At 49.6% G+C, this 133794-nt stretch overlaps 2 protein-coding genes across 5 annotated transcripts; one reads left to right on the top strand and one right to left on the bottom strand.

Annotated features, from left to right (window-relative positions):
• The first annotated feature begins 14980 nt into the window (after nt 1-14980).
• On the top strand, nt 14981-73969 carry SGPL1 (sphingosine-1-phosphate lyase 1). 4 transcript variants are annotated; one of them, XM_030335586.1, is made up of 15 exons: nt 14981-15055; nt 15839-15900; nt 40297-40462; nt 46736-46803; nt 50333-50480; nt 53482-53558; nt 55665-55793; nt 62666-62754; nt 64172-64277; nt 65643-65741; nt 66368-66517; nt 68069-68307; nt 69620-69766; nt 70735-70855; nt 71356-73969. In XM_030335586.1, exons 2-15 carry the CDS (start codon nt 15874-15876, stop codon nt 71494-71496), a joined length of 1707 nt encoding a protein of 568 aa, XP_030191446.1. In that variant the 5' UTR covers nt 14981-15055; nt 15839-15873; the 3' UTR covers nt 71497-73969. The 4 variants fall into 4 exon arrangements, with proteins under 4 accessions (XP_030191446.1, XP_030191447.1, XP_032451172.1 ...); XM_030335587.1 differs by lacking the exon at nt 14981-15055 and adding an exon at nt 15084-15159; XM_032595281.1 differs by lacking the exon at nt 14981-15055 and adding an exon at nt 15094-15190.
• Nucleotides 73970-76624: 2655 nt separating this feature from the next.
• PCBD1 (pterin-4 alpha-carbinolamine dehydratase 1) lies at nt 76625-81307 on the bottom strand. The gene is made up of 4 exons (XM_030334957.1): nt 81253-81307; nt 78372-78503; nt 77770-77850; nt 76625-77156 (listed from the first exon to the last, which is right to left on the bottom strand). Exons 1-4 carry the CDS (start codon nt 81253-81255, stop codon nt 77058-77060), a joined length of 315 nt encoding a protein of 104 aa, XP_030190817.1. The 5' UTR covers nt 81256-81307; the 3' UTR covers nt 76625-77057.
• Between the last annotated feature and the right edge of the window lie 52487 nt (nt 81308-133794).

Here is a 133794-nt window from a genome sequence, read left to right as displayed (position 1 = left end):
AATGCATCGAGGCTTATGCCTGGCACACAAGAGGTGCTCTAAAATGGTAGAAATGATACTCATTATGTCTTGATGGAGATAGGAATTTTTTTTTGAGGGAGACAAAAAAACACACGTGTGTGAGTGGGGCAGGGGCAGAGAGAGGGGGTCAGAGGATCTGAAGCGGGCTCCGCACAGACAGCAGAGAGCCCGATGTGGGGCCCGAACTCACGAACTGTGAGATCGTGACCTGAGCCAGAGGCAGATGCTTAACTGACTGAGCCACCTGGGCGCCCCTAGGGATAGTATATAGGTGGGATGGGCCCTTAGTCTGAGGACTACCTTGGGTAATTCACTTGATTGCTCTGAGGCTCAACTTGGGCGTCCGTAAAATGAGACGAGGCTATCCCTCAGTCCCTACGGGCGTGAGGAGATCAGACACTGTGGCAGGGGCAAACAGGTAAACTAAGGGAAAGTACTTGATGCTGTGTCTTCTTCTTCCAAGGGAAAAAAGAAGGAGGAAAGCTAGAGACAGACCCGACTCTTTCAAAAGTTCTGCCCCTCCCAGCTGAGGGTGCTGACCACTGGTGGGGTAGTCCCTGATCTGTTCCTTGCCCCCAGTGCTTCTCCATCCATACAGGTCACGATGGTCTCCTTATAAGTATGGCTTTTCCGGGGCCTGTCTCTGCAGGAATGAGGGGACCCCTTTGAAACCATTCTGCAAGCCCCCTCTTCCACCGTCCTGGGAATCCTGGCTACTATTGCGATAAACAATACTGTGTTTGAAAAAAAGACAAAGCTTTCTTCCCTCCAGCCCAGCCCCTCCCTGCTGCTTCCAGCTCACTTGGGGGATCTAAAGCCCCCCTTCCCCTTCCACTCCTTCCATTGTATTCTTCAGGACCAAACACCAGGCCTGCAGGCAGATTGCAGCTGCCTGCTGTGGAGGGAATACCTCAGGGAATACACTGTTGGGTAAGGTTGTTACCAAACTTGCTTCTAGTCGCTAGAGCATCCAACACAGGAAGGTCTGTCTGCCTGGAAATGCTTTGAAGTTTAGCCCTCCTGCCTGGATGCCTCAGTTATAAGAGGAGCAATATAAACTTTTATAGAGCACTTGCTCTGTGCCAGGCCCTGTGCTCATCCTTTCAGATGGGTTATCTCAGTTAGCCCCGTAGATGAGGACATTAATGATCAGAGAAGTCCTTAGTGACAGGTGCTACAAATGTTTATACGATTTCTGAAATTGCCACTTTGTTCTTTATAGCTTCTATTTCTTTGCTACAGCTTTCTATCCCCACCCGCCTTTATTGCAAATGTGTTTCTAAGTGCTCACTGAAACAATATTTTTTATCATGGCTGCTATAAAATCTTCATCAGATCATTCTAACATCTCTGTCATTTTGGTGTTGGCTTCCATTGTGTTTTGTGAGGAATTTCTCCAGAAATTTTCAAGTTTGGAGCATAGGCCGTACCTTTGCATTGTCTCCAGGAGGTATGGTGAGGCCTGCTTTTTCATTCCTGATATTGGACCGGATTTGTTCATTCTCTCTTTCTTTCTCTTTTGTTTTTCCTTGATTCATCCGGCCAAGGGTTATTATTTTTGTGAGTTTTTTTTTCCTTAAAAAACTCCATTTTTTAGGGAGTTTCTTTGGGCCTTGTGTTCCTTTCTTTGGGCCTTGTGTTCCTTTTATAATTTCTTGATAGGGATACTTACGTCATTGACCTTCGGTTTCCTTCTTTTCAAATCCATGCTACACTTAAGGCCACAATAGCTGCATCCCACACATTTTTCAAGTTTGCAGGAGATGAATGCTGCCTTAGTTCGGCTTTAATTTGCATTTTCTCTAGTCAGATTGAGCATCTTTTCCTATGCCTAAATGCTATTTGGATACTTCTTTTGTGTGATTTCTGTTCATACCTTTTATCCACTTCTTCTCTTTGTTAGTCCTTGTATGAATATATGCATTTATATATTAGAAGCTATCCCTTTGTAACATAAGTAAGAAAACATTTTTTTTCTGGTTCATTATTTTTCTTTTGACGTTGCCCAGGCCTTGAACTCAGTTTTGGATCCCCGTCCTGCTGAGGGCTTACTCACTGACTTCTGGAGTTCAAACAGGAGAGCTCATTTTGACCCTTTCTGCCTTGTTGGGCTTTCATTTATCGCCACGTAAGGTCCACAGAACAGAGGCCACAAACACAGGCTCCAGAGACCCTTGGGCCTGCCATCTCCTGGCTATGTGATCTCAGATAAGTTTTGACAACCTCTAGACCTCAGGTTCCTCTTCTGTAATGTAAACATAATAATTCTGCCCCTTATGGGGCCGTTCAGTCCCTAAATAAGATAACGCACCTATAATCACTCAGCACAGCGCCTGGCCCATAGTGAAGACTTGGGGCATGGTATTTTTTTTTAGATTATTGTTTACCCAAATCATGTGAACATTTCATGAATAGCTGCTGTGTTACCCTAGTGCTGTCCCCCATCAGTGCGGGAGAAAGTCCCGGGGTCACATGCCTCTTGGCTCACCTGCTGTGTCTTTTCTGTTTTGTATGTGGAGCTCTGGATTGTGGCCAGTCCCACTGGGTGCTTTGATGGCTGCCCTGAAAACGGAGAGTCGGCCAGGCTCTTGGGGTACACCTGCCATGGCATTGCCTGTGCCTCTGTTGTCTCCGAGTCTGTGTGACTAGCCTTCTGGTGGTCTTTTAGAGAAGAGGGGAGGAGAGAAGGGGTGTAACTAAAGACCACACATGGTTCCCCTGGGATGATCAAAGTTACCTGGTTACCTGTCAGCTGAGCAGGACTCACAGCTCCGGAGCTGACAGGTATAGACTGGCCTAAGCCAGCGCTCAGGAAGGTCACCCAACTGGAAGAGCAGGCATCACAGAAGAGAAAAGAAGCCTGAGCCCTCTAGAGACATCTAAGGTCATGGGACCACACAAGCTTCCTATATTCATCCTTTTGCAAGCTAAGTGTCTCTCTGACTCCCACCCCAAGTTGTCCCCTCACACCCCCTTTTGACACCCAATAGTTCATTCAATTACGTCTATTTCTTCGCCGCCGGGTCGGAGGCCAAATCTGCCTTGTTCATCGGCTCGCATAGGCCGCCACTCTGCACGGTGGTTACATGGGTGTGTTTGTTCTGTGTGGATTCATTGGGTTCCTGGTGCAATCCCTGGTCAGTAAATACTAGTTGAATACATGAATGGATGAATCATGGAGCATAACGTAGTTATTTAGGCCATTCACCCACTACATGCCCGAATCCTTGCCTCAAGATTCCTACCAAGCGTGTGCCAGAATTTGTCAATAAAACAGCTCTGGTGACAGAAAGCTCTCTACTGCTCGAGGCTCCCTGTTTATTTTGTGTAGTCCTGTTGGGTGGCAAAGCTCTTCTTTTTTTTTTTTTTTTTAACGTTTATTTATTTTTGAGACAGAGAGAGACAGAGCATGAACGGGGGAGGGGCAGAGAGAGACGGAGACACAGAATCGGAAGTGTGCTCCAGGCTCTGAGCCATCAGCCCAGAGCCCGATGCGGGGCTCGAACCCACGGACTGTGAGATCGTGACCTGAGCTGAAGTCGGACGCTCAACCGACTGAGCCACCCAGGCTCCCCAGCAAAGCTCTTCTTAACACTGAGCTGAAATATATTTCCATGAGGCTTCCAGTTGGTATTCTTGTTCTTCCCTTAGGGTCTCATAAAGCAAACATAGGTCTTCCTTGTGATCACAACCCTCCAGACAAATGAAGCTAGTGGACACATCTACCTCTTGTCCAGGCTAATTATAAAATCATTGACTAGATACCTATTGAGTACCTACAGCATGGAATGGACTAGAGCGTACAAAGATGTCTTCAAGAGGTGTCTTGGGGGCACCTGGGTGGCTCAGTCGATTAAGCGTCCGTCTCTCGATTTCAGCTCAGGTCATGATCTCACGGTTCATGAGTTCGAGCCCCGCATCTGGCCCCACACTGACAGCACAGAGCCTGCTTGAGATTCTCTCTCACCCCCTCTCTCTGCCCTCTCCCTGCTCATGCTCATGCATGTGCCACTTGCACACGCTCTCTGTCTCTCTCTCAAAATAAATAAACTTTAAAAAAAATGGAGGCTACAGGTCTTGTGGGGAGTCAGGGAAGTGGAGATAGAATGTGGTAAGTGCTGGGGACAGTGGAGACACAGGGAAGGAGAGCCCAAGCCCACCTAGGGGTCTTGGGGAAGGCTCCACGGAGGGATGGGTTATAGACAGTAGAGCAGGGAGGAGAGATGTTCCGAGAAGAGGAGAGCGTGTGCAAAAGTCTGGGGATACGAGAGCCGGAGGCATGTCGCAGGAACTCTAAGTAGTTCCACACAGCTGATGAGACCAGAAGGCCCAGATTGGGCCAAACAGTTCAGTTTCCACCTGTTGTCCCAGAAAACTTCATGTGTCCTCGGCCTTGAAAGTGTCCCGGGTTGGATGATAAGCTATGTGGGCACTCGATGTCTGGGAAATAAAGTCTCAGTGTGGGGTAGAAGTGAGGGAGATGACGGTGAAGAAAGGCAGAGACTGATCATAAGGGGCCTTGTGGGCCAAGTTCAAGAAAAGCATTCCGTCGACTGAACTTTGTATGGTGTCTTCCCTTTGAAGTCATCTTCTCCAGAGGTAAGCTAACGCGCAGATCAGTGCATCTATTGACAGATGATTATTGCGATGGGCTGCCCTTTACGGAAGACTTACCGGGCAGGTGCTTTCCACGCAGCCTGGGCTATGGCCCCGGCAGCCTTCGCGGACCCTTGTTGGCGCCTATACTGTAACTGATTCTCTGCCAGGAGACCTTGGTTTGGACTTGTTTTTTATGGTTGTAAGGTTGTGTCCTGAGACAACACTGGGAAATCCCCTCAGGGCTTTCTGTTCCCAGCTAGAAACTTTGTAAGGCTTCCCTGGAGGGGGCGAACTCCGGTGGAGGGTAGGCTTATTAGTGATAAACAACTCGCTTCAAAGGACTGGAATGATTTGTGTATTGGAGACACTTGTAAGAATATTCGAATGAAATGAGCTTAATTGGGTCTACCATGATGCAATACCCAGGGAGCCTTGACTTAGATGTTTGAAGGGCAGCCAATGGACAAAGTTTAAATTTTTGCAATTCTTGAGATACACGAGGAGTGGACAGTCAGAGTGGGCATCTGAACTACGTCTGAGCGAGCGGTTTCCTTTGCAGCACCTCCTGGAACATTCGGAAGTGGCAGGTGTTGGTGTATGCCCCCAAGGCTAAATGTAGCAGTCGCCTCAAGGATTAGCTTCAGGCTGCTTTTGCCCACCAGCCAGCAGTGGACCCGAGGGCTAATGGGGGCTCCCCGTCTCCGACCATTGTTCTGACACTTGGCTCAGAGGGGACATGAGGTTACTAGGAATGGATAGGTCACCCTGCCCTTCCCATGCTGCTTGTGTCAACCCACCGAAGTTTGAGTTGAGTTTGGGAATCTCAGTGTATTAATTTGCTAGGGCTGCTGCACCACGGGACCAGAAACAGGGTGGCTTGAATGACAGACCCTGTCTCGTAGTTCTGGAGACTTAGAAATCTGAGATCAAGCTGTCAGCAGCACTGGTGCCTTCTGAGTGCTGGGAGGAAGAATCTGGCCCATGCCTCTCCCCTCGGCTAGTGGTTTGCTGGCAATCTTTGCTGTTCTTTGGGTTGGAAAAGCATCATCTCGACCTCTGTCTCCATCTTCTTCGTGGCATTCTCCCTATGTGCGTGTCTGTGTCCAAATCTCCCCCTTTCGAAAGACCTCTGTCACACTGGCTTAGGGGCCCACCCTACTCCAGTACGATCTCATCAGTCCAAGCACCCATCTTCTCTAGAAGAGAAGGTCATCTTCTCCAGGTACAATCTAACCTCACAGATAGATCAGTACATCTACTGATAGATGATTATTGCGATGGGCTGCTATTATGGAAGACTTACCAGGTAAGTGCTTTCCACATAGCCTGGGCTATGGCCCCAGCAACCCTTGTCCTCCCCTGGAACCGACCACCTCTACTCCTTGCCTAGATGAACGCAGAAGCCTTGGAACTAGTCTGTCTGTTTGTACCTGCAGCTAGCCATTCTCCACAGAGTGCAGAGGGACTGATTTAAGACCCAAATGTGATACAACCAGCCCCCTGATTAAAATGACTTCAATGTCTGCTTGCTGATATTTGGATAAAGATAAAAATGCTTCATCCTATGGGGCCCTGTGGCCTCAGACAGGAAGCTGAACATTCACCCCCAGCCTCAGTTGCTTTCATTTAAAAAACAATTGAGGGGCGCCTGGGTGGCTCAGTCGGTTGAGCGGCTGACTTCGGCTCAGGTCGTGGACTCGCGGTCTGTGGGTTCAAGCCCCACGTCGGGCTCTGTGCTGACAGCTCAGAGCCTGGAGCCTGCTTCGGATTCTGTGTCTCCCTCTGTCTCTGCCTCTCCTCTGCTCATGCTCTGTCTCTCTCTGTCTCAGAAATAAATCAACATTACATGCTGGAATTTTTTTTAGAATTGCATTAAATTTGTAGGTTAATATGGATATAATTACCATATTTTGAACTTGGAATATTACCACCAATAAATATTGTATATCTGCCCATAAAAAAAAAGAAAGAAAGAAACATTAAATAAATAATTAATTAATTAAATAAAAATAAAAAACAATCGAATTGGCAACGCCCTTTTCCTTAGTAGAGGTGCTGAATACGGCTGTTGACTCCCTGAAGATTCATGAAGCTTGACTTTGATTTGTGGACTTGTGTGTCCATGGGGTATATTTCAATTAAAAGACAAAACTTCAAGACGTTTGGATAAGTTGCCCAGTGTTCTGGGAGTTCCTCGGTCACATTCCCCTTTATAAAGGCCTTTTAGATCTCTTGACAACCACCATACAACTACAGATTCTGTCTCTCTCTCTCTCTCTCTCTCTCTCTCTCTCTCTCTCAGGGGGAGGAAAGCGGGAATTAACAAACCGGGGTGATTCAGCAAGTTACATCATGGTCACAAGATGAATTATGGAAATTGCAACAAGAAAAAACGACATGGTCCCTCAGCGTTTTTGAGCCCCTTTTGTCCGGAATTCATGCTGTTTCCTGTTGCTAACGGAGAATAAAGAGTGATCTGTATGTTGCGTCTGTCTCCCCAGTGCCCAGAGGGGTCAGGAGTGTGCTTGGGTGTCAGCACCGCGCGTCCTTTCTGCTCTAGGGAGGGCGGCTTCTCCGGAGCAACAGTCTTCCCGGCAGAACTTGGGCGAGCAGCGGGTTGTGGCCAGCTCCTCCGTGTCTGCCCCAAGGGACAGGGACTTCGAAATCGCTTGGGCACCTGAGAAAACAGGAAGAGCTCTCCACACAAGGCTGAAGGCGTCACTGGTAGTCTCTGAATGTGGCTTCTTTGGGGCAGTGACCGGCCCTGTAACTGGGCTCTGTCTCTCCGGGTGCTAAAGGCACTACAGGAGTCCTAGTAAAGAGAAGAAAGTAACTGCTGACTCTAGCAGGCTCCCAGGACATCACGATTTTAACATTGAGAGATTTTACCAAAAAAGTCTGGATTTATAACTTACCTTGAAAAATGGAAACGTTGGGCCTATTCTCCCATTCTGCTTACAACTGCGGTGACCCTGCCTCATGCCCCACAGTTTCGGTTTCCCACACTCAGCTTTTATTTTATTTATTTATTTTCTTTGCTCCGTCCTGGGCACTTTCTACCGAACTGTTGTAGTTTACTTATTGCATTTATTTGTCTGACTCCTTCCACTAGACTCTGAGTCATGCTAGGAAAGAGATCTTTGTTCCATTCAGTGAAACATCCCCTGCCCAGGATACTGTCACCTAGCATTTGAGTGAATGAATGAGTGAATGAATGAGCCAGAGGCAGTCACTTCACCTGCTTGGGTCCCTGAAGGTGCGGCTGTGCACTTGCCCTACACAACTGTCCCTACTGACCTGCACCCCGGCCTCTCCCTCTCCTCCCTCTTTCTCTTGTCTCTCTGGCCACACCGGCCTTTTTGTCCCTGCCACTGGGCCTTGGCACATACAGTGTCCTCGGCCAGAACACACTGTCTCTTCCTCTCTGTCTGGTTAACTCCCGTTCATCCTGTGCCCTCAGCTCAAGCTCTCCTTGATCCCTCAGCCGGGTCAACCCCCCTGGGCATGGAGAATGACTGCCCTTAGTTTTTTAAAAGCCTGCTAGAGAGGGGCGCTCGGGTGGCTCAGTCGGTAAGCATCCGACTTCGGCTCAGGTCAGGATTTCTTGGTTTGTGAGTTTGAGCCCCATGTAGGACTTTGTGCCGACAGCTTGGAACCTGGAGCCTGCTTTGGATTCTCTGTCTCCCTCCCTCTCTGCTCTGTCCCTGCTTGTGCTCTCTCTCTCTCTCTCTCAAATATAAATATAAAGTTTTTTTTTTTAAACCTACTAGAGAAAATTACTTTAACTCTGTTTCTAACCCCCAAGGTTTTTATTTGCTGGTGGGGATGGACGTTCTCCCCTCCTCCGCTGACCCTGAGCTCAGTGTAAATCCAGAGCTCCTCTGAGTGAGTCAGCCTGGGAGCTGGTTCTGCGGGGCCAGGAAAGGAGTAACCACGGGCCAACGCTCATAATTACCCCCTTAGTCCTCTGTTTACACCGGACTTGTATTACCTGGACCTCTTCGTTGCACCCTATCTGTGTCAACACTGCTGGGAGAGGGGGAGGGGGCCTGGCCTCCTTGGGCATTCTGGCCACACTGCTCACCCTGAGCTCAGGACTGGGACAGACATCCACCCTAACCAAGTAACTGCATGATGGAGGGCCCTTGCCGGGAACCTGGGGACAGAGAGGTGGAGTTTCCACGCAGAGGCTTCTGGGAAGTAGAACCAAAGTGAGGCGTAGAGAATTCTAGACTGCCAGAGTTGGACTGTAGCTTCCCCTCTGTACCCAATTTTGAGGTGAGAACATTGAGACCCAGAGAGGGTAAACGGTTCATCCAAGGCCACACAGCGCCCGAGTCCCAAAGCTGGCACAAGAACCCATACATTTCATTACATTTCCAGAGCCTGGGCTCCTGGAGCTGAAATGCCAGGGATTCTAGGTTCAGTCTCCACTAGCTGTGGGACCAAGGCATAGAAGCTGATGAGAATGGGTAGAACGTGGCACCTCTCACCTGGGAGTGTTCAAAATACAGATGTCTGGGCCCCACTACCCATTCACTGGGTCTGCAGGAAAGCCCTGACATGTGGATTTCAAAAAGGTTCTTGGAGATTCTGACATGCAATGCTACCTGGGGAGGCTGGGCCTGGTCGGTGCTCAAGTCCCTTTCAGCTTGACAGATACTCAGCCGCAGATAATAAAATGAGGCTTGTGCTCAAGTGCATTCCTGGCCTCAGTCCACGGTAGCAGGTCTCAGTGGGTCGGCTCAGCTTCCAAGGGGGCATCCTGCAAATTTAAAAATTTTGCTTGTCACATGATAAGGATAGCGATCTTGCCATACAGACATTGCAAGGGCAGCCCCTCACAGTGAAGAATTGCCCCTGGGTCCTGCACATCGTTTTGACATTTTGCCAGAATGTTCATGTAGGTAAAAAATCAGGTCATGGTCACATGAGCCAAAAACCCAATGTCACTTTCATGCGAGGAGTAGATTTCTTTGAAAACATGGTTTTATTAGGGGCACCTGGGTGGCTCATTCAGTTGAGTGTCCGACTCTTGATTTCGCCTCAGGTCATGATTTCAAGGTTTGTGAGATCGAGCCCCATGTTGGGTTCTACTCTGACAGCATGGAGCCTGCTTGGGATTCTCTCTCTTCCTCTTTCTCTGCCCCTCCCTTGCTCATGCATGCTCTCTCTCTCTCTCTCTCTCTCTCTCTCACATGCTCTCTCTCCCTCCCCCCCCCAAAAAACCCCATGATTTTATTATACATGCTTTATTATACAAGCATTATACATGCTTCCTGAAGTGCAGCCACCATGTGGAAAGTTGCATGTGAGTTGTCCTACCTTGCCTGAAACTTTACAACTCCTAATCCACCATTTTGGAAAATCACATCACCCATGGCAGGGCTACTAACATAGTGTTTGAGTCCCTGAGACAACACCTCCATACCGGTGTGCATTTGTAGCTTTCCAGGTCACAATGATTGTAGGTAGTTCTACAAAGATCCTGATTTAGCCCTTTTTTTTTTTCCCAATGTCAACAAAGGAAACGCGGCAATATTCAAACAATTACTCTTTTCTCTTAAAAACCTGCTTATCCATTGTAAGTCCACATATCTGCCAACTTCATGTATGATTTCATGATCCTGGCTTTCACTTTTTAAAAAAAAAAAATTTTTTTTTTTTAACATTTATTTATTTTTGAGACAGAGAGAGACAGAGCATGAACGGGGGAGGGTCAGAGAGAGGGAGACACAGAATCTGAAACAGGCTCCAGGCTCCGAGCTTTCAGCACAGAGCCCGACGCGGGGCTCGAACCCACGGACCATGAGATCATGACCTGAGCCGAAGTCGGCCGCTCAACCGACTGAGCCACCCAGGCGCCCCTGGCTTTCACTTTTTTTTTTTTTTTTTAATTTTTTTTTTCAACATTTATTTATTTTTGGGACAGAGAGAGACAGAGCATGAATGGGGGAGAGGCAGAGAGAGAGGGAGACACAGAATCGGAAACAGGCTCCAGGCTCTGAGCCATCAGCCCAGAGCCCGACGTGGGGCTCGAACTCACAGACCGCGAGATCGTGACCTGAGCTGAAGTCGGACGCTTAACCGACTGCGCCACCCAGGCGCCCCTGGCTTTCACTTTTAAAATTAGGTCACTGTACTGCTTTGCGAGAGAATTATATGCGTAGGTCGGTACACCCCCTGATTGTAACAAATGTATTTTGTAACCCCCATAACCAGAGAGTGTGAGGTCTGGTTGATTTGAGACGTACTGGTCTACCAAGAACAAAACCTGTAGCAACAAATAGATCTGAGGCTCTTGGACAAGACTTGATAAGGCCTAGGGTGCCCATATGGGGCAAGGGGAACTTTAGAAAGACTGACCAACCATGAGGATGGGGTCCCGGTGGGGAAGGAAGCGAGGCCAAGAGCAACGCGGTGAGGGGGCTGGGCTTGGCTTAGCCAGTCACAGAGCCCAGATTTGGATCTCAACTGAGCTCACCCTAGACATGCGTGGTTCAGATTAAACTGATGTTCTTGGGTCCCTCTTGTGGGTCTGGGCCTGTGTTGGGTACACATGTTCCCCTCCCGAAGTACCACCACAGCCCTGGGGTAGAAGCTATTAACCCTTGTTTGACAGCCGAGGAAGCCCAGGCTCAGCCCAGCAGACTGAGTTGTCTGAGGCCAAGCAGTAATCTCTGGGTGGAAGCCGCTCTGCCTGCCTTCAAAGCCATTTTGTCAGCACAGCCCCAGCTGGTTTCCTTCTGCCCCAGGAAGTTCGTATTTGTTTGCTTTCTGATAAGCAGCCACTCTGGTTTTGATGCTTTGCTAGGAGTGATCACGCAGCCTAGACAGCAATGGGTGGCTTCCTCAGGAAAAGCGGGCTTCCTTGGGAAATGACTCTTGTTTCTCAGGGCTCGGCCGCTCCGACTTTTGGCACCTGGGACATGTACCTCAGTGGCCCACTGCACCTTGCAGTCTGTCCCAGAGTGGCAACCTCTGGGCACAGAGTGCTCCCGGCCTCAGGTGCTCCCATGTCTGGCTGGTCCTTAGCTCTCCCTTCTTCTCAAGGCCACTTCTGTTTGTGTTGGCTGGTTCCGTTGTGTCACCCCAATCTGCTGCTGTTGCCTAGTTTCCCACCTCTCCTTGGGGAGGGCATTTTAGACTCCATGAACAGAGGTCCTGCGGGGGGCTTTCCCGTGGGCCCTTCCTTTCCAGGAGGGGCTCAGAAGCTACGAGGACATCTGCCCACAGCCCTGTCTTGAGGTGAGCTTCCACAGAAGGTCCCCAGTTGGGAGGGGAGGTGTCAGGGACAGGAATGGAGTCATGGGTAGCATGTTCCTGCGTTTTAGAGTGGGGCATGTGTCCTCATGGATGGGGGGAAGGCTGTCACTAACTTGGCCATGGATAGCTGTCATTTTAAGAGAACCAGATTTGCTGGCAAGAATTGTTTTGAAAGAAGCCGTGTAGGGAAAAAAAAAATCCCAGACCATATTCCTTCTCACTCTGCCCCCTGGCACCCCAAGCCCTCTGTCATCAGCATGAATTTCAGTCCCTCACCTGGTTCCCCCTAGGTATTCCCAGTCCCTCCCAAGTGTTTGTTATCCTGGAAGGCACCATGACGCCACCAAAGGCCAACGTGGGGAGCATTAGTTCTCCTCCTCACCCCTCTAAATATTCACCACCCCCCTTAAAGCGTCCCAAACATACGGTCTTAATAAAAACACCATGCTTCCTCTGCAAGCAGGGCATCCTGGGAAGTACTTCTCAAACTTTATGGTGTATGTCGATCACCAGGGGGTCTTGTTTAAATGTACCCTTGGATTCAGTCTTCTGGAGTGGGGTTCCAAGATCCAGCATTTCTAGCAAGCTTCCAGGTGATGCCAGTGGTGCTCCTTGGGAAACCACACTCTGGGTGTGGAAGTCACCCCACCTCTGTCTCCCACCAGCCAGCGAAGCCTCTCCTAGTGAAGCCCCTACTGTGGGAGTGTCTGATGGGGGCAGAGGGGAAGCAAAACTGCCCGTGTCCCTTCTTGAGCCCCCTCTTCTTTTTTCACATCCCTCTTCCCTCGGCACTGTAATTCCCTCTTTTATTTATATCTTCTTTGTTCTCGTTCCTCTTGCTTTCTCCCAAGGGCCCATCAGTATAGCTAGGACATGTGAGGTCGATAGGCAGTGGGGATTTTGTTCCATTTTGGTATAATGTGATTCCCCTGTGAAAGTTGAAATTATCTCCCTTAATCCCCATGCATCTTTTATCTTTAGCAGCTTTCTACTTGATGTTTCTCTTGTAATCCCTGATGTTATTGTATAGTTAAGGGGAGTGTGGGGTAGAGGAGCAGGGGGCCTGAAGTCTCTCTCTCTCTGTCTCTCTCTCTGTCACACACACACACACACACACACACACACACACACACACAGATACAACCTCTGTGCTCTGCAAGGAACTTCCAAGAGTCAAGTTCCTTTCTGGTCCTTGGTTTCTTCATACATATACTATGGGGTTGTGCTGGCAAATAGGGGAAGGGTCCTCTCCCTCTAACATTCTTTGAGCTTAATAAATCAACCAGCATATTTTAGTTTCTCCCTACAAAATCTGGGGCTTTAACTTGCCATCCAACTCTACCCCATGCTTCTGTGTGTCTTCTGAGTGATCACTTATCTTCTCTGAGCCTTGGCACCCTTGTTTACAAGTTGGGAGATGATGAGAGTCGCCTGATCTGGGCAAGTTAGGACACAAACAGGGCCCCGGATGTGAAGGTGCCTATCATAGTTCTTGGCAAAATAAGTTTCTTACTCAGCTCGGGCTGTTATAACACAATGCAAGATAAAGGTGCTGGCAGGTTCAGTTTTGGGTGAGGAGCCTCTTTCTGGCTTGCAAACTGCTGCCATGGCATCATGTGCTCAAGTGACCTCTTTGTATGTGATTGGAGAGCGAGAGAGCTCTGGTGTCTCTTCCTTTTCTTGGAAGGACACTAATCCCCTTGCCGGGGCTCTGCCCTCATGATCTCATCTAAACCCAATGACTTCCCAGAAGCCTCACCACATTGGGGGTTAGGGCTTCAACATACGAATTTTTTGGGGGGGGGGAACAAACATTTAGTCCACAACAATAAGGATTAGTCAATGAGGCCGAATTGGTTGGTTCATCTGGGAAGAATGAACAGACCGTTCACGATGCGTGAGGAGCAGTGAAGTCGCACCACAGAGGTGTGGGGAGGAACCAGAGATGGACCCTGTCCTCCAGTCAGCTGGCACAGAGATTTTAGAGTAAAGGATGAGAGGTGGCAGTTAAGAAAGAGACCAGGGAGAGCAGATCCTGGGATGTGAAGAAGAAATAAAACACAGGGGTGGAAGTGGGGGGTGTGGGGAGAACGTGCCTGGAATCCCAAAGTAACTCTTGATGGGTAGGCATCGGCTGGAGGTCCCAGGACATTTTTCTGACCCTCCGACGCTGAGAATGCGAGTCTGCTGGGAGACAGCAGCAAGAGCGGTAAGGGTCTGGGGGTGTCAGTGCCTGATGCAGGAGCTCTGAAAGGCAGACGTACCTCGGACTTCTGATGGGGTGGGGCTGAGGGCAAGGAAGCCCAGGGATAACTTGCTTGACTCTTTCAGAGGCTTCACCATTCTGGCTGGGAGTTTGGGAAATGCTGAGGGGGTGTGCAGAGAAGGGCCGGGCGATAAGGGATTTCATCCTTGAGAGAACTGGAGGAGTAACGATGGCGGTGATGCCACCCTAAGTTAGCGTCAGGAAGACATTTGCAAGGGGATGGAATTGGGTACCCTCGATTGGTGTCATCTTTGTTAAAATTTCAAGATTCCGCCTAGGGGTCATTCTAAAAATCGGTTGCAGAAAAATACCATATGCTGATTGCTGTCAGTTACATGTAACTGTGGTGCCTTTGATTCTGCTGTATTAGTGTCGTGGGTAAGTCATGCAAAATGTATTTGAGACTTAGCTATTTCACCTGGAAATGAAGGGAGAAGGGGCAAATCTCTGAGTCACCTATTAAAATCCCAAAGGTCTCTCTAGAGACCCATCTTGGGTGGTTGCCTTGGATCAACCTGTACAGTGCTCGGCAGGCTGACTCTCCAGGGCCTCCAAATGACCAAATGTGACCAGGAAGTTCGTTTTTATAACCAACCGTCTAGCCTTAAGGCGAAGTTGCGGACCCTCTGCCTCCAGCGGGTCGCACCTCCCCCGCCCAGGGCCCTGGTGCTGGCCTCTGTCTGGCCAGCAGGCGGCGCGCGGGGCAGGGGGGCCCGGAGGGGAGGCGGGTCTCTGGCCCGGGCCGGGACGTGCGCGCGCCCGACGCCGGCGCCGCGCACGCCGGGGCTGGGGAGCCATTTCCGGGCGGGGAGGGGCGGGGCCGCCGGCGGTGGGACCTCCAATCTCGGCGGCAGCGGCTGCAGGGGGAGCCCGCGCTCCGCCGCCCCGCGAGTCTGTCGCGTGGTGAGGAGGAGCCGGGCCGGCGAGAAGGGAGAGGCTGAGGGGAGGAGCGGGGAGGCGGACTCGGGGCAAAGGAGTGCAGGGGGGCCGTTGCGGCTCCGGAAAAGGGACGGTCGAGCTGGGGCCGAGGGCTCTCGGGTGGGCTGGGCAGGGCAGGGCAGGGCAGGGCCGGGCAGCGCGGGGGAGGAGGGAGGGTCGGGCAGAGCGAGGGGCTGGCGGATGCCCGCGGGCGCGCGCTGAGCCTGGGCGCGGGGGGCCCGTGAGTGGGTGCGGGAGAGCGCCGGGGCCGATAGGGAGCGGGCTCCGAAACCCCAGTCCCGCGGAGGTAGGAGCGGACGTCGGGCAGCCCGGATACGCGGCTCCTTGCGAAGAGAGGAAGGGCTCCGGGGTGGGAGGGATGGGGTCGCGGACGAGGCCAGGAGGCTGGACGCTGGGACGGGCTGCCCCCGGCGCCCGTCCTACTCTTCGCCCCGCTGCGTTTGTGGGCTGGGCCCCGGGCTCCGGTTGGCGGCGGGCTGGGCGTTTCCCCCGGGTGTCTACCTGGGGGGCTTGCTTCGTGGGAGGCTGGGCCTGGATTCGTTTGCTCAGCTGTGGGAGGGAAGGCCGGTGCCAGCAGGGTTCTCATTCGCTGGCCCGGGTGCTGGGGGTGGAGTGTCCTATCTGGGAGTGAAATCTGAGCTCTCAAAGGAGGGAGAGAACCATTTCTTGACTGCTCTAGCGACTCTGGGCGGGCAGACGCGACAGTTTAAAGCTTTGGAAGTAAACAAACCTGGTTCCCTTTTGCAGAGGGGAGGCTCCGTAAGGACAGCTGGAAGAGTAAGATGCCGAGTACGGACCTTCTGATGTTGGTGAGCTTTCCCAAACATCCCCTTTGTCATAAGGCGCTTGTCCCTTAAGTTTTATTTTTAGTCCAAAGGATCTGTGTAACTCTCACTTCTGATGCTTGCTTTTCGTAGCTGAGCCTTCCTGCTACCTTTATTTTGGGTTTAATGTTTGAGATGGGTAAGTGACTGAATTAAACATATGAATATATTTGTATTTAATGAATGTGAAGAATCTTTTACAGAATTCTTGCAACTTATTTTAATCTCTCCCTTCCCGTACTACCGGAGCAGTATTAAAACTTGTATTTAATTTTGTTTGGGTCTGCCGTATATTCGTTTAAAAGCGTGGGTCTCCCAGACTAGAGTTATGATTCCTCAGAAAGCAGATATCCTGTCTTACTTGTTTAAAGAGGAATAAACAGGGGCGCCTGGGTGGCTCAGTCGGTTAAGCGGCCGACTTCGGCTCAGGTCATGATCTCACTCACGGTCCGTGAGTTGGAGCCCCGCGTCGGGCTCTGTGCTGACAGCTCAGAGCCTGGAGCCTGTTTCAGATTCTGTGTCTCACTCTCTCTGACCCTCCCCTGTTCATGCTCTGTCTCTCCCTGTCTCAAAAATAAATAAAAACGTTAAAAAAAATTAAAAAAAAATAAAGAGGAATAAACAGCTGTCATGGTGCCCTGTGTATAGTAAGTGCTTAACAAATGCTTGGTGAGTTAAACTGGTTTGAATTTGAGTTATTTTGTTGGACTGAGGAATATGCCTGCTTTGGTAGAAGCTGTTTTTCCCTCTTGAGGTTTTCTGTGCCTTTTTTTTGTTTTGTTTTGTTTTGTTTTGTTTTTTGTTTTTAAATAACTGAGCAGGGAGAATAGCATTGCCAAATGCATGTTTACCAAAATGAAGTTTTATTCTTGGGACCTTTATGATTCCATAGAGGCTCTTTATTGTGAGAATTGCAGGGAGCCTATGGTTTTTCAGTAGCTATATAGAAAAAGAGCGTTTCATTTTTTTTTAAAGTTTTTTTTTTTATTTGTTTTACATTTATTCATTTTTGGGAGAGAGAGAGAGAGAGAATGTGAGTGGGGAAGGGGCAGAGAGAGAGGGAGACACAAAATCTGAAGCAGGCTCCAGGCTCCAGGCTCCAAGCTGTCAGCACAGAGCCCACGCGGAGCTCAAACCCACAGACCATGAGATCATGACCTGAGCTGAAGTCGGTCGGCCAACCGCCTGAGCCACCCATGCGCCCCAAGCATTTTATTTTTAATAAGCTATTTCTCTGAGTCTGAGGTCTCTTTGTGCAAAAGCATTGATTTAAAAACCATTCCTTTCCCCCCCCTTTTTTTTTTTTTAATCTCACTATCGCAGAGAATTGGTAGCCATCACTGGGAATTTGGCAAAAGTGAGTAGTGAGGGTGTTTTTTGTACCCGGTGCTGACTTTCTGTAGTGGCAAAACCTATAAAGTCTGTGGGAAGGGTAAAGAGGGAAACTAAGTTGTGATTAGTTCAGGTGTGAGGCAGAGAGCAAGGATGATTTTAAAGACAGGTAAATACTTGGTTTATCCACAGATCCTGGTGAAGAGTTCCCCTATAATAGTTTCTTGCCTCAAATGTCATAGATTGTCAGTGGATAATAAATAGCCTTATGTGATTTTAAATTCTTACTGCAAGAGCCACATGTTAGGAAAATTGGGAGCTGTAAATAAGTAAAAGGAAGCAACCCCCAATAATTCCACTAGTCGGAAATAACTACCGTTAGTACCTTACAGGGTTAATGCAGAATGATTTGTAACTATTGACAATTTGCTTACAGATCAGTATCTTTATGTAAATTAGGATTTCTGTGTGTGAGTAGGATATACCCTCGTGCCCAGAGATGTGCTTATTACTTCTAGGGCCCGTGGGCTCTCTGTAGCAGTGCTTTTATTTAGAATGTTAACTTTGGAATCAGTTTTGTTTTGAAACATTTCTGTAGCAATCACCACTACTTTTCATTTTCTCATTTGATGATCTATAATATTTAGGGTGTTGATTTGCTTGTTGGTGTAGAGAATTAATTCACACGGATAATGACTGGCCCTCAAGAATCCTCATGCTCTAAAGATAGGGCACTTGTTCCTTGAGGTGCTTTCTCTGAAAAAGTTGTTATTCCTACTTTTCTTTTTTTTTTAAATTTTTTATTTAAAAAAAAAATTTTTTTTTTAACGTTTATTTATTTTTGAGACAGAGAGAGACAGAGCATGAACAGGGGAGGGGCAGAGAGAGAGGGAGACACAGAATCTGAAACAGGCTCCAGGCTCTGAGCCATCAGCCCAGAGCCTGACGCGGGGCCCGAACTCACGGACCGCGAGATCATGACCTGAGCCAAAGTCAGACGCTTAACCAACCGAGCCACCCAGGCGCCCCTTCCTACTTTCTTTCTGTCTCTTTACGTAATGTCCTTCTTCATTCATGTACTTACTGACGCTCTACATCCCTACAACTACAATACCTCCAGCCATACCCTCCCTCCCTGTCTTTCGTTCTGTAGTTATTTCTTTCTGTCTTGTTCTCTCTCCTCTCTCTCTCTCTCTCTCCTTCTCTTTCTTTCTTTCTTTCTTTCTTTCTTTCTTTCTTTCTTTCTTTTGTTATTCATTCTTTGCCTGTGCTGTGCTAAAGAATCAATGGCCAGGGCCCGGTGTTCAATGGGGGCATTAAACCATCATTATCTCTGTTCTTTAGTTACTTTGTATGAAGCAGGAGACTTGTTCTGGGCCCTTTAACTGGGAAGAAAGGACCTTAGTTAATAAAAAATAGCCTGCATGCAGGGCAGTGTATTGTAGAACCTTAGAACCTCAGAATTAGAAGTAATCTCGGAGGCCGTATGATGCAACTTCTTACTTACGTTCTATAGGAGTCCTTTTTTGAGCATCTCTGATAAATGATGTCTAGTCATCCCTCCTTTCTGCCGGGGGGAATAAGATAGACATAAGCTAGGAGATGGTACACGGTGGATCCAGGAATAATAGAAGTCTGATAGTTAATATTTATTGAACAGGTATTACATGTTAGGTGCAGAAATAGATACTCTACATATTTATTTAATTTTCACAATGACCCGTGGAAAAATATGCTGGCATCCTCCTTTTATAGATGGAAAACTAGGCTTAGAGAGGGCACCACAGTGATGAAGTTTTAACCACACTTAAGTCTTACTTCGAATCCCTCCTTTTCTGCTTTGCAGTGCTGTCTCTGGGCCACATTCCCCATAAGGGACAGAAGAGGTTGGTGAGCTTTGTGACTGATGCGAGGGGGTTTGTGTGGACCGGGACTGGGGCAGGCTGAGTAGGATAGCTGTGCCCTCTAAGGGAGCACTTTGGAAGCGAGTGTGTGGGGTGCTTTTGTTTTCTAGTACGATCTTGTCTGAAAATCCGTATTTTTAAAAAAATGTTTTTAAATGTTTATTTTTGAGAGAGATAGAGACAGAGTGCGAGCGAGGGAGGGTCAGAGAGAGAGGGAGATACAGAATCTGAAGCAGGCTCCAGGTTCCGAGCTGTCAGCACAGAGCCTGACACAGGGCTCGAACTCATGAACCGTGCGATCATGACCTGAGCCGAAGTCAGATGCTCAATCAGCTGAACCACCCAGGCACCCCTACATATTTTTTTATACAGGTCTTGTGTATTTTCTCTCACCTTGCAGTTAGGGCACTATATTGCAAACTTAAGAGTTATATTCATGTAAGTGTAATGCTGCAGTCTTTGAATTTCGTTTCAGAATAATAAAGGGGCATACCACATATTTGTTATAAAGAGAGGGCGTTGGGTTTGATAGGGTTGGAAACTATTGTGTGGACAGGATACTGTGAACCCAAAGCATGAAGATGAACTGGGGTCTGTCCATGACAGACCTTGTATTCCAGACTACAGAGCTTGGGCTAACAGCCCTCAGCGCTTTCTTGCCCTTAATTTTGTCCTCTTTTGATAAGGTGGTTTGCCTGCCTTCTTCCACTTGCTTACTTACGGCATGTCACGGCCTGTAATACTTTCCACCTGTGTCTCACAGAGAGTAAGAGGGGTGAGAGTATCCATCGGACACTTGCGATGCTTTCAGAAGAATGTCAAGTCCAGAAATTTTTTTAGGAGTTTTTCTCCACGTTGGCAACCATTCTTTTCATCCAAGTTCTCCTCCTTCCTAGTGCTAGGGAATGGTATCGCTTCGCAAGTTGTCAGATACTTCTGGTTTTTAAGAAAAGAATACTTTATGAAGCCAAGTCTTCTCCTTAGGTGGCTTTTCTCTTGTGAATGGTGCGGTGAATCGTATGCACCATGACAGTGCTGGGTAGAGTTTGAGATAGTTTATCTAGGGCCAAGGTTCTCAGATAAGTGTGATTTTGCCCCTCCCCCCCCCCCCCAACCTCGGAACATTTGGCAATGTCTGGAGACATTCTTGGTTGTCAAACTTGGGTGCTAGTGGTCAGGGATGCAACTAAAGGCCCTACTATGCACACAGTCGTCCACTCTCAAGAATTATCTGGCCTAAAATGTCCGTAGTGCTTGGGTTGAGAAACCCTGGTCTAGGGTTCCTTACCATAGGTAATGGCATCTGGGTAGCCCTTGCATTCATACAGGTAGGGGACTGAGTCTTGTCTTAGAGTTTAATGGGCCCGTTACAGTGTTACTTAGGGTTGTTTTGCCCATGGATGAAGTTCTGCTTTGGGATGTATATATTGGACAATATACAGCATAATCTTCCGTAACACAGTAAAATTGTAAGAAATGTTTTCCTTTGCAACATTTCTGCAGCACTCTCTTGATTTGGAAACAGTAAGCCTGTCTCCGTTTTGTGTTTTGGGTTCAGATGGAATGTTTCTAGACCTTAGAGCTTTATCTTTGAGCCTTGAACCTTTTTCAGGCATGCTTTCTTTCTGAATGTCTGATAGGATTTGAGCAATAAACCAAAAAATCGACACTAAAAGCTCATTTGTAGTATTTGAATCTGGTGTCTTATTTGTAGGATTGTCTAGAAGAAAGGGAAAATTCATTGGGACTGGTAGGACCTTTAAAATTTTGTTGACAATTTGAATGGCCCTCATAAGATAAGTACTGTATTTGGCATTGTTCCAGCCTTATTAGTAAAGTAAAACTTTAACGGCAAGTTTGATAATTTTTCCAGCTGTTGGTCTAAAGGAAGGAGGGGTTATAAATAGAAAAACCTCAGATCCCAGTTTTTGGCTTGGCTTTGCTGTCTGGGTGTCAGGAACTTTTAGTAACGTTTGCCTTCTTAACTAGGCTTTGCCCAATGTCCTGTTGCATAGTTTGTATACATTGGTGGCACAATTGGCCGTCATCGTGGGATTAAGAATTTTCTATGGGAATTGATTTATAGTGAATCAGGAAACATGCAGAACAGAATTACTGGGAGAAAAACCATGCTGTGGGGTAAGAGGAAATACGAGGCATCTGGGAAGATAGAGTAGTACAGGCTGAGTCATCGGTTGGATATATCGATTATCTCCTGGGAGCCTCCAGTAGTGGGACTGAGGAGATGAGAGGACTATTTACAAACTGGGCAGAGTCGAGGAAGACCAGTAGGGGTTGGCGAAACATCTCGAGGCCAAGAGCCATTAGCATTGTTAGGCTTGAAGGGGCAAAGGTGCAGTAGTTTCTGGAACCTTGAGAGGTTAGCTGTAGGTGAGAGTGACCCATAGGATTTCTGCCACTGCCAGCCGGTAGCCCTGCAGGAAGGGAATCCAGGGGCATAAATACCTCAGACTCTGTCAAAATTTTCCCACCCTCTGATCTCATGCTGGAGCCTTTCGCTGGCCAAACCCAACCGGAAAGGGAGCCTGGGTGATTTACTTCATGGAGGGCAGCCCGTTGAGGCACATAGAGGTGGAAGGTTGGGCTGAGGGCGTGGAGGAACCAAGGGAGGATAGCCAGTGTGCTAAAGTTGAGGTCAAGTTAGTTTTGAAAGGCACAAGCGAGAAGACAGCTTGTTAGCAGACTCTGGTAAAATGGATAGGAGATGGAATGTTCTAGAGAAGGAATGTTCTCGCCTATAACAGAAGGATAGATTCAGAGGCAAAGTGTCGCCACGGCTTTGGCAAGGCCAGAGCTGCTTTTTTCCAGACGTAGCCTCAGAATCTTAATTGCCTCAAGGGCCTTTAGAAATCCTGCAGTCCAGCTTCCCTTTGCTCTGTGGAAATCCTTCCCCCAGTGCCCTGCCAGGGGTGGGTGTGGGATGCTTTCTCAGGGAGCTCTTGCCATTGTTGGACAGCTTGAATTGTCAGAAAGGTTTTCATTTGTCCAGATCACTGAACACATCCATTCGGGTTAGGTTTGGCTGCTTATGAGAGAAAAACTAAAGTCATGGCGATTTTTAAAAGGTAGAAAAAGACTTCTCTAAAGTAAGAGGAACCCAGAGTAGACAATTCGTGGCTGATGTGGCCATTCCTGGGTCTTTGAAGAGGTTCCCCCGCACACGGTGTGTCCCCTCCTGGTCCGGGATAGCCGTGCTGAGCTTGAGCTGTCAGGTTCATGTTTTCTCAGGTAGGAAGAGGAAGGGCAGGAAGAAGGGCTTGCCCTGCTTTTGGGTTGAAGGTGTTTTCACGTGGAACTTAGCATACATGCACAAGACTGTATAAAGCACATCGCTGTGTTTTAATAAAACAGTCATAACATCTATCCCCCAGGCTAAAAAATAGAACATTTGGGGCGCCTGGGTGGCTCAGTCGGTTAAGCGTCCGACTTCAGCCCAGGTCATGATCTCACGGTTAGTGAGTTTGAGCCCTTCACCGGGCTCTGTGCTGTCGGTGCATAGCCCGCTTCCGATCCTCTGTCTCCCTCTCTCTCTGACCCTCCCCCACTCACGCTCACTCTCTTTGTCCCTCAAAAAAAAATAAACATTCACAAAACCCTTTAGAATATTTACCTCCAATCCCTGATGACATCTCCTTTCCTTCCCTCTGGGGAGAACTATCCTGATTTTGGGAATAATTATTCTCTTGCTGTGTTAAAGGAAAAAAAGAAAAAAAGTGTTACCCCCCATGTACACTTTCCCTAAGTTCAGTTTTGTTTGCTTTTTCACTTGCTGTAAATTGATTTATATGTATTTTTTGTGGTTTTCCCATGTTGCTCGGTGTTTGTGAGACTCATCCATGTTGGTCTGTGCAGTTTATTGGTTTTAGGTCCTTGATTTTCACTGTTGCATAATATTTCATTGTATGACTGTCACAGATTATCCGTTCCATGATGGGCACTTGGGTGGCTTCCAGTTGGAGGCTTTTTTGAACATTACTGTTAGGAACTTTCTTGTATGTGACAGGGGGTCAGAATTGCAAGTTTTTCTGGGATTTAGTCCTCCTGGTGGAACTGTTGCATTATGACTTCGCTAGATAATGGCAGACTTTTCAGAAGAAGCTGCAACAGTTTATACTTCTAGCAACAGTATATGAGAGTTCTTGTTCCTACACAGCTTGGCAAACCTGGTATTTACAAGGCTTTTTTACTTTTTGCCAGTCCAGTAGGGGTGAAGTCTAATTGATTTCCAGGTGAATTCCCCTAATTACTAGTGAGGGTGAGTGTCCTTTTCAAGGTCTGTTGACTCTTTGGAGCTCCTGTTTTGTGCGGGCCTCTTCCAGCCTTATGCTTTATCAATTATTTGTTTCTCCTTGTAGTTCTATTAGATTTTGCTGTATGTGTTTTGAGATTTTGTTACCAGGTGCATACAGATTTAAAATTGTTATATCTTACCCAGGAGGTTGTGCTTTTTATTTGACAGTGCTTTTTTGAGTTCATATAATACAGCTGTGTGAGCTTTTTGTCATGAAATGGGCAGATTGTAAATGTTTGAAGGAATGGCTTGCCTGTTGTATAGGCAGAAACTGTGGAACAGTCTTCCTCCTAGTCCATTCTTCTGGCACATTGTTATTTATGTGTCCTATTATCCCATGAAGTGGATAAATCACCTTTATTTTATTTTATTTTATTTTATTTTATTTTATTTTATTTTATTTTTTTTAATTTACATCCAAATAGTTAGCATATGGTGCAACGATGATTTCAGGAGTAGATTCCTTAATGCCCCTTACCCATTTAGCCCATCCCCCCCATACCCCCTCCAGTAACCCTCAGTTCTCCATATTTAAGAGTCTCTTCTGTTTTGTCCCCCTCCCTCTTTTTATATTATTTTTGCTTTCCTTCCCTTATGTTCATCTGTTGTATCTCGTAAAGTCCTCCTATGAGTGAAGTCATATGATACTTGTCTTTCTCTGACTAATTTCACTTAGCATAATACCCTCCAGTTCCATCCACATAGTTGCAGATGACAAGATTTCATTCTTTTTGATTGCCGAGTAATACTCCATTGTATATATATATACACACCATATCTTCTTTATCCATTCATCCATCGATGGACATTTGGGCTCTTTCCATACTTTGGCTATTGTTGATAGTGCTGCTATAAACATGGGGATGCATGTGTCCCTTCGAAACAGCACACCTGTGTCCCTTGGATAAATGCCTAGTAGTGCAATTGCTGGGTCATAGGGTAGTTCTATTTTTAGTTTTTTGAGGAACCTCCATACTGTTTTCCAGAGTGCACCAGCTTGCTTTCCCATAAATCACTTTTGAATTTAAAAATGAAGTAGAGGGGTGCCTGAGTGGCTCAGTCAGTTAAGCGTCCAACTTTGGCTCAGGTCATGATCTCACGGTTCGTGGGTTCAAGTCCCCCATCAGGCTCTGTGCTGACAGCTCAGAGCCTGGAGCCTGCTTCAGATTCTGTGTCTCCTGTCTCTGCCCCTCCTCGGCTCATGCGATGTCTCTCTCTCTCAAAAATAAAGAAACATTAAAAAAAATAATTACAAAAGAAGTAGAGTTCTCGGGTGCCTGGGTGGCTCAGTTGGTTAAGCGCCCGACTCTTGATCTCGCCTCAGGTCGTGATCTCTCGGTTCTTGAGTTCAAGCTCCGTGTTGGGCTATGCACTGACAGCACGGAGCCTGCTTAGAATTTTCTTTTTCCCTCTGTCTCTGCTCCTCCCCCATTCGTGCACTCTCTCTTTCCCTCTCTGTCTCAAAATAAGTCAACTTAAAAAAAACATAAAAAAAAGTGGTTCTTTTTTTTGAGGTATATCTTACAGTAAAGGGCACAAATCTTAATGGTACAGGTCAGTTATATTTGCATATGAGTATGCTGTACTCGCTGCCCAGGTACAAAGAATGGCCAGCATCCCAACAAGTTCCCTCGCATTTGGTACGCACCAAAGGTTATCTTTCTTCTCACTGTAGGTTAGTTTTGCTGATTTTTGAACTTTGCATAAATGGAAACATACAGTTCACGTTATTTTCTGAGTATCCTTTTTGCTGAATCTGTGAGATTCAGCCATGCCCTTATATAGCAGTATTTTTTTTTTTTTAATTTTTTAACGTTTATTTTTTGAGATGCCAAGACAGAGCATGAGCAGGGGAGGGGCAGAGAGAGAGAGGGAGTCACAGAATCCGAAGCAGATTCCAGGCTCTGAGCTGTCAGCAGAGTCTGACGCGGGGCTTGAACTCACGAGCCACGAGATCATGATCTGAGCTGAAGTTGGACGCTTAACCGACTGAGCCACCCAGGCGCCCCCGGGTAGCAGTAGTTTTAAAACTCATGGCTGTGTAGTTGCACAATGTATAAAATCCCACCATTTATTCATTCTATAGTTGACGAACATTTCTGTTTCTGGTGTTGGCTGTTTTGAATGACACTTCTACATTCTTGATTGAACATGTCTTTTGGTAAGCACAGAATTGCCAGGTCATGAGGCGTACTGCCAGACAGGTTTCCCGAGTGGTTGTCTGATTTACACTCCCACAAGGTTTTCTTAATATGTAACTTTTGCATTTTGCTTTCCAGCAACAAATCTTAAATTTCTGTTACCTGCACACTACATGTGGGAGACAGCATGGAAAACTCTTTCCTGAAGCAGGTTAGGCACTTCTAAAGTGTGAACCACCCTTCCGTTTCTGTCATTTCCCCGGAAAGTAAAAGCCTACTGCATTCTTATTTACCTCGTCCATCACTATTAATAAACATTTGACGTAAAGAGAGCAGAGTTTTCTGTTAAGGGCAGACGTTTAGATTTGCAAAACCCCATTTGTAGCAGATAATTTGAAGGTAAAATCATAGTGCTCCGGAACTCTTTGGAGTCTAAGTAGCTGTTATAGTAGGTTTATACTTTGTGCTCCATATTGGGGAGACCTTTTTTTCTGGAGGCTTTTTCTGAAGGCATTTAAATGCACTCCTTTGAAATGCATTTTGGCTGATGCATCTAAAAAGGGATACATCAGTTCTGTCTTGAGTTCCAGTCTTACTGGTGCTGGGACAGGTGAGGCAAATAGAAGATTCTGTTTGCAAACTCTAACAGGAAGGACCAGAGGACAAAAACAAGAATGCCATGGGAGACCTGCTCCTTGGCTAGCTGCATTGCAGCCAGGGCAGACGAAGGCCTAGGGTTATATTGCCCAGCCCTTTTTGATAAGCTTGTGATTTCAGATGCTTTCCCAAGACTCGTAACTATAGCAGTCAACAGCAATCTGTCCAGATGCCTGAAATCAGCCTTATGATCTGTAAACATAAGTGGGTAACCAGTTTAGTCTTGTTTTGTAAGTAAGAGGACACTTGTAATCTTCTGATCGAATTAAATAGTGGAAGGCCGAGAGTTGATGTAACATCTGTCTTATTAAATTGAGGAGCAGCTCACTAGTCGCTGGCGTCTTACTACCATCCTCTGTAAGAAAACACAGTGTAGGGGTGCCTGGGTGGCTCAATCGGTTAAGCGTCCTACTTCCGCTTGGGTCATGGTCTCACCGTCCGTGAGTTCGGGGCCCTGCATCCGGCTCTGTGCTGACAGCTCAGAGCCTGGAGCCTGTTTCAGATTCTGTGTCTCCCTCTGTCTCTGCCCCTTCCCCACTCACACTCTGTCTCTGAAAAATGAATAAACCTTAAAAAAATTAAAAAGAAAAAAAGAAAACACGATGTAGGCATGGGAATCAAACCACTTACAGCCTCTCCCAGCTCTATCTGTGGGACTTTGCTTGAGACCTTGCAAAGGTTACTTGTCCTTGTTGCTTACTGAAAAGGAAAGGGGAATGTTTCCTCACAGAGATTCCGATTCTTCAAATACTTAGCGTTTATTATCTGCGGTTGCTTTCTTATTACCTTACTGCACTGAATACTCACAGCAGCCCTGAGAGTAGATAGATGGGGGTATCTTTTTGTCCGGTGAACTTTTTGTTGAATTATAGCAATGGCATCTGTTTTTGCAGATGAGCAAAATCCTGCTGCATCGAGACTTAGTAATGTGCCAGAGGCCACACAGAGCTAAAATTAGAGTAGAAGCTTTTGATTACCATTCCAGACTTTCCAGGGCACCACGGCTGCCTATAGAACACTAGTAACAGGCCACTCGGCGATCCCACAGAAGTCGTGACGAGTGTCAGTTCAGCACGGCACTCAGAGGTGGCTGTCCCTTTCACATACCCCGGGTAGTGGCTGGAGTGTGTGTTTATGAGCTGCCAAAGGAGAAAGTGTTTTTTAAAAACCTCATCTAAAAATGTAGCAGTTAATAATTCTGTTTATAAACTCTTAAAAATACATACCGTAAAACAATAGTGATCCACTTTGTCTAGTTTGTATATAATTTCTAAGTTAGTTTTAGATACCTAGGGTTGATTTCATTTGGAGTCCAAAGCTTTATTCTGTGTTTCTGGAATTGCAGAGTTTCTGCTGGTTTTTTGGCCCATATGGCAACTTGTTTTCAGAAAGGCTTTTGGGTTTTTGGGGGGTTTTTTGTGGTTCTTTTTTTGTTTTTGTTTTTAAAGAAAGCCTGTGAATCTTAGGTGGTTGGTCTTAGCTACGTTTGGTAGACAGAGATGAAATTGCTGGGTCATAATGCCCCCCCCCCCTTTTTTTAAAGTGTACAGTTCATCAATTTTTTATCGTGTTCTCATAGTTGTGCAGCCATCCCCACAATCTCAGAACATTTTCAGAAGAAACCCCCCAGTTGTAGCACTTACTCCCTTATGTGGCTGCAGTGCCCGGGCCTGGAAGCCGCCACCCTGCTTGTTGTCTGCACATATCCTTATTCCGAGTGCTGCATACACACAGAATTCTACAATGTCTGGTCTTTCGTGATCAGCTGTTTTCCTTAGCATGGTGTTTTGAGGGGTCATCCTGCTGTAACATGGATCAGAATGTCGTTCCTTTTTGTTCTAGTGCTGAGGCTTTTCCTGGAGAATTTGAAGTAATGGATGCTAGTTCTCCCACAGGGAACACGGGAGTCTTGGGTTTACTTTACATATAATAGAATACTTCTAAGATTCGTTTTAGAGAGGGGGTCATTAACCTGGGGAAGATGGACCCCAGTGATGGCTTTTAGGATGTCCTGAGCCCTTTGTAATTATCTTCAAGTTTCGTGTTCCCAAGCATTTTTTTTTTTGTGGGGAAGTTTGGGGACTGAGAGTTTTTAGCTTTTGTTAAAAGATAATTTTCAAAGGGTGCCTGGGTGATTCAGTTGGCTAAGCCTTTGACTCTTGATCTCAGCCTAGGTCCTTTTTTTGTTGTTGTTAAAATTTTTTTTTAATGTTTTATTTAATTTTGAGAGAGAGAGAAAGTGTGTGTGAGCTGGGGAGGGGCAGACAGCGAGGGAGACTCAGAATGTGAAGCAGGCTCCAGGCTCCGAGCTGTCAGCACAGTGCCCGATGCAGGGCTCGAACTCACGAGTTGTGAGATCATGACCTGACCTGAAGTCAAGTGCTTAACCGACTGAGCCACCCAGGCGCCCCTCAGCTCAGGTCTTGATCTCAGGATCATGAGTTCAAGCCCCACGTTGGGCCCTATGCTAAGCAGGGAGCCTACTTAAAAAAAAAAAAAAAAAATCACAAGAGGTAAAATCATGACACTGAAACAAATATAAAATGAACACACATTAAAATTTTACTTTGCTTATAAAGAGGAAACCAGGCAGATGTTCTAACCGGTTTGAAAGAAAGGTCTGAAGAACAGACACATTTTTATTTATTTATTTATTTTTTATTTTTTTCAATATATGAAGTTTATTGTCAAATTGGTTTCCATACAACACCCAGTGCTCATCCCAAAAGGTGCCCTCCTCAATACCCATCACCCACCCTCCCCTCCCTCCCACCCCCCATCAACCCTCAGTTTGTTCTCAGTTTTTAAGAGTCTCTTATGCTTTGGCTCTCTTCCACTCTAACCTCTTTTTTTTTTTTCCTTCCCCTCTCCCATGGGTTTCTGTTAAGTTTCTCAGGATCCACATAAGAGTGAAACCATATGATATCTGTCTTTCTCTGTATGGCTTATTTCACTTAGCATCACACTCTCCAGTTCCATCCATGTTGCTACAAAGGGCCATATTTCGTTCTTTCTCATTGCCACATAGTACTCCATTGTGTATATAAACCACAGTTTTTTTATCCATTCATCAGTTGATGGACATACAGGCTGTTTCCATAATTTGGCTATTGTTGAGAGTGCTGCTATAAACGTTGGGGTACAAGTGCCCCTATGCATCAGTACTCCTCTATCCCTTGGGTAAATTCCTAGCAGTGCTATTGCTGGGTCATAGGGTAGATCTATTTTTAATTTTTTGAGGAACCTCCACGCTGTTTTCCAGAGTGGCTGTACCAGTTTGCATTCCCACCAACAGTGCAAGAGGGTTCCCGTGTCTCCACATCCTCTCCAGCATCTATAGTCTCCTGATTTGTTCATTTTGGCCACTCTGACTGGTGTGAGGTGATATCTGAGTGTGGTTTTGATTTGTATTTCCCTGATGAGGAGTGACGTTGAGCATCTTTTCATGTGCCTGAAGAACAGACACATTTATAGATTAAGAACATTAAAATGAGTACACAAATGCCACCCAAACTATTTTCTTCCATAGTGGAGAGGGAAGTCACTTGAACCTTTACCATGTGGCAGGTTTTACGTGTTTATAGATGAAGAGTGGTTTGCATTGCTGTAATCATTTCCAACTTCCAGAGCTGTAAAATAGCTTCCTTAGAATCAGACTCTGGTAGCGTATAATCATTTCCAACTTCCAGAGCTGTAAAATAGCTTCCTTAGAATCAGACTCTGGTAGCGTAGAGGGATGTCCTAGACAATGTATAATTTTCCATCGAAATCACACATTGTCTTCTGCACTTTTGATGATCACAAAAGTTTAAAACTCTTTCATATGTTAATTTTAAATTGAGTGTCTTACCTCAGTTTAAAAAAATAGCTCCTTTGTGACTGGATTTTAAAGGCCGACTTGCCAAAGGGTGTTTTACATCAATTGAGGGCCAGTCAGAGACCCAGGGATTGGTCTCTGGTTTGTGCTTTTGAATAAGATTACATGTTCGAAATCTCCAGAGAGGTAGACTTTGCAACTGACTTAGGTTCCACTTCTGGGCATACACTCAGTGTTTCTTATCTCTGACAGCAGCAGGACTATTGACAATGGAGATTTCTATAAATATAATCTGGAGAGTCTAGGTATCTTCACTCAGGGACAAAGGTAGATAATCCTTTTAGTAAACTAAGTCTGGGAAGGGAGAAGCCCTCTGACTTCTTCCCCAACTGTGGTATACTCAGGGAAGTCAAGACTTCCCCTTTATGTGTGTAGAATACGGGATTATTTCTGCTGGTCCTTGCTTGCAATCTAAGGAGTTACCATTTGTAGTGCTCAGAGGATAGTGAACTTTCGTAATTCGAAGATGACTTCTGTGTATGTGCACACTGGGCTACTTACCATGAGAGACTGGGAGTTAAGTTTGAGTAGTACCTTCTGCCCACATCTTACCGCCTTGCCTTTGGGTGACCATCTATTTAGCAAGGAAACCCGTAATTGCTCTTACCTCAACATCCCTCAGCCTGTTCCTCTGCTTACTGAACTTGGTTTTCTGCATTTAGCATTCGCTCCTAGTTTAAGCTCCCCATGGTGCCTTTCTTGATGCATTACAGAAGACAGGGGCTCAGAATCCTTAGTTGACAGAAACCACACCAGTCTTCACTTGATGCCTTGTCCTGACCATGAGTAGATAAATCAAAAACTGATCCACCCGTTTGGCAGGTTTAGGGCTGTCAGCTTTTACGAGCTCAGAAGCTTTGATTTTCCATGAGTACGCTTTAAAAAAAAATTTTTTTTAAATGTTTTTATTTATTTTTGAGACAGAGAGAGACAGAGCATGAGCAGGGGAGGGGCAGAGAGAGAGAGGGAGACACAGAGCCTGAAGCAGGCTCCAGACTCTGAGCTGTCAGCACAGAGCCCGATGCGGGGCTTGAATTCACAGACTGTGAGATCATGACCTGAGGCTGAAGTCGGACGCTCAACCGACTGAGCCACCCAGGCGCCCCATCCATGAGTACGCTTCTAATGACTTGAGAACATGGCATGTCAGTCTCCTTTCTGAGGCCAAGATTGTGTCTCCGTGATGGTAAGGTGCTTTGCCTGAATAATCTAGGGCTAAGTGTAGGGCAGTTAGACTTGGTAAATGTTTGTGGAATAGTACCAAGCGTGTACCTCTGACTCTTGAGGCATGGCTGGAAGGGAAAACGTGGACTGTTAAGCTTGTTGGGTGAACTTCTCAGATACCGGATCTCTTGTTTCACATAGTGGAGTTTTGGAGGAAGTATATGGTTTGCTCTTTACCTCCTAAGAAATGATGATTCAGTCCCTTCAAACATTTCTGTATTTGGTTTCATTGCTCAGTTCTTACTTCTTTAATGACCCAAGGGAGTTTTTCCTTCGGGCTTGTGATCTGGTTTTGCTGATAAACATTAATGCCTTTGAAGGCTTTAAAAACAATAGTGTTTTCTTACCTGTTTGCGCTTTGAAATTCTGCAGAATGTGATATGAAAGAGAACCATTTAATTAGCTTTGTTTTCTGTGTTTTTAGGGCAGAAGTGAAGTAGGAACGACTACACTAACTCTTCAGGGTCTCCTGTCCTTGAACTTTACTCCTTAACCTTAGTCCCGGGCTTTAGAGTACCATCTGATCGCAAAACATTAAGACAGTGGGTTAACTGGGTAAAACAGGTTTTTCTTTTCCTTAGCAGCCCATCTGCTGTCAAGCTTGGATTTCTGGCTCTTCTGGAAGAACTGTTGAATGGTGAAGTGTGTAGTTGTACTAGACGTAAAGAAAGTGGACGGAAGAGGAAAAACAAGTCCCTTTTTCTCTGCAGCATTGCAGGGTGGCAAGTTTTGATTTTCATTAGTGTTTGGCTTAAGAATAGTTATTAGCCAGGAGCAGTGAAGCGATCTTATGGATTGACGTGGCTGGGCCCTCACACTTCCAGGGATGCTTGGGGACTTCTTTTTACCCTCATCTAAAAGATGGATAGCCGCCGAGTTTGGTGACTGAGTCTTCGTAATATGTTAAGTCAATTATTGAGCGAGTCTTCTACAAAAGAAGGGGTGGGGAGGCTGTGTGACCTTTGGGTTTCAGCGTCTTCCTCTGTGAGGGATGGAGAGTGGTCATGTACTGGTCTTTAACCTGTCGGCCCTGGTGGCTGTGAGATGATGTATCCTGTGAGCTCATCAGAACGGTGCTGGTGTGTGCAGTCTGGTTACAAACACCAGCGATTCTGCTCCGCAGGTTCAAGTCAGTGGGAGAGATGCGGGAGAGGGGAGGCCGAATCCTCCCTGGGGTCTTACAGAGCAGTGCTGAGTAGATGCGGTACTGTAATTACTTCATTTCAGTTGAGTAATTGTTGGGTTCTTACCACATTAAAAGTAGTGTAGGACATACAAAAATTGTGTTGTTTGTATTCTAATCCGCACTTGGTACCATAAGAGAGGTCACGTGTGAAAACAGTTACTTGGCTATTCTCCCCCACCAGGGTTGAATGCTTTGCTGCTGGGACAGATGAACTCACAGTGCAGTTGGCCAGTGCAGTTTGGCCCTGACTGACTCTTGAGAAATAGCCCAAATGGAGGCATACTGGATATCTGGCATAGTAGAAATGCAAAGAAGTCATTGTGCTGTGATAGGAAGGTGAACCTTTAGCAGAAAAGTGGCTTTCCCAGAATCCCTATTTCACAGTGACTCCACGGTGATACCGTGAGGCGTCACTGTTGTGAGTTTCTCCTTTCTCCTCCCATGAGAGATGGACTCACGCTTGGACTCAGGTCTGCGTGTGGCCAGCAGCCCTCATTTGCACAAGCGAGCATTTCGAGTGGCGCAGGGTGTTACTGGAGCCAAAGGAAGCTGGGGAAACTAGCTCCCGGGCGCTTTGATTTTGACCAGAAAACCTTAGCCGACTCTGTGCTGGGTAATAATCAACTGAACACGGTTGCCACATTTTCTTTGGCAAGGAATCTGTGTCGCTGTGGCAGTTCGGAAATTATTAGTAGAGTCCGTCAGCCTGACAGTGGGAATGTTTTTCTTTGATCTTTAACCTGCTTTTCTTTGAGGTGGGAGGGGCAGGAAGGGGAACCTATGTTGGAATAACTTGTTGCTTCCTCTGCTGGGCCTCACAGCATTTGGTTTTCTTGAGTTCTCTTCTTTTAGGTCCGACTCCTCCAGTAAACGTTTAGATGTGTGTAATATTGTGGAGCCCTGAGAGATGGTTCCAGACATCTTGGAATTCAACTCTGCTCGTGAAGTCCTGTGTTTTAGTTCTGACTCTGCTACTGAATACTTTGCTGTAGAGCAAACTTAACCTTTCTGATTTCACTTTGCACCACCTAGGAAGTGAAACTGTTTATTCTATTGTTTTTAAAGTTTTTATTGCTATTTTATTTACTTTACATTTATTATTTTTTTGAATGTTTATTTTTGAGAGAGTGAGAAAGCATGCACTCACACACACACACACACACACACACACACACACACACGTGTGAGTTGGGGAGGGGCAGGGAGAGAGAGAATCCCAAGCAGGCTACACGCTGTCAGCGCAGAGCCCTGTGCGGGGTTTGGTCTCATGGACCCGTGAGATCGTGACCTGGGCCGAAATCAAGAGTCGGGCATTTCACGGACTGAGCCGCCCAGGAGCCCCGAAACTGTTCATTCTTAACCTGAGGACCATGTGAGATTATAAAGTATGAATAAAATAATATGAAAGCCATTGAAAACTTTAAGTTACATAAATATTACTAAGTATTCTCTACAAGTAAATTAATGCTCCTGAGTGCTTCGCTCTTTCTTCTGCATGTTTGTCATGGCCCCTCTAGCCTTCTCTCAATTTTAGTCCCTCTGTGATCAGGTGGTCACGTAATCTTTGAGTTTGGCAGGGGAGAGAAAGTTCTAAGTGAAGCAAACAAGTGATCTCTGATCCTTATAAAATAGCACCACGTGTACAGTAGGTGCTCGGAAAATCATTGTCGAGTGGCGGGGAGCTTCAGTAGCTGGGCATGTGCTGCCGAGAGACCTCCTCTTACGGGTGGGGGTGTGGGAGGCAGCCCTGGGGCCGCCGAGATGCCATCGCTCGTGAATAAAACGAGTACAGACAGTCCGCCCTGGGAGGTGCTGGAGAGAGGATTGTTGTTATTTGTGTTAGCTCCGAGGAGGGAAGCACCGTCCGCTGTGGGCCTGGAAACGTCTGTCAGATGGTTTTTCTCTCTTGGTCCTATTCAGTGTTTCTTCTGGTATAAATTTGCAATGAAGAAATTCGACGTGGAAAAAATACCCCTGCCTCATTGGCAGTTGATCAAGTTCGGTGCTAGTTCTCGAAGGAGTTTTTTGGGGGAAGAGGTGTGGGTAGTGCCACGGTGGGAACTTGCTTGTGGAATCTTGTGCTCTTGAAGTCATTTAGGGACGGAAAGAGTTAGCAGTTGTTGGGAATCGCCTTGGGCTGGTACCAGTAAGGAAGAAACTTCTGCATCTCTTTGACTGACTTGTTTCATCACATTATAATCCTGGCCTCACAGAAATGTGAAGAGAATAAATCATAAGTGTAAAAAGTGCTGAGACCTTGTACGTGCACAATACCTCTGTGTTAACAGCCTTCACTGCATTACACAACCGCCTTCTCTAATTAAAGAAGCCGGGAATACCATCGCTGAGGCACTGCTTTTAAACCTGAATGTCAGGATCCATTTAGAGGGATCAATTCAATGGGTCAAACATCTAAAAAAAAGAAAGTAGACATAGGAAAAAAAAGTGCATCACAAGTAATAAGGTGTTAGGTACAGTATTCTGGAAACTTTAGTTTTGGTTCCGTATCTTTCTGTTGCTATGTGTGTAGATGGTTGTAAAATGGTTTCTGTGTGTCTGTATTGGAAAAGTTTGAAATCCCATGGTCTAACAAATAACATGTCTCAGATTTTCAGAATTTGTAGACTTCCATTGCTGTGTTACTTTTAGGAAAGTGTCTTGCTCCCTTGACGTGATTTGGGGGTTGAAAGAGTTCACACATGATTGGGAATAGCACGCCACCAAGCTCCCATGAATTCTTGCAGCTGCCTTTTGTCTAACAATGATTAGGATGATTGAGTACTATTTCGATGTCTTCCAGGCATCAGCTAAAACCTAAACCATTTGATTAGAGATGGAATGAGTAAGAAGAGAAAGGCTGTGTAGTTTACTCGTCCTTATTTGACAGTAGCTTCTTAAAAGAGTTAATATTTTGAATCCTCCTACCACGAAGGTTTGTCTTTTCTTCTGTAATATTATGCTTTACAAAAATTTACGGTATTCTTTGTCACCATTTACATATATTCGGTGGGCAAAGTGTTCTGCTTGTTTTTATCCTCTAGAGGAATACATTCCCAATTTGATGACAGACTGGAAAGGAAGGAGTACCGTACTTGGGGAGTTTTTACCAAAACCACCATTCTCTTAGGGGTTGGAGATAAATGCCCACACCCCCCCACATGCCCCCACAGATACGCATAGACACAAACACAATTTATTTATTCTGTGACTGTTACTCTGTGTCCCTTTTTCTAGATAAAGAGTAGAGGCACAGCTTGGTGAAATAATTTGCCTGGCGTTGCACAGCAAGCTAGTGGCCTTCGTGGATGACCATTCAGAGTTCTTGTGTTTCCAGAGACAGTATGTAGGTTAAGTTGACATAAACAAAAGCTTGAGTATTGTAATCATTAATATATATGCAGGTGTATATAGACAAAAAATGTACTTCTGTAAGCAAAAAGACACGGTGGGAAATAGTAATTATAACTGTATTAAGTTTCTGTGCTGTTTCTATGTAGACCTGTTTACCTGTAGTCATGACCCATGCATACAATTTTAGTTTGTTATGATCTGTGCAGTACATCCAAGGTAGATTCTGCCAAGAACATAAATTAGGAGAAGGAAACCCTAGGGATAGCACTGGAGGGTCATGTGTTAAGAGATCCTCTGTCCATGAACACTTAGAATGAGGAATTGAAGGAATACTGAACACTGAGTCAGGAGGCTTGGGTTCTGACAAGCCTGTCTGGATGGGCCTGGGCATGCTGTTTCACTTGGGGGCTTCTGTTTTATAAAGTGCAATTGTAGGCTTTATCTCTAAAGTTCCCTTCAGCATTTAGATTGTATTCTTCCCTAGGGCTGGAGTATTGCATCAGGATCCAGCCTGGGGTTTGTGCTGTTTGCAAGGCCCCAAGGGACTGCCTCATCCTTTTTTCCAAGGAGTTAGCACACCTTAGCCCAAAGAGCCCTATAGAGCAGTGAGCCATTAGTGCTGTGAGGTGCTTATTCGTTGGGGACTGAGCCTAGGTTGTTTGTAGTAACCTAGAAGGATCTGGGACCGAGACGAGGAGATGTAATTTCCGCGACCAACTAGTTGCCTACTCAAAAAGCTCACTAGGACCTATCCAAATACAGTATCATTCTGTCTTTGGAGTAGGAGAATATAGAAATATATCTCTCCTTAAGGAGATGTGTTTAAGGACTTGGAATCTAAGGACTCCCATTATCTTCTTATAGCAGTTGGCAAGAACATATATTCTTGCTGAAAGTAATTTTATAAATATTAGCGAGGAATGCCTTCATATCTTAATAGGCTTTTTAAAAATTGACATAGTTTGCATTTGCTGATTCTTTGCTCTCTCCCTAATGCTAATTATATTACTCTTTGTTCAGTGCCAAGAAAAGTTGAGAATATCTACGGGCATCTTTTGACATGGGTAACCTCTATTTTCTGGGTTAATTAGGAACTAGTATCACCAGAGGAAAAGCTGATCTGCATGATTGTTTCTTCCATCATCCCATTCATACACACTATCTATCACTCTATTTATTTATTATTTTTTGAGTAGGACCCATGCCCAATGTGGGGCTTGAACTCCTGACCCTAAAACAGTTGCAGGCACTTCCGCATAAGCCAGCCAGGTGTCCCATATAACTATTTAGCCATCTGGTTAGATCATAGCCTTAACACCAGAAGATTCTTTATGATGATGGAAATCACGATACATCTTTGATGATGGTAGAGTCCTCTGGTCCTCCTCAGGTCCTGACCAGCACGGTCACTGCTGTGCAGGATTGAGGTTGTTGATAGCAACAGTGGGCTCTGGGGAATGGCCAGGAGCTATGAAGGAGTTGCAGATAAGCTGTGTTTCCATGGATAGCCCTCTAGGGAAGCCAGCACTTGCCTGATGTTAATGACCTTATACCGAAATCTAATTGCCAAGGATAGAAGTGTTTTCAGTAAACATTTGTCGAGCACTTGTCCTCCTCCTAAGCTTTCACACTCCTACTAGAACATTGCATGTAGATCTCTAACAGGCGCATAACTCAAACTAGTATCATTATCTTTATCTCAAAATCTCCTTTACCTTCTTCAGCTTCCCTTTCTCTTCTAGTCTACCATGGTTTAATGGTGACACCACTTACCCAGTCTCTCAAACATGAACTTGAAAAATTGGAATTACCTATATTCTTCCCACTCCTTCTATATGCCCTACTTCCTGTATCTGTGAAATTAGAAAACCCTGTTTGTACTACCTCCAAAAAGCATTTTTAAATCTGTGCTGCTTTTTAGCCCCAATGTCATGACTGCAAACCCAGTTTATTTCTCCCCTAGACTGCTTCAGCTCCTCTTAACGAAAATTTGTGTCTCTGACCTCTGGCTTCCTTCTCCTCTTCTCCCATCAGGTTGTTTAAAAAAAAAAAAAAATTGCTCTCCTGATTAACAACCCATGCCTTTTGTTTGCTGCTGTTCTACAATTTGCCTTTTTTTTTACACTCAACATTATGTTCTGGAAAATTTTTAATGTGGTTTATTCAGATCTTTTTTTAAATACTGCATAGTATGAATACATAAAGTGTGTGTATTATAGATTATTTAAACATTCCTCCATGAATGGACATTTGGGATATTAAATTACATTGTTATAAAGAATACTGAAGTGAATGTCCTTGAACCTGTCTCTTTGATATGTAGATATCAAAAAGGGGAGTATCTGGGTCAAAGTAAGTATGTTTAAAACGTTAATAGGCAGTGACAAATCACTTTACAAAAATTGCCTGTCAATTTATATTCCCACTGTACATGGTTTTTTTTGTTTGTTTGTCTTTTGTTTTTAAGACCATTTCTAATCTTTCTAATCTGGACCTAGTGTACTTCTCCCAGTCTCCATTCTCCAACTGACATGTTCACTCATGCACTTGGTCCCGGTCAGCCACTATCCAAGTGCTGTGTGGTGTGGCCTGTGTGCTGGGCACTCTGCTCTGTATTGCGGACCTAGACATGCTGAGACAGATGGGTCCCTGTCCTCATCTCTGCTCTTAGACCATGCTGAATGTTTTTTGCCATCCCTAGACTTTTTTTTAATGCTTTTGCAGCTGTCGCTCTCTCTTCCTGGTATGACTTCTTTTTTTTTTTTTTTTCCTTTTAACTTTTTTGCCAAGAGAATTTTCTTTGATAGATCTTTTAAACTCTTTGAACCACATTTTCCCCACCTCCTCTTAGGTGAGTTCGATAGGCCTTCCTTAGTGGTCTTTCTTAGCACTTTACTTACATCCTTTCTGTAGTATTGATCCTAATGAATTTGAATGATTTGTTCATGTATGCATCAGCCTGTGTATGTTTGCGTGTGTGTACATATATATGCACACACACACGCACACACACACACACACACACACACACACCCCTCTTTCCCATTAGATTGTAAGCTTAGTGAGGGCAAGACCTTGTGGTGGTTACCATAATGCTTCCTCAGCTTAATGCCTTAAATACTGATGATCCTTTGCAAATGTTGAATAAGTGAATGAATAACAAACTATCAGATGAACTTGTTTTGTACAGGGCACTGTGGGGGCTTATAAATATGATTAAGATCTGATCAGCCTTCAAGGACCCAACCACATAGTCAGGGAGATAAAAAACAGATGAGTAGACTGACTGCAGGGCACATTGTGATAAGCGAGCCGCAAGTGACTACCTGATGAGAATTTAATGGGAGAGATGAATTTTCATGAGTGGGTCATGAAATTTTCAGGAGTCCAGATGAGAGGACTTTATTCTTGCTTGTGCCAGATATTGTGAGGGATACACATAATGATAAGAATTTAAGAGTTTCGTAGTCAAGGGGCACCTGGGTGGCTCTGTCAGTTAAATGTCTGACTCTTGATTTCAGCTCAGGTCATGATCTCATGGTTTGTCGGATCGAGTCCCACGTTGGGCTCCATGCTGATAGCACAGAGACTGCTTGAGATTCTCCCTCCCCACCCTCCCCTTCTCTATCTCTTTCTCGAAGTAACTAAACCTTTCAAAAATTTTTTTAAAAAGTAATGAAAAGAGACTTTTGCAGTCAAGTTGGGCTTGAGAGCAGAGATTGGCAGACTGTGGCCTGTGGGCCAAATCAGGCCTGCCACCTGTTTTGGTACAGTCCGTGAGCTAAGAATGACATCTTACATTTTTAGAATTGTTTTTACAAAAAGAATATTTTGTGATCTGTGAAAGGATATGCAATTCCAGTTTTAGCATCTGTAACGAACTCTTGCCGGAACAGCCGTGGTCACTCATTTCCCGCCCTCCGTGGTGGTGTCTGTGCTACCAACGGCAGAATGGAGTAGTTGTAACAGAGGACTGGCTGACCTGTGACGCCCGAACTGTTTCCTCTCTGGCCTTTTACAGAACGGTCTGCCCACCCCCTGCGTTAGCAGGTGGGAGAGATTCCAATAAAGTAGAGAGGAAGAGAGAGCCCTTCGTATCCAGCGGATTTGTTTGAGTCAAGAGAGTGGGGCAATGAGCACTGCAGTCGTAGTGAAGCTTTAGAGCTGAAATGATGCAGCTGAACCATTTATTTTATAGACAAGGCAGAAGATCAAAACCCTTGTCAAAGTCCACCTGACTCGGAAGCAGAGCTTTGAGGACTGTAGAGCATGATAAGAGTATTGCCGGGGTGGGGCCAGGTCACGAATGGCTTTGCCCTTGAAAAAGGAGGGCCGCAGAACAGAAGTCCCTTCTCTCTCTGAATGTAATGTTCCTTTTTTTTCCCTTGTATTTCTAGAAGGCTTTTGAGCCCTACCTTGAGATCTTGGAAGTATATTCCACAAAGGCCAAGAATTATGTAAATGGACATTGTACTAAGTATGAGCCCTGGCAGCTGATTGCCTGCAGTGTCGTGAGCACCCTGCTGATAGTCTGGGTATATGGCTTCGTCTTCCAGCCAGAGAGTAAGTATACCGCCCCCTCCCGTCTGGAAAGGTAGCGTGGAGTTTCACCAGCTTTAGAACTCATGGCTGATGGATTGGACTAATTTCTTGCCTTTGGTTTGGTTCTGATTTTTAAAATCTGTTTAGATAGGAAGTGGGGCATTGTCTTCTGACTGTAAAATTATAATAAGGTTGTCTACATAAAGTTATACTAGCTACTCGAATGTATCTGTTACTACTTTTGTTGATTTTTCTGGATCTGCAGCTTACATAAAAAGTCCTGAGAAATTAGTTGTTGTAAGGATCCACAGGTATCTCAAAGTATGGCTTAAGCCTTTCTCATGTTTAGTTTCTTGCCTGGAACATAATTGTATTGCCCAGAGTTCCCCAAGCAGGAATTTATTACTTTCATTTTAGGCCATCCTTTCACTACAGATTGTGTGAAATTGGGACAGCACTGTTGCAGTGACCATTTGAATGTCTGCTGTGTGCCAGGCACCGTGCTTGAGTCCGGGGATAGCGACGCAGGTTATACAGGGTCCCTGTGCTCTTGGAGTTGAACTTCTGATGTCAGGGGACAGACAGCACACTTTGAGCTTCCTGGGTAGTGACTCAGGGAGCCTAAGGGACATAGTGAAGAGGAGGTCCCTTCTCCGGGAGTGCAGGAAAGGTGAGAAGTGATGTGTTTGCAGATCCGCCATCCTTCCTAGGGTCGCACCCACCCTTCCTCCCCTGCCAAACCTGGTTGTGCGTTCCCTCCTTGTGGATTGTTTCCTCCTGCAGGTTGTGCTTGGTGAGTGAAGTAGGAGTGGTGGGTGTTTCTGTAACACTCCTCTGCACCCCGTCCCCACCCGTAGCAGCGGGTGCCTGAATTAATGGGATTAAAAAACCCAGTAACATTGAAGAGGACTGCTTGTCATTTCTCACTTGTTTAAAATTTCCAGGACCCTTTGCTTCCCTGATAACATCTGTTTCAAGGGGCTCTTTCACTGTACTTTTTCTGCTTTCCTCTTCTTTCCCCAGGAGAGTTAATGTAGAAGCCACATTCTGTTTTACCCGCTTACCCTGCAGAGAGCCACTGAGCTGTTCTAGTAACAGTGAAGGGTTATGGCGTAGTAAACATTGCGCTTAAAGTGGAAACGAGAGTTGATGCCCTGTCTCAAATGTAGTTCACTCCAGCTTTAAAAACCCTGCCCTCAGTTTCGGCTCCTGGTCCTTGTAAGATTTTCCCTTAAACTCTGCTGTATGGGACTGGCTAACCCTTCTGCCACATCTGCTCCATGGTTTGGAAGGGGACACACAGAGACACAAGGCCCTGTGTCTTTCTGCTCAGGCTTAGCCTGTCCAGGGAAGCATTCTGTTCAGTGGTGCCCACCATCTTGTCCTTCCAGGTGAAGCAGTCTGTTGCAGAGGACTCTAAGGAGTAGCAATAAATATACTTCCCCTTCTTTCTTTTTTATTGTGATTAAAATGTATGTAACATAAAATTTACTATTCTGTGCATTTTCAAGTACATTCAGTTTGTGGCGCAACCGCTCCTACCATCCATCTCCAAAACTTTCTCAGTACCCTGAACTGAAACCCTGGCCCCATTAAATGATAAGCCCCCATTAGCATATTTCCCCCCCAGCTCGTACCAGCCGCCACTCTAAGTACTTCTCCTTTTAAGGTGGTGCATTTGTATAAAGCAACATAAGGTTAGAAGTCTTGAGATTTATATTTCTTTGAGATTTATATTTCTTTGCTCTGATGAGTATGAGCTTCAGGCATTGACTTCCGGCTTTACTTCTGCTGGCCACGGTGCCTGCTTGCATTTTGCTTACCTGGTGGTAGAAGCATGGCCGTCTTAGGTCCTGGTACTTACCTGCCTTTAATGTCGCAAACAGAATATGCTGGCTTCTGTGCACTCTGTGAGAAAATTACTAGTAGCGGCGTGTTTGTGGTATGTGCCATGTAAATCTTTGTAAGCCCAACTCCACATTATTTATTTTTAAAAAAATTTAAGTAGGCTCCATGCCCAATGTGGGGCTTGAACTCACGACCCTGAGATCAAGAGTCACATGCTCCACTGACCAAGATACCCAGGTACCCCTTAAGTCATTTTTTAACTTTATTTATATATTTTTTAATGTTTATTTATTTATTTGAATTTTTTTTAATGTTTATTTTTGACAGAGAGAGAGAGAGAGTGAGGGAGCAAGCGTGAGTGGGGGAGGGGCAGAGAGAGAGAGGGAGACACAATGGAAGCAGGCTCCAGGCTCTGAGCTGTCAGCACAGAGCCCGACGTGGGGCTCGAACTCACAGACCATGAGATCGTGACCTGAGCTGAAGTCAGACACTTACCCGACTGAGCCACTCAGGCACCCCATAAGTCGTTTTTAATAACATGTTTTTCTTATTACGAAAGTAGTACATGTCCACTGCAGAAAAGTAGGCAATACCGATAAGCCATAAGAACAAAATGAAAATCTTACTACCTAGAGCTAACCACTATTTACATATGTCTTTTTCTACATTTAAATCCAGTTGAACCATACAAAATATCTTTTGTAGGTCAAAAGTTTTGAGTGTCAACAATTTCATATAGTTTCACACACAACACTTTTTATTTTGTAACTTCTAACTTGAATTTTAGACACAGATCAAAATGTCTTCTCTCTAGAGGTTGGAGATAGTCTTGATAAAATTGCCGTTTTTTTCAGTACCTTGCTCACGTAGGAGAATTGTGCTTACCACTGAACAGTCGAGTTATTTTTAGCATATTGCCCCAGAGGAGTCTAAAGTCTGGACTAGTGATAAATTCTGCTGATCTTCAAACTCTGAATACACTTCTGAGAGGAGAGGATAATTCTGCAACACAGGATGGACGCTGCTACAGATAAGAACAGGAGGCTGTAGGAAGATGGGGGTAGGAGTGTGGGCAGGGGTCAGCAGCCCTCTACGGTGTTATCTCTTCCCTAATTCTGCTCTGTGATTATCAGCTCATATCGCTATAACTTGATGTTGATTTAACTGTGGGGTTGTCCATAGTTCACGAATAGGAATCAGAGTTATGTGGTGGGAGGAGGTCATAACACTCCCAGTTTCTAGCCTTGGCACCTTAACTAACACCCATAAGCTCTCTCAGGCTGTTTCCTCACAGTAAAATGGGCAGAAGTACTACCCGCCTTACTTAGTCATAGGGTAATATGAGTATCGAGAGGCATAATTTGAAAGGAATCTGTAAGCTGCAAGGAGCTATACGTTGTTGTCCTTGCGTTGGCACTTACTATTTTATTACCTTAAAACACTATAATTACTTTTCTTTATGTACCTCTGGGGACTTTTACTTTTGAGATTATCTTTTCGGGTCATGACCACATGATCTTTTCATTTCTAATTTCTCCATCTCCGATCTTACATTTCTGTTCTTCCTACCTGTACTGTTAAATCGCACGCAGAGTTGACTCTGTCCTCCCCAACCCAGCCACATTACTGTACTTCTCAAGGGACTCCTTTTTGCTGAGTTTTAGACCTCTTTCTGCCCCATTAGTTATTTATTTCATCTGTTAAATAAGGGAATTGTTCTGAATTTTTACAGCTTTAATACAGTTAGAAATATCAAATAACAAGCAGCTTAAACGTCCAACGCTAAATTACATGCATTTGATGGGCTGTTATGGTAGTATTTAAAACTATGTTTAGGAAGCGTTCTTCACGTAGAAAATTCTGTAATCGAAAAGAAGGCACGGCATTGTACATGCTCTAGGATCACAGCTGTGTACTTCAGTGTGTAGAACTTAAGAGTGGAAGGAAGTACAGTAAAACCTTGGTGTGCGAGCATAATTTGTTCCAGAAGCATGCTTGTAATCCAAAGCACTTGTATATCAAAGTGAATTTCCCCATAAGAAATAATGGAAGCTCAGATGATTTGTTCCACAATCCAAAAATATTCATATAAAAATGAGTATAGTACTGTAATATAATACAAAATAGAAAAATAAGCAGCCTGCACGTTAGAAAACCTTCGTGACTGGTGTGCGGGAGACAAGAGAGAGGAGGGTTATTGTGTAGGACAGCTTTCACTATCACTAACAGAATCACTGCTATCTGTTGACTCAATGGAATCTTTCTTTTTGTGCAATTTTAACAAGGAACCTATCCAATGACCTAGAATAAAGCAGAGCATTCCTAAGCTCACTCTTGGAGGGAAAAGCAAAGGGCCGTCCATAGATGCTTTGAAGTGACAAAAAATACACTAGTGCCAGTTGTGGGCACCTTTGAATGGTCTGAAAAATCACCGATTTCTGCCAAACACTGCGGCCTGAGACCGTGCATCCGAGCATGGGAGATGATTACCCACAATCCTGCAGAGAGAGAAAGAGAGAGGAAAGAACCATTGGTTCAGTTGCGATCATGTGACATTGGGCGTCATGTACTGCTCGTATTGCAAGACATCGCTTGTTTATCAAGTTAAAATTGATTAGAAATGTTTGCTCGTCTTGTGGAACGTCTTGCTCGCAGAACAAGTTACTTGGAATCCAAGGTTTTACTGTCTTCCAAAGTGTAAACAAAATAGCAACTACAAACAAGTGATTTCAATCCCTTTGTCTTCTTATTCAGTCTCAGACTCAGTTACCTGCTTTGCTCCAGGCATTGACAGAGTATTGGCTCCAGTGCTGGGCCACAGAGGGCAAGGTGGAAAGACAGGCCTGCAACCCAAGCAAAACAACTAGTAAAGATGCAAGGTGTCCTGTCATCAGTGCTAACAGAAGGCACAGATGTAGTCTATGCTTGTCAGAGAGAGTTCCACTGGCCGGGGAAGTTGGAATGCCCACATCTAGAAATGTAGCAGTTCATATTCATTTCCTGCCTGCACAGAAGCTAGGTCTAGGTTCCTTATAGACTCATTTGGGATAACTGAGAATTCCTGCTGTGCATAGAGTCCTGGGTGTCTAGGGCTAAGAAAATTGAGGCTTCAGTGTATTTATTTATTTTTTAATGTTTATTTTTGAGAGAGAGAGAGAGAGAGAGACAGAGGCAGAGTGTGAGCAGGGGAGGGGCAGAGAGAGAGGGAGACCCAGAATCTGAAGCAGGCTCCAGGCTCTGAGCTGTCAGCACAGAGCCCGATGTGGGGCTCGAACTCATGAAACGTGAGATCATGCCCTGAGCCAAAGTTGGACACTTAATCGACTAAGCCACCCACGTGCCCCTTGCTTCAGTTGAAGTCCGTGCTCCATCACTGATGTGATCTGTGGCCTTGAGCAAGTTATTAATGCTTGATCCTTAGTTGCCTTTGGATGGTAGGTAATGCTTTCTGTATTGAATCTGAATTCATTAAAAGTTATGATAGTCTGTTTAGATGCCATGCACTTACAATTATTATAATGGACAGGATCAGAATTCCCTATTTGTCCTGTACTCTGCCTGACAGGGAGTCCGATTGGTGTCCGTGATACTGAAGCCCTTTTTAGGTCCAAAAAATGTTGAAATGCTGTCAGGGTGTATGTTGAATGAGAGACTGGAGCATAGATCCTGAAGAAAAAGCATGGCTTGGTCATTTGTTTTGGGGAAGGGAAGAGAGCTTTTGGGCATCTGAAACCTCAGGAAGGTCACCAGCTCTGAAATGATGTTATTCGACCCAGCATTCTGCTTCTGGGAATATATGCTCTAGGCACGTGCTGACGTGTGCAGTACCTGTTGCAAAGTTCTTGTTTCACTGTTGTTGGTAATAGGAAACACCAGAAATAACCTAACTGTCCACCATGAAGGAGCAGGTTGAATCAGTTATGATGCATCCATATGGTGGAATATTTTAGAGCTACAAAAATGAGTGAGGAAGTTCTGAGCTTTAAGAGAATATTCCTAAGTAGAAAAACAAGGTCTAATACAGTTACTAGAGTGTGCTACCTTCTGTTTAAAAGGTGAGACAAATAAGATTTTATTTTTATTATTGCTTGTAGAAGCATAAAGAAAGAAAAAAAAGAAAAAAACTCTAGGTAGGTATTGTAGAAATGAATAGTAATAGTGTTTCCCTGAGGGTAGGATGAAAGTCTAGGGAACCGATAAGAGGGAAACTTTTAACTCTGTGTGTGTTTGTTAATTTAAATAACTTTTTGAACCATGTAAATACATTACTTATTTGAAAATTTAAATGTCAGAGCTTTTTTTTTTTTTTACAAAGGAAAGAAACTACGTTTACAATCGGAAGGCAGGTGAGATCGCAGAAGGCACGCGGAACAGTTCATATATTATGGCTAGCGGGTCGTATCCATGCAAACTTAGGTGGGTAACGGAGCCAATTGTATCTTTTAGGTTTATGGTCAAGGTTTAAAAAGAGATGTTTTAAGCTCATCAGGAAGATGCCTATTATTGGTCGCAAGGTAAGTGGAATCTGTACAGATCTTCTCCCCTACCGCCATCCCCATAATCATTTCCTCTTTCTTCTATTTACCGAACCTAGTGCGAATTCCCAAGGGTGATTTCGTTCCCCACCTCCAAGGAACATCTGACAATGTTTGAAGACCTTTCTGGTTATCACAGCTGGAGGGGAGTGCTATTGGCATTTAGTGGATAGTGGCCGGGGGTGCTGCTAAATATCCTACAGTCCCCCACAGAAAATTATCTGCTCCAAATGTCAGAAGTGCCAAGGTTCAGAAATCCGACTTAACCCTTTCTCGAGCATATTTGACCAAAGGAGAAAGGCCATGTCTGTTAAGGAAGAACTTGAAATTAGAAAACCTGACAGAAGTGGCTTTAGAGCAATATCTGGCCGTGCTGACTTTAGGTATATATCTGGGGTTGGGTGCTTACTTGGTTTAGACCAGGGTTGGCAGACTTTCTCCGTAAAGGACTAGATAGATAGGAGAGGTCTAGACTTCGCAGGCCATCCCGTGTTTTTCCGAACTCTTCAAGTCCGCCCCTGCAGCGGGAAAGCAGCACAGGGTGATGGGTAAAGGGATGAGCTTGGCTGTGTTCCAGTGAAACTATCTTGATGAAACAGGCCGGGGTCAGATTTGGGCTGTAATTTGCTGACAGGGTTAGAAACTTAGCACTGTTCTCTTGCTCTTTGTACCTGTCTGCGATATAGTATGTTCCCTTCACTGTGTCCTCTCTCCCCTCACCCACGCTGAGGATAAAGACTGTCACCTCTGTACCCTTCCCTCAGGCTCCTTATCACAGAAGAAGATAACAGTGCAGGCCCTGGGCATGCTCGGAAGAAGGCACATGAGTCCCTAATGTCGTCATCTCTCCCAGGGTCCTGCCTGCCCCTCAGCTTTCCTTCAAGCTTCCTTTCACTTTTGGCTCTCAATTCCCTTTCCCTTTTCCCCTCTCCTGACCAAACCAGAAAAGATGTCAGTCATCTTTAACGTTTGACCAAAATTCATTCAGACCCCTGTGCTAACTCTCCTATAACTGTGTATTTATTTTCAGGTGCATTTCCTATAGGGGAAGTAGAAGCAGTTATTGGAGGTAGAAAAGGGGAATGGGAGTGGATAGGCTTTTATTTGACTCCAAATCACCGTAAGCCCTAAAAGGAAATCTCCTTGAGTCCTGCTAGAGTTAAGGGATAGGGGGAGGGTGGACTGGATCTCGAAGGATACTAGCATTTTCCCTTCTCACTCCCTGGATTTTTCTGCTCTTTTTCTTCACACATTTCTCCTTCAGTTTCAGATTTTGAGACAAATAAATTCCAGACACTATTATTAAATTCATAAAATAACAATTGGAAGGCACTTAAAACCCATATAATCACCTTCCGTTTTTTAGAACCAGATTTTGAGGCTCAGAGGCAAAAGTTCTTTGTTTCGAGTGACGTGTGTATCCTTGTGTCATTCATTCCCGTAAATTCACTTACTCAACATACAATTAGTGAGCACATGCTCTGTCAGATACTACTCTGGATGCTGGGGATATAGAGGGGAGCACGACCAAGTCCTTGCTCTGTGGAGCTTATATTTTTGTAGGAAAATCAGAAAATAGGTAAACACATAAGAATTTCATTTTTTTTTAAAAGTTTATTTATTTTGAAAGAGACAGTGCACGTGGGGGAGGCGCAGAGAGAGAGAGAGACAGACAGACAGAGGATCCCAGGCAGGCTCGATGCTGTCAGCACAGAGCCCAACACAGGACTCGAGCTCACGAAACCTCGACATTACGACCTGAGCCGAAACCAAGAGTCAGATGCTTAACCAACTGAGCCAGCTAGGCACCCCAAGAATTTCATTTTGAAATAAATGTTGTGAAGAAATTAAAATGTAATAGAGGTTCTGAGGCAGGAATTGGGGGGGGGGGTGCTTTCTAATATAACTCATTATCATTTTTTTGTCTCTCTTATTACAACAGCATAGTCTGTGCGTGGAAACTCAGCTTTTTTTTTAATGTTTATTTATTTATTTAGAGAGAGAAAACACAAGTGGGGGAGGGGCAGAGAGAGAGGGAGACAGAATCTCAGGCAGGCTCCACGCTGTCAGCACAAGAGCCCGACTCAGGGCTCGAACTCACGAGCTGTGAGATCATGACCTGAGCTGAAATCAAGAGTCAGACATGGAACCGACTGAGCCGCCCAAGCGCCCCCAAGGCCCAGCTTTCATAGTTTGCTCCTGTTGCACGCGCTCCATTTATGCGGCATAATTCTTCGCGTACATCTTTAAAAATATTTTCGCTTCCGTCACACGCCTTGTGTCCATCACGTGCCTGAGAGCGTGGCCTCTGCTGTCTGCCAGCGCTCGCTCGCGAGGCTGTCGCAGGCGTGTTTCAAAGGTGCGGCTTTCCCTGTGGTTTCACTGGGGGCCACGTCTAAGGAGGTGCTCTTGTGTTGGAATCATCCGAGGCTACAGATGGGAAAATCTAAATGTTTGCAGTCAGATCGTGGGCCTGACACTTTCACCAGTGTGTTGCTGAAACCTTCTCGCTGTCACAGACACAAATTGTGACTTGTAGCCCTTTTTCCAGATCTAGCGCCTGACAGTCTCTTAGCACAGATAGCAGCCCCTGCTCTGTTTTGTTTTGTTTTTTCAAACCCTGTTTCTCCTCCCCACCCCTCAGCACTCCCCCAGCACTTTTCACTACCTGACCTTCATTTTCGGTCTCTGCTGCTAAAGATAAGCCTCATGAGAACAGGGGTTATTTTCACTTGTACTGCCTCCCTTATTTTGTCCACTGCGTATCCCTGGCCCATAGTAGTAGTTCAACAAAGTAGTTCACAGGCTGTTGCGGTGAGGATGAAGAGAAAATAGCCATAGTTGATGAACTGTAGCAGAAAGGACCCCAGCCCCTCCTAGCACTTGAGGGCCAAACAGGACAGGCAGTGGACAACCTGAGGAGGTAGAGTGCAGTCCCCCTGGCATTCTACCAGGGATGTCTTGTGCACGCACGTGAGAAGTTGTGGAGGGCCCCCGGGTTCTGGGTGTGCCCCACGTGTGTCTGTCTGTTCAAGGAGCTCATCACCCCCTTGAATACTAGGATCCCTCTTACTGCTTGGCTTATTTTCTGGTGGCTGTTTGTGACTCTACCTCTGTTTCTTTAGCACACACATTGTAGCTGTTGCCAGGACAGGAATAAGGTCCAAGTACTGCTCTCAGAGAGGTGCCGACCCTGGCAAACGCGAAGCGTTCACGTTTACGCGCTCACCACATAAAGCAGTGGTGAGGTGAGCACGGCAGAGGAAAGGTGTGGGGAATTGGATGCATCTTTGACTTTCAGAGAGAAAGATGACGTTTAGTCTTCTAAGAGACATTCCAGAAAACAGCAGGTAGTCAGAGTGGCACCACATCTTGTTAAGAACAAGATGCCATCGTCTCCGTTTTGTACGCTCGTGTCATGCCCGGCCTTGAGCGGCTGACTTGGTCTCTGCTCACCACACTGTATGCTTCCATCTCCGTGTTAACTTTCTCTCTCTTACCTTTGGAGATCCAAGATAACTTGAACAAGACCAAGGATGATATTAGCAAGAATATGTCGTTCCTGAAAGTGGACAAAGAATACGTGAAAGCCCTGCCCGTTCAAGGTCTGAGCTCGTCGGCGGTTCTGGAGAAACTCAAGGAATACAGCTCTATGGGTATGATTCTCGGCAAATGCGAGCTGTTGACTTCCTTAACGTGGCTGGTCTGGTCATCGTTTCATGATTGTACAGGTTAAGAACAGTTCACCCTTGGAACTTAGATGCTCGTGAGAGCCCATCCCGTTTCAGAGGCTGAATTTCTTTCTTTCTTTTTTTTTTTTTAAAGTTTAGTATTTTTTTTTGACGGAGAGAGAGTGAGAGACAGAGCATGAGTGGGGGAGGGGCAGAGAGAGAGGGAGACACAGAATCCAAAGCAGGCTCCAGGCTCTGAGCTGTCAGCGCAGAGCCCGATGCGGGGCTCGAACTCACGGACCGCGAGATCATGACCTGAGCCGGAGTCAGAGACTCAACTGACTAAGCCACCCAAGTGCCCCTGAATTTCTTCTTTTAAAAAATTATATGTAAATTCATCCTTCATCCATAAAGCAAAACAGTCTCCTGAGACAGTGGAACTTGGTCCCATTTCCTTTGGTAAGCCTGAATAAAATAGGTACATTTGTCTTTTAAAAAAACAATGAAAATGAAATACGGATTCATTATAGAAATTGTGAAATCTGCACAAAGGCACAAAAGAAAATAAAAAGTGACTCTAATTCTATCATCCAAGATAAACACAGATGAGATCCACATATAAGTCAGAGGTGTCAGTGTTTTTGTGTAACACAAACACACGTACACATACATGTACATGCATGAGTGTATAAGGGAAGGATGAATATACCGAGTAGCTCAATGTTTAAGAGTGTAGCCCACGGAGTCAGCCTGGATTCCCACTCTGGTTAGGCCACTTAAATATGATCTTGGGTGAGTTACTTGACCTGTGTCTCAGTCTCTGTCTTTCTACAGTAAGGATCATGATAATAGAACTTACTTGAATAATCATAGAGATCAAACAGGATGATACAGGTAAATGTATAATAACTGGCATATTGTAAGTACTCAATAAATGTTAACTTATGAATACAAATACATGTTTGTTGCAGATTAAGATCATATTACAAATATTTTAAAAAATAAGCTTTCTGGTTTGTCATCGTTTTAGATTAGAAGAGAACTTGCAAATGTCATACATAGAGAGATTTCCCATACGCCCCTCACCCTGCTTCTCCTGATGTTAACACCTAAACTAACCACGTTAACACTGGTTAAAACAGTAGTTAACTAAACTGCAAATTCTGTTCCTGTTTCACCAGCTTTTCCTCTAGTGTCCAGGATACCACATTGCATTTCAACAAACACACTTAAAATTTTCTACTTGACGTGTTGAGTTTTTGACATCAGATTGTATAAAATTAGATGCAGTCCAGGATTTATAGGTGATGGAAAGCAGGGATCGGCACTCTGAGACCTTTGTATTAAAAGTTTCCATGATTATGAGGGCAGGTTGCTGCCACTATATTTCCTTCCTTTCCATTTTTAACTCATTGTCCATTGCCATATTCTGTAGCACAGGTAAAATGACAGGAAATGAAACCATGTATCCTATTTTCGGAAGGCTGGTGGCCTCTAATCTGAAGACATGCATGATACAGTCAGTCCAGTGTCCTTTAAGGAAGAGGGAAAGTCACACTGGCAGCAAGCCAGAGTTTGGCAGATGAGCTGAGAGTGAGGACGTTCACTGCTCAGTCTTCTCTCTTGTTGGAGCTGAAGATCTTGGCTTGATAGAGCCCATGGCTACAGTTTTCAGTCCGTGCGTCTCTGTAATTGCCTTCTCACTGTGCACTTTCAGTAGGGCACAGCTGTCCTGTAGCGAAAGGACCTGGGATAGCCACGCCGGCAGATTTGTTGATAACAATGTAGACTGCCTTTGGAGAAGCACGTCAGACAGGAAGTGGAAAGTTAGACCTCACGTTCTGGTCAGGAACCTTTCTTCTGAGCTTGATCCCAGTGTTGACCGCGTTCCTGATGCTGAGTGCTACTACATGTGTTGCTAGCAGGATGTGGCTAATTGTCGGGGGAGTGGGTTCCAGGCTCGTGCGAAGGAGGGGACACTGAGACCAGGGGCCGATGGTACGTGCATCATCATGGTTTGTCTGGTCAGGGATTCAGTTCCCGGACTCCAACTCTGATGAGAGTGTACTGCCAGTTCATACTTTCTGCCAACTCTGCTCGTAACGCTCCTCACACTTCTTTGGGTAGGAAGGGAGAGAAGAAGGAACCTCTTGCAGAAAAAAGTCAAGTTAGTCATACAGAGACCAGAAAATGAGTAGAAGTAAAGGAAAATTTTTCTCCTTAGAAGATAGTTGGGGATGATGACAGCGTCTTCGTTGCACTATATATTTTTTTAATGTTTGTTTATTTTTGAGAAAGAGCATGCACAAGGGGAGGGGCAAAGAGAAGGGAGACACAGAACTCGAAGCAGGTTCCACACTCTGAGCTGTCAGCACAGAGCTGGATGCAGGACTCGAACCCACAAACTGATATCATGACCTGGGCCATAGTCAGATGCTCAACCGACCGAGCCACCCAGGCGCCCCTGGACTATCTGTATTATACCTGGGTGCTGTGAATATCTTTGCACACCGTTGTTGATAGTAACGGAAGATGTTTCATCTTTATTTTGCTGCGATAGCTCTTTATTGGAATGCTTTTTCTTGATTTATTATAAGAACACCTTTGAGTTTCCACTCAGACTTTGGGGTTTCTTTTGTACCAGTGGGGTTAACTTCTTATTTCTTCCTTATTAGAACCTGAGTGTAGGGGCGCCTGGGTGGCTCAGTCGGTTGAGCATCGGACTTCGGCTCAGGTCATGATCTCGCGGTCTGTGAGTTCAAGCCCCACGTTGGGCTCTGTGCTGACCTCTTGTTCAGAGCCTGGAGCCTGCTTCAGATTCTGTGTCTCCCTCTCTCTCTGCCCCTACCCCGCTTGTGCTCTGTCTCTCTCTGTCAAAAATAAATAAATATTAAAAAAAATTTTTTTTTTAATAAAAAAAAAAGAACCTAAGTGTCTTCCCAAAAGTTCCTGTTTACTGACTCACTGGTCTTAACTTTCTCTACAGATGTCTTCTGGCAAGAAGGGAAGGCGTCCGGAGCTGTGTACAGTGGGGAGGAAGAGCTCACCGAACTCCTCGTGAAGGTGAGTGCCAGTCAGTTTTTCTCCTTAGGTGGGTAATTAAAATAAAATATTACGTAGGGGCACCTGGGTGGCTCAGTTGGCTATGCATCCGACTTCCGCTCGGGTTATGATCTCATGGTTCGTGGGTTTGAGCCTTGCGTTGGGGCTCTGTGCTGACAGCTCGGAGCCTGGAGCCTGCTTCGGATTCTGGGTCTGCCTCTCTCTCTGCCCCTCCCCTGCTCATGCGCGTGCGCTCTCTCTCTCTCTCTCTCTCTCTCTCTCTCTGAAAAATAAATAAACATTAAAAAAATTACTTAAGGAAAGCGTATTGTTGAAAATAACTTCAGAGAGTCTCTCTTTACCCACACATAGGTGAATATGAATCGTACTGTTAGAGATCTCTTCAGTCTGTAAAAAAGTACAATATGACCTATGTTTTTAGGCTTTATACATGCCCTGTGTAGAAGGCAGATTGCTAGGGAAGGTAGTCCCCCATCATTTGAGGTTATTAATGACCAGACATATTTTGTTTGCTAAGAAGGGATGAGGAACAGAAATTTGGTCATCATTTCCTATACTTCCCACATCTCAAATCAGATGATCTGAGAATGAGCAGTAGGCTCACTCATAATTCAGATAATTCTTGTTTTCTGTTGACTTTAGAGTTGCCTATAGCTTCTTCCTTTTCTAATCAAATTTATTTCTTAAACCCTACTTTGTCATGTAAAATTGGCATGGGCCTTACGGTCTCTAAGGTCTTTGTGTTTGATTATAATAACTATGAAACTGCTCATACCTTACTAAATATTACAGGTTTTGCTCTGCTATGTCTTGACATAGTGCTCTGATCTTATTCTCTGCTTAAAAATCTTTCAGTGGCGAGGTGCCTGCGTGGCTCAGTCAATTAAGTGTCTGACTCTTGGTTTTGGCTCAGGTCATGATCTCACCACCATGAGACCAAGCCCTACTTTGGGCTCCACGCTGAGTGTGGAGCCTACTCGGGATTTTCTCTCTCTCTCTCTCTCTCTCTCTCCCTCCCTCTCCCCAAAACAAACAAACAAAACAAAAACAAAACCACAAAAAAACAAAAAACTTTCAGTGGCTTCCCACTACCTACAGGATAAAACCCAAGCTGCTTTTGTAGCAGAAGATGTAAACCCCGTCAGGAGCCAGCTTCCTACCTGTATTTTTAACCACTTTGTTACTTTCCCACGTAAACTTAAACTTTCACCTTTTCTCTTCGCGGCACATAGCTCACTCATACCATGTTTTCCTCCCCTTCACTCCGCCTGTTCTAAATGATGAATTCCTATTGATCTGTCACATTCCTAGTGATTCCACTCTACAGACACCTCAGACCCCTGGGGATGTTTGTTATTCCCTCCTTAGGGCCCCTTTCATCGCTTGCATGCTTCTGGTACTGCAGTGACCACAATAGCTGGTTTGTGCTGGATGCCCTACTAAGTGCTTTGCATGCGTGTTATGTTATTTACTCATCGCTAGAACCCTAGCAGGTAGGGACCATAATTATCCCCTTGAGCATATGAGGAAACAGCCTCAGAGAGGTTATTTGACCTAAGATTACACAACTAGAGGTAACAGGCAAAGCTAAGATTGCAAAACGGGTCTGTTTGGTGTTTTATTTTATTTTTTATTTATTTTTTTTAATTAATTTTTTTTTTAACGTTTATTTTTGAGACAGAGAGAGACAGAGCGTGAATAGGGGAGGGGCAGAGAGAGAGAGACACAGAATCTGAAACAGGCTCCAGGCTCTGAGCTGTCAGCACAGAGCCCGACGTGGGGCTCGAACTCACGGACCGCGAGATCATGACCTGAGCCGAAGTCGGACGCTTAACCGACTGAGCCACCCTGGCGCCCCTGTTTGGTGTTTTAGTATGTGCTTTTAACCACATCTACGCTTCCTTTCTCACCATGCTGTAAAATAATTTATTTGCATGTCTGTTTCCTCCACTATATGTTGATCTTCTTTATGTTGGAGAACACATCTTACCGTTTTTCCGGTTTCTAGTGTTGTGCCTGATACTTAGAAACTTTTGTGTAGTGCATGGTTCTTTGTACCATGCGGTGTATTTATCATACTTCATATCTGCTTGCATTTCTTTGCAGGCTTACGGAAATTTTGCGTGGAGTAATCCATTGCATCCAGATATCTTCCCAGGACTGCGAAAGATCGAGGCAGAGATTGTAAGAATAGCTTGTTCCCTGTTCAATGGGGGACCGGATTCCTGTGGATGTGTAAGTATATGCAGAGGCCTCCAACTATCTTATTTTGTTAGCTTAAAATAGAAGTTTGTTGAAAACATTTTATTATACAGATAATATGTGATTATTGTAGGAAGATCCAGATTAACAGCAATGTAAAAATGTTAACTTTTGCAATTAAAAAAAACTTTGTTTTTAAGTTTATTTATTTTGAGAAAGAGAGCAGGAGCAGGGGAGGGGCAGAGAGAGAGAGGGAGGGAGAGAATTCCCAAGCTGGCTTCACACTGTCAGCACAGAGCCCCACATGGGGCTCGATCTCACAATCTGTGAGATCGTGACCTGAGCCGAAACCAAGAGTCAGGAGCTTAACTCACCGAGACACCCAGGTGCCCCAACTTTTACAGTTTTTAGAGCATCGACATTTTATTGTACATTTTTAAAAAAATTTTTTTCATGTTTATTTTTGAGAGAGAGAGAGAGAGAGAGAGAGAGACAGAGTGCGAGCAGGGAAGGGGCAGAGAGAGAGGGAGACACAGAATCCAAAGCAGGCTCCAGGCTCCGAGCTGGCAACAGAGAGCCGATGTGGGGATTGAACTCACAAACTGTGAGATCATGACCTGAGCCAAAGTCAGACAGTTAACCGACTGAGCCACCCAGGCACCCCTTATTGTACATTTTTAAAGTTTTTTTTTTCTTTTCAGGTTTTTATTTTGAAAAATTTTAAACTTTATATGAGTTCCTATAACAGTTTAGAGAACACCGTAGATTCACTAAATGTAAATGTTTTGCACATCTGCTCTGTCTATTCTTTTCTTTCTCTCCCTCCCTCTTTCCTCCATCCACTGACACAGCCACTGCCTACCCATTGGTCTATATAATTTTGTCAAGCCATCATAGTGTTTTTGATATACTTCTCATTTTACTCGAGCTGGAAGTTTATTATTTTGCTATAAATCAAATCTCTTTTAGTTGGTTTAGGAATAAAGGAAGGGGAAGTTATCATTATATTTAAAGACACATGTAAGGATTTTTTTGTTTCAGCTGTTCTTTCTAGTAGATGTTTGTTAATTTTCCTACACTGTGATTCATAAACTTCTGTTTAGATTTGTTACTACAGACTGATACTTGCTTTCTCTAGAAGAAACTCAGGTCTCTCAATCTCTGCTTATGCAGGGTAGTTAGATTTAACTCAGCATGCTGTAGTGGTAACCTAGAGGCACTAAGCCTATCAGATAGTTTAATAATCATTATAATATCTGCAAATTTAACTATTTTTTTTTATTAAAAAAAATTTTTTTTTTAACATTTATTTATTTTTGAGACGGAGACAGAGCATGAACAGGGGAGGGGCAGAGAGAGAGGGAGACACAGAATCCAAAACGGGCTCCAGGCTCTGAGCTGTCAGCATAGAGCCCGACACGGGGCTCGAACTCACGGATCGTGAGATCGTGACCTGAGCCGAAGTCGGTCGCTTAACCGACTGAGCCACCCAGGCGCCCCTCTGCAAATTTAACTATTGAAGGGCCTGTCCAAAGGCAAGAACATTTTATAGTTTTTTGTTTTTTCCAATAAGCAGTAGTTGTTTTACTTTATGTTGGCACCATGAAAAATCAACACATTCGTATATTCTGTATCTAACAGAATGGTATTCCTGGCATTCATTCCCCCCCAGAATTCCAAAGCTGTTAAAAACTGAGCCAACCATAATCCAGCAATGGGTTCCTTTATGGCATTTATATGAACAGGTGGCATGGTGGGAGAGGCCAGTATACTCAGAGTATGTGGGTATTTTCCTGTGCCACAGACTCTGTGGACTTCTAAGAGGCCATCAGTGAAGCAACCAGAACATGTTTGGCCTTGTCTGGTCAAGTCAAGGGTACACGTATCTCATGACCCTGAAATGTCACTACTCAGGGCGTACCCTAGGAAAACTGGTACATGTGTGTGTCGGGATGGATGTATACTCATAGCAGCACTGTCCATGGTAGCTGCAAACTGGCAGTAACCAGTGGCTGTCAATAGTGCGGTGGAACATTGTAGAGTAATTTGCTTCAGTCCATTGGAGCTGCTGCTCCGATTAATGCTCAAATTGACCCATTTTGACCAGTGGGAGCCTCTTAGTTTTGGCTCTTGGGTCCTTTTGTGTGACTCATGTAGTCTTTGAAAGCTTCCTTTCTTTTTCCCTTTTTTTGAGAAAATACTTTTATTTGATGAAATATTCCAGGTTGACCTTGCATGCTTCCAGACCCTGATTCAGCCACTTGTCCAAAGAGCCCGGTCTCATTTAGAATTCTGTAAAATACTCACGTGGTTCGTGAGTCAAACTTACGGAACAAGACAGATAAAAACTCAGCCAGAATAAAATCCAGAGAGACAAATAGAAGGCACAGAAGAGGTTGAGAGCCATGAGGCTAGAGTGAGAAGGGCTGACACACATCCGACAGGTGGTTAATTAGCCAGGAGACATGGGGAACTTGGACAGGCGTAGCCGTTAGAGCAGCGATGTTCTCCGTAGCAGCAGTGGCTGGGGTGGCTGTGGGTAGAGGGAAGATGGGCTGTGAGGTGATAATCGTTGGAGCCAGGAGATAATTACAGAGCTTCCATTGATTCAAGTAATTGATCAATGAATTAATTTTTAAAGTAAGCTCTGTGCCCAGTGTGGGTCTTAAACTCCCAACCCTGAGGTCAAGCGTCACATGCTCTATGCACTGAGCCAGCTAGGCACCCCTGCGTGGCAGTTCTTTGTCGTTCCTTTGCTTGGCGTATATTTTGTTTCTTTAAATATATTGCACGTGATTATTTTCTATTCTGTGTCTAATTCCACCACTTCTGAGCCTCAACCTGTCTCTGCCGGTTTCACTCATGTTGTCTTGTGTTGTCTTATTTGTGACTTTGTTGTTGTTTCAACTGTGAGCCACTCATCTTCCCGGGAACCTATCTTTGAGGCCTAGATGGAAATGAAGGTCTGGCAGAGAAGATGTGCAGCAGCTCCTGCCAGATGCCGGGGAGTCGCTGGGAAGCGATCTGCGTCCGATGCTCAGCTTGCAGTTTCGTGCTACGGCGGTGGCGTGAGTTCACAGCACAGACTCATGTGAAAGCGGTCTTGATATCCGTTCCTGAGAGTTCTTTGTTTTTCTTCACCTGCCCGTCAGAGCAGAGAAAGCAGTTTTCTTGCTGCCCTCTTCTGCACCACTGGGGTATTTCTTGTTCCCCTGAGAATGTGGGTGCGGGTCCCAGGTCTTCAGCCGTGTGCTGTCAGAGTCCTTACCGGGGGCAGGCCCTGAGTTGATCTCCTGTCAGTTGTCACAACGGGAGTTTGGTGTCCGGGGGTGGCAGCAGCCCTCATGGCCGAGGCGGGCTCTGGCCCTCCCGTATCTGTAGGATTCTCGATGTCGCTTTGTCCGGGTTCAGCTTACTCCTTCGTGTTAGCTCAGTGGCGGGTGTAAAAAACTCTTACTGTTTCCTCAGGCTTTTGGTCGTCTCTCGCGGGAGGCTCAGCTATACGGTCAGTGTTGCCGGAGATGGGGTTCCGGGGTGGTTGTTTTCCCACGTGACCATGCGCACTTCGCAGCCTCTTTCCCTCTGGATTTTCTCTTCCCCGCTTTGCCCTAGGCTGCTCAGCTCTTCCTTGGAGAATAGGATTTCCCAGATTTGCGACCGTCCCTGTGTTTCTTGTTGGAACCCCGTTTGGTTCCCCGTGTCTAGCCAGGAGGACGCAGCTCTCCATGTGCGGAGCGGCGTCCGTCTTTCAGTCTGTCTTTTGCTAATCTGGTTCGCTACACTTGCCTCAACCTTTCCTCCAAGTCATTGTTTTTGTTCTCGGCAGGGCTTATTCTGTTTCCTATGCCTTAATTCTGTGTTGGGATCGTTTGGTACTCTGTGCTTTGGGGTCTGTGGTCTCATGATCTTGTTTTTGGTGTCCAGTCATTCAGTGCTTGTTCTCTTGAATCCACGTTCTTTTTTTTTTTTTTTTTTTGAATCCACGTTCTTATCGTATTGTCCTATAGCGACCAACAGGTGTGTGGATTTCCCCTCTCTTTAGGCTGTTACCATTTTTTGAGTTTGGCTTTTGTTTTGCGTGCTGCTTTTTTTTTTTTTCTTTTTGAATATTTGCATGGTTACCGTGCCATTTTCTTTCATCATGGCTCATGCTCCTCAGAACATTCGAGTTTGTTCTGCTGCATGGTGGCCGATCTCTCATGTGAGAGCATTTGGTTAAGAGCCGCTTTGTTGCACCTGTGTTGGGTTCGGTGGGTCTCTTCTGAGATTTTGTTAAGAGTTATCTCTTAGAGTTCACTCTGCCTAGTTGGAAGAGAGTAACACCCTTGGGCTTTGATTGTTTCTTTAACCTGTTCTATATCCCTGAAGCCCTGACTTCAGGGGTCAGTCCCCACATTCTCTTCTCATTTTGCTGGTTTCTCCTTAGCCGCCAGGGCTACCACTCACTGATCTGAAGATAAGGACACCCCCTCCATTGTTTCTCTGAAGATTTGGGGGCTTTAATGAGAATTCTCAGGATTTTGCTGGCCCACAGGACAATTTTCAGGGCCTGGAGGGGGGATTAGGAACTGTATTCTGCTGTCTGCTCTACTTTAGAAACTTCTCCTTTTTCCTTGCCACTATTTGAAGTATATTGCTTCCGAGTATCTGTTTCTTTGTTTGGTGATTGTTACTGCAGGTTTCTGCTGCTTCTTTTCTTCCTTCTTCTAGGTCCTGGGGGAGAGAAGGTAGTTGTGGAGCGGTTTCAGCCTTCCATTTTAATCCAGAAGTCCAGCCCTGGTTTTTGTTTTTGTTTTGTGTTTTGTTTTTGCATTGCTACAGTTAAACCATGCCTCTTCCATTTTGATCTTTTTTAGTGGCTGTGTCAGGGATCAGGAGAAGAATGGAGTCTGAGATCTCCAGTCTTTTCTATTACATAAAATTTTATAAGAGAACTAATTACCTCTGGGATTATTTCAGTTTCTCTGTCTCTCACCCTTCTCTATTTCTGTCTCTCTCTTATATCTCTCTGTCTCTCTCTCACATCTCTCTGTCTCTCTCTCTCTCACATGTCTCTGTCTCTGCTGCTTTTGCTGAAAACAGTTCGGGGTTCAGAGATGGGAAAGAAGACGACAGAGCCTCATGGCTGGGCTGTCTGTAGCATGCTCCCAACTAAGATCTTAGCTCTTTTTGTTCTTTGTTCTTCAACTTAAGCTGTTTTTCCTTTTATTAACTTCATTTGCCTCAGAACGGATGAGAGGTTATCTCGTATACTAAAAGAAATTCTGTTGCCACGGAGAACAGTCTTGGCTTGTGCAAATGCCTTTGGCTACAAACAGCATCTGAAAGAAAATTCTCCAAGTAGGCCATGTTCTACTCTTGTTCTCTGACGTACTTACATGTTAACAGCGAGAGTTTTTATAATGTTGGAAGAAGTTGACTAACATTACAAGTAGTTATTGAGGCTTTTCTCACTTCACGATTAAATTTCCATTTTTTTCTTTGGGCACACAGAGCAGTGGGAGATTAGCAGCATAGTTAAACGCAGAATTGGAGTGCCTGACTGGCTCAGTTGGAAAGGCATGCTACTCTTGATCTCAGGGTTGTGAGTTCAAGCCCCATGTTGGGCATGGAGCCTACCGAATAAAAATTAAACAAAAATAAATAAACATAGAAATTGGGGGATCAGCAATAAAAATCAGAAGTAGAATGTAGATATTCCTGCCTTTACAGTCAAAGTGCACTGTTGTTTGCCCAACAAATAATGATGTTGATTTGATTCGTTATTGGACTAAAAATAGGGTGTGTGCGCTGGGTGACTAGGGGTTTGGAAATACTTTTGCTTAGGTCATCACGGGACCTTAGTAAGAGACTGACGCACTGGAGACTTGGACGTTGCTGGTCCTTTCCTGACTTTCTTCACAGCTGGTTTGGCTCCTCATGTGACATTCTGAGGTCTTATGCTAGACCACAGGACGTGCTGCTGGTTTGCAGAGCTGACCTCCTCTGTAAGCATTTTCATTGTCTCCAGCACAGAAGTGCCGGGATTTGTAAACCGGTCTCCCTTGCCCAAGTTCAGTGCATTACCTTGTGGGTGATGGTCACATGTTTCACGAAGACTTCCTGAATCAAAATGTGACTGACTTCTCTCAGCTAATCTTCCACGTAACTGCTGACCACTGGGATTTTGTAGCCAATGGTATTTTTGTCCTATATGTGGTTACTTTAGGAAATTTCAGAAATCGCCGTCTCTTATTCCATCTCCTGTTAAGCTGTACTAAATGAACAAATGTAGAAAGTTTTACTTCTCAGCAGCAGATGCTAATGGATGGCATTGGGTGAATTATTTTAGTCTTCGGGGCTTCTCAGCTGTACAATGAGGAAGTTATCTAAGCTTGTATGAATCTTCGGAGATGAGAAGTCTAAGAAAATAACCACCTAGCTCAGTGCTGTGGCTTTTTGTTGGATTGTTTATTTGTTTGTTTGTTTGTTTTGAAATGATTCATTCTTAGATGCTATCTAAGAAGATAGCCTGATGGGTATGACATGCCTGTGTTGGTCATGGTTTATGAGAGTCACATCAGGCTTTGAAAAGTGTTAGTTGAGGTTGTATTAGGTGTCAGCTGTTAGGCTAAGTGCTCAGAATATTGTCATGAGCAGATCGGTCCCCACCTTCATGAGTTTGTAGTCCAGTGAGGGAGATCGGGCTCATGACAGGCCCTCTGAGTGTTGGGAACCAAGATTGGGCTTAGCTGATAAAGCCAGATTTCCTTCTGGAAGACATAGCAGTGTCTGCTCTGCAGAATGCGTTCGAGACCTTATCTGCTTCTGCATCAGACCACCATCAAGATCAAGGTGGCATCGATGTGCTTGCTGATCGTTGTTCCTCACTCCACTCCATGGATGTCGTCTCTTCTTTATTACAGGTGACCTCTGGGGGGACAGAAAGCATACTGATGGCCTGCAAAGCTTATCGGGACCTGGCCTTTGCGAATGGCATCAGAACTCCAGAAATGTATGTATGTGTGGCCTTTAGATTATCTGTTTGGAGTACCGCTGTTGCAAACAGCCTGACCATCTATTTTCTGCTTCTTCTCTTCCCTCTTCCTCTGGCAGTTCCAGTCCTCCTTCTTCCTTTCCTTTGCCCTTGACCCTCATCCCTTCACATTCTGCAACGTCCTGGGTGGATCAGCCAGTTAATTTTAAAGGTCATTCCCTTTCCCAGCTCGCAAGTTTGTACACGGCATATACCGATAGCAAGAACGAGATCCTTTTTCTAAAAGTGACAGAGTGACGGGACTCCATCTTTGAATTCTGTGATTTTATTATAAGTAATCTGGAGCCTAAGGAAAACTCTAATTACCTAGTTCAGTGAAAGTTACTTAAATATAATAGGCTGCCTCGGTGTGCTTCCTGAGAAGATTTCAGCCTGAGGGCTGTTTTTTGGGAGGAAAACTTTAAAAAATTTTTTTGAGATTCATCCATAATGGCACCCCATGGGCATAATTTTGATATTTGCCTGCATTTTTTTCTCTAGACCCTCTCCTTATCCAGTGTGTTTATACTGCATCCTCTGGGTTACTGTTTTCCTGCAAATGTCACTAAGGGTTTTGTTGCAGGTGATCTCATGCCTGAGAGAATAAATCACAGTGCCATCTTTCTCACACATAAATCTTAGTGCCTGGTACTTACTCAGTAATCGAGACTTTCCTTCCTTAAGGGGAACAGATTGATTTTGAGAGTGGAGTAATTGAGAGAAGTCTGAAAGCAAATACATAACCATGGCTCAGTCTCCTTTTCAGTGCTATTTGTCTTTTTTTTTTTTTTTTTTTTTTTTTTAAGTGAGCTCTGTGCCCAGCGTGGGGCTTGAACTCATGACCCTGAGATCAAGAGTCACATACTCTACCAACGGAGCCAGCCAGGCGCCCCCCATTTCAGTGCTATTTGAAATGCTGCTTCCAAGTTTACAGGAACAATGGGAATTTTCGTTTCTCACAGGTTGTGGGCTTTCAGAGATGGAAGGAACCACTGACTTGGTAGAACACCCCAGCCAAGCGGTCTTGGGTTCCTGCTTGGCTGTGTATTGTGTCAGGCAGCATGTTCCCACCAGGGTCTCCCGGCTTTGGATGGCCAACACAAAAAGGCTCTGCCTGATGCTGATCTGATCCAAATTCCCAATCCCTCTTCTTTTACCTGTCAGCCCTCATTTATGCTTTGGATTTGCTAAATCATAGGGAGAAATTTTCTATAGAAAATCATTTGACCTCTTTTTATTTGTGGTTAAAAAGAAAAACAACATAAACACTTGTAAAAAGGTGAGGAAAAATAATTAGAAGTTTGCTCTTGGGGATTTAGATGAGCTGCTAATGAGGCTCTCTCTTGAACCCTGCTTTTATCTGAATTTCATTATTTTCCTCTTCTCTATCATTTAGTGTGGCCCCCCAGAGTGCCCATGCTGCATTTGACAAAGCAGCCAATTATTTTGGGATGAAGATTATACGGGTTCCACTGAACAAAATGATGGAGGTGGATGTTCGGGTGAGTTCCCCTGAAGGGCCATTTCCTGCTGGGGACTGTGAGGTGCAGGAATGTACCCGACCGGCTGACTTTTTCCAACGTCGTGCACACATGGGCTCCAGAGGCCTTGGACTGTAGCAGCCAGAGCCGACGAGCTGCTGCTGGCAGTGGTGATTGAGTGTTTTCATAAATTCAGAGGTCTGATAGCAAGATGATCTATCTAGTCCCTGACTTGAGACTTCGCAGACCTTGATTTTGCTTCAGCAACATCACTTTCCCCTTTGTCTTTGTACCATGAGCACGGACTCACCTGCCCCCAGACTCTTCTTGTGGTTTTTATTGGCCTGAATCAGTATCCTTGCCAACAGGATAGTTACAATATTTATTCAGAACCAAACTACCCAAGTTATTAGCACTGGCGTTATTTCTGCCTGCCATCTTTACTGATTTATGAACTGACAAATTAATGAGTTGACAAATAAAAAATATATTGAAGGTGCCAGCTTGATGTTTTGAGATGTGTATACACTGCAAAATAATCCCCACAGTCATACTATTGAACATACCCATCTCCTCAAATAGTTACTGTTTTCTTTCTTTTTTTTTTTTCCTCCTTGGTTGGCATACTTAAGACTCCCTCTTCGACCTCCAGCTGATTTCAAGCATACAGTGCAGTATTGTTGTTTCGTGGTCACATGGCCATCCCCTAGCCGTCCAGAACTTGCTGTTAGACATCACTGAAACTCGGTGCCCCTCATCCCCCAGCCCCCAGCAAGCAGCATTCCACTCTCTGCTTCTGAGATTGACTGCTGTACCTGCCGTGTATGTGATATCATGCAGTATTTATCTTTCTGTTCCTGGCCTGCTTAGCAGTATGCCTTCCAGATTCATCCCTGTTGTCATAAATGGCAGGCTTTCTTTTTTTAAGACTGAATTGTAGTCCTTTATTTTTATGCCTTGCCTTTGTGGAGAACTTTCTAGTTTCTGGAGTGCTATACAAATTGCATCTGAGCTTTATGACAGCCCAGGGAAGTTGTAGAAGCTGTTAGTATTTTTGCAGTGCACAGGTGAGGAAACAGACCGGGGCGGTTAAGTAGTTTACCTCCGGTTTCAGCGCTAGTAAGTGGGGCCGGGACATGCTCCGCGGCATCTTCGCCCGATGCTGTTTCCTCCCACAGTGATTTGCTGTATTGTGGCCTCAGACTTTTTCCCAGATGGACCCCTCTGGCCTGCTTTTCTGTGCTGCCCCCATGGCAGGGGCGGTCTTCTCTCGGGTTGGAGAGGTGGAGGCAGCGGCGCTGGAGGAGCGCAGACCCCGAACCAATAGCGACAGAGGAGAGTAATGTTGACGTGGCTTCTCATTTTCCTTTCGACTTTAACCCCTAGGCGATGAGGAGAGCCATCTCCAGGAACACTGCCATGCTCGTCTGTTCTGCCCCGCAGTTTCCTCACGGTATCCTAGATCCTGTCCCTGAAGTGGCTAAGGTACGCGGGAGAAATGGGCCGCTTGCTGGGCGGTCAGGTTGAGATTTTATGATAGAATCTAATGGTGTGGGACTCGGCAAGGAGAAGCAAGTGCGAGTTCAGATTTGTGCACAAATCCCAGGAGCCCCGAGGAAGCCTTCCAGCTCCCTTCGGAGCCTCTGCTGTGGGGGAGGGATGACACAAGGTAGAGCCTTTGTTGAAGCTGGATACTCTGGATACTCTGAAAGAGCGCCGCTGTTTCCATTCAGCCGGGAGATGGGCTGCTTGTTAAGGGTGTGCCTCGCAGGGGGCGGTGTCCCACAGGCTCCCCACCCCGCCGTTACTAAAGCAGCACCTTTCCCCCCTAAATCAGAGCGCTGCTTGTGTCCTGTTCGGCTTTGCATTGCGTTTGGGGCCCTGCAGTATTTAGATATAAAATGCCACATTTCAGATGAATTCTTTTGAAGGCTAAACACATTTGGAAGATGAGCTTTATTAGGAATGTCAAAACTAGCCAGTTTTTTAAAACATGAAAGCCATCGTGCATAACGGCCTTGGGATTACAGCACACCTTTCCACCTGTGTCTTACAAAGTTTTTGTTAGATGGCTATAAATGAAATTCTCTTGCGGTCTCTTTTGGAACTAGCTGGCTGTCAGATACAAAATACCTCTTCATGTAGACGCTTGTCTGGGGGGCTTCCTCATCGTCTTTATGGAGAAAGCAGGATACCCGCTGGAGCAGCCGTTTGATTTCCGGGTGAAAGGCGTGACCAGCATTTCAGCTGATACCCACAAGGTGAGGCGGGGAAGGACCGAATGTTAAAGTAGCCATTTGATTATTTCGACTACTATCAACAAAATAAATTGGTTAGAGCGTTAGCGTCTGCCAGAAATGTAAAATTAAATCCGGCTCTTTGCTCTCACCAGGGTAGCTGGTTCAGGTGACAAGTAATAGCGAAAAGAGACCCATTATCTTGGCGGCATGTGGCTAAGAGAATTTCTGTGCCCGCTGACGGCATGTGACTGGGACATGCTGGTACCTAGGCATGTGGCCCACAGAACAAAGTTCCCTGAAGCTTTCGGATCCTTTGGGGTGAGGTCGATGGTAGAACTCCTAAGAGGGTGTATGTTAGTGCTGTAGCTCCGCGCTGCTGGGGCTCCTGCCCTGAGCGACCGGTGCGGGCTAACGGGAGAGTCCTGTGGAAAAAGGGAAGAGCTTAGGTGCTTGGGAATGTTCGGATGCTGCCGCCCCTGGGGGACCGAGACCAAGTGTAGGTTGGTCAGGAACGCTTTTAAAAATTTTTTTTTTTCAACGTTTTTTATTTATTTTTGGGACAGAGAGAGACAGAGCATGAACGGGGGAGGGGCAGAGAGAGAGGGAGACACAGAATCGGAAACAGGCTCCAGGCTCCGAGCCATCAGCCCAGAGCCTGACGCGGGGCTCGAACTCACGGACCGCGAGATCGTGACCTGGCTGAAGTCGGACGCTTAACCGACTGCGCCACCCAGGCGCCCCGGTCAGGAACGCTTTTAAACGGCATCCAGATGTGGAGACGGAATAGCGGCCTCGGGATGCGTGCTCTGTCTTGGCTGCACTGGCAGAGTTCTTTTTAATTTCCAGTGTAGTGGGGACCTGGTTCTCAGACTCTAAAAAACGTGTACGGATCTTCCGTCAGGATCTGATCCGATTTCACCTCGGCCCCCAGCAACCCCTGTGCCCCCTTCCTTACCATCTCTCCCGGTGTCCGTCAGGGAGTGAACTTAGCTCCACGTGAGCTGCAGGGACAGTTCGTTAGGAGGGCACATTTTCTATAAGGAAACCAACCGCACAGTTTATTTTTCAGCTGCATCAAGTAGCTTCTGGATTCTGAGCACTGTGATTTTTTTAAAAGGAAGTATAATACTAATAAAAATAACGGGAAGGGAGTCAGCTCGTGATTTGAGTTGTTCCGAGTGACACGAATTCCACCCTTCTCCCCTCAAAGAGAGTTCCCTCCAGCCTTTAACCTCCTGACTTTGAATTCTTTTTTTAAAATTTTTAAGTTTATTTATTTTTGAGAGAGAGGGTGAGAGCAGAGAGAGAGGGAGACAGAGGCTGCGACGTGGGCTCTGCGCTGACAGCGGCGAGCCCACGGCGGGGCTTGGACTCCCGAACCGTGAGATCATGGCCTGAGCTGCAGTCGGACGCTCACCCGACTGAGCCACCCGGGCGCCCCCTGACTTTGAATGTTTCACGTGGGCGGGAAGCAGAGAGAAGCGGGCGCGTGAGAGAGAGGTTTGCGGGCTGAGTTTGTGGGGCAGGCGTGCCCGGCAGAACCGTGGACTCACCTGTGCTTCTCCCCCTCAGTATGGCTACGCCCCCAAAGGCTCGTCCGTGGTGTTGTACAGTGACAAGAAGTACAGGAGCCATCAGTTCTTCGTTGCTACCGATTGGCAGGGTGGTATCTACGCTTCCCCGACCATCGCGGGCTCACGGCCTGGAGGCATTAGCGCGGCCTGTTGGGCTGCCTTGATGTACTTCGGTGAGAGTGGCTATGTTGAAGCTACCAAACAGATCATCAAAACCACTCGCTTCCTCAAGTCAGAGTATGTGTGCAAGATCGGGATTCTGCCTCGTCTCTTGCTTTGTCTGCTCGTAGGTTCGAGGCGTCTGCCTGGCCAAGCACCCGTACTCCCAGCCCGTTTACCGTCCTCTGGAGACCGGGGCTTTAGGACAGCAGCTCAGGAGTGTGGTGCTGGCCCGAGAGGATAAGTTCCCTTGCTCTGCTGTGACTTGGAGGGTCAGATCCAGGCTTCGTCTTGAGCCATCGTGTCTCAAAGCACGTGTCAGCAACCGGCAGCTCTTACCAAGGGCTGATAGACAGTTCAGTGCAAACTTGAGCATGTGTCCTAACCATCCGGAGGATGTGTTTAAAATGCAGAATTCTCATTCAGTAGATCTGGAAAGGGAGTCTGAGGGTGTGCGTCTCTAGGAAGTTCCCAGTGGGAACTGAAGCTGCCAGTCTAGGAATCACACGTGGAGAATCGCTAGTGTAGGAAAAGAATTGGGGATGAGGCGGAATGAATGGGGGCGGGGCAAGTGAGGAAATCCAGGGCTGAGCTAAGGCTGGAACTAGGCTGCGTGCTGGCTGACTTACCTGTGCACATATTACCCGCCTGTCTCTGTGGCTCACCCGGGCTGGGGAGGCTTTTGCAGAGTCCTGAAGGTGAATGAAAGTGGCCAGTTAGGCCTGTCTCATTTGAAAGAAGCCTGCGTATACCCAGCTGGTAGACCTGTGTGTTGAGAGCTGCTGTACCATTTCATGCATTAGGCATGACATGTAGGACTTTAAACTGTGGAGATAGATGATTTTGCCAGGATTTTTTTTTTTTTTACTGTGCATTTTTTTTTTTAATTTTTTAAATGTTTACTTATTGTTGAGAGAGAGAAAAAAAATGCGAGTGGGGGAGGGGCAGAGAGAGGGAGACAGAATCCGAAGTAGGCTCCAGGCTCCGAGCTATCAGCACAGAGCCTGACGTGGGGCTCGAACCCACGAGGCCCGAGATCATCACCTGAGCTATCGGACACTCAACTGACTGAACCACCCAGGCGCCCCTTAACGTGCATCTTTTATGCCTCAGATGCCTCTCAGGCATATCAGAATTTGGGAGTTGGGCAGATAGGGTAAGAGCCGATGATTCTGACTCATTGGAGCTTGGTGGGATTTGGGCCTTTGAATACTTGTAATGTTTGGGGAACCACTGCTCTCAGTCTAGCCACCTGATTTTAGAAGGTGAGAGAGCTGAGGCCCTAAAAGAGTAGATTGTGTTATAGGGGAGACATTGAATGATTAGAGAGGTGATGGCCCGAGGAGTGTATGTGGCTGAACTTCCTTTCTGTTCCTTTTTTTGTTTTCAGGCTGGAAAATATCAAAGGCATCTTTGTTTTTGGGAATCCTCAGTTGTCAGTCATAGCTCTGGGCTCCCGAGATTTTGACATCTACCGACTGTTTAACCTGATGACTGCCAAGGGATGGAACCTGAACCACCTGCAGTTCCCACCCAGGTAAGCTGGAGGAGCCTCTTCCCTTCCTGCGCGCCGTGGCTCCCAAAGAACTCGGGTGGCAAGGTGACCCGAAGCGTAGAGATCGGCTATGAGGCCGGGCACCGCAGTGGCAACTGTAGTAGCTGTAGGATTGCGTCTTGCCATCTGGAATTACTCTGTATCCAGGACAAGACGATTAGTTTTAAAACTAGCAAAATTAGGTGGCAGCCTCTTGAGACCAGTGGCCGGTCATGAGACGCCTCCCCACCGCCCCTGCCGTCTTTCTAGGCTGTGCTGTCTCTACCCGTCTTGTGCACCGCCATCACATGGTGCCTACAAACTGACTGCTTCCCTCAAAACCTCCCTTAGGGCCTCTAATCGTTCAGGCCCGCTGCTCTCTCCTTTAATATGCCTTTGTAATCTAACCTTCCATGATGCTTATAAATAAATAAACACTCCACCCCAACGGCAGAGGTCTCTCCTGTGTCTTCTATGTACCCCGATCCCTTTGACTTCGTGGTGCCATTGCCAGTCCTGTGTGGACTCAGTTTATTCCTCTTCACTATCCCTCTGTTCCTCAGTCTCCCTCCAGGGGGAGTTAGAGTTGCTTCTTTGCCTTGAAGTCCTTCAAGACCCCAGCCCTGTGGCCCTGTCCCCATGAAGGTGTATCATCTAAGATGAAAGCATCCCCTTGGTGGTCACGTGGCTCAAGGCCTAGCAGTTGACCGTTTTGGAGGGGAGGGGTGGGACAGAGCTGGCAGCTGTATTCATTCTGTCAGGATGTTCTCGATCATGCTGAGGCATGAAGCCCTCATGTCAGCCCATGCTCGACAGCCCATGTATTTGATCTCCCTGATTCCCAGGACTGGGAACACTCGTCACAAATCACATGAAGAAGCAAGCGATAAATTCCTGTGTGGGGGGCTGCTTTATTTTAGAACTTTTTTCCCCCGAGATTCATCTCTGTCTGTGTCTGTCTTCTCCCGTAGTATTCATTTCTGCATCACGCTGGTACACACTCGGAAGCGAGTAGCCATACAGTTCCTAAAGGACATCCGGGAGTCTGTCACTCAGATCATGAAGAATCCTAAAGCAAAGACCACAGGAATGGTAGGGACACTTGGGATTTTTTTCTTCCTGTGGAAGTTTAGGTATCCTGGGGGGGTTGGAAGAACCAAGTGACCTCGAGTCTGTTCCTGCCTCTGTTATGTCTCCACAAACCTTATTACTCCAAGCTGATAATCTCTGCCTCACCCGTGTCCAAGGTGTTTGGTCTCAAATGAAGTATGCTATGTAGAAAGCACCTTATAAATTTAAAAGTGCCATACAAAGGCAGGTGGTGGTCCTGTCCCTTTGAAAAGAAAGTTTTGACACAGGAAAGGCAATAGCCTGACTTTTCTGGAATTTTCTACAGCAAATCCCATAGGCTGGTTCCTTTGGGCAGAAAGGCAGACTGGCAAGTACCTGTGAAAAATTGTCTGGGTGGGCATGGAGTGGGGAGAAGAGGGACATGGAAGTCAGGGATGGGAGGAGGGGGAGATCAGAGCCACAGCTTCATCTCCATCCCTGTCCCCCTCATTGCCAGTAATGATCTCTGACTGGATTTGTAGGGTGCGATCTACGGCATGGCCCAGACGACCGTCGACAGGAACCTGGTGGCAGAATTGACCTCCGTCTTCTTGGACAGCCTTTTCAGCACTGACGCTGTAACTCCGAGCAGCCAGATGAACGGTTCTTCGAAACCCCGCTGAGTCTGGACCCTTCGTTGCCCCGAGGGGCTCCTGGCCTTCAGAAGGTTCTGGGGGTGTGGAACAGGCCGCGCACAGTTCGAACATCTGGTCTTGCTCCGTAGATCACGACGAGATGGACCACGAGACGGCTTGATCCTCAGGATTCTTGTTCCTCCTATCATCCTTTTGTGGTTTTGAATGTGGAGATCCCAAAGGAGTCCATTACCTAATTATTTTGCCCTTGCTCTCAAATGTTACCCTAGGAATCGTTTTAGCCATTTCCTTCTCTAACCTTCTAGCTTTCCACTTCACTTCATCATTGTGTGACAGCTCCGACCTGTCCTGATTCCTTAGGGAGGCTGGGGTATGGTTTATGCGATACGAGAGGGTTTTCTTTGTTCTCTCAGGCAGATGGGCAAGGCAGCTCGGAAGCGTCCGTGTGACACGCGTCTCCCCGGGTGGTGTTAGGTGTACTCTAAGCACGCGGCCTTCTCGGCCCTCCTCTTTGAGTAGGTGAGTCGTCCCTCTTAGAGTCGCTTTTAGCACACCTCACTTTATTTTTCCAGGACACAGCTGGACAGGCCGCTGTTCCTGGTTTGCAGGATTGGAGTGGCCAAGCAGATCTGCTCAGTCTATCAAGGCAGGCTCTGGAACGGCCCTCTTTCGTGCTCCAGTCCCTGGTCTGATACTTGGTTGCTGCCGTCTTTGGAGATAGGTGTTTGAAGTCATGCTCTCATTGGTTTGCTATTGTTCCCCTGGATTAAGAAGAGAACGTGGTTTCTAGAGAACCCAGGACTTTCCGGCCCTCGTGCTGCCTGTCTGAATTGGCAGTGTTCGGAGCACACCTGTACCCTCCCTCTCCCAGGCTGGTGATGATCGGAAACCAGGGCCCTTTCCCTGCGTCTCTGAGTGTCAGAGCAGGATGAGTGCCCAGAGTCACATCTCTGTCGCCAGAGTTGGTGGTCCTCCCCTCCCCACCCCCCACCGTTGTAAGCCATCATGTAGGAGTATGTTCACTTGAAGGAACAGCTCAGAGCACCTTCACGAGTTGCCTTGACTTACCCTAGGTGGGTGCCAGTAGGGTGTGAGAGAGAGCCCCCACGGCAAGGAAAATTTTTCTCCCCATTAGTGTGTTCGTCCTGCCTCTTTCCCTATATTCATCTCGCAAAGGTACTATGGCAGTTTAGCCTCAGGTACTGGACACTTCTCAGCCCTGGCTAGAATGAGACAAACTTGTTAGGATAGGAAAGCATGACGGCAACCGTCAGTTGCGGCCTAGGGCCTGGGATTCCTTCCTAAGACTAGTTGCTCAGGGTGGTGCAGGGACAGGACCAAACCCTGCACCCACTTCCTACCCCCTTCTCCCTTGCATGGGGCCCTGATCTAGGTGGAGCCACTGTCTTCCTCTGAAGACGACATATTGTGTGCCTTTTTCCTCACAGTGAGCAGTGGTGGGCTATTCCTGACCCAGGCCCTGGGGGAGGTGCAGCAGTCTTTGAGATTTTTGTTTGGGTAGGGGAGTACTTTAGGATGAGTCAGGAGAAAATCTCCTCTGTTCCATTACCCTTCTCAGGGACTCCTGAACCATTCAGCCTCTTGAGGCTGGTATCCTCTGGCCTCCCTCACTGGGAATGCTGGCCAGGAGAGCCAAGACGACCAGACTTCCCCCGCCCCCAGGCCTTTAGCACTGTACTTCCTCCACAATAACTGTGATTAGCTGGCTGTGTCACTGCAGGGCTGGTGTGGTATGTGTTCCTCCTGTCCATTGTGGGTTCCAGGAGAGGTTGGGGCGTGTGTGTGTGTGTGTGTGTGTGTGTGTGTGTGTGTGTGTGTTAGAGGGAGAGGCTAGGATCCTTTGGACCCGGGGGTCACGTTCCCTCCAGTTACCGAACTGGTGGGCACCCCCCCAAGAGAGGAGCTCTGTGTGAACTGTCTCTTGGGTCTCCGGTGCATTCGTGGCGCTGGACAAACCACCCAGCAGGCACCACTGTGGTCTGTTAGCTGCTAAACTGGAGAAGCACATGCCCTACAGAGCAAGCTGTTGCTTCCAGTGTCTGCAGGCCCCCCTCTTCCGTGACAGCACTGCTGCCCTGGGGGCAGTGGCATTTTTTAAAGGGACCTACTGTAGCCACTTTATGATCATGAGCCTTAGTTTGACTCAACACTTGTGGGCTTTCCATTCTCTGTGTATCTGTGCACATAGTAACACCTAGTCTGGCAGAGGTGGGCAGAAGTCTTCACGATGTCATGTTGCTAGCAGATGTCACATTGGCCTCTGCAGAAACCGTACTGTCTTGTTTCTACATTAAGTACTCGTGTGAATATACTGCCGTGTAACTTTTAATATTACCAGTTTTATACTTGGAAAATGGTACTTGCCTCTTCTAAATCTTTTCTGTATTTAACCTCCTTCTTCCCATCTCAATGCTCCCTTCCTAACTGCAGCAATAATATCTTAAAAAGCAATTAATTAAATGTCCCAAATCTTAACTAATGTGGATGGTTGTATTCAATGATTTGGATGCAGGTGGTTGATCCAGGGGGAGGGGGTCGGGCTGGGGCAGTTCTAGAACGGGCTGCTGGTGGGACATCGCCCCCTTGTGGTGAAACGGTTGTGTGTGGCCGCTGATACTCAGGGCCGTAGCCCTGGGCGAGAGGACCTTTGCCGGTGGCTTCTCCAAGAGTGGTGGTCATACCGGTTTTAAGGAGTTCTAGAACTTAGGTCTTTAGCTCCCCAGGACCTGGGCCCTGCCTTGTGTTTTCTGTCATCTTCATCATTACTTCTGCTGATACCTTAATGATGGATTGAGCCCTCTGAGGTGGGCCCCAGCCAGCTGGGCACTGGCTTCGAGGCCCGCATTTGATTTGGGAGTTGGTGGAACCCCTCAGAATAGCTCTGCACATGTAACCACTGGACACCTTGTTCCGTTACGAATAAGAAGTGAGCAGTCTTTCCAAAGGGTTATTCGGGTCTTGGAGGCTGTCCTTCAGGTAACCCAGTTTCTCAATTCCATTTGGACTTTGTCAGAATCAAGCCAAGGAATGTTGTCTTTGCTACAGTTTTCTGCTAAATGACTTGGTTTCCTGAGCACCTAGTTGCTCTGGGTAAACCCTAGAGAATAAGAGGCCAGGATATGCTTGGTTAGGGGACCTGGCCCATCCAAGAGTTGCTGTTTGAATGCTTACTCCTGCTACTTACTCTGAACCCTTTTGCCTTCCCTGTGGGTTCTTGGTAGCAATGAGCCACTTTTCACTAGACCTGGCAGTGACAGAAGTGATGATGGAGGCCGGATTTGATAGCCACCAGCTACAGCCTGGGTAAGCAAGAGTCAGCTGTTTGAAACCTTTCTTGAGTTGTGAGTCTTAATTGCCTTTTTCTTGGCCTTGCTTTTTCATAATCTCTCCTTAACATCTTCCCATATAACTTCAGTTATTTGCATGAATTTTAGAACAAACATTTATTTCGGAAAAAGTATTGCTTATAGGTCTTTGTCCCACAGAAAAGTCCTTCATATGACTGTAGTGTCCTCCAGGATGGTGTTTTCAACCCCTGACCCCTGAGTAAGCAGAGGCAGGAAGGTGACGTAACGTGTGCTCCATACTTCCATGTCTGGTGGCTTCTGTCCCCTAATCCGCAGTCATCAGATCAGAGCCCACTTAGGAAAAGTTAAGTCAGAAGTGGGGCAGACGGGAGAGCATCTGAATCTCATTGGTTTTGATATTAAGCTTTGCTAGGAACTTGTTGTTGACCTAGGTATTGTTATCTTTAGATCCTGCTAGTACCTCTTACCAACAGTATGCTGATTTCTCAGCCACCAACCTTTCTTTTCTGGCCCTTGTTGCAGGACCAACTCATTCAGGGTAACTGGGTTGTGACACCCTGTTCCAAGGGACTGTGGCATTTGCAAGTCAGCTTAGTATGCCGGCACCTTCAGGCTAGGGGGTCATAGGTGAGGGAGAAGGGCTTCCCCAAATCTTGCATAGTGGCATCCGCAAAAGGACATCCATGTGGCATGCGCTGGGGAGAGAGGTTACTGTGCTCTGTGGCTCCCACTTCTCCCAGACACAGCACATTATGGGAATATTCTACCCTAGAGTCTCTAGGTTGGAGGACTGGTCTGTAGGAATTGGCTCCTTAGCTGCTCAGGTGGTAAAATAGCCCATCACCTCCTTAAGCTAGGATTTTTGTCCTCTCCCTTATGTAGTAAAAGCAAGTAATCCTTGAGGATTAGAAATCTCCCCATGGGATGGGGCACCTGGGTGGCTTCATTAAGCGTCCGACTTTGGCTCAAGTCATGATCTAGCGGTTCGTGAGTTTGAGCCCCGTGTCGGGCTCTGTGCTGACAGCTCAGAGCCTGGAACCTGCTTCAGATTCTGTTTCTCTCTCTCTCTCTCTCTCTCTCTCTCTCTCTCCCTCTCCCTCTCCCTCTCCCTCCCTCCCTCCCTCTCCCCCACCGCCCCACTCATGCTTGCTCTCAAAAATAAACATTAAAAACATTAAAAACAAATCTTCCCATGGGATGTAGACCAGACAGATCATACAGCCTAAGACTGCCTTTTTTTTTTTTTTAAATTTTAGTGCAAGTGTGAGTGGGGGAGGGGCAGAGAGAGAGAGAGAAAGAGAGAATCCCAAGCAGCCTCAAGTCAGCACAGAGCCCGACATGGGGCTTGATCCCACAAATGGTGAGAGCATGACCTGAGCCAGGATCAAGAGTTGGACACTTAACCAACTGAGCCACCCAGGCGCCCCACGCAGACTGCCTTCCTAGTCACAGGTCCCACCACGGATAAACACAGTGTCCTACACACCTTTACTTTTATTCATGGTGCCCCCTCAGCCATCTCTGCCTCAAGAATTCCATTCAGGTCTTCGAAGCATAATTTAAATGAAGCCTCCAGAGTCACCCTTGTCAATCGCCTCATGTTTCCTTAGCTCATTTCTTATCCTCGCCTGTAGCACTGACTTCATTCATCCTGCCTAGTGATAGTTAACTGCTTCCTGCTTAATTCCCCTACATGACCGTGAACTCCATGCAGACAGGGTGGCTTGGTCCTACTTTTCCTCCGGTGCCTTCATTGAGTAAGTGCTCTAAATGCCTCTTGACTCCAGTTTGGACTGACCTGTGGAAAACCATGTTCCAGAGCTGAGGCCGAGTGAAACAGTAGTTTTATTTGAGGCATAAAAGCACACGTGTTTCTGTCACATACGATGGGGTTGACTTTAGGGTCCTGGCTTCTAAGTTAAGACTGTGCATCTTAGACACAGCTTCTTGGGAAATGAATCAGAAAAGGAGCAAGACACAGCCTGGCAAGAAGACCATTACTGTTGTTGGGAAGTCCTACAGAAGGGGAAGATCGTACTCGATTAGCACACGTGTGCCAGAGCGCTGGGGACAAAGAGTGGTCGGCAGTGAGGCTGGCACCTCCTCTTACCACAGCAAGGACTCTCCCCTAAACGGAGGCAGCGGAGTCCACTTGGCAATTCTGGCTGTAGAACATCTCAGGGCTCCCCAGCTCCCTCCCTGGATTCCCAAATCAGTCCCTCCACTTCCCCCAAAGACTTCCACGAGGAAGGGCAGGGCCTATGTCATGGACACTGCTACTTGTTCGATGAAGCTGGCCAGGTTTATGTCCCGTTCTGAAAGGCCTGCACACTCATGGGTGCTCAGGGTGATGTGGACCTGAAACAAAACCAGCGGTTAGGGCCCAGCTCATCCGCTGCCTTCGCCAAGAGCAGGAGAGGGTCACGGCTACGGGGCTCTGCCACACCAAGGATTCCAGAACAGCGGCCAGGCACTGCAATCTCTCCTGGGGGCTGCCTTGCCTGCCTGAGAGTCTCTAGCAACAGTGTAAACCCGCCACTCGCACAAGGAGGGCATTGAATGACAGCGTTTGTTCGGCAGGCAGGCCGATCTGTTTGCTGTGCGTGGGTATTAGCTCAAGTTATTACTTTTTCATTCCTCCACACCTCCAGGAGGATTTAAGTCATTTGGAGCTATTAGCAATGAATACGCCCGATTCCCACAGTCTTGCCTTTTGTGGGTTTTGCCGCCTTAATGTCTCCTTACTCTCTACCTCAACCGCAAGTTCTCTCACGAGTGTTTTAATTGGCACCTTCTTTAATTTGTAGTGACACTGACTGTTTTGCAGGGGTGTTCACGTTCATTCCAGGAACGAGCTGAAAGGACCAGGAGGAGTGGACAGGCAGCCCCTGGGTGGTGAGGCCCCTAGGGAAGCCCAGGGAAGGGCCTTCAGAACAGGCTGGGCTGGACCCATCAGGCAGGCATCACTCACCTTGTTGTACACGTTAAACCATTCGGGGTGGTGGTCCAGTTTCTCCGCCTGTAGGGCCACCCTCGTCATGAAGCCAAAAGCCTATGTAGTGAAGTGAGACCCGAGTTAGTGCTCTGAGAGACAGAGGGCTGCTAGGCCCCTTTTCGAGCTGGCGTGAGACCTAGGTGCAGGATGGACCCGCTCCCCACAAGGAGACCCGTCCAGCTTTAGTCACCCCCCTGGCACCCTGCGGCTGGTTCTGCGCCGGAGTTTGAGGCGGTCCTTCCGAAGTGGGAAGAAAGTCTGGTTCCTAGGGCCCCTACCTAACTAGGTGGAAACACCACAGAGATGTTGAGTCCTGGCCAGTCTTTTGGTTATCTACTGAGATGTCTTGTTTCCTACTTGACCCGTTTTCTCTAAGGATTGTTTCTAAAAGTTCCAGGTATGGAGGGCCCAAGACCCATCTCCCCCCTCTCCAGTCCCCAAGGATGACACTCCCAAGTCATCCGGACCAGGGTAGTGTCTGAGGGTCTCGGGTAGGAGGGCTTTAAGGGAGAGAACAAGTCCTGGAATGGGACCCCATCGCCCCAGTCTCAGACGCTCTGTCCCACCCGGTGCCATACCCGATTGAAGTCTTTGAAATGGAACTGCTTGAAGATGGCATCGCGGCCTTCCAGCTCATTCCACCCCACGGCCCTCAGGTTTGGCAGCAGCTGGTCCCTCTCCTCGGCACTTAGCCTGTGTGCTTTGCCAGCCTAGGAGAGAAAATCAACAGAGGCCCAAGGGCATTTCTTTTTGCGATCCAGGAGAGTGCCCCATCCCTGGGGAAATAAATGTAGCCAGCCTGGGAGGGCTGTTCTAAAGCAATTGACAGGGAGGTGTTGAGGGTGGCGCCCTGCCCTGGAGGTGGGGCCCTGGCTCAGGCACTGATTGTTTCTTAGATTTGGACACTTGTCTCTAAGAACAGAAAATCCTGAGGTGTGATGCAAGTCCCTGGGGTTGAGCAATAGTCCCCCTCACCCCACCCCAAAGCCTGACAGATTCCCCCCTCCCCCACCCCCGCACACACACCAAATAGGTCTCTTAAGTTAATGAGACAGATCAAGCCCAGATTCGAATGTACACGACCTTTCAGAAAAAGAGTACCCAGGATTTTCCAAACTTCTTCTGTTCTGGGCTTCATCCAGTTCACCCTATGCCAGTGCTGTTGTTACTCAAGGAAACTGAGGCCTAGAAAGGCAAAATGACCACTGTGCTCCTCCCCCTACTTTCCCCTCAGTCCAAGAGAACACAGGCATTGTTCTCAAAGGGGTTCTGAGTCTGCCTCCTGGGGCTGGGCAGAGGAGCCAGCACCTAAAACACCTTCCAGATGACTCTTAGCCATAGCACAGTTGACATCCACTGGCCCTACCTCCCAGTGGGTATTCATCATGGTCCCATGTAGCCTCTGAGTACCGGCTGCCGGGCCTAGGGGTTTCAGACTCCCACCTTTTCTATTCTGTCAGCTTGGGGAGCCCGAGCCAACAGAGCTCAGTCCCAAAGTGGAGGTAACTTGGCCAAGGGCAACTGGCAAACCTTGGGCCTCATCCTATTTACATATTGTGCAAAGTGCCCTCAAGGCAGCCCAAACTGGCACAGCCATGGGTGGAACCCTCAGAGACAGAAGGAAGCCAAGGTCAGTTCCACTCCCTAGGAGGATCCAGGCCTGGCACCAGGGATCCCAGAATCAAGACTTCTGAAAAGCACTCCCCCAGGACAGAATACAGAGTGCTAAAGGAGAAGTGAATCAATGAGATCAGGGGAGAGAACGTGAGGGAGGTTAGTTTAGCTTTCCTGAGGCAGCCGGCAGCCGGTAGGTGTGGGCCGAGTTGGCAGGGCCGGTTCAAGCCCCAGTCCTGCCATCCTCCAGCCAGGTGACCCTGTGGCCCTCACCTCCCTTGGCTTCAAGGGCAGAAGGGGCCAAGAACTTCCACTGTCAGATCAGCAAGAGGAGCCAGTGGGACACTTTTAGTAGACTCCACTGTTACCAAGGGCACGGCACCTGCATTTATAAAAGGAGGCTCCTGGGGCTGGCAGGCCTGATGGGCCTCTCCGGTGTGGGGGGAGATCCGGAAAAGGATTGCAGCCTCCTCGAGGTCCATCTGTCTCTGCCTCCTGAAAACACTTGTTTTCTCTGGACTGACCTGGCTTCGTCAGGCTCCTTTCCTCAGCTCTGAGAGATCTGCATCCAGCGCCCCACCCCTGCTCCCTTCCCAGAGCTGGCCCTTTCTCAGTGGTTGATAAGCCTGGTCCACGTATCCAGGCAACTGGATTAACTGATGTCAGCCCTGGCATCAGAACCCACTGCTTAGTTCTTTGGCCCAGAAATAAGTGGATGGGTACCCTTGTCCCCTGGGAGGCACCCCTTCCTCGAGAGTCTTCTGGGGACCCCCAAGTGTCACAGCCTGGGGCTGAAATGACAAGCTCCTCCCAGATCTGGGATCGGGTGGGGGGAAGGGGCAGTGTTTGCTCGGTAAATCACACGTCAGGCCTGGCCTCTGCCTTGTGGGGGAGTGTGCTGTCGGGTTACTGATTACCCACCCTGCCCTGCATCTTTGGGGCCTCAGTGCACCACACAATCAGCCTCACTCCCCACCGCCCCTCCCTCCAAGCCACAGCTTTCCAAATGCCCTCTCAGCTGTTACCACAGTCCCCCCTGCTCCGGAGGCTGTGGGACCACAAAGGGGCTGTTTAGTAAAGCTTCCCCAGGCTAGGCTCTCCTCCCCTGCCAGGGCCCACCTTCACCTGCCCAAGGGTGGAGGTGTTGACGCAGAGCTGAGCACAGGGCCAGGGCCCTCCTGGGGGGAAACCCAGCCTGGAGGAGGGCTGATCCTGAGCAATCAGGTCCCTATTGCTGAGCACAGTCCTGGAGCTAGGCACCAGGGGCTGGCTCTGAGGCCAGGGGGCAGCACAGGGTGCACAGAGGGCTTGGCCGGACCCTGTGCCAAAAGTGCACGAGAGAAAGGCGGTAAACAGGCGCGCAGAACACAGAACCAGCCTCCCTCCTTCTCACACTCAGACACTCAGACGCCCCCCTTCCCTCAATACGGAAGAGGACTGGCGACCGAGGGGGAAGAGGTCTGCGGGCTCACTAGATGCCTCTCCCCACTCCCCACTGACCGCCCTGGGCCCACCGCCCAAGCCCCGCCCGCGGCAGCGAGGGGGCCGGGTTATACGGGCCTGGGAGCAGGACCAGGCCTGGGCTCCCGCCTCGCTGTCACACGGACCCGCCACCGCCCCTCTCCCGGTCTCGGCTCACCCTGGGACACTACAAGGGGTGCGGGCGGCCGCGGGGCGGAGACCCCGGCTCTCCGAGCCCGCGCGCGGCCAGCGGGCGCAGAGCTCGCAGGCACCGTACTCCACCCTCGTCGCCCCCCGCCACGCCCCCGCGGTCGGACCCTTTCCTCTCCTCCGCCCTCCCGCGCGCCCCGGCCCCCACGGGCGGCGGGCGCGCGACCCCCTCACCATGGCGGGCGCGACGCAGGTGCGGACGCGGCCGAGCGGCAGGTGGCGGCGGGGCGACAGGGCGGCGCCGGGCGCTCGGGGCAGCGGGCGGGGCGGGACCGCGAGGGCCCGCCCACCGGTAATCGTTAACTCGGCCGAGGTCCGCGCTGGGCCTCTGCCCCGTTCCAGCACTTTCTTCAGGGCTCTAGTCACCGGGAGCTCAGGGACTGAGAACGTGGGGCTCTAGGCGCGGACTTCTGCGTTTGGATCGCTCTGTGCCACTTAACCAGCCCTGTCACTCTGGGCGCGAGATTACCTTTTCTTTTTTTAAAGACAACTGATTGAGGTATTGACCTACAAGAAACTGCACGTAACCAAAGGGTACAGTTTGCTGCGTTTTGAGGTATGTGTGCTCTCGTGCAAGCATCGCTGCAACCAAGTTCATGAACATATATACATCATGCCTACAAGTTTCCCCCTTTCTCAGCCATTGATCTGCTTCTGGTCACAATATGTTAGGTTGCATTTCCTAGAATTTTATGTGGATGGAAATCATACAGTACATACACTTGTGTCTGGCTTCTTATCTCTCAGCATAATTACTTTGAGGTTCACCCATGTGGTTGCGTGTATCAATAGTTTCTTCCTTTCTATGGCCAAGTAAAATTTATTTTATCGTATGATATCGTATGGATATACCACAATTTGTTCATCCGTTCTCTTGTTGATGGGATTTGGGTTGTGGGCAGTTTTTCACTATAACGAATAAAGCTGCTGTGAACATTTCCATCCAAGTCTGTATACATGCATGGTTTCATTTTTCTTGAGTAAATGTCCAGGAGTGGAATGACTAGGTCATATGGCAGACGTGTTCATAAGCTTGTTAGGAAACTGCCAGACTGCTTTCCAAAGCGGTTGTACTGTTTTACGTCCCACCAGCAGTGTCTCAGAGTTCTAGTTTCCCTATGATGAGGAAAACAAAGGCAAGAGAAATGCAGCTTAAATTATGTCTGCGTACAGCTTGCAGCCCACGGATAGACACCTGAAACATGCAGAGTGTGATGTTGCTCAAGGCACTCATGGCTGCCTTACTGCATTGATGTTGTTTTATTAAAGACTAAAAGTAACCTTATCTTAATAGCAGCCAGCCCCTCAAGGTCCTGAAAGCCTTGCTTCCAAATTCCTTAGAGACTTACACTATCCCTACCCCCACTAACCTAAGAGTATATAAGCAGTCACTCCTCACAACCCCAGTGCAGCTCTTTCTGCCCCCCGGGTCCTGTTAGTCCTGTCCCTGTGCTGTAATAAAATCACCTTTTTGCACCAAAGATGTCTCAAGAATTCTTTCTTAGCTGTTTGCTCACAAACCCTCGCAGATGCACCAATGCTTATTATGGTCAATTTTTTTTTTAAGTTTATTCATTTTTACAGAGAGACAGAGGGAGAGAGAGCATTTGCACACTCATGAGTGGGAGAGGGGCAGAGAAAGAGAGAGAGAGAGAATCCCAGGCAGGCCCCAAGCTCAGCGTGGAGCCTATCCCGAGGCTCGACCTCAGGACTACAAGATCCTGACCCGAGTCGAGATCAAGAGTCAGGCACTTAACTGACTGAGCCACGCAGGAGCCCCAGTGGTCAGTGTTTTAAATTTTAGTCATTCTAATTGGTGTGTAACGGTATCTCATTGTGGTTTTCCTTTGAGTTTCTGTAATGGCTAAAGATATTGAACACCTTTTCATGTGTTTATTTGCCATTGGTAAATCTGGTGAATTGCCTGTTCAAATTTCTTGCCCTTTTTGTTTATTTGTTTGCTTGTTTGTTTTTGAGTTGTTTGTTTTCTTACTGGGTTTTGAGGGTTCTTTATTCTGGATACGAACACTTTATCAGAGATCTGGCTTGCCATTTTTTAAAAATGTTATATATGTTTTTATTATATATAGAATACAAACATGTTATGTAAACATGTACTAAACTTGTACTAATACAAGTATATGTTCATATGCCAATTCCCAGAACTAACGACAACTATTTTAATCTACCTACTTTTGTGCTTTCTTTTTAATTTTTTTCTAAGGGAACATAGTGCGTATTCAATTATTTTAAATGCTCAGTCTAATATACTAACCATATTTTTTTAAAAAATTGTTTATTTTTAAATTTACATCCCTGTTAGCATATAGTGCACCAATGATTTCAGGAGTAGATTCCTCAATGCCCCTTACCCATTTAGCCCATCCCCCCTCCCACAACCCCTCCAGTAACCCTCTGTTTGTTCTCCATATTTAAGAGTTTCTTATGTTTTGTCCCCCTCCCTGTTTTTGTATTCTTTTTGCTTCCCTTCCCTTATGTTCATCTGTTTTGTATCTTAAAGTCCTCCTATGAGTGAAGTCATATGATATTTGTCTTTCTCTAATTTCACTTAGCATAATACCCTCCAGTTCCATCCACGTAATTGCAAATGGCAAGATTTCATTCTTTTTAATTGCCGTGTAATACTCCATTGTATATATATATATATATATATATATATATATATATATATATATACCACATCTTCTTTATCCATTCATCTGTCAATGGACATTTGGGCTCTTTCCATACTTTAGCTATTGTTGATAGTGCTGCTATAAACATTGGGGTGCATGTGCCCCTTCGAAACAGCATGCCTGTATCTCTTGGGTAAATAGCTAGTAGGGCAATTGCCAGGTCGTAGGGTAGTTCTATTTTTAATTTTTTGAGGAACCTCCGTACTGTTTTCCAGAGTGGCTGCAACAGTTTGCATTCCCATCAGCAGTGCAGAAGAGATCCTCTTTCTCTGCATCCTTGCCAACATCTGTTGTTGCCTGAGTTGTTCATGTTAGCCATTCTGACAGGTGTGAGGTTGTATCTCATTGTAGTTTTGATTTGTGTTTCCATGATGATGAGTGACGTTGAGCATTTTTTCATGTGTCAGTTGGCCATCTGGATGTCTTCTTTGGGAGAAGTGTCTATTCATGTCTTTTGCCCATTTCTTCACTGTATTATTTGGTTTTTGGGTGTTGAGTTTGAGAAGTTCTTTATAGATTTTGGATACTAGCACTTTATCTGATATGTCATTTGCAAATATCTTCTCCCATTCTGTAGGTTGCCTTTTAGTTTTGTTGATTGTTTCCTTCGCTGTGCAGAAGCTTTTTATCTTGATGAGGTCCCAATAGTTCATTTTTGCTTTTGTTTCCCTTGCCTCCAGAGACGTGTTGAGTAAGAAGTTGCTGCAGCCAAGGTCAAAGAGGTTTTTGCCTGTTTTCTCCTCGAGGATTTTGATGGCTTCCTGTCTTCCATTGAGGTCTTTCATCCATTTTGAGTTTATTTTTGTGTATGGTGTAAGAAAGTGGTCCAGGTTCATTCTTCTGCATGTCGCTGTCCAGTTTTCCCAGTACCGTTTGCTGAAGAGACTGTCTTTATTCCACTGAATATTCTTTCCTGCTTTGTCAAAGACTAGTTGGCCATACGTTTGTGAGTCCATTTCTGGGTTCTCTATTCTGTTCCATTGATCTGAGCGGCTGTTTTTGTGCCAGTACCGTACTGTCTTGATGAATACAGCTTTGTAATACAGCTTGAAGTCTGGGATTGTGATGCTTCCAGCTTTGGTTTTCTTTTTCAAGGTTGCTTTGGCTATTCAGGATCTTTTCTGGTCCCATACAAATTTTAGGATTGTTCTAGTTATGTGAAGAATGCTGGTGTTATTGTGATAGGTATTGCATTGAATATGTAGATTGCTTTGGGTAGTATTGATATTTTTTTTAATTTTTTTTAACTTTTATTTATTTTTGAGACAGAGAGAGACAGAGCATGAACGGGGGAGGGGCAGAGAGAGAGGGAGACACAGGATCGGAAGCGGGCATCCAGGCTCTGAGCCATCAGCCCAGAGCCCGACGCAGGGCTCGAACTCACAGACCGCGAGATCGTGACCTGGGCCGAAGTCGGCCGCTTAACCGACTGAGCCACCCAGGCGCCCCGGTAGTATTGATATTTTAACAATATTTCTTCTTCCTATCCAGGAGCATGGAATGTTTTTCCATTGTTTCGTAAGCTTTCTATAGTTTTCAGTGTATAGATTTTTTCGCCTCTTTGGTTAGATTTATTCCTAGGTATTTGATGGGTTTTGGTGCAATTGTAAATGGGATAGATTCCTTGATTTCTCTTTCTGTTGCTTCATTATTGGTGTATAGGAATGCAACCAATTTCTGTGCATTGAGTCTATATCCTGCGACTTAGCTGAAATCATGGATCAGTTCTAGCAGTTTTTTGGCGGAATTTTTTGGGTTTTCCATATAGAGTATCATGTCATCTGTGAAGAGTGAAAGTCTGACTTCCTTCTGGTCGATTTGGATGCCTTTTATTCCTTTGTGTTGTCTGATTGCTGAGGCTAGGACTTCCAATACTACGTTGAATAACAGTGACGAGAGTGGACATCCCTGTCGTGTTCCTGACCTTAGGGGGAAAGCTCTCAGGTTTTTCCCTTTTGAGGATGACATTAACATTGGGTCTTTCATATATGGCTTTTAAGATCTTGAGGTATGATCTTTCTATCCCTACTTTCTTGAGGGTTTTTATCAAGAAAGATGCTATATTTTCTCAAATGCTTTCTCTGCATCTACTGAAAGGATCGTCTGGTTTTTGTCCTTTCTGTTGATGTGATGAATCATATTGAATGTTTTGCGGATATGCCAGTTTTTAATTTGCACTCCACACTGTCTTTCAAAGAGAAAGTGCTCTTAATTATGATGAATTCCAATTTATCAAATGTTTCTTTTATGGATTAGTTTTTTTGGTGCTGCAACTAAGAAATCTTTACCTAACCCAATGTCACAAAGATTTTTCTGGTATGTTTCCTTTTTGTGATGTTTTCTCCCATGTTTTATAGTGTTTGGTTTTGCATTTAGGTCTATGATCCATTTCGAGTTGATTTTTCCTGTGCTTTGAGTTATAAATCCGAATTCACTTTTTGCATATGAATATTCAATTCTTCCTTTCTCCACGGAATTGCTTTTATACCTTTGTGAAAACTCAGTTGAAGGTATATGTGTGGTTTACTTATAACTGACCTATACGTGTGGACTCTATCCTGTTCCATTGATCTGTTTGTCCATCTTTTAAAAAAATTATTTTTTTTAACATTTATTCGTTTTTGAGAGACAGAGACACTGAGTATGTGTGGGAGAGGAACAGAGAGAGAGGGAGACACAGAATCCGCAGCCGTCTCCAGGCTCTGAGCTGTCAGCACAGAGCCCAACGCGGGGCTTGAACCCACGAACAGTGAGATCGTGACCTGAGCCACAGTCGGGCGCTCAACCGACTGAGCCACCCAGGCGCCCCCAACTGTAGGTATTTTTAATTTTTGTAAATGGATCGCTGTGCCGTATCTCATTCGGTTTCTTCCACCCATGTCTGCTATCTGTGTACTTGGTCTGTAGCTTCTAACTGCTGCTGAGTGTCCCAAGTTATCCTTCTTCCAGGGAGGGACACACAGGTAGCTTCCGGCTCCCTGCTCCCACCACCACCACTACCATCCCCCCCACCCCCGGCATGTGAGTGTGCAACACACACATAGCAAAACAACAAAGAATGATGTCGCAGTCGGCACCTCTTCCAACCCTATGGCTCCCCAGCTTCTGGGGAGTTAGGCAATTTAAATATCAATGTCAATATATAAATATGTAAATATATATACATATATAAATACAAATATATAAATATGTAGCCTATAAATCCAGCAATTCCCTCATGGGTACGTATCGCAAAATAGCTTCCGATGCTCTGGACAATGGCCATGCTGGTCCTTATGTCACACGCATCGTGTGAGGGTTCCTATCACACCTAAGTCTACACCGGACACTCTCCAGCTTTTTAATTTCTGCCAAGTGAATCAGTATAAGCTGATAGCTCACTGCTTTACTTTGTGTTTTTCTGATTACTAAGGATTCTGAGCCCCTCTTCATATGTTTGCTAGCACTTGGGGCTTATGGCTTGTCAATTACCTTTTTTTTTTTTTATTTTAAAGATTTTTTTTTTTTATCTTTAAGTAATCTCTGCACCAACGTGGATCTCGAACTCACAACCCGGAGATCAAGAGTCGCATGCTCCACAGACTGAGCCAGCCAGGCCCCCCCCCCCCCCCCCGTAAATTACCTTTTAATAGTCTTCCCATTTTTATTTATTTATTTATTTATTTTTTAATTTTTTTTAATGTTTATTTATTTTTGAGACAGAGAGACAGAGCATGAACGGGGGAGGGTCAGAGAGAGAGGGAGACACAGAATTTGAAACAGGCTCCAGGCTCCGAGCGGTCAGCCCAGAGCCCGACGCGGGGCTCGAACTCACGGACCGTGAGATCATGACCTGAGCCGAAGTCGGCCGCTTAACCGACTGAGCCACCCAGGCGCCCCAAGTCTTCCCATTTTTAAAAGAGTTTACAGTGTTCTCTCTCTTTTTTTTTTTTTTAGTTGATTTGCAAGAGTTTATATCTAGACACTAATCGCTTTGTCCACTTTCGATATTGCAAATATGTCCTCCCGTTTGGCCATCGGCATACTAACTTCTTCCGTGGTGTCCTTTGTTGGGAGAAATTTTGTGTTTTGGTGTACTAGGCTTGTCTCTTTTTTTTTCTCTGCCTTATAACTTTGTGCCTTTGAAGATTTATCTGATAATTTCCCTGCCATGACAATATTCTTCCTTTTCTTTTGTTAACTCTATGGTTAGATAAATGTAAGACCTAAATGTAAAGGGTCCCCTTTTATATGCAGTGTTAGGCAGGATGTTAGCTAGTCTCCAAAGACCACATCCAATGGACCTTGACTGTCCGTGTTCATGCCTCGTGGCTTCTGCTCATCATCTGCCAGTGTGGGACTGGGGCTCCGTGGCCGTCCAGACCTTCAGATGACTTCAGCCCCAGCAGACATCTGCCTGCAGTCCCAGGTGAGACCCCAAGTGAGAACACTGCCCAGCAGAGACCAGTCAACCCATGGAATTATGAAAACTAGTAGTACGTTTTCATTTTAAGCCACCAGATTTGGGGGTGGCTTGCCATCCAGCAATACAGGGAACAGGACACATAGATTCCCGAACAAAACTTAGTACCTGGAAGTGGAGTGCTAAAAACAAGCTGCCTGGGAATGGTGGGTGGGGAGAAGGCAGAAGGAAGGCTGCAAAGACAGTAAGGAAGGTGCCCTCGCACTCAGGAGGTAGAAAGCTATAAAGAGTGTTGCTCCCACACTAACATGGGGAAGGCTGGATATACTACAAACTCATCACTTTTCTTCTGTTGGCCATGAAGCTGAGCTCTCAGGGCGAGGAGCCTGAAGTCCAAGGGAGGAATGCAGACCGGCTCTGGCACCCGGGGAGGGAGGGGGGACACACACAGCTTCCCTAACAGCGAGCAAGAAGAAATCAGCTAAAACCTTAACAAGTAGTTGGGAGCCAGGGCGCATGCTGGAATAGCAGCCCAGAAGAGCTGGGGCCACAGACTCAGGGACAGTTTGCCTTCCGAACTCCAGCAGGTGCAGAGGTGAAAGACGGGAGGGAGACCCCTCAGCGGGGCAGGGACCGGAGGGGATTGGCTGCTACTGTGGGGAAAGTGCCAAACCCCGCCCTCCTCCAGACCCTGGTCGCAAAGGAGCAAAAGCCTCAGTCACGCGGAGAGGACCCACACACTCTCACTTCCAGAGCCCAAAGACCCACCGTGGCTTTATTTCCAGTAGGAGAAAAAAAATCCCTCTGCCCCTCAGGTTTGGTGCAGGAAACTGTTCCGAGCCCGGATCCTATACCAACACTTTTAGACGTCAGCTACCTGTTGATGAGGATGTGGGCCCGCTGGAGCTCTCACACATTGCCGGTGGAAATCCAAAATAATTCAGCCACTTTGGAAAGCAATTTGGCAACTTTTTATGAAGTTACACATACACTTGCCTTATAGATCGGCAATCTCACTCCAAGAGAAATGAAAATAGGTCCATGCAAAAACCTATGTGCAAGTGTGCATAGCAGCTATATCTGGAAGTAATCCAAATGTCTATCAACAGATGAGTGAATAAACACATATGCATTCATACATTGGAATACTACTCAGCAATGTAAAAAAATGGGCTGTGGGCTCATTCAATGTAATGGCTGAATCCCAAATCCATTATGCTAAGTGACAGCAGCCCAAATGTCAATTGTACTGTATTATTATTTATATAATATTCTGAAAAATACATTATTCTACACAAAGATTAGTGGTTGACTACAAGAGGCTGGAGGGGAAGGACCCGGCTCCAGAGGGGTGCAAGGGAATTTTGGGGGTGGCAATTAAAATATTTTGAATTCTGATTGTGATGTGTCAAATGACTGGATGCCTTCGCCAAAAAGTATGAAAATGTAAATTATAACTCAGTAACCTTGAATTAAAAAACAAATTTAGGGTATGAAGTCTCAGGACAGTCATAACCATTGGATAGTTAGGTTCAGAAAGATGGCGAGTGGGCTTCTGGTAATGCTTTGTCTCTTAGTCTGCGTGTTGGCTTTGTGGGTATGTCGGTGAAAAGTCCTCAAGCTGTACATCTATGAATTACGAACTGTTTTAGATGTATATTATACTTCAATAAAAAACGTTTAAAAGACAGTGATGAGATTCTTATTGGAAAAAAAAAGAGGACTCAAGAACAATTAGGAAGATTGTCTCTTCAAGTCACCTGCAAGAGAGAAGGGGCTACCTAATGACCTTGTGCTTAGCTCCTAGCTGTCTATGATGACATTGAGAAAAGAGGGAATGGTGAGCTGGCAGTGAGCTGTTGGGTTGGTTGGATGGTTGGTTTTAAGAAATCTCTCCACCCAGTGTGGGGCTTGAACTCACGACCCTGAGATCAAGAGTCATGTGCTCTACCAACTGAGCCAGCCAGGCATACTGAGCTGTTTGTTTTTTTGAGCAGAATTTAGATGGAACAGAGAGGAGTCAGGACAGTCTTTCCAGTTAGCAGAAGGTTCTCAAAGTAAGAAATGCCTTCACAGTAAAGATCAAGTCAGGGCTGTCATTGTAAGACTCTCTGTTATGACCTTAGATTTGGGCTGCGTCTCATAGATACTTTCAGGTAGACAACAGGTCTTCTAGACAAATCTTTAGGATGTGGCTCTTAGAACAACTTTACCAAGCAGGAGAGCTGTTAACAATCTTAAGGACATTATTCTGCAGTTCCCTGACTCACAGCCAAGGCAGAGAGGGGCCTCTCTCGAGGACATTTGTGGCTGGAATTTTTGTCTAATAGAATAAACCTCCATAAGATTCATAGGAACCTCAAAATTTTTTTTTAAAAGAATTGTATTGGTAATAGCACTACCAACTTGGAATGAAAAGATAGAGACAATTCACAAGGAAAAGAGTCTACTGTACTTCCTACCTTCTAGGAGTAGGATTCAGACAGAAAAAGCTATTTCACTTCAAACAGGAGCATTTCTTATCAAGAAGAAAAAGCCTCATTTCAGAGAGAAGAACTCAGTGTTCTAAGCCAATAGATATGAAGATTTACTCCCAGGGGCAGGACTGGATCCAGGATCATGTGATCTATGATCATACCCTGATGGATTTCAGAATTGCTAAGGCCCACTGACTACCACGTGCCCCTTCTCTGTCCCTCCCCCACCACCACCATTTTAGAGAGAGAGAAAGAGAGAGAGAGAGAGAGAGAGAGCGAGCAAGTGAGCATGAGCAGTGGAGAGGGGCAGAGGGAGACAGAATCTCAAGCAGGCTCCACGCTCAGTGTGGAGACCGACACGGGGCTCGATCCCACAACCCTGGTGTTAAGAGGGCAAGTTTGAAGCAGAACCATATTCTGGTGAAAGTGAAAAGGACTTACCATCTTCCTATAGGAAGGGTCATTTCCCTGTCACCCCTTTCTCCCCAGTGGGGCAAGCTTTGATTCATGAGCCATGTTCTCTGTGGTGGAGTATGAACAGATGAACTAACCAGGGGTCTGGGGGCCTCACATCGGGCTAAGCGGCCTCAACTCCTCCATTTAATGCCTCTGTCTGTCAGCATGGGGTTATGCTGCAGAAACAAGTAACCCCCCAAACCTCAGTGGCTCAACATAACGAGAGTTTCTTTCTCTCACAACATATCCAATGCAGGTTGACAGGTGAATTCTACCCACTGTTGTTGCACAGGGACCTAGGCCAATGGACATTCCATGTCTTCGGTGTTTCCACAATCACTACAAAGCTGGGATGGGGATGTGGTAGATTAACATTGGATCTTTTTTCAAAGAATTTTTTTTAAATGTTTATTTATTTTTGAGGTGGGGAGGGGCAGAGAGAGAGGGAGACACCGAATCCGAGGCAGGCTCCAGGCTCCGAGCTGTGAGCACAGAGCCCGATGTGGGGCTCGAACTCGTGAACCGCGAGATCATGACCCGGGCGGAAGTCAGAGGCTTAACCGACTGAGCCACTGAGGCGTCTGGATTAGGGTTGTATCTTAAGTTTTAGCTCACAGGGCTGTGCCCAGATTCAGAGGGAGTGGGGAAGTGCAATTCTACCACGTGCCTGGGAAAGGATGCTGGAAATATCTGATGAGTTACATGAAGGACCCCTATGACGGAGCCCCTGGAGAAGTTGGATGCCGACCCCGGTGGAAAGAGAGGCTGTCCTTTAGGCCACACAGCATGGGACTGGGCGTCAGGCATGTGCATAGCCCCAGGGGCACGGTCTGCCCAAGGGAAACTTCTGAGGCCCCTAGGTGAGTCTAGAGGTTCATAATGTCTGGATTTGTTTGGGCCATCTTCTTCTGATTATCCCATTCTACCTCTAAAATGTCACCCTCCATTAAATGACTTAATAATGACCTCTTCCAAGGAGCAGGTACAGATCCAGAATTTTTGTATAAGCCTAATGTATTTTTTTTAAGGTTTATTTTGAGAGAGCACGCGCACATGCACAAGCCCGCACACAGCAGGGGAGGGGCAGAGAGAGAGAGAGAGAGAGAGAGGGAGAGAAAGAATCCTAGGCAGGCTCCGCATGCTGTCAGCACAGAGCCCGATGTGGGGCTTGATCCCATGAACCGCGAGATCATGATATGAGCCCAAATCAAGGGTCAGTGGATTAACCCACTGAGCCACCCAGGCACCCCCCGGGGCGGCCCTCTTTTCTTTAAGAAAAAGAACACAAAGTACAGAAAAAGGCTCCTCCCTCAAATTTAAACTCAAACCTGAATATTTACTCAGAAGGAGAAAGGCAGTTGCAACAAATTGCAAATTTAAACGAACTGCTACAAACATCACAGAGTTCAGAGAAATAATATAATATTTTAATTGGGGGCCTGACATGCCACCTATAATAGTATTTATTTCCTACGATTTCATCTACGTTTTGATCACCTCTTCCTATGATGGTAGTTTTTCATTAGCCTTTTGTAAAGAGAGCCTAGGAAGATTCATTTCGATAACTACGCTAGAAGAAAGAAAGGATTATTTTGTTGAGAATTTCGAGGCATAAACTGACTCCACACATACGTGCTTGCCAGTACAATCTGGATCTGACGATGGAATGCTGATACATTCTGTCTGTGCACTACAAATGGAAAAAACCCAGCAGTGAATATGTTAATATTAATTAATTAATAATTAATAACTGAATATGTTACATTATTGAGGATTTCCCTAACAAAGGAGAAGATGTCTTGTTTGACCAGGTGTTGATGAAAATGAAAACACGCGTTTTACAAATGTTACACAACTGACAACTGGAAGAATTTTCCAGCGGTTCGGTGCTGGCTCTGTACCTAGGGAGGCTTTTTCCTCCTATATGGCCCACCTGCCTTTTGCCAGGGTCCAAGAGACACATGCAGGTCACATGCAGTGTCTGCCCCGCCGCACCTTTCTGTTGCTGGCCGGATGTGTTAGCATAGCAGGAGAAGAGAATATTTCTGGAAGCTGTTCCTACAACCAGAATGGCCAGCAATAGCTAATGCAGACACGGCAGTGACTGAGAATTACTTACGTGTATCTATCCCTCTGAACCCAAATTCAGTGCGTTCCTAACTCAGCTTGCCCGTAGCCAGATCCCCAAACACATCAACATCTAGTCTAACACAACCCTACCTGAGGTGAGCAACACCAGGAAAGTGGGAAAGTCCGAGAGACAAAAGACAAGGGGGCTTAGGCTACTGGGTTTAAACTACCAAAATATCTTTCTTATAAATTTTATTCTTTTAAGGTTTATTTATATATTTTGAGAGGAGAGCGAGAGAGCGAGAGAGAGTGAGCGAGAGAGAGTGAGCGAGAGAGAGAGCATGCAGGTGTGGGGGGTGGGGGGCAGAGAGAGAGAGAGAATCCCAAGCAGACTCCGAACCGTAGCGCAGAGCCCGACGCGGGGCCCGAACCTGTGAAACTTGAGATCATGACCTGAGCCAAAATCAAGAGTCTGATGCTTCACCAACTGAGCCACCCAGGCGCTCCCCCAAATACCTTTCTTTTGCAACTTTCACAAAAACACGTACGTCATCTGGGTTGGTCCTTGGATGGGTCCCATGGAGGGGAAGGCCCCGAGACTCAGAATCTGTTTGCTCCAGTAAATGCAGCCCTGCCAGGTGGCCTTCCCCACGGACTTCACCCACTTCCGGACTGAGCTTTATTTGGTCTCTTTCTTCTTTCCTTTCTTTCCCCTGCTCTCAGGGATGAAAAATGGCATCTCTGAATTCCCCACGGTGTCTGACCCTACGTCCTGTACTTAATACCCTCTCAACAAATGTTTCCCAGATCCGCGCTCACGTACTGTTCGTATGCTGGTTGAGATGGCTGCCGAACAGCATATAAGCTATTCTAGAAGGGCTGTCTCGGGGTGACATCTCTGTCACCAACATTTACGTACCGCTATTTTTTTTTTTTTTTTTTTTTGCCAGATCCGAGGCTAAGGATCTAGAAGTTAAAACAAAAAACAAACGCAAACCCACACAACCTTTGAAAAAATTAAAAAAAAAAATTTATTGAGGTAGACTTGCCATTTGGTGACGCTACATTAATTTCAGGTCGTACACATGGTGATTGAACAAGTCACACAGCCTTTTTTTTTTTTTTTTTTAGTTATAGAAGGAGCACATACTGATAGTGAAAAAACAAACACGGCAAAAAAATCACAAAAAGATTGTGGATATTACAACTGGGTGAAAACCGTCTTTCCACGTTGCTTTGCACCCACCCAGGGTCACCACGCAGAGGCAACTGCAGGAACTGGGCTGGCGTCTGTGCTGAGGTCTGGCTCCTTCCCCAGCCTAATTGTGGGATCTTGAGCAAGTTACTTAACTTTTTGGAGCCTCAGTGTACTCAACTGTAAAATGGGGATGATGATGATGATGATGATTATAATGATGATAATAATAATAGTTGGCTTGTAGGGGCGCCTGGGTGGATCAGTCAGTTAAGCGTCTGACTTGACCTCAGCTCAGGTCATGATCTTGTAGTTCATGGGTTCAAGCCCGCATTGGGCTCTCTGCTGTCAGCGCAGAGCCTGCTTTGGATCCTCTGTCTCCCTCTCTCTGCCCCTTCCTTGCTCTCTCTCTCTCTCTCAAAAATAAATATAACATCAAAAAAAAAAAATTAGCTGCCTTATAGGGTTTTTGCGATGACTAAATGGGCTATTCCATGACAAGTGCCTGGCATTGGCCTGTGTCCTGTTAACCCCACATGAAGGTCACCTGCACCGTCTGCCCACTGATGCTATCTGCCTCCCTCTGCCTGAGGACATTCTCGGCCCCTAGAACAAGCTCCGTATAGACAGATGTAGAGGGAGGGTAATACCCTGTTCCCCACCAACATGGACCAGGACTTAGTGGGTACAGTCTGCTTCCTTGCCCCTTGGGGGAGCAATCCTGGCATGTTATACAGCGTCTCTCAGGGTCCCCAGCGGATTCAACCCATTGCCCTCAGTGCTGTCCTGCTCTTCAACCCACATGCCCTTGATTCTCCTTCCTCCCCCACCTACCCGCCCGCTCTCTTTTGTTTTTCTTAATTCAAGATGGTCCTTTTCCTGTTGATTTGTAGGATAACAGCCCTTCGTTTGTTACAGATGCTGTAAATATTTTCTCGGAATCTCATTTGCCTTTTAGCTTAGTGGTACAGCGAAATGTTAAATTTTTAGAGGGTCAAGTCTGTCTGACTCTTCCCTTGTGGTTGCAGGGTCTCATGTCTAGTTTAGAAAGGGCTTCCTCGCGCCAGGATGAACAAATATTTGACAGCTGGTAAAGTGTTCAGATTATTAATCTCTCTGGAATTTACTTTTGGGTGGCGTGTGAGACAAAATAATACTAGTAACAAAATCAACAAAAACAGCGATACTTACCAGTTTGTTGTCCAAGTGGATAAGGAAGAACCCCACCCTATTTGTTCAGACCTCAACTAGTCTATTTCCCGGCCCCCCTCCCCCAATCTGGGTGCTGCTCTCGCATTTTCCCCGAGTTCCCATAATCCCCGTAGCATGGCTTCTGGAGTCTTTGTTCAATTCCTTTGATGCAGCAACTCTGCCCTGTTTTAATCACTCTAGCTTTACAGCGCATTTTGATATTTGGTAGGTCGAGTCTCATCTCACTTTTTTTTTTTCTTTTTTCAAAATGTTACTCTTCCAGATGAGCTTGAAAACCAGCCTCTGTCAAGTTCTATAAAAATCCCGTGAGGGTTCCGATTGGAAATGCGTTGAATTTATAGATTTAATTTGGGAAGAATTGACATCTTCATATTATTGAGGCTTCGTGTCCAGAGTATGATATACCACTCCATTTATACAGGCCTTCTTTACGTCCTTCAGTAAAGTTTTATTGTGTTCCTTGTACGGGACTTGGACATTTCTCATTAAGTTTACTCTTAGGTATTTTATAGTCTCGGTTGGCCATTGTGCATAGGATATTTTTCCCATTACATTTGTAATTGGCCATGGTTGGGTGTGCAGGTGGGTGTGAATTTTGATAGTAGCTTGTCTGCAGCCACACCAATGCACTATTTAGTTTTAGTGTTTTCCTGTGGATTAGCACAACTCTCAACCAGCCGTGCCTGTGCCACATGGGACAGGCCCCCCTCCAAAGCGGAGGTCTCTGTTGTACCTGGTCGGATGCACTGACCCCTGTGGGGCTGCCTGGGGCAAAACTTTCCATTCATGGTCTCTAGATCGCTTCCAGTTCTAAGGTTCTCTGAGTTCATAATTCTGGTCGCCGTGCCTGTTTTCACATGAGCGAAGAAGCTTGCTTCCTCTTCCGGGCTTTGAGCCTCAACGTTTGCCGCAGGGGGCGCTGCTGTCCCATCCTGGACCCCTGCTCTGTTGCCTGTGCTTCTGTTCCGGTAACTGGCCTTCCCTGAGGCCCAAGTGGGGGTGTCCCCTTTCTCAGCAAATGAGGCTGCTCCTCAGGGACTCTCTCAGCAGTTCTCCAGGGGTGCAGAGCCTCAGAGCCAGTAGGCAAGGACAGCAGGGGGTCTGCCGGCTGGAATCCTGAACCCGGTCACCTTTGCGCCCTGTCCTAGGCCCACAGAGCCACCCGCGCGGGGCAGCTGCTCCCCGCCTCCACCCCCAACACAAATGGCTCTTCCCCACTCATCTCTCACAGGGAGCATGCTTACCTATCAGAAGGGTCTGGAACAGTGGTTCTCAATCAGGATGGTGGTGACAGTGATGATTTTGCCCCCCACCCCCCCACCCCCCGCCGAGATCATTTGGTCCCTCCCCATCACATGTCTGATGCTCAGCTTGGCACCCGGCTCCGATAGGCACTCACTAAATGTTGTTGAATGAAATGAGGTCTGAAAGACAGCTTAGGAGCCACCCAAGAGTCCTGAGACACTTGAAGGTGGCCACTAGTGTTTAGGAAGAGATGTCCCTGGGGTTGCTCAATGCCTCCAGTCACGGAACACTCACTGTCTTAGACGTACTCCATTCTGGGATGGCTCCAGCCATCTGCGCAGAAGTCCTTGCTGATGGGGGAGGGGTAGGTCAGGTGCTTTCCACTGTCTGAAGGCCACGTGTGACTGGGGACTGGTGGCAGCCATCCTGGACAGCACAGGTCTAGACATCAGAAATAGAAAGTCTCAGTTTCTTCCTGAGGGAGAGAAAAACCACCACATCCTCCTGGCTGATGAGTCAGCCTTCCTTCCAAAGGACAGCAGGGAGCTTTGGCAATAGTGGTAGAACCCAAAATCACCAGTTCAGTTCCTTTTTTTTTTAAGTTTATTACTATTTTTAAATTTGTTTTGAGAGAGAGACAGAATGCATGTGTGCAAGCGGGGCAGGGGCGGGGTGGGGTGGGGGCGTGGGGCGGAGAGAGAAATCCCAAGCAGGCTCTGCACTGTCAGCACAGAGCCCGACGTGGGGCTCGATCCCATGAACTGTGAGATCACGACCTGAGCCGAAATCAAGAGTCGGAAGCTCAACCGACCGAGCCACCCAGGCGGCTCCACAAATTCAGTTCTTAATGGGTCTCTGCCATGCTGAGACCAGTGTCCTCTCTCAGGGACCCTCCGGTCTAGGGAAGGAGACAGTTATACCGGTAATACACGTGACAAGTGCTATCCTAGAGGGATGTGGTGGGGCCATAGTAGAGTGACACAGCGTAACTCTACAAGTGGGTGACAGTGTAGCGTCCACATGGAGGCATGACCGGCGCAGGTCTTGAAGATTCCCGGGGAGCTGGCCAGGCAGAGACAAGGTATGTGTTGGGCGGGGGGGGGGAGGGGCGCCTGGCAAACGTCAGCTGGCCTGAAGGAGGGCATGGCCTGTTCCTCAGGCGAGTCCTCAGTGAGCTGACCTGGGAGCCCCGAGGCGTTAGGAGAGGCGAACAGTGATGGGTTGTGCATGCTTCCGTGGCGGGCTTCCCCATCTCCCAGCCTGGTTCAGAGCTCTGTGGAACGGCAGCCCTAGGCTTTGGGGGCCTGGGGAGTCCAGTTTTGCTTCCAGCCATCCTTGCAAAGCTACTTTCCACCAACAGGGGGCAGGGCGACCTCAGGAAATGATCCCCATTCTTCGGGCTTTGGGCAGCCAGACGAAGACCCGCGTTAGGTGAGACCTCTCCGTACTCAGTGGACAATTACCGAGCTTCAGGCTTGGTGCTAGGCTCTGGGCGCACGAAGACAAACCCTGCCCCTTGCAGCCCGTGTCCCTGAGGGCTTGTAGGGGCTGCAGGGAAGCAGTGATCAGTTCCATCAGGGTAGAGGCCAGTGGAGAGGTAGGAACTGCTCCCTAGAGAAGGCCACTCTTTGGCTCAACCAAGACCTCTTGGCACACGGGGTTTCACGATGTGCCACCGAGGGGACAGAGCCCGGTGCATTGGGGGTGAGACACAGACTGCAGTGCCTGGCTGCTGACTGCAGTCCTGGATCCCAGAGCATGAGGTACAGGTAGGTACAGGGGACAGAGAGCCGGGACAATGGCAGGTGCGGCTGAAGGGACAGCTCGTGAAGGACCCTGGAGCCGCGCTAAGGAGCCCCGTCCTGGGGCAGCAAGGAGGAGCAGACAGAATTTCCTTTCAGAACACAAGATCGAAAACAACTTTTCGTCGTGAAAATGTACAAATACACCCCAAAGTATGTAGTATAATGACTCCCCTGTGCCCACCGCCAATGATCACATCCTGCCACGTTTTCATCTACTCTCCCTCTACGTTTTAAAAGCTTCCTGGGGCGCTTGGGTGGCTCAGTCGGTTGAGCGTCCGACTTTGGCCCAGGTCATGATCTCGCGGTCCGTGAGTTCGAGCCCCGCGTCGGGCTCTGAGTTGATGGCTCAGAGCCTGGAGCCTGCTTCGGATTCTGTGTCTCCCTCTCTCTCTGCCCCTCTCCTGCTCACCACTCTGTCTCTGTCTCAAAAACAAACTTAAAAAAATAAATAAAAGCTTCTTACTGTAGGAAATTTCAAATACGCAGAAAAGCTGGGAGCTGGTGTAATAACCCCCATAGACCACCACCTGCCTGGCTCAACAATGAATGATTTGCCAAGCTCGTTTCAGCTCTACCCACACCCTCAGATTATTTTGAAACAAATCACACTATCAGTTCATATATCAATATTTCAGTATGTATCTCTAAAAGTTAAGAACTCTCTAAAAACAAAAACGTAACCGCACTACTGTAGCAAAGTTTCCAGTCATTCTTTAATTTCGTCCCTTATCCAGGACAGAATTTTAAGCCTAGAAATGGCCAGACTTGGGTTAGCGTGTCAGGATCCTCGCCGTGGCGGAGAGTGCGGGACGAAATGGAGGGACGAGGGGCTGGTGTCGAGGCATCAGCCAGGAGACTTTTATGAGAGACCGGGGTGAAGCAATGAGCGCGTGAACTTGGCTAAGGCAAGGCCGTAAAGGTAGGAGCTGTGGAGAGCTTACCGGCTGCCAGACGCTACGCGTGTCGTGTTAATCCTCACAAAGCCCACGAGGGACGTCTTGTTATCTCCCATTTGCAGGTTGGAGACCATGGCTCGGATGGACTGAATTGGAGAGCATCATTCCCGAAGCCTTGGTTCCTCACCTCGGAGGCAATGCGTTCCTGCGGCGTGGGGGCCACAGAACCGGGGGTGGGGGGGCGGGGCTCAGGTGCAGGGGTGTCAGCGGAGCCTCTGGCAGGTGAGGGGTGGGGGAGGGAGCTGTCTCTTTTCCAATTCCCACGGGTGCCCGTGGAGAGTCCGGGTGCTGGTGGTGGGTGAAGGGTCCCCTTTGCTGACCTGTACCAACGACACGCCATGCATCCCAACGCACTCTGCCCTTTCCCTACTTTCCTCTCCCGGTCCCCCAAGCGGACTGCCGATCCCCATTCTCCATGTGAATGAGGCGGGGGGGGGGGGGCCTCATCTCTCAGAATCCAACTTAACACTGTGCTAGCTTGGTCAAGCCGGGGCTGACAGAGTCCCTTTTGATTGTCCTTGTGACATATCCTTAGAAGAAGATTGTGCTCCCCACCCCCCATTCTTCACCCCGCGGAATCTCCCGTCTGTAATCGACACGGGGGACGGAGGGCTGTCCACTTCTCTTCTGGGAAGCATCCCTCTTCCCAGGGCCAGCAGCCAGGGGGAGGGGTGGCCGTTTGTCCGGGGCAGGTGGGCACAGACCTCCTGCTTGCTCAGACTGGGAGCCCCGAGGTGGTGGGAGCAAGTCCACAGCCAAGTTCAGGCCCATGCTGGGTGACGCGGTAGGGGTCTCCGGCCCTTCCTGGGCCTCCGTGTCTCAGCTGTGAAATGAAGCGTCTTGTCTCATGGAGACTCAAGGAGACCGTCTCGGGGAATTCTGGCAAACCGAAGGACTGTGCCCGGTGAAGAGGGCGCCATGGCCGGTTTTGTTCCCCGTCACTTCTGGACCTTGTGGCTGAGATCATTTCTGCTGTTCCTTCCCTCCCCAAAGTCAGGGGATGCGGCCTCTCCCACCCTGAGAGCCTACAAAGCTGCAGCCCTGCGTGCCCCAGGGGCAGTTTCTCTGGAGGAGGCCCGGGGACCGTCCTGCCCGCGTTAGTCCCTCTCCTCATCTTTCTGGATCGTGAATCACTTCTCCCCTCCAGCCCCTGCCCATCTGACAGCTGCCACAGTCCCGGCCCCGCACACCTACCTCCCCTGCGGCCCAGACGAGCCCGTCTGTCTTCATTAACCAGGGATTTTGGCCACTAGTGCTGTGGGGAGCTGGGTCCTGGGAGGAGCCTCCAAGGCCTGGGCACCCTGGGCCAGAGCTCTGGGGACAGTGGCTTTGGAGGAAATTGAACAGGGCCTCATTGGTGTCTGTTGCCTGGTGACCCAGGAAAGCTGGGTGACCAATGTTTATCGACGTCTGATTCAGACTCCTGCATGCCCAAATCAGCCAACTCTGAGCTGCTTTCCTGGGGAGCCTCAGGTGTGGCCTCCCCAGGGCCAGAAGGGGCAGCAGCGTGGTCCCTTATTTGATAGATGAGAAGATAGATGACCAGAGAGTAAAGGACTTGCCCAAGGTCACTGCCAGCTGTGATAGAAAGCCAGGGGTCCTGTGTCACTGGTTGGGTTCTCCCCTCTGCAGTGGGCGCCCCCAGACATGTTGGGGCCAGGCCGGGCTTGCCCCACCCCCACCCAAACATCCCAGAGGGGCTCTGGCCGGCATGACTCTGGCACCAGACCTCAGGCTCCTCAAGACCTCAGAACCAGAGGGAACCTGGGGGCTCACCTTGTCCAGCCCCAACCTCAAATGGCAATTGTGGAAATGGAGGCACAAAGAGGGGAGCTACTTGCCTTCAGTCAGGCCACTGGGGAGCTCCCCTTCCGTCTGGGCCCTCTCATTCCTCTTCCTTTTCCTCCTTCACAAGCAACTGTGGGCCAAGGAAGGGAGAGGACTGGACAGCCCTCCCCCCCTGCGCCCTGAGGAACTAACAGGACCAAGTCTCCCTCTCTGTCGTAGAACCCACCTCGTTGTTCCCCCGGAGCCTCCCCAACTCAGCTCCCGCCCTGGTTAGAGCGCTGGATGGGGAGGCCAGAGACCTGGATTCGAGTCCTCTCCCTGCCCTTTGCTGTGTGATCTTTAGTAAGTTGCTTCGCTTCTCTGAGCCTCCCCTGCACAATGGTAGCATTAATTCCACTGCCTTGATCAAGTGGAGGAAGATGAACATGGAGAAACACTAGACAAGTATAAGGGGTGGGCTTGTTCTGAGATGGCTAGAGGGACACCGAGAGAATCAGTGAGTATACAGAAGGTGGGTTCTTTCTGGGCCCCAGAAGACTGGGAGCGCTGACTCTAGCTCTGTCGCTGATTTGCTGTGTGGCCCTAAGCAGGTGGCCTAACCTCTCTGTGCCTCCGCAGAAGAGCACGGCGATCTATGCTTCTCCACGCTGTGGTATCGACCTCCTGGCAACAGGCGAAGCTAAATGCGGAAGAGCTTGAGGATCCTTGGAAGAAAGACTATTTATAAACCTAAGAGATTATTAACAACATCCAATAATCACGCTGTCTGCTAACAAAAGTAATGACGCCCTAAAGTTGGGCAGAGAAACCAGCCCTGTCAGCACAGCGGCTCCTCGCTGGTCTTCCTCTCAGGCTCTGAGGGCTAATAACCCTCTGTGTTCATGTGGGGCTTTGCCTCTGCGAACCAGCTGCTAATTAGTTCCTCCACGGGCGTGCCCAGGAGGTAGGCAGGAAGGGCATGGGGCTGGGAGGGAACTCGAGCTCTGGGAAGGTGGGGGGGTCCAGCCCGGCCACCCAGCTGCTCAGGGGCAGGGCGGGCCGGGAACAGAAAGATCTCCCGGTTCTCAGCGCCTGCTTCTGCTGCTGCGGTGAGCACCAGGGCAGACGGCTGGCCCTTTCCAGGCCTCAGTTTTGCCCCCCAGAGCTGCCGGTGCAGAAAGGCCAGATCGCCTTCCACTCGTCTCTCTGCCCTCCTTGAAGCTGGGCGCTGCCACAGGGAGGGCACTCGGCCGGAGGGGGGGCCCGCATCTTTAATTCCGAGCCTGGGGACTCCCACAGGGCGTCTGTCCTCTCTGGGGCCGGGTCCTCTCGGTGGTGCCCAGGAGTCAGGCCTGTGAGATGGTCTCTTGAGTCTCAGTTTCCCCATCTGTACAGTGGGGTTGGAACTACCACCCTGCCAGGTCTGGGTGCCCAGTCCCTGGCTCCGGGCCAACCGAGCGGCTGCACGGGTGGGTTATACCTGCGCGGAAGGATGCCCAGAGCCCCGGGTGAGGACCTGGGCGGGAGGCGGGCAGCCGCGGCCTCATCTTGGCTGAGGCCTGCGGGGACACTCCTCCTGGTCCGGCTCCGGACGGCTTGCTTCAGCCGCCTGCTCTCATTCTGTCTCTCTTGCACCACACAACCTATTTTTAACTTTCAGCGTTGGGGGAGGCGAGGAAGGGCTCCGTGGCAGTGGTTTCTCCTCTCCTTTCCTTCGTCTTTTGCTCCTGGGTCCTCTCTGCTCCCTGGGCCCTCCCCCAGCTCCCCCTGCCTCCCCATCCTGTCCTGCCGTCCTTCCTCCTCGGCTCCACTCGTCCCCTCCCTGCCTCCCGCTCTCCGTCAGGGTGCCCCCCTCCTCCCGCTGCCTCCTCCCAGTCCGACCCCCGACCCCCGGCCCCACCCCTGTCCAGGATGGCATCCCCTCAGTGGCAGCAGGTCAGTCACTTGCGACCGCTGGTGGCCCATCTTGTGGACGCTTTGTGGCCACAGCTGACCCTGTGACCATGTCCTCCTGCTGCAAAGCTGACTTCGTTCTGGTCTCTCCTCCCACCTTGCTAGACGAGTCTCTGGGTGCCACTCTGTCCCCGCCACTGGCTGCTGGTGTCGGCCAGCGAGTCAGGTGGCTGCGGGGACAACTTCCGGGCGCCCCTCCACCGTCTTTGGCTTCCAGCCTGTGGATTTTCCTGAGTCCCCCTCCTCACCCACCCACCTCACCTCAGTCCTTATTGCCCTTGTGGGCCCCGTCCCCCTCCTGGCTTCAGGCCATGCGCGTGACCAGGCCCGGTCACCGGGAGCCCGTCCTGGGTTTTTGCTGGATTAGGAAAGAGGGTCTTTCCGCTTGGTGGGATGAAGGTGTGACGTCCACTCAGAGCTGCCCGGGGCCTGTCGCCCACGTCAGGGAGACCCGCCTGAGGAAGAGGTCAGCAGGGAGGAAAAGGGAACCATGAGATAGAAGGAGAGGGCAGATCTCCAAGCCCGCAGCTGAGCACCTGGATTCAACCCGGGGCGCTCTCAGTGCCCGTCCCCACCCCCACCCCGGGTGGCTGCCCCCCAGGTAGGAGGCTGTCTTCGGGTGCACCGCGGGAAGCCACACGGGGGGGTGGGTGCGGGCAGAGACTAGAGCCCATCTTGTGGCCCACAACATCTGGGAGGCCGGGGCCCCCTGCGAGGACCTGCGGGAACACCGGCCTGAGGCTCGGGGCAGGCCCGGGAAGGTGGGGCTGGGGTCACCCGGCTGTCCCAGCCCCAGCCAGCCGCACTGCTCTTGGGCCAACACCACTGTCCCGTCCCTGGGAAAGAGAGGGGGGTGTGGAGCGTGGGCTGGGGCTGCCCCGGGAGGGGCTGGGGTGAGGGCGGGGGACCCCTTCCTATTTGTGGGGCGTATCTGGAAGTCAGTGTCGCGACTGTAGAGGTCCACACTCGGGCCTCCCTTCCAGAGAAGCTGCCCCAAGAGACACGGCTGGCCGCTGGCTCCCAGCCGTCGCCCCTAAGAACCTGCTGCAGTCTCCCCAGCCAGGCCGCCCCCCTCCGGCCCCCGTTAATGGCCCAGCACTGGGGGGACTGGAGCTGGGGAGGACAGTGTGGCCCGGCACGCCTCTCCAGCCCATGGTCCCGGACTCTCCTGTCTGCCGCTGTGGGGGACCCCCCGGCCCAGCCCCAGCTGGCCCTGCCGGCTCCTGGGGTCACCTCCAGCCTTTACTCCCTGCCTTCCTCCTGCCCCAGGGCTGTCTCCCCTGCTGGGACACAGCCACCTCTGAGAAGGCTTCTCTGGCCCCAGCCCAAGGAGCCCGCCTCTGGGCCTCCCCAGGCCCTCAGCCTTGACTTCTTGTTTGGGGTCCTGGCTCGGTGTGGCCCACAGCAGTGGGCCTTGTGGTACTTTACCCCCTTGTGAGTTTCTCCTGGCTCAGAACGAGTCCCTGTGTGCCGTGAGGGCTAGGGGTTCGAATCCTGGCTGCACCATTAGCCCAGCTGTCTGGGCTCATTGAAACGGAGAGAAGAAAGTCCATGGGCTTTGGAGTCAGGCAGACCCGCAGCTTGGTTTCTTCATGTCTCTGGGCTTCAGTTTCCTTGTATGTAAAACGGGGAAAGGGCGACCCTAAGAACGTCTGGGGAGTGCCTGGGCCGGCCGGTGGCCGCCTCTCCCCACCCCTGCCTGCCTTCGGGCCTGGCTCAAGGTCTGGCACCCAGGAGGTGGGGAGGGGAGGGGAGGTGGTGGGAGGAGGCCGCGGGCAGGCTCTGCTGGGCGGTTCGAGGTCTATCCCGGCCCCAGAGGGCTCAGAAACACCGTTGCTGCACTGGCTCCAGTGTGAGGCTCCGTGGGGCAGGGGCCGGCTGGGAGACAGGGAGAGCAGGAGGCAGGGGATGAAGGGCAGAAGGCACAGAGACAAGGAGGGAGAGAGACCGAAAGAGAGGAGATGGGACACACGGTAGGGGAGCTGGAGGGAGGCTGGCAGAGAAGGACGTGAAGGCACAAAGGTGTAGAGAGGCACCGCGTGGAGAGAAGTAGGCGCAGGAGAGCCGCAGGCCAGGCCCCCTGTGCCCCGCGCGGGTGACTCCCCACAGGGCACGTGGGAGGTTGACATGTGAGTGAGGGTTTCTGGGGGCTGTCGTTTTCCTGGGCAAAGGCCACGGCTTCCCATGCCCCCGTGAGTGCTGATGAGGGGTCCTAAAGCCCAACTGAGGAGTGGGCGGCGACCTGATTAGTAGGGGCTCTGGGGGCCCTGGAGCATTGTGAGCAGCCCCTGGGAGGGGCCACCCCTGCACTGGCCACTCAGAGAACACCCGGACTGCAGGGGCCCCGGCGGCAGGGCAGAGGAGGGGCAGGAAGGACAGTTGTGGACTTGTGGTGAGGCTGGCAGGACTTGAGGGCTCATGGAGGAGGAAGAGAAGGAGTGTGAGTGATCAGATGTCTGGGTATCTCTGGGATGGAAAGGTCCCCTCATCATTCCACTGCCGCGGCTTGGATGCCTCCAGCGTCAGGCAGCTCCCCACCCCTGCTCTGATCCGAGAAAGCCTGCTCTGACACCGAGAAGGTCTTTGCTAGGTTGATGCTTTCACTCTGGCCTTGGCCGTAGGGTGTGTGTGTGTGTGTGTGTGTGTGTGTGTCTGCACTGGGGTGAGCGGTAAACCAGCATATGATGCTACAGGATTGCTGGCAGGGAGAGAATTCTAGGAACTTTTGTCTGCGCCCCAAGAGGAAGCAGAGGTCTTTCTCTTCGGGTCCTTTATTTGCTCTTGGGCCTCTATTGCCCCAGAGAAGGACTTCTGACAAATTCATTTATACTGAGATGATAGAAAATTACTTCCTAACTTCCTCTGTAAAGAGGGCAGTTTTTAACCCAAGGCGACACTTCACTTTCGGTGGAATGACAGGCAAGGGGAAGCTGATGGGAGAGCCTTAGACAAGAGAGTACACTCTCCACTAAAATCTCTTTTTCATGTCTTTTTTTTTTTTTTTAATTTTTTTTTTTTCAACGTTTATTTATTTTTGGGACAGAGAGAGACAGAGCATGAACGGGGGAGGGGCAGAGAGAGAGGGAGACACAGAATCGGAAACAGGCTCCAGGCTCTGAGCCATCAGCCCAGAGCCTGACACGGGGCTCGAACTCACGGACCGCGAGATCGTGACCTGGCTGAAGTCGGACGCTTAACCGACTGCGCCACCCAGGCGCCCCTCTTTTTCATGTCTTAATTGCAAGTTCTTGGCCGATGGGGGCTATCTCTTCTGCTTTTTTCTGTGGACCCCCCGCCCCCGAATCAGGGTCCAGTGACCCCCCATTACCCCAGGGGATTCTCTGTGAGTGGCAAGGATGGGATAGTAAGCATAGCCTTTGCACCCATGAACCACATACGAAGCAAGTTCTCAACTAAGGCATGAGTCCTGGCTGTGGCTGGCTTGCTGTGCAGCCTCGGGCAAGTCATTGCCCTCTCTGGGCCGCCATTGCCCATCTGGGAAAGGCAGAGTTTGGACCATAGTGTCCTTGAAGTCTCCTCCAGCTACAGAAATCCGAGGTCCTGGGCCTCTGATCCTTCTCAGGTTGCTGGGCAATACCTGGGCGAGGCTCTGGGTGCAGCGGGACACGGGGCATGGGCTACACATGGCCCCGTGGCCCTCGGCCAGCCAGGCACCTGACCCCCTCCGCACATGATAGGAGAGTTCTCACTGCTGGAGGCCCAGAGGCTCTCTTGTCCGACTTCCTGGGTGACAGATGGAGAAACTGAGTCCTGGGTAGAGGGATGGCTTGCCTGAGTCCCTGAGCAGGTTAGCATTGGGTCGGACCTATAAACAGGTTTGCCGTTGTTCTGTGCAGTTGGTAGGTCTTGCGGACAAATCCTGGTGGGCTCCCTGTTAGAGGTGAGAGCTAAGATAGGTTCTAAAGGAAAGCATGGGTAGAGGATGGTCTTCTAGGGAGGGGCCCCAGGGGGAGGGGAAGGGGAAGGGGTTGCGTTGCGCACCTGTCCTTGGCCCTAGAAGCCCTGGTGTCTGAGGCGGCCGTTCTGCACTCAGTCCCTGGCGTGCAGTGATGGAGGACAGCTCTCCCTGTGGGGTGCGCTGTCCCCGGACCAGGGGCTGGACTGGGCTGGATGTGGTTGCAAATCAGCCATGGGGCAGAGCTAGAGGAGATAGTTTATACATCTCAGGCACCTATCCTGTAACTCAGAATGGGCAGCGACATGTCATTCTAATGAGCTTGTAAATTTCCTCGTCACCCGGGAGGTTGACAGCCACGACCAGCGCCACGTCGCTCACCCTAGGCTCCTCCAGGGCCTCCCCGGGCTGGGAGTGGATACGGAAGGTGACGAGGCTTCAGGTTCAATCAAGCAGGCCGAGGACCTGACTTTGGGCACCCCCCCCCCTCCCTGCCTCCCTCTCCTCTCCTGGATGTCTCTCCCCTCCGGCAGCTGATCCCACCGTCCTTGAATATGCTGCGCAGATTTTTCTCTCCAGATCCCGACTGACACGGCTCCTGCCTCCTAGAACACCCTCTCTGCTCTCTTCAACTCTCCAGAGTCTTCTTTCAAGGCCTAGGGAAGACTTCCGCCTCCAGGAAGCCTCCCGTAGCTAGCCCAGCTATAACCCCGAGACCTCTGGGGAGAGCTGAACCCTGTTTCGCTTGCTAACTCCAGTGAGGAGGCTGGGGGCGGCCTGGAGCACCAGAAAGGAAGGGCCAGGAGGCTGCAACCTGGCTCAGCGGGGAAGAGTTGTGGGATCTATTCGTGATGTCTGCCAGGGTCAGGAAATAGAAGACTGCAGGGCCTTCTGTTTGCTTTCCGTGCCGAGGCATCTGGGCCAGGTGGCCGTTTATTTTAACATTTTCACACGCGTTGACATTAAACCTCTCTCTCTTTTTTTTTTTTTTTTTTTTAACTTTCTGTCTACCCAGGGGAGACATAGCCTTTTGATGGCTGGCGCTTTCCCTTTGAATCCCCTGGGTCCCTCAGAGTGGTGGGCATGTGTGAAGACGCGACAGACCACGGTCAGATCGAGGGGCATGAGTAAAATGCTGTCACTATCCCTGGAGTTGGGAACCTGGGTCATAAGGCTTCAGAGCCATTTACAGAGGAGGGCTGTAGAGGGCACAAAGCAGGGAAAATGTTCCTCAAGGTCCCGGAGGAAATGAATGCTGGGAAAATCTCTAGTAGATTAGAGGTTGCTGGGTTGCTGGTGTTTCTTGGACCAGTGGGGCTGGGCCCAGCGTCCAGCCTGGCGTCAGGGTCCCCCAGGCTGCTGCCTTATGTCCCCTGGTTCCCACAGAGGCTCCCCTTTTTCTCTTCTGAGGCTCTGAAAGCATTCATTAGTGCACGGCCTCCCACATGTGAGATCCACACCTGTCATTTCCCCATTTTATAGATGGGAAAATGAAGGGCGCTCAGAGTTCATGGCTGAACCCCAGGGCCCACCCAGCAGTTTGGTGGTGTCTAAAGTGACTCTGGCTGCAAACGGAAGCTCTCTGTTCAGGCCAGGCCCCCGGCTCGTCAAAGACGTCGTTCTCCCCTTACAGACCCTGATGAAGAGTGTCTGAGCAAGAGGGTCACTTACAGATTGTCAATTCCGAGTCCCCTGTGACCAGAAGGAGAAAATGAGACCTAGAGAGGACCAGGGCTGGTCCCAGGCCACACAGCCTCCCCTCACGGACAGGCTTCCTGACAATCGAGTCCCCTGAGAAACCAGAATATAGGGTGAGCAGGGCTGCTCGCCCGGGCCTTTGCCAGGGCCCCACACTGCCCAGACCCAGAGACGCTGAAGCAAGGGACCCTGCAGGACTCCTGCTGTGGTAGCCAGCCTTGGTTAGCACTAGTATATGCCTTTATTTTCCCCCAAGTCAGACACTTTGACTTCCCACCAAAGACCTTGACATGGGGATGCTGTGCAGCATGACGGCCATGGTACAGGCCTGGTGCTCAGAAGTTTTCAGCCTGGCCACTGATGCCCTGGGGCATTTAGCCCTCCTAGCCTCAGCTCCTCCGTTGCCCAAATGATGTGGCATCAGGGCATCTCTGCGGTCTTGTCCAGCTTCAAATTCTTACTATGGTGTAAATGACTGATAGCAGACTTTCCCTGAAGCCATGTTGGTGGGAAGTGGGAAGGAGACCCTGAAGGCGAGAACAAGACCCTGGAGGGATACTGCAGATATGGGTCATGATGTGGTCCGGAGAGGAGGTCTGGGGGCCAGGACACTCGACCTGCTTCCAAGCTCCCTTCCTCTCTGGCCTTTCTCTTCTTCCTTCTTTTCCTCCGCTCTCTCTCCCCCTTTCTTGTTCTGCTGCAGCACTCCCCTCAGCATGGAGCACGAGAGAGCTGGCCCTTGGCCAGATTTGCATTGGTGGTTTATTGGTTTAATTAATCCGGGGATCCGGGGCTGTAAACAGTGCCCCTCCTCCGTGTGAGGTTGGGCAGAGGCTGGGCCGAGGATCCGCAGGGCAGCTGGCAGGCATGAAAGAGCCAAGGAGGCCGCTGATGTCAGGGGCAGCCTGTTTCGAGGACCTGTGATTCCTGTAAACTTTGTCCTTTTTGGACTCTACCTAGAGGGAGAGTGCAAGTGGCAGTGACAGCTTAACCAAGCCCGGAGCCTCAGCCAGGGAAAGGGGGGCCCAGGAGACAGCCAGACGGAAGGAGCCCGGCCCCAGCAGCCCAGATCCCACCTGGGCCACCTCTTCTCCGGCAGGTGCCCTGCTCGGGGCCCCGGGGAAAGCTGTTCTTTAGTCCTCAGCCACGGAGCGGCGGTTCCAGGGCCCACGCTTGCCTGGCATCTCCAGATGCCATCACGGAGCAAGCATTTGCTGTGTCTGTAGAAGAGGGAGGAGTGGTTTCAGGCGACCTGCCTCCTTCTAGACCAGGGAGCACTGGCCTGGGAGCCAGAACCTTGGGCTCTGTGCCTGCTTTCCAGCTGCCTTCTCTAGATGTGAGTGAGGATTGGGGCCAGCATTGTCTGAAGTCCCTTCTAACTCCATGGTTGTCTTTGCTCCCGTGCCTGGGAGATGTCCTTATGCCACGGAGTGCTGGGCACTGGGTGGGGGCCTCCCACGGCTCCAGGGTCAGTCAGTCTTCACTCCAGCTCTGTAAAGTGGGCAACCTCATCTGCACGTTATTGAGAGCAACTCAGAGAGGTTGAGTTACCTGCCTGTGGTCACACAGTTGTTAGGTGGCAAAGCTTGGTTTGAGCCCAGGCAGTTCTAGGAGGGGTGACAATGATGTTGATGGATTTCTCCTGGCGTCCTCACACCCTACTGTCCATCGGCCCCTCCAGTCAGCCGCAAGGCACCTCCCTCCCTCCAGAGCATGAGAAAAGGGTCTGCCTGGGGGGACGGGGAGACGGAGGTGCTGCAGTCAGCCTTTGGTCTCATCTTTTTTTTTTTTTTTAACGTTTGTTTATTTTTGAGAGAGAAAGACAGAGCATGAGTGGGGGAGGGGCAGAGAGAGAGGGAGACCCAGTAACCGAAGCAGGTTCCAGGCTCTGAGCTGTCAGCCCAGAGCCCGATGCAGGGCTCGAACTCACGAACCATGAGATCATGACCTGAGCTGAAGTCAGATGCTTAACTGACTGGGCCACCCAGGCACCCCTGCCTCATCTTTTTTATATGGGACGCTTCAAGACTTTGTGTGTCCTCCTTGGGCCGTGCTAATGTCCATATTGTTTCAGCGTTAGTGTATGTGCTGCCGGAGAGAGCACACCCCGTCCTTCGGAAAGGAAGCTGGGGCTCCAGGCTGGTAGTGCTGAGTTGGCTACACTTCACAGGGAGCCAGGAGGCTCCCTGTGACCGGGGGTGACAGGGGGTGGAGAGCTTCAGGGTGTCATCTCTGCAGGAGTGAGGCTGGGGGCAGGGGAAATGCCTTGGTGGCTCAGAGCCTGACAGCGCTGGCAGGGTCTTTGGGGCCCATTGCCCAGATGAGATCGCTGAGGCCCAGGGTCACGTGGTCTGGCTGGGGGTCTCTCTGGGAGAGTCTGGCCTGGCCTCCTGCCGATCCTCTCCCAGTTTCCGCCCCAATTTCCGCCTGGACCAGGGTGGCCAGAGGGCGGGCGGGGGTGGGTGTAGGCAGGAGCAGGGACCTGCCCCGCAAGCCTGTGTCAGCAGAACTCACGTCTGTCTCGTGAGTTCACAGCTGCTGGCGACATCTGCTCCGTCTCCCACCTCGGCACCACCTGCTTCCCCGCCACCCGGCCCCGCCCGCTCTGTCTACTGCTTCTCTCGGTTTCTTTGCGTCTCTGGTCTTCCGCCCTCCTCTCTCATTCTCTGGCTCTCTCAGAATTGCTCATCTCTGCCCCATCCCCTGGGCGGAGCCAGACCCTCCCGGTGCCCAGGACCCACGGGGCGGTGGCGGGGAGTGACAGGCGAACGTGACAGGCTGGGCTTGGAGACTGCACGGCGGGAGCCTTTGCCGTGTCCTGGCTGACCACTCTGACCTTCCAGCTCCTCATCTGTGAAACGGGATGGGGATGCAAGGTGGTGCCCCTGCTCAGCCCTCGGAGCCTCAGTTTGCCCATCTGTGAAATAGGAAGAATAAGGCCTTCTTCCCGGGCTTGATGAGAGAGCTCTCACCACAGGGCCTTGCAGACGTCGGAAGGGCCCAACAAATGGGGGCCGATTATTCTCGTTGAACCCGCCAGTGTGGGGAGCTCACCCCCTCTGAGACGGGAAGCAGGAGTGCCTGGTCTAGACGACACCTGGCCATGTTGACATGCGTCGGTGCCTCAAGGGGTCCTTGCCTCTGCCGGCTGGCCGAGTCCCTCCTTCTCCTTCCGGGGCCTCCCCCAGCTGCCCACACTGCTGACATCTTCCTCTGGCCTCCTGGAGCATGACTGGCTGAGCCCACGCCTGGCACCTGTTTCCTGCTGGCTTACTCATGCTCTCTCACCTGCGGTGTTGCAACAAGTCTCCCAAGAGGTTGTCCTTCCTTCCCTCGCTCTCTCCACTCCGTTCTTGAACTTTAACTCGAGGGATTAAGAAACGCTTTATGGGGCGGGGGGGGGGGGGGGGGTTTTGTAGTACGAAGTGCTCAGATCTTAAGTGGATGGATTTCTACGTGCATATACTCTGTGTAAATGCCTCACTGATCAAGGGACAGACAATTCCAACAGCCCAGGAGGTTCCCCTGGGCCCCTTTCCAGTCAATAATCTCCGGGAGGTAACCCCTCTTCAGACCTCGATCCCCCAAATTCACTTCATATAGCCCTGAGCTTATTCAACTGGAGTCACACAGCATACATGCGTTTCTGTCGGCTTTCTTTCACTCCGCCTTATGTCTGTGGGATCCATCCGCGCAGTTCAGTGTGTCCTAATCTGTCCCTTTTCACGGCTGCGTAGCAGTTCATCGAACGGATGTGCCTTTGCGTATTGAACCACCCCACGGCCGATGGGCCTGAGGCTGGTTTTCAGTTCCCGGCTATCGTGGGTAAATCTGGGATGACCATTTTGTTCATACTGCCAAGTGGGGAATTAACGTGCCCACGAGCAGCGTGTGAGAGTTCTGGTGGCTCCACATTCTTGTCCACACTGGAAGCTCGCATTCCTTCTTAATTGTAGCCACGGTGGTGGGAGTATAATGGGATCCCATTGTGGTGTCAATTTGCTTTGCCCCCGTGATTGATGGGGTTGGGAGCTTTTCACATGCTCCCTGGGCAGCTGGACACGTGCTCCCTGAACAGTGCCGGTTCAGGTCCTTGGCCGATGCTCTTTTTACTGGGCTGCTTTTTGCCCTTGATTTGGAGGTTTTCTCCTTTTTTTTTTTTAACATGGTCCGGATTTGATTTGCCTGTGGATCTGTGTGTAGGCGATGTGCTTCTCGATCTTTCCCACCTGCTTTCTCACCCTCTCACAACCCCTCGCTTTGCCTTCTTGGGCAGTACACTGTCCCACCACAGAGCGTTTGAATGTGGGGGGCCCTCTGCCGGGTGGGATCTCCCCCCTCTTCTCCTCCTCACCACGTTTGCTTTCCAAGACCTGAATCAAACTCCACTTCCTCTATGAAGTCAGCCCCTTCCTGCTTCCTGCTCCGCAGTTCACAGCCCTGTGCTTTGTGTGCATCAGTGTGGAGCCCCTTGGATACAATACACGTACGCTGGGGGTGCATCTGGGCATCCGTGTGCGCCTCTGGGGCAGGATGGTGCCTTCTCTTTGTCACAGCTGCTCTGTACCTCGCACAATGCTGGTTCCCAACCCACTTTTGCGGTATGTGTTCAAAGGTAGGGTTGAGGCATGGCCCAGTTTGCCTAGACACAGCACGACGGCATTAATAGTCCCTCCTGGAGGCTCCGAGGCGGGGGGAGCAGATGAGGGCACCAAGGGGCTGATGGGGGAAAGAACATTCGTCTCAGGGACAGACCTGGGTCTAGTGCTGACCTGCCACCGTCGACTGCGTGCTCTCGGGTAGCTGCCTCACCCTCTGTGCCTCAGTTTCCTCTTCTGTGAAACGGAGGGAATACATCTTTCTTCACCCGTGCCTCACCAGGTGGTTATGAGGGTAAATGAGATGTCAGAGGAGCTTGCGTGTGACACAACCCAGCGCAGAGGCACAGAGAAGCCACCCCTGTCCTACGCGAGCCCCTGCTTGTGAAGGAGGCGTCAGGCACACCCGCCCCACTGCAGCCGGGAGGGGCGCTGGGTGTGCTCTGAGCTGGAGACACATGTCCCTTGTTAATACTGACATCGAAATCCGGGACGTGGCTAAATGTCCTTTTTTGAATGTTCAAACTATTTCATAATTTACGTTATCTTTCAATGGAAAAACAAAAGCCCAGATTGGGCTCTTCCAGTGCCCTGGGTTGCTTACGAGAGGCCACCCTCCTGTCGCTCCATCAGGTACCACATGTCGATCAGGCTGGCCCATGCAAGGCCGCCGCGAGCACCGCACGTAGGAGTCACCTCTCACAGAGGAGGACACACACCCTTGGATGCCAGCCAGCTGAGGACAGGTGTGCAAGGCGTGGAGGGAAGGTGACCCAGTGCCTGGGGCTCTGCGGAGGGCGGGGTGCCAGACCCGGGGAGGGAGCAGAGGCCGGAAGTCACAAAGGCAAACTCTGCTGACTTGCAGAGGCCGGAGTGGGGCCCCTTAGAGGTCACGGCCCTCGGGTCTCTCCTCTGTACAGATGGGGAGTCCAGGACCCAGAAGGCAGAGAGGACTTGGTCAAAGTCATGCGGGAAATTCTTGCGGCCACGTCTCCCCCACTGACTTCACTTCCCACTATCCTTGCCAGGGATCGGAAATGCTTTCCTGGGTTGCCCTCAGGCTTCAAAAGCCCGAAACTGCCTAGCAAACCCTCAGGCTTGGGCCGACCTCTGTTTCTTGGACCTGGGCTGCCCAACGTTGAGATCCTCTGAGTCCTGGGGTGTCCAGGGAAGAGCCCAGGAGGTTCGGTGCGTAGCTCTAGGTGCTGGTGCCGGTCCACAGGCTTGTGGAGTTAACTATGGGCATCTCTTCCCGGCTCTGAGTTCACTAAGGAGAGCCTGGAAGCCTGCAAACCAGCCCTTTGCATCAGCAAATGCTCCAAGGCAGGGCCTTTCCCTGGCCGCTGAGTGTTGTGTGTTTCCGAGCACCGGTGCAGGCCTCCCCACCCCCCCCACCGCCAGCACCGCTGCCTCCTCCCCCCCCAGCCCCCCACCGCACCCTGACCCAATCCACGCCAGCCCCACTTTGTCGGTTTTACCACTGGGTTCTAGGTGAGAAGGTTTCATTTGAAGGAAAGCTCCACTGCTTTAAAATTTTTTGAAGAATTGTTCTCTTGGACCAACTTATTTGTGGTAATCTGTCCTGGGTGTGCCAAGGAAGCCTACGTGTCGGGGACTAACCTGGCCTAACTTGTGTGTGCTGGGCTGACCCCTGAGTCCTGGGCTATCCTGGGCTCACAGGTGCTCCAAACCCACCCAGGTGTTCTAGGATAGCATGTGTCTCTGGGCTAACCTGGGATAACGTGTGTGTCCCGCATGAATGTGTGGGGCTGGGCTAGCCTGCGAGCTAGTTCCAGGCTAGGCTGGGCTAAGCTACATGTTCAGAGATGGCTTGCAGGTTCTGGGCCACTGTAGGCACCTGTTCCAGGCTAATTTGCAAGATCTGGGGGAGCTGCCTCTCTCTGTCCTAGAGATAAGGACCAGGAAGAGAGCTCTGGTCCTAGTGCCCTCTTAGTTCTTCAACGGTGGGGAAGCTGTCCTGTTTTCCTTCTGATGAGAACAACCAGTACCAAAGAGCTTGGGGTTCCTTCAGAGGCAAGCACCCGGGACGGCCTCAGGAGTCCGGAGCCAGCCTCCCCCTGAGCTCGTGGGGGTGGAGGAGGACACAGCCAACTTTTGCTCAGGGCAGACGGGGCTGGGCTGGGCAGGTGAGGGACAATGGGGTCACTGTGGGTTCTGGGGAGGAGGCCAGACAATAGGAGAGCTCCCCGTCCTTCCTGATTCTTCCTGCAGAAGGAAGTCAGGGACCTCAAGTGAGTCTCAGTTCCACCCCAGCTTCACCAAGAGCCCCCTCAAGAAAGCCTGGCATTCGTGCACAGCTCTGTGCCTGGCGGTGTCACCTCCATCCACCCATGGTTTTGGCAGAAGGAGGATCATCTGTCCAGTTGGCAGGTGAGGAGCCAAGCTGGAATCCCAGGTGCCCCTAGCTCTGACGCCCGGGCTTCCGAGACTGCATGTCACCTGTCGGAATCCCCGTCCAGGAGCCTACCCTCTGTCCTTGCTCCATCATCGGTCCCTCCCCAGAGGCACCTTGGCAAGAACTACTGTCTCCCCCGTTGCTCCTGGCCCCCGGGAACATCCACTCTGCCCCAGACCAAGATCCTGGTTTCTTGGCACCTGCTGGGCCAGCCGGGGAGAGAGTCGTCCCTGTCACTTGTGCCCCGTGGGTGCAGCCACGCTATGCTAGACGATGCAGTGACAAGGGCATCACGGCCCCATCCCCACGGGGAAGTTCAGTGCTGACCTCAAACTGCTACCCACACCCCGAATTAGGTTCGTTCCTCAGCCGTCTTCCCCACCTGGCCACGTATGTCCTTCCTACCTCCCTCCACCCCTGACAGCCAGACCCGGCTCGCCCCGTCCATCCTTCCACCCTTAGTTCCTGAACCCTTCCTGAGAGGGTGCTGCGCACCCCAGGTCAGCACTGACCTTCCCCATGGGGATGGGGACGTGATGCCCTTGTCGCTGCATCGTCTAGCATAGTGTGGCCGCACCCGCGGGGCACAAGTGACAGGGACGACTCTCTCCCTGGCTGGCCCAGCAGGTGCCAAAGCCCTGCAACTTGCTGCTCCTGAATTCCGCTGGGCTCTGCTCCTGCCACTCCCTCCACATGCAAGACTCTCCTGTCTCCTCCTCCGGGGACTCTTCCCTGACTCCCCATACAGGTGCCTGTAGGTCAGCCTGCAAGCCCCGGGGGGTGGGTATGCCCAGGCCCCTTGAAAAGGGTTTCCTTACTCCCTGGGCACTCTTGTGGCAACCCCAGATCCCTCCCCCGAAGGGGTGCACCTCAGAACACCCCCAACCGGCAGGACAGCTGACGCCCTTTTGTCTACCCCTGCCTCTAGGAAGGCGAGCACAGCCATCAAGGCCACAGCAAGGGCCCTTCGCCCGTGTCGTCTGCACCGGCTGGGGCTGGCATAGGAGCCTCTGCACTCACCAAGTGCGTGGGACAGGGAGGCACCCGGGGACCCTGGGGAGGAAGACTCTGGGCCTCAGGCTTACAGGGAGACTTCAGGATTTCCGTCACCAGCCTGACATAGTGCTTCTGCTCCCAGTGTCTCACTAACCCCTCATTGCCCATGTGGCCAGAATCGGGGGTGCTGGGGCAATCCTGTATGGAGGGGTCCAGGATCCTGAAGGATGGGTCTGGAACCCCCACCCCGAGAATAAAACCCCGAGTGCCTCCAAGGCCCACAGGTGAGAAGGGTCGAATTGCTGTTGGGCCTCCAGCCTCAGTGGGCACACACGCCCCCACCTGTGGGCCTACTTCCTCCCACCTCTGCCTCCCTCCTACCTCTCTGGCATCTTTTCTCTCCACCCTGCCCCCCCCCCCCACTCTTCGTCTACATATCACAGACCGTTGTTGACAGCCCAGATTTAATGCCCCTCCTCGGGGAAGGCTTTTCCCTGCTTCAGGCCACGTGGGTTCCACCTGCTCTTTGCTTTTGTGACCCCCTCCACTTCTGCTTCGTAGCAATGATCTTGATTGCAGAGAAATAATGAGCGGTGTCTCATTGGCTGTTTAACATCTGTCTTCTGTACCACCGCCCTATCCCCTGCCTTCACCCTGTGGAAGCTTCATGACCGCAGGGGCCTTGCCTATCCTTGAGTGAATCAGTGAATGAATGAATGAGTGAATACGTGAGTGAATGAACGAACAGTGAGACGAGAGACTGCAGGAGACAATGAGTGAGGAAGTGCGGAGGCCAGCCCGCGGGGGGGGGGGGGGGGGGGGGTCTGTGCAGGGGTCCAGGTGGGCACAGGAGCCTCCCCTGCCTTTGGCTCTGTGCCCCTGCATGGTGGGCATGCGTGGCTGGCCTCTTTGCATGGGGGTTGCCATGGGGGGCGGTGAGAAGTGGTCGGATTCCAGGCTCATATTGAAAGCAGCGCCAGTAGGCTTTGTAGGTGGAGTGGACGTGGGGTTGCACAGAAGAGATTTTCAGCCTGACAAACTGAGCGGGGGGGGCCACCGAGATGGGAAAGGCTGAAGATGAGCAGGTTTCGGAGGGAGGCCTGAGGTTCTGACCATTTCAGAATTCACTGAGCGGCCTGTTGGGCTCCGAGGGGAGGTGCTGGTGGACAGCGCCCAGTGTGAGTGAGTCTGGAGCTCTGGGGAGAGACTTGGGCCCTAGGGACGCATTTTGGAGTTGTTGGTGGATGGAACTTACTGGTACAGAATTAGGTGAGCTTATTGAGGGCACGAGGGACCCATCGGCTTAGGGGGGGTGGGCGTCATGGGGAGCCAGGGAAGAGCCTCAGGGCGGAGGGAGGTGGGGAGGCCCAGCAGCCTCAGCGATGGAGGGGCCTGGAGAGAAGGAGGGAGAGGAGGGCTGGGGAAGATTCCAGGAGGCGGAACACAGGAGGATTTAGAAGACAGAGAAGACGTCAGGGAAATGAACTTGGCTAAAGAGGCTCTAAACGTCAGCACAGAGAGGGGTGACTTACTCCACCGAGAATAGAGAGCTACCGAAGAAGGCTGGTGAGCGAAAGATGTATCTGACAGGGCGGGCCTTGGGGACCCACTTCGTGGCTGTGAATAGAAGGGGTGCTGCTTTCATACTAGGGTCTGGACACGAGTTTGGGTTTGGGGGGAAGTTGGACTTCAGTTTCCTTTTTCTGTCAAGTGTGTATGAGGATGTTATTTCGTGGGGGCATCGATTTACCTGCCCATCTTCTCTGGGAGCCGCGGCCTGCCTTTCTGATGCTGGCCGCTAGGTGGCAGCCGGTCCCCGGGAGCCCCACCTGTAGTCCCAGGCTAGGCGGGGAGGACTTCCCTGGTGAGGGTACCGGGCTTAGCACTGCCGCATCCCAGCCTGCAGTTTCCTGCTGGAATCTTCTCTCCTTATCCACTCATTGGCTAGAGGCTTCTGGGGCCTTGGGGCCCAGAGGAAGGCCACGAATGAGAAAGTCACCGTGCACACTACGTGGGGGCCTGTCTCCGGAGCAGCTCTTTGCCAGGCACGGGGCCGAGAGGACACTCTTTTGTAGGGTTGCCACAGGTAGCCACCAAATACAGCATCTGGGACAAAATTTTGCTAAGAATTGTTCATAATTAAACTAAAATTCAAATTTATCCGGCAACCCTGACCCTGTGGCATTGGCCATCATCGGGGACAAGGCGGGTCACTCGCACATCTGCACTGAGCACAGGGCACTGGCAGAGGCTGCCAGGACTGAGGGCTATCAGAGAGGGAGCTGGCACAAGGGGACCAAACCCGATTTCGGCTCACGGTCGCCTCCCCCGGATGCTGTTCATCTGTCTGTCCATCTGTCCGTCCATCTACTCACTCACCAATCCACTTACCTGTCCGTCCATCCATCATCCATTCTTTACCCATCCAACCATCCATCCATCCATGAGCTCGCCCACCCACCTGTCTCTTTCACTCCCCGTGGACTGGCTAGTGTCTGAGGACATATAGACCACTGGCCACTGTTGTCACAGTCTCATGGGCTCTATTTCTGTCCTTCTAGGTCCAGCCCACCAGGAGCTGGAAAGAATCCACGGCTCCTGCCTGCCTTGAGGGTCCTGCTTTCCATGGTGCATTCTGGCTGGACACATATACCCCACTCACTCCCTCACCGGACCAGGAGCTTTGGCAACTGAACTTTTACCAGGTCGTCATGTGCGTATGGTGGGGGGACCAGGAAAGGCAGGGAAGGGAAGGGGGAACGAGGGCTGCAGGAGGCTGGCGCTGCGGGCAGGGTCCAGAGAAAAGGGCCTTCCCATGTGAAGGTACCACCCGTGTCTCTTCCCCTTCTTGGGGAACATGGGGCTCAGGACCCTGAAAGCCAGCTTGGGGATGCCTCTCAGAGACCAACTGGACTCATTCCCCCCGCTGTTAGATTGGAACCTGAGTCCCAGAGAGGGCCAGCGGGTGACCTAAGGACTCACAGGGTCCTACTCCCTGTCTGAGCTTATTATCCTACATCCTCCAGGCTCTAAAGATCTAAAGATCAGCTTTAGCTCTTGGGCTCCGTCACTCACCTGCTATCCCCCAGGGGTCCCTGGCAGCCCCAGACGGGGCCTTCTGCAGCAATGCAGCCCTGGGTCCCGAGGACACCGCCTCCTCATCTGTCCTCTTCACTGGGAAGAAGATTCACAAGGCAGGTGAGTTAGTTTAAAGTAACCTGCAGTCTTTTTATCACCTTGATGGCTACAATGGATTTTGTTTCAGGGAGTATCCGTAAGACTTTAATTAAATCAGGAACTCAGGCCCCGCCAGCTTCCCTGCTGCTTATCACCTTCTTAAGGCCGTGATTCATTACCCAGGATTATTTTTTTTCATCCCTGAAATAATCTTTAAAGGCCTTCTATCAGGGAGATTAAAGCCATAAGTCATACACGCCCACGTGGACGCTTTGTTTGCTCTGCACATGGGTGGTTGGTGGAGAGTCACCCAGAGGAACTGGCCTCCCGGTCTGCCTCCCTGACTGGGCGGAGGGTGGCTGGAGCTGTGGGTGCTGGGGTGGCCTGGGTGGCTGGGGAGGGGGGAGCAAGGAGCTCAGCACCTGGTTTCCCTTTGACCAGAGACGCCTGATGTCCTGGGTGAGAAGGGCCAGGCCGGTCGCATAATTCGGCCTCTGCTGTCACCAAAAACACACGAGCATAACATGGGAGGGTGAGGGACCCAGCTCCATTCACCCTCTCCCTGGACCTGCTACCCCGCTACTTGCCTCTTCCTCTCGTTCTTTCTTTGCTTTATGGTTTTTCTCCTCCCTTCATGTAACGAACATTCACTGGGCCTGCCCTGGGTCACTGCGTTCTGGGTGCTGGGCAGGGCAGGACAGACGGGATGCCTGTTAAGGGTTACAGACAAGTAGTGAGCGATGACACCACATTTATCTCTCTCCTGGCTTCCAAGTCTCTTTACTTCTTTGTCCCCGCCACCACCCCCAGCTCCTGTGTTTCTATGTCTCTGTCTCTCAAATTGGAGAAGCAAGAGGCAGGACTGCACACGGGAGGTAATGGCCTTCGAGCTCATTTTGAATTGTTCAATGTCAATCTCCCCTGGGCCAGTTTCCTAGGGGGCAGGGCCCGGCAGCCTCATCCAGGTCCCCAGGCCCTTGAGGATTAATGACGTTCATGGGTCAGCCTTTAATGGGGACAAAGGCAATCAGGGGCATGGAGAGAGGGGGGCAGCCTACCTGGAGGAGGCGGTGATGGAGACTCAGGTTGGGCTGCGGAGCTTGGGGTCCAAGCACACCCTGCCCTACGCTGGCTTCAGAAGGAGCTGGAGTGGATCCGAAACCACAGGCTCAAGGGCCTGCTTCATCTCTTTTCTGGGGTGATATATGAAGGGCTAAGGTTTAGCTCTTGAGGACGTGCCCCACCGAGGCCTCGTCCACTGCCAAGTTCGGTAAGTTGCTGGTGACACAAGTGTCCATGTCTTCAGAGATGTCCTAGTGTTGGTGCTGGTTTCTGATTGGGGCTGCTCTGTGCACGTGAGAGCAGGCAGCGGGTGTAGCCAGAGCAGTCTCATGTGGATGTCCCGGGTGAGTCTACACTGGGACTTCCGGTCCTGCTGCACCTGCTGGATGGTGAGACCAGGAGTAGCGCTCGGCACCCATTGGCAGAAATTGATCTGCAAGGGGAACGTGTATGCGGTTGTGGGTAGACAGAGGTGGGGTGAGGGGATCGGGGAGCTGGGGACCTGAGATGAGGTTTGGCACCTGTTCTCAGCACAGGGCCTGCAGCCGACTCCGCACCATAGCACGGGACTTCCGTCCCCCTTTTCGAATGTGTCTTGTTCTTTTCCACTTCCTGCCTTTGCAAGAGCGGTCCCTCTGCCTCCCTCCACTTTCCATGTCCCCTGGACTCATCATCTGTCTCAGCTATGCCACCTTGCCCGGTGAGACCAGGTCCCCATTCAATGCCCTCTGAGCCCTGAGCACAAGTGGAGCTGATTTACATAGTGACCTGTAGGGACAGGCTCCCCTTTGGGGCAGGACTGTCCGCACGGCTGGGCCCTCTGTCCGGCACAGAGCACACTCTTGCTGAATGTTTGCCAAAGGAAAAGACAAGCTGGGGGAGGGGTGGTGGGCCACTGAAGGGACTTTGGGGACGCGGAACTCCTAAGGAAGGTGCTTCAGGTGGCCCAGGATGGCCCAGACCTGGAGAGAGACGCGTCCCTGAGCCTACTTCTGCCCAGAACACAGAGGGTCCCTGTGATGCAGAAATCCAGCCAGGGTGGTCCCGGGAAGGGATCAGGACCACAGGCAGGGACCGGGCACAAGCACACGGGAGAGCCCCGCCCCTTCCTCGGCCTCCCAGATCTTTCTGGGCTGGGGCAGTGTCACCTCCTTTATATTGTAGGCTGGCCAGGCCAGCGCACATTGATGTTTATATTGATTTGTGTCACACACGATGACTTCATCTTCCAAAACAAAACTCAAGAATTACACGCAGAATCTTTCAAACCCAAGTCACCCTGATTTTCTATGACACCTGCTCCTGATAGTGTGTGTGGGGGGGGGGGCACGTGACTGCACAAAGCCTCTGGGCTTTATCAGACAGTGATTGGGTTTCAGGGGCCATGGGCTGACCTGTGGTTCATCCGGGAGCCGGGGGTCAAGGCCAACGAGGGAGAGGCAATCAGCTTATGATCTCCGAGAGGCTAAAGGTCTTTCCTTAAAATAACAGCTCCTGCGTATGGAGTGCTTGGCGTGCCCTCCGTGGGAAGTGTCGTGGGGGGTCCTGAACCTTACGGCAGCCTCGTGGGGTGACTGTGACCATCCCATCCCACAGATGAAGGAACAGAGAGCCCAGGTGCTGCATTGCTTCGTTCAGCAATTCATTCACTTGATCGCGCATTCATCGCGCTCTCCTGTGGGCCCACTGTGCGCTGTCGCTGGGCCTGGGCGGACATCAGCACGGCAGAGGCGGGGATGACAAAATAATGATGCTGCTTATTTGTGTCAGGTTCACGCTCGTGCCCACGTCTGATTTTACTCAGTGACCCCAGAAGGGAGATGCTTTTATTCTCACCTCCTTTCAGTTGATGACAGTCTCTGCCCTGCGAGTGTTCCTGTGCCAGAATTTGGCCCCAGCAGAAGCTTCCTTGACTTGAGATGGGCAGTAGGAAAGCTGAAGACAACAAGCGTCCTTTCCTTTCCTTCCCTTCCCTTCCCTTCCCTTCCCTTCCCTTCCCTTCCCTCCCCTCCCTTCCCTTCCCTTCCCTTCCCTTCCCTTCCCTTCCCTTCCCTTCTCTTCTTCTCTTTTCTCTTTTTGAGAATGCATGTGTGGGGAAGGGGCAGAGAGAGAAAGAGAAAGTGAATCCCAAGCAGGATCCACTCTCAGCTCGAAGCCTGGTGCAGGGCCCGATCCCACAAACCGTGAGATCATGGCCTGAGCTGAAATCAAGAGTCAGATACTCAAACAGCTGAGTCACCCAGGCGCCCCCTGCTTTTTTGTTTCTTTTTTAAACATGGGCCGAGGCTGACTTTGTGTGCCATCCTTGTGCAGGGCCACGCTGACTTCTCCGTATCACCCCGACGCCCGCATGCGGGCTGCCCAAGCAAGCACTGGACACGGTGGCCTCACGGGGGAAGAGTGTTGGGGAGGAGGAGGAGGAATGAGGGACGGCATGATGCCCTTTGTCTGGAAGGCAAGCTAAGAAGCATGGTCCCACCTCCCCCACAACCACTCCCCCCCCCCCCCCCCCCAGCGGGGAGAGGACCTCCCTGAGCCTCACTTCCTCCTCTCTGAGATGGGACAGGCTGAGCCACCATTGCCCAACTTCCCACGGTTTCTCAGCAGCTCCCTGAAAAGTTCCCAGCATTGTTCAAATTGGAGGGCGATGGGCCTTTGCGGTACCACTAATAATTTACCGTTTAACCTCTCAAGTGATAAATAAGAGACTCCTGCCGGGGGACGCCTCCAGCCCGCAGGGATTTATCCCCACTCTGTGAGGGCCCCGTGGCCTCCGGCTGCACCCTCCCATCTGCACCCTGCGCCTCTGGCCCCCTCTGCTCCAAGGATCTGGTCTTTGGTTGTCCTGTGTTCTTTGAGACCCCGGAGTCCCGTGTGTGGGCTCCTGGAAGCCACAACACTGCCAGCTTGCTGAGTGACTGCTCTAACCTCGGCCTTTGTCAAAGGGTCAGGGTCATTGGGAGGGTCCGATGAGACGGTGGCATGTGGACGTGGGGGCTGCCTCGTAATACGCAGTGGGTGCTTGGGGAACGCCACCACCCCCTTTCTTGACTCTCCAGTCCCCTTCTTGAACCTCAGCTGCCTCATCTAGAGGAGAAGGGGCTTAGGACTTGAAAGGATGGCAAAGAACGGGGCCGTACTTGGGGCCACCGCACGCTGTCCCAGGCCAATGGAATAACACCACTAATCCACCGGAAACAGCCTCAGAATCTTTTGTAACCCAAGATCCGGGGAACCTCAACCGGTCAGTGCATGGAGGGCTTGAACTTCTCATGGCTGAACTTCTAAGGCTGGAACCGTCTTGATGTGGGAAGGCTCAAAGAGTCCTTACGGGGAGAGGATCTGGAGCTTGTTATATGAGAAGAGGAGGAGGGGGAGGAGGAGGAGGAGGAGGGAGGAGGGGAGGAGAATCCCTCTCTGTGCCTAAGACTGGTTGTTTCCGGGGCATCCTCACCCAGAAAGTACTCAGTGATGCAGGAGCGCCTGCCTGGCAGAGAGATTCTAGTCAGGGGCTAGAAACCCCGGCCTTGAACTCTGCCCCCATTGCCTTTCCCCGACCCTTGGCCTCAGACAGGCTTCAGTACACTTCGTCGCTGCCTTCCTTTACGAGGGGCCTGCTCTGTGCCAGCGCTCAAGCCAGGCACGTGCCTCTGTGACACCACGTATCCTCCCAGCCACCCGCACCCCCATTTTACAGACAGGGAGGCAGAGGCCGGAACACGACTCAGTGCCAAAGGTTGTTCAGCCAGACAGGAGCCGAGCCGGGAGGGGCCCCGTCTGTTCCCTGCTGGATGTACCCAGGCCATTAGCCAGGTCCCTGACATCGAATGAATTCTCTAATTTGTAAACACAGCCGAGTGGCTTTTACAGAGGAATGTCGGGAAGTGATAAAAACTATCTTCGATAGATTTACGGAGCAGCTGAATGCCAGCCTCCTGCCCCCTCCTGCTTTCTTCAGGAGCCACACGCGACCGGAGAGAAGGCCCGAGAAGGCTTTTGTGGCTGGTGGCCAGGCCTTTCAGATGCTTTTACAAGACAGGTTGACGGCGTGGAGGAGACCAGGGGTGCAGGGTGGGAGGGAGAGGGCTGTGTCCATCTAGGGTTCAGGCAGGAGAGGGACAGACTAGCAGGTGAAGTCTGGGGGAAGACAGTGCGGTCCCCTCCCCTAGGGGCTGAATGCCCACCCTGCCCATGCCTGGGCCTCCAGGGCTGGGGGCATGTGGGGACGGGGCGGGAAGGATGGCAGCACCGGTCTCCACTATCCCTGCCTCTATCCCAATATTGTCTGTTTTTCCCACGGTGGCCGGAGGGAGCGTTTTCCCACACCAGGTCTCCTGCTCCCAGAGGCTCCCATGACACTTAGGGTGCCCTCCTCACGCTGCCCTGCTCTCCAAGCTCAGGATTTACTGCCCTCTTTGGAGCCCTCTCCTCCCCCTTCACCTGGTTCAGGGTGACACTGAGCCTGGAGAGCCTCACATCCCTGTGAGAGCCTCACACCCCCCCAGGCCTCCCCTCATCTCCTAGAACCCAGTTCGTGAGGCTGTGTTCTGTGTGCAGGAGACGGGCAGTCCCGGTGAGGTCAGGGGTGGCATCTGTCCCATCCAGTCTTGTATCCCCGGCATCCAGGACAAGGCGGGCACATAGTAGGTGCTCGGCAGATGTACGAGATTGCAGCGGGGAGCAGCTGGGGCCGGATGGACTTTGCAGATGGCGAGGCTGGAACTGGGGGGCCCTGAGGGGACGTGAGGCAGGGAAGGGCCACGAGAACAGCATGGCGGGACAGTGGGGTGACGAGGTGGGCCCCATGGCTGCAGGTCCGCCCATCATCAGCACATCAAGCCTGGATGAAGCGAGAGGGCCCGGAAATCACTCACTGGAGAAGATGTGCCCAAGACGCCCCAGGGGGTGTGATCACAGCTTTCAAGTGTCTGAAGGGCAAGGACCTGGAAAGAAGGCACGTGTCCTCTGGGTGTTCTCCGGAGTGGGAAGAAGGCGGGGGAAGGGGAGGGTGAGAAGCCACAGGAAGGCAGCTGTCAGCCTGCCGTCAGAAGAACTTTCTTGCACTTGGAGATGCTCCATAGCAAATTAAAGTACTTAATGTGGTGGTGAGCTCCCAGGGGTTGGGGGCATTCAAGAAGAGGCCGGTGAGAATGAGCTGAGAGGCAAGGCGTCTGAGACTCTTCCCCACCTCTTTGATTCCGGCCTGGCCCCACAATCCATGGAAGCCTCTGGGAGATGTCCCCCTGTTGGTTAGAGCAGCATGGCCAACTTGGTTGGCCTGGGACTAAGGGGTTTTCCCAGGGACATGAGACTTTTATTGCTAAAACCAAGAAGTCTTGGGCAAACTGGGACAAGGGTGTCTTGAGGCAATGCACCCCTCCCACGCTAGCATGGGTCTGGTCCTCACAGGGAACTCCAAAGTTGGCAGAAACATTCTAGACTGCCTCCTTCCCTAGGAATGTAGCCTGACCAGCTGGGAAGGGCAGAGATGGAACCCTCTAGACCAGGAATTCTCCATGATGATAGGTCAGACCCGCCAGGGCCCCTTCCCACTTGCTTCCCTTCTCTGGGCCTCTCTTTCCTTTTCTGTAAAATGGGGACAGGGGTGGCTGGGTGGCTGGAGAGATTGCGCCCACGGTTGTCCTTCACCCTCTGACATAGGAGAACCAGCCTCCGCTTTCTCCTCCTGGCCAGAGAGTAACGCCTAGACTTTTGGCCTCTTTCTTGCTGCACATGGGGACAGGGTGGCGGGTGAGGGGGTGGCGAGAGGGGACGGGGAATGAGAGCCTGTCTCTTTCTCTGGCAGGGCTGGGGCGGCAGAGGGACAAGGGGCCTGCTCTCCACCAGTTTCCAGCACGTTGTCTGTCCTAGCTGTCCGTCAGCCCGGCCCCCCTCCTCCCGCCAGGCCCCGGCAGTGCTCTGTCACCCCGCCTGCTTCCTCGGGCCCTGGCTCAGAAGGAGAAGGTGGAGGGGGCTGGCTCCCCAGGTGGGGGCCTCTGCCTGTCCAAGGGGAGGCCCCAGGACCCCTTTGGAGGTGAAGAGTGTCCCTTTTGGGCCCCGGTCCTCAGAGGGGCTGGGCTGGGGTCCCAAAGCTCACTGCAGTTGGGCTTCAGCCCAGGGTCCTGCCTGTCACTCAGCAGAGTTAGGGGACGGTAGCAAGCATGGTCCGAAGAAGGGGTAGCATCAACCAGGGAGTCTGTCGACTCCGGCCCCTTGCTGGCCTCAGCACGGACCTTGGCCAAACTGCGGCCCTTCTCGGAGCCCCGGTGTCCTCCCCCCTCGCTCTTCCTTCCCGCCGTGTGTGTGGCTCAGACACCTCAGATGAACGCAGTGGCTGAGCCTTTACATGGAGACCCTGTGGCAGGACTAGTGCGTGCCCAGCTCAGCTTGCCAGCGGGGTGAATCCCCACTCTTGCTCTTTGTAGAATATTCCCCGAGCAACACACAAGTTTCCTCATGGTTTCCACCCCAAGTATGCACACCCATACCCACCTCCACCTGCACGCATGCACACACACACACACACACACACACCTCCATCTACACACACACATATACCTCCATCCACACACACACCCCCCTCCATCTGCACACACACACACACACACACACACATACCTCCATCTACACACACCACACTTCAGACACCCACACCCACCTCCATACACACACACACACACACCTCTATCCACACACACACGCACACACACCCCTCCATCTGCACACACACACACACATCCATCCACACACATACCCCTCCATCCAAACACACCCCTCCATCTGCACAACACACACACCCTCATCCACAAACACACACCACCTTCAGACACCCACCTCCATACACACAGCACACCTCTATCCACACACACACACACACCCCTCCATCTGCACACACACACACACACACACCTCATCCACACACATACCCCTCCTCACACACAACACACCTTCCACACCCACCTCCATACACACACACACACCTCTATCCACACACACACACACACCCCTCCATCTGCACACACACACACACACACACCTCCATCCACACACACACCCCTCCATACACACACACACACACACACACACCCCTCCATCTACACACACACATACACCTCCATCTGCACACACACACACACCCCTCCATCCACACACATACCCCTCCATCCGCACACACACACACATACCCCTCCAACCACACACACACACACACACACACACACATACCCTTCCATCTGCACACACACATACACCTCCATCCGCACACACACACACACCCCTCCATCCACACACACACATACACACACACACACACACACACACACATACCCCTCCATCTACACACACAATACCCTCCATACACACACACACACACCCCTCCATACACACACACACACACCATCCATCCACCACACACCTCCAACACACACACACACACCACACACACCCCCATCTGCACACACACACACACATACACCTCCATCTGCACACACACACACACACACCCCTCCATACACACACACCACACATACCCCCCCACCATACACACACACACACACACACACCCTCCATCCACACACCCACACACACACATACCCCTCCATCTACACACACACACACCTCCATCCGCACACACACACACACCCCTCCATCCACACACACACACACACACCCCTCCATCCACACACACACACACACACACACACCCCTCCATCCACACACACACACCTTCAGACACCCACACCCACCTCCATACACACACACACCTCTATACACACACACACACACACACCCCTCCATCTGCACACACACACACACCTCCATCCACACACATACCCCTCCATCCACACACACACCCCTCCATCCACACACACACACACCCCTCCATCTGCACACACACACATACACACACACACACACACACCCCTCCATCTACACACACATACACCTCCATCCGCACACACACACACCCTTCCATCCGCACACACACACACCCCTCCATCCACACACACACACACACATACCCCTCCATCTACACACACACATACACCTCCATCTGCACACACACACACCCCTCCATCCACACACACACACACCTTCAGACACCCACACCCACCTCCATACACACACACACACCTCTATCCACACACACACACACACACACACCTCCATCCACACACATACCCCTCCATCCACACACACACACACCCCTCCATCTGCACACACACACACACACACATACCCCTCCATCCGCACACACACACACATACCCCTCCATCCACACACACACACACACACACCCCTCCATCCACACACCCACCCCTCCACACACACACACACACACACACACCTTCAGACACCCACCTCCATACACACACACACACACACCTCCATCTGCACACAGGCACCTTCAGTCCTCCCATGCTCCCACCATCCTGCACACATAATACCCCTGCACCCAGAATAGGATGGGTGATAGGCCAGGGTTGAAAAGTTTCTGGAGACACTAGCTCTGGAGCACTTGAGAGCCGTGGGCAGGGGAGGCGGTCAGCCAGGCACACACGCCCTGTAGGTGAGGAGTCCCGAGCAGGTGCCTCTGGCCCAGGCTGCTGGCGCCGTCTCCTCTGACCAGCCCTGCGGGGGGTGGGGGAGCAGGGGTCCTTGCCCCTGGAAGGTCCCCCGGCCCTGCTCCCCCTGCACAGGTGTGCGGCTGGGCTCTCCCAACTCCACATCCCTGACACTGAGCTTCAGGCCTCTTTAAGATGCAGGAGGAAACCAGGTGCGTGGAGTGGAGGTGACTGGCCCAAGGTCGTGCGGAAACCAGGAAGGAAACCAGATATCCCCAGAGAGCTGCGAGATGTGCTTGAAACATCGAGCCTCCATCGGGGCCGGTGTTTGTGCCTGGTCTGCCTGGCCATCTCCACCCTTGGCCTCAGCTACCCTCTTGGGCCCTCGTTTTCCTCCCTTTGTCCACGATGGAGCCTGGCCAGGCCATGCTTCTCAAGTCTTTCTCGCCTCAACACCCCCAAGAGATCCTCAGCCTTTCTCCCAGCTATGGGAACTCCTGTGGTGTACTTGGTGTGGGCTTGGAGGAGGCCCTGGGGACAGAGGACCTGAATTCGGGCCATAGCAAGTAATCCCGATGGGTCCCCCAAGAGGGGACGTGGCCCCGTGAGGTCCCTGTACTGCACGGCCCCCTCCATGCCCCTGTCCCGTATTCTCTGGTTGCCTGTCTCCTCAGCTCTCTTTCCCCACCAAGGGGCCACAGGCTGCTCGGATGGCCCTTGGTCAGTAGAAGGAATCAGCCCCTGAGGAGCTCAGGAGCCCTGAGGATCCCCATGTACAGGCCATGACACAAAAAGGTTGCTGACGAGCCCACAGGGGAAGGGTTTCCATCTGCCAGGGGCCCCAGAGCACTTAGTCATGCAGGCCAGAAGTTCGTCCCAGGGCCTATCAGACACAGGGGTCTCCCAGCAGGAAAGGCAGGAGCTGGGGGTAGCAGCTCATGGCTGCTTCTGTCAGTGGTCTCTCCGTCCTCCTCCCTGCCCCCCATCTCCCAGAACAGCCTCCCCCTGGGCTCGCCTGCTCATCCTCCTTGCTCTAGATCAACAAATCCTCAGCCCAGACCCCATCATGTCTGATGGTCTCCACCCTACTGGCCGAGGCCTGGGCCGGGCCACGTGATCTGCCCCAGGCTGCCCGTGGAGGGCCATGTGTGCACCCCGGTCCGGTCAGTGCCATCTGGAGGGTGTGGGCAGGATCATCGTAGCTACAAGGGCACGTGGTATGGCAGGCACTCTGAGTGACATGCAGCAGCAGCAGCTGTCAGAGGCCCAGGGTCACAGTTGGGAGGCAGGTGAGCCCGGTCACCAGCTTCTCTGGTGTGTGTGGGCCCAAAAGCAGGGGTGAGGGGCAAGAGAAAGATGAGGTGTAGAGATAGCAGGCGTAGTCCTTGGGGGTTCATGGATGAGAAAGGGCCCTGGTCCCTGCGTGCTTTGTCCTCTCGAGATGGGTAGTGGGTGAGGCTGCCCAGTGCCTGGCTGTCCTGGGGAGACAGGAGCACTTGAGCCAGAAGTGTGAACAGCGTGGCCAAAGCTCTAGTGTGCAAGTTCACGCTGCGTTAGCAAGTGACATCTGTCTGGCTTTGCTCAGACCACTGCCCGAGGGACCACACCTGTGGGCGGGCATCAGTAGACTGCCCTGTGTCCTCTGGAGAGGACCGGGTGGTGCCTGGGCCACAAAACCCAGGCTGGGGGGCAAGATGACTGAAGAAATTCTGGAATTGAACTTGGAGGGACTGGGATGGCTTCTCTCAAGCATCTGAAGAGGAATTCTACCTGCTCTGGGTGCTCTGGCAGAGGTCAAAACTGGGGAAGACAAGAGGCAGTTTCAGCTGAAATGAGGATGAAGCTTCTAGGTCGCCGCTGCCCCCTGGTGGCTGCTGGAGGCACGGGGAGAGGCGCGAGAGCCCCACCATCGGCGATACTGAAAGCAAAGAATATGTCCTGTACATCCAAGGGACCCGAAGAACATGTGGTCTGAGGGACACCCAAGAAATGACATGAGCCCTGCTCTTGAGGCTGATGGCGGTGTGGGGGGAGAGACAGACAAGACACACAGAGGGAAGTACGGCAAGGAGTCTCAGGTCGGGTCCACCTTTCTGGAAGCACCTGGCCCAGGGAAAGCTCCCTGCAGCAGCAAGCCTGTCTTGTGGACAGCGAGCCGCCTGTCCTTGGAGGAATGCACCTGGGACTGGATAACCTTGGGCAGGGATGCTGGAAAAGGGATTCCAGTTTCGGGCATGAGGAGGGGGTTGGATGCGAACAGATGACCTCTGTGGTTCCTTCGAGTCCAGAGTTCCTTGGCAGGGAAAAACACTCGCAGAACTCTGAGCGGCGCACAAGGTTACTGAGGACGGAACAGAGATCCCAATATAGCTGGCGGGAGGAAGGCGGCAGCGGGCGAGGGGAAAGTAGGTCCCCCGAACAAATGAGGTGGGGCACGAAATTAACGAGGCTGGAAAGGGCTGAGCTCAGGGACTCATTTTTAAAAACTGTCTTTTAGCAAGAAAAAATGAGGGAAAGAAATTTGGGCAATGGAGATGTAATGGGGGTTGTGAAGGCATCTATCGACTGCCAGCCAGTTGGCCAGAGAGAGAGGCCTTCTGGAGGGAAAGGAAGAGATACACATCAGTGGACCCGGGGTGACCCCTGCATGCTATGCAGGGCAGAGGGGAGCTGGTGATGGAACGTGAGTGATAGCACAGGGGGTGACCACCTCCTACCCACTCCTGGAAGACTCCCTTCACTCCAGCTCTTTAGCTGGGCCGCTGTGTCCCCTGTTCTGCCCTCGGGCACTGTACTCTGACTTGATTATTGTACTCCTGACGTCCGCTCACACTGTTCTCTTCACTCGGCACACTGCGTTGCTCCCATCCAATGGGGGGCTTGTCCTAGATGACCTCTGAGTGTTTTTCTCGGCCACTCGGTAACCCCTTGGATGGTGGGTACAGGGGCTGCCCGAGCCACCCCCTGGCGACTGGTTGACTTTATCTTGGTCCTCTTTGGAAAGAATAGATGCTGGTGTCTGGGTGCCATGGGGTCCTTGCCCACCTACTCTGCCCCAGGGCAGCTGGCCTGGAGTTTCCTGGGGAGAGAGGCCCTGTTGGATTCCTTCTTGGTCTGCCTGGCCCCTGATCTGACACTAAGGGAGAGGGCATGTAGGATGGAAGGATGGATGGATGGGTGGATGGGTGGATGGTTAGATGGGTGGATGGATGGGTGGATGGATGGAAGGATGGGTGGATGGATGGATGAATGGATGGATGGATGGATGGATGGATGGACGGATGAGTGGGTGGATGGATGGATGGATGGGTGGATGGATGGGTGGATGGGTGGGTGGATGGATGGGTGGGTGGATGGATGGGTGGATGGGTGGATGGATGGATGGGTGGGTGGATGGGCGGGGTGGATGGGTGGATGGATGGGTGGGTGGATGGCTCTCTTCTCTCTGACCACCTGTGTGCCATCTGGCAAAGGGCATAGTTAGCTGTGTTAGAATGATTCTATCCTTCGCTGGGTGGGGAGGGTGGAGGGAGAGGAGGAAGAGGATTCAGGGAAGATGTAAGGGTGGGGAAGAGGAGGAATCAGATGCCTCTGGCTCATACCTGAGCTACTATGTCTTTGAAGAAGAGGAAAGTTGCCCTTCTTGCCTCATCCCAGGGCAAGGCCCCTTGGTTTTCACCATTGGCCTCTGCCAGGAGGTGACTGAGCTCTAGAGGCAGGGGCTGGTGGGGAAATTGGCAGGTGAGACTCTCATCCAGGGCTTTCTCAGATCAGGTGTGGGGGAGGAGTGGCTCATGGAGTCCCTCTGGGGTCAGAAGAGGTGATGGAAGCCCGTGATTGGAATTTCTGGCTCCTGGGCTCCAGCTTATGGATGGGACTGCTGCCACCAGCCTGGTGCTTCAGCTCAAGGAGTTGCCCATGACAACCCTTGGGAAACAGAGTTTTCTCAAGGCCCAGCTACCTTGTTCTGGAGGCTCCAGTAGCCCCAAAGCCCCAGAGCTCCATCGCCCCTCCTGGGGTGGCTCTGGTCCTGCTGTGCCGCGACTCAGGGTTGA

This window comes from Lynx canadensis, chromosome D2, assembly GCF_007474595.2.
Source record: "Lynx canadensis isolate LIC74 chromosome D2, mLynCan4.pri.v2, whole genome shotgun sequence".
In the NCBI taxonomy this organism is placed as follows: domain Eukaryota; kingdom Metazoa; phylum Chordata; class Mammalia; order Carnivora; family Felidae; genus Lynx; species Lynx canadensis.
This window is presented reverse-complemented; position numbering and strand designations above follow the sequence as displayed.

Excerpts from the sequence above, each read along its gene's own strand:
- SGPL1 (XM_030335586.1), top strand. The coding sequence starts at position 15,874 with ATGCCGAGTACGGACCTTCTGATGTTG. Across the intron at positions 62,755-64,171 it reads GGCATCAGAACTCCAGAAAT|TGTGGCCCCCCAGAGTGCCC; the intron begins GTATGTATGTGT and ends TCTATCATTTAG. Across the intron at positions 65,742-66,367 it reads CTGTCCCTGAAGTGGCTAAG|CTGGCTGTCAGATACAAAAT; the intron begins GTACGCGGGAGA and ends TTTTGGAACTAG.
- PCBD1 (XM_030334957.1), bottom strand. Across the intron at positions 77,851-78,371 it reads ATTTCAAAGACTTCAATCGG|GCTTTTGGCTTCATGACGAG; the intron begins GTATGGCACCGG and ends TTCACTACATAG. Across the intron at positions 77,157-77,769 it reads GGTTTAACGTGTACAACAAG|GTCCACATCACCCTGAGCAC; the intron begins GTGAGTGATGCC and ends GTTTTGTTTCAG.